A 144,179-nucleotide genomic window follows, 5' to 3' on the forward strand; every position below is an offset into this window, starting at 1 on the left:
TCTGTTGAATGTTCCCATATAAGAAGATTATTGAATGGACTTCTTGTATAATAAGATGGACTCTTGACCTCACAATCTGCCTTGTCATGGCCTTATTGTCTGCCTGCAATGCACTTTCTCTGAAACTGGAACACTTTATTCTGCATTCTGTTATTGCTTTTCCCTTGCACTACCTCTATGCACTAATGTGATGAAATGATCTGTATGGATGGCATGCAAAACAGTTTTTCACTGTATCTCGGAACATGTGACTATAATAAATCAATTACCAATTATATTGTTATCATCATCAATTCTTCTGCCAGCTCCGAGAGGGGTGACACAGTGGCAAGGCTCATAGAAATGTTGCCTCACAGCTCCAGAAACTGGGGTTCGATCCTGATCTACGGTGCTGTCTGTGCAGAGATTGCGCTGTGACCGCATGTGTTTCCTCACATATCCCCACATCTGAAAAACAAGCTGACCAATGTAAATTACCCTTGTGAATTTGGGAATCTTGCGGGGGGGGCGGTGAAAGAATTGATGGGAATGTAGGGAGCATAAAATGGAAATGAAATGGCCTGCAACTGGGAGATCAAGATGGCCATTGCTGACGGAGCATAGGTGCTCCTCAAAATGGTCACCTAGTCCATGCTAGGTCTCGCCAATGTAGAGGAGGCCACATAGAGAGCACCAAATGCAGTCGAAAAGGTTGTAGGAGGTGCATGTGAATCTTTGACCAGGAGGGGCTGTTTCTGTCCCTGGAAGGTGGTGTGGGAGGAAGTCTATTAGAGACAAATGTGGCACCTCCTACAGTTGCAGGGGAAAGTGCCAGGGACGGGGAGGGATGGGTCGGGAGGGATGCGCAAACCAGGGGAGTCATGAGAGTGGTCCCTGCGGAAAGCAGAAAGGGATGAGGAGGGGAAGATATGGCTGGTGGTGGGATCCTGTTGCAGTTGGTAGAAATGTCAAAGGGTGATGTGCTGGATGTATCGGCAGGTATGGTGGGAGGTGAGGACCAAGGGAACTCTACTTCTGTTCTGTCTGGATAGAGGGGTAAGAGCAGAAATGTGGAAAATGGAGGAAAGGTGAGCAAGGGCTTCATCAACCAAAGTGGAGGAACAGCATTACTTCCTGATGTCCTGAAGCGGAAAGCCTCAGATGTGGCATAGGAGGAGAAAACCTGAGAGAAAGGGATGGCGTCCTTACAGGACACTGGGTGGGAGGAGGTGGAGTTGAGGGAGCTGTGGTAGCCCATGGGTTTATAATAAATATCAGTGGACCATTTTATAAGATAAGATTTCTTTATCAGTCACACGTACATTGAAACACACAGTGAAATGCATCTTTTGTGTAGAGTGTTCTGGGAGCAGCCCGCAAGTGTCGCCACGCTTCCGGCGCCAACATAGCATCCCCACAGCTTCCTAACCTGTACGTCTTTGGAATGAGGGAGGAAACCGGAGCACCCAGAGGAACCCCATGCAATCACGGGGAGAGCGTACAAACTCCTTACGGACAGTGGCCGGAATTGAACCCGGGTCACTGGCACCGTAATAACGTTACGTTAACTGCTACAATACCATGCCAGGGAGATCCAGAAAGAGGAGAGAGGTGCAGAATGGTCCAAGTGAATCTGAGGGTGGGGCAGAAGTTTGAAGCAAAGGCGATAACTTTGACGAGTTTGGCACAAGTGCGGGAGACAACACCAATGCAGTCTTAGGGCCCTCTGCTTCTTTCTGGAACAAAGATCCAACCAGCTCCCCTCTGCCAACGGTCTCATCTGCTTGGCAGAACTTGTACTTACCCTGAACGACTTCTCACTTGATTTTGATCACTTGCTACAAATCAAAGTTGCAGCCACGGGCACTCGCATGGGCCCCAGCTACGCCTATCTTTTTGTTGGCTACATGGAACAATCCTTGTTCCAAACCTGTTCTGGCACCGCCTTCCCAACTCTTTCTCCACTTCATGGACCCCCTTCTACCCTTCACCAGATTCTCACCTTCACGAGGGGCAATTTACAGTGGCCAGTCTAGTGCAGTGCATTCACTGTTCAGCAGGGGCCTCCTCTGTGTTGGAGAAAGAAAATGCACATTAGGGTTTTCATTTCACTAAGCGCCTGCCTTCAGTCCACAGGATTGACCCTCAGCTTCTGGTTTCCTGCCATTTTAATTTTCTATCCCTCTCCCACTCTCTCCTCTCTGTCTGTTCCATCCTAGACTGTTACAACAGTGGCCAATAAGCTTGAGGAACAACACCTCATCTTCTGTCAGGGCACATTGCAGCCTTCTGGACTTGACAGCAAATTCTACACCTTTAGGTAACTCGCTCTTGCTTGTTATCTTTATCAGAACTGGCCCTTTCTGTCACCCATCTGTGATTTTGTCTCTGTATTTCTGCCCTGATATAGCTAGTCTACTAAACACACTTTAGCAGCACTTAACACAGAGAAAGAAGCATAATTTGCCTCTAAATGACACATTAACTCATTTGGTTTTACCCTGTCAGAGATATTCCTTTGGAGACAAGAGAAACTGCAGATGCTGGAATCCGGCGTAACACACGGATGCTGGATGAACTCAGCAGGTCAGGCAGCATCTGTGGAGGGAAATGGACAGTCGACGCTTCAGGTCGAGACCCCTCATCCGGACTGAAAGATAGAGGGGAGACAGCTGGTTAAAAAGGTGGAGGGAAGAGGTGGAGCAAGAGCTGGCAGGTGATAGGCAGATCCAGGTTGGGGGAGAGGGGTTGTGGTCGGCAGATGGAGGAGGAGAGAGTGGGAATAGCACCAGGAGCAGGGACGTGATCGGTGGAGGTGACAAAGGGCTGAAGATGATGGAATCTGAAAGTCAAGAAAGGTGGAGCATGGAATAAAGCGAGGGAGGTGGGGAGGGCGGAGGGTGTGGGTGATGGGCAGATGGGGGGGGAGAGGGGAAAGTGACAGGGGAAGGTAGATCAGGAGGAGAGAGAAAAGGGACATTCCTTTGTCTACCCAACTGAAACTAACTTGTTTTCTCCCTTTCCTGGTTCTGACAAAGGGTCATGGACCTGAAACGTTAACTCTGTTCCTCTTTCCACAGATGCCACCGAGTGCTTCCAGCATTTTCTGTTTTAATATTGGTAGTCACTAATACCCTTTACTACCCTCATTCGCCTTGTTTGCCGTTTACTCTCTCCTGCCTTCCACCCTATCAAAGATCTTCCTTCCCTCCCTACCTAACCAACCCAACATCTTAAGACTTGTTTTATATTTAACTTTCCCCAGTCTTAACAAAAGGCCTGATTCCCCTCTCTATAGATACTGCCTGGAATTCTGAACATTTCTATTTTATTAATTAATTTCATTTTTGATTATTTATACATTTGGTAGGGCCAGCATTTGGTGCCTATTCCTAATTGTTCTTGAAAACATGGGAGCGAACCACTTTTTTGAACCCCTGCAGCTCATTTCATTCTTCATTGGAAGTGTCTTCCAGCTGCCAGGGGTGGTGGTGGAGGCAGATACAGTAGAGACATTTAAGAGGCTCTTAGATAGCCACATGAATGTGTGGAAAATGGAGGGATATGAGCATGGTGTGGGCAGAAGGGATTTGTGTACTTAGGCTAAATTAATTAGTTCAGAACAATATTGTGGGCCAAAGGGCCTGTTCCTGTGTTGTATGTTCTATGTTTTGGGAATTAATCCCTAGGAATATTGAATTATAGTGAATAAACTATAGAATTAGGCATGCAAGTTACATTTGCCACGTAAGTATTTTACTTCTATGCCGCAAACCTGTAAGCGAGTGTGACAAATAATGACGGTAATAATATTTCTAATCTCGGCCAAGGCGAGACAACATGTAAAAAAATAACTCAACCACAGGGAAGAAAAAACATTTATTGCATAAAATCATCAATACATTCCTACATCCATTGGCAATAATTTTTTTTTATTTTATAAGCAATATTTAATAAAATGCAAGAGTAATTGGCATTATGTATTTGACATTTCCGTAGTACTTCTGTACAGCATTATTACAAGATGAATATGTTTAAGTTATCCTGTAAAACTTCTATAAAAATTAAGCTGTTTAGTGTCCATTAAAAAGTGCACCTTGTTCTCAATATTAATAAAACATTTCAAAATGCTCACTCACTGTTGTAAAAAAATCCGTCAAGCTGTCGCATACATGGTCATTGCTGGGTTTAAGTGCAATGTGCTTCATCATAACTGGTAGGACATACACAAATAATTTACAAATAATAAATTAACATTCATAAAACCAGCAAGGTAGGTCAGAAATTAGGTGGCATTGTGTGAATTTCCTTAGCCCCAGGCTTTTGTTACACTCCATTGGTGCTGAAATTTTCTGGCTTTGTAATGCGAACTATGGCAAAAGAAGAGGTTCATATCAGACTATCACAGACGTGTTGACCTTATAGGTACTTGTGAGCTACAGAAATAAAGTATAGCTACAGTGCACAAAATAACTGGTTCTACAACAAATTTTCAGTCCAGATTTCTGAGATGACAGTGACTTCTTCTCAAATGAGTTTTGGAAGTTACACCTGTTTAACAAAACTGTAATCTATCATTAAAAGCAAATTCACTTTCATAATCATTCCATATTTATCGAAATATGGCTGAAAACACTATGAAATGTGCAATTTCAATTTATGTTGTACCACAATCATACGTAGTTGTAGCATCATTATAAGGATATGTTAATCGTTCAGGGATAATTATCAATATTGTCAAAATAGCTGGATCGACATTGAACCCAAAAGTCTAAGTTAACATTGTATAACTGATCTTTTATTACCAAGTAAGATGGTAACCACTATACTACCAACTGTACTCCAGCTGGCATTATAGAAATGGAGCAGGAGAATTTATCAAAAATAAGAAAAATAGATAAGGCATGGTTATTTGGTCAGGCATCATCTGAGAAGAGCTAAATAGAGTCAACATTTCAAGTCAATAACCCTTCAATATTTCTTACCAATGACCCCTCATCCAGTTCTGAGGAGAAGTCACTGACCTGAAACATTAGATCTGTTTCTCCCTCCACAGATGCTGCCTGAGCAGCTGAGTATTTTCACCATCTAATGTTTTTGTCTCAGATTTCCAGCATCCGTAGTTTGATTTGATGACATTCACTAACAATTTCTGCTCACAGGGCTACATATTCATAGAAGTTTTGGAGCTAAAACTAAGAGCTTCTACAAATCATTCATCATTTATTAAATAATAAATCTGTTTATTTCCACTTTATGGAGATGTTACTTCTAAATCTCATTTGAAGCATGATTGGAGGCTTTAAAACTGCTTCCCACAGCTTAGGTATTACAGGTTTGCATCAAGTGATAACATGTAACCCAGTTAAAATGAAGTCACAGTAACTCAACAGGCTAACAATTTTGTTCAAATGCTATTCAACATAGATAAAGTTGAATTTCCTTAAAAAACCCTAATGGCAAAATGCTCATCATAATATCGATTGTTGTTTCAAAAATAAACCGAGCACTGAAGAAGTTAAATTTGATGAAAAGGCATTTTGTACTGATTTTTCATCTGCAAGTTTGAGATAATTTGAATGCACAGGGCGAATATTAGAAAGCACGATGTTTCAACCATTAGTTCATGTAGTATTTCTTCACTTTATTAGCAAAACATACATAATTCTGGGCCTTGCCTAGTCTTTTGCATTTTCACTGAAATTAACTGTAGCTACAAACATCTTGTGATGCGTCTAAACCCAGCCAGCTGGGCATCATTGTGTGGCAGCTCCTGGTTCTCTGCCTCAACAGTTTCTGTAGCAGTGAATGTCAGTAACACCCATCCTTCCAGCTTCCATCCTTAAGAGAACTGAGTGCAGTAAGGGGCTTTGGAGGCTGAAGAAAACTGTAAATAAAAGGACATAGATTAAATCACAGACCACTAAGCTTCCATTCTGATTGAGACAATACACTAAATACCAGTGGTCAATTGCCACATGGAAGAGAACTCTTGTTTTGCTCCACTAGATATTTCTAAAGTCGGTAATTCACTTACGGTTCATAACATTAATCATATTAAATAGTAGTGGCTGCATATTTTGCTGCACTTCTGAGACTTGGTTCCATTAAGTTCAATCTCTTGTGGTATTGCACATGGAGTATCAAGATTAACAGCAGACTTTGATAAAATAGGGTCACAGCGCAAGATGTGTCAGATCAGGGTGTTCAGATGTAATTCAGCCCTGACTTCAAACTAATGATCATTTTTTATTTTTCATTTCCATTGTGGTTGCATTTAAAATGCATTCTGCCTAAATAAACATTGCACAGTAATTATTACCCTCCCACACTCAAACACCTCCATTGACAAGAGTGAATAATTATAAAACTAGTTTGGACAGACAGGTTATACTGGGACTGTAGACGCAAGAACTGATTAATGGGAAAACATTGACAGCAAATGTGAGCATAAAAATATTTAACCTTTTAAATCATCAATCCTTTTTTAGGCATGTTTTAATGTTTATAAAAATGCTGAGTGTTTTATGCAGTACTACAAACAAGCTGGTATTACAGGGCAACTAGAAGCAATGGAACTGGGCTCTATTCTGACGAGACAAGAAGGAAAAATAAGGGGAATGTTTTAAGAAATAATCATCTTACGTTTGATTGAAAGTTTAGTATTTAGAGAACAGCTATTTTGCTGTTAAACTATTATTGAGGTTACTTCTCCAGGCTGGAAAATAAATATATTACTGCTCATGTATGGTAAACTTTCCAGTGAGCTTTATAAGACCGTGTCAATGAAACGGACAGGCAGGAATGAGATCAAGTTTCATCGACTCCTGAAACTCACATCAAATGAGCCCAAACACTTTTTCCGGGTGAAGCCGCAATTTATTTATGCTTCTTTCAGTTCAACATGCTGCTCATAATATGTTCCCCTCTCCGTTCTGGAGACCAAATGCAGATGGGGTAACCATGTCGCAGGATTGGCCAAGCTGGCCATCCACGGGACGCGGCGACGAGCAGCCGAGGGTTCCGGCCAGTCCGCCTGCCTGCCTATCTTCCAGGCTTACATGCGCGCGCAGGTGCCCTTGGAGAGAGAGCACGTGGTCTCCGCGGGCACCCTGGTTGAGTTCCGCGCTCAGCGGGCCCCTCAGGGGATCGCGTGTGTCGTGGACGGTACGAATGCAATTCTTATTTGAAGTGTTGCATGTTGCGTTAGCGGGTGTAGTGTTGCGTGTGTGTTTCGCGGGTATTAGTTTGCATTGTTTTACTGTAGTTATGTAGCTGCTTAGTTGTTTCTTCTCTTCTGTTTTAGATGTAGTATATTGACATTGGTTGTCCTTTTTGTAGAGCTTTTAGTTAATAAACATTTATATTAAAAAAAACATGTCGCAGGACACACCATTCAGTCAACGAGGGTGACCATGACCTTCCAGTCACCTTCCACTTTTACCTTCCCTCTCACTCCCTTTCCAATCTCTCTGTCCTCGATATCCTATACAGTTCCACTGCAGCTTAATGTAAGCTTTAACAATGCACCTCATCTAAATGCTACATTACAATCTTCTGGATTCAACAACAAATCCAACCATTCCATTTTTTCAGCATTCAATCATTTATATTCCAGATTCCCAGTCAAAATCCTTTGGTAACTTTAGATGATCATTCTGTACTTTCACCTTTTTTAATCTTTCGCTACCTTCCAAAGTTTTGCCACCAATAGCCGGGAATGAATAATGCCATTCATTACACAGATCAATAATTCTCCTTGTTAAGAGAATGACCCACTCACCTACGGACTGGTTGTGCTAATTTGCTCCTGGGTATTCCACTACCTCCAATACTTGAGGTTGGTCTTGGAAGGCCACTCCGACCCGGGATCCCTGTGGTTCCAGGCCTGTTCGGTAAAGGGATGCCAGAGCTCGAGATGGAATGCAAACTGACAGATGAGTGGATCCCATTGGTGTTGCTGACGGTTGGACTCACGTATGCTGTTGCTTTTGGCGGTTGCCTTACTGACAGTGGGAAATGGCTGACACTGTTGACTCTATGTTGAAGTTTATTGAGAGAAGGGCCTACAAATGAAATGAAGATTAAGATTAATTATACAGCATATCCATTTTTCCTCATACCCACGAATTTTAAGTGTATGTTCAAGACCTGCTGTAGTTGCTGCTAAACTGAAATATTGCCCTTCAGTGTATTTGAGTCCAAATCTTTCGTAACAATAGATCTGGAGCAATCCCCTGGCAATATATTTATTGTAAGTCTTCAATGTTTGATCCAAAAGTTATTAGAAGCAAACTGCTGTTTTACACAATGAAAATCAAAAAAACTGCAGATGGTGGGAATCTGAAACGGAAACAGAAAATGCAGGAAAACCTCAGCAAGTCCTCCTGAAATGTTGACTGTTTCTCTTTCCACAGATGCCACCTGATTTGCTGAATTTTTCCAGCGTTTTCTGTTTTTGCTGTCTTACAAGGTTTCTTCAGCACCACTATTGCTCCAACAGGTCTCAACCTGACAACAAAAGTCAGAACTCCGAAGTGTGCCAAGTAATGCAAGATGTAGATCCTTCGGATTGATCTAAATTGCTCCAGGTGATCCTGTGCTTCTTTCAAATTAATATACTGCTCATAATATGTGCCCCTCAAATGCAGATCATGAGGGCATGTTGCAGAACACACTATTCAGTCAACAAGGTTGATATGACCTTCTAGTCCCCTCCAATTTCATTCCATCTCACTCCCATTCCAATCTCTCTGCCCTCAATTTCCAATGCAGTTTAAGGTAAGCTTTAGCAATAGGACTTCATCTCACAGCAGGGTATACCACTATGTCAGTGAGGCCACATTTGGAATCATGTATTCAGTTTTGGTCACCCTGCTATAGGAAAGATGCCATTAAGCTGGAAAGAGTGCAGAGGAGATTTATGAGGATGTTGCCGGGTCTCGTGGGACTGAGTTATGGAGAGAGGTTGAGCAGGTTGGGACTTTCTACACTGGAGCGCAGGAGAATGAGTGGTGATCTTATAGAGGTGTATAAAATCATGAGGGGCATAGACAGGGTGAATGTGCACAGTCTTTTTCCCAGGGTTGGGGAATCAAGAACTAGAGGACATAGGTTTTGGGTGAGAGAGGAGAGATTTAATAGGAACCTGAGGGGTAAGTTTTTCACCCAGAGGGTGGTCCGTGTATGGAATAAACTGCCAAAGGAAGTGGTTGAGGTAGGTACATTAACAACATTTAAAAGGCACCTGGACAGATAGATGGATAGGAAAAGTTTAGAGGGATGTGGGCCAAATGCAGGCAAATGGGACTAGCTCAGATGGGAATCTTGGTTGGCATGGATCAGTTGGGCCGAATGGCCTGTTTCTGTGCTGTATGACTCTGTGACACAGCTAAGCACATTACAACCTTCTGGATTAAATGACAAGTCCAACAATTACATATCGTCAGTATTCAAGCACTTATATTCAACAGAAGTACGTCATACAGCATTCAAATTTAAGTAGGATGGATCCACTGAATGTTAGAAAATCACATGTAAAATCTGCTTGTGTAGTGCTGTTTCATGGTAACTGAAAATCAATTTGTTTTACTCCCCCAGAATAAAATACTCAAGGGCATCGGTTCAAGGTGAAAATTTAAAGGAGATTTACAATTTTTTTTACACGTAGAGAGTGGCAGGTGCCTAAATTACCCTTCCAGGGGAGGTGGTAGAAGCAGCTATGACAACGATGCTTAAGAGGCACTTAGGCAGCCATATGCACAGGCAGGGAGAAGGGATTAGTTTGATTGGCACCATGGTCAACACAGATATGGTGGTCCGAAGGGCCTGTTCCTGTGCCGTACTGTTCTGTGAAATACAACTGGGACCACGTCAGGCTGAACCATGTCGCTCACGAAATTCAACTGAGCATTTCCTATTGTGCAGCACTCTGATATGTCTGACATGCATCAGATGCACATTAAATGACATGCAATGCACCTTCTTTAGAACACTGTCAGGAGAGTGATTCCATGTCATCCCGTGAGCGCCCTTCATTGGACACTTCCCTAAACAATCAATTAACTACACAGGCACAAGAAATTCTGCAGATGCTGGAATCTGGAGCAATACACAAAAAGTGCTGGAGGAACTCAGCACTGAGCCCTCCAGCACTTTTTGTGTATTGAATCAATTATCTATAGGCTGGGACCCCACTGGTAAACTGACCTCCTTCCCTCCACCTCTCACCCCACCGATCTCACCCAGAACCCTTGAGACCCTGGCCCACTAACAACCCAGGCCCACAATAACCTGATCTCCCCAAATCAGAGCCACATTTCAGTCCTCATTCCCCCAACAAGGTGCCCATTTCTGGCCAGCAACTATCCCCATCCCCTACCCCAGCCCATCTGAGCCTTCCCAATCTCTGTCCAGCACCGCAAGCACCCCCACCCCACACCAGTCCCAAGGAGATGCAGTTCACTCTAACTTTCAGTAGCGTGTGACGGATGGTGCAGTTACATTGTGTGCCTAACAGATATTTGCATCAGCAGATTCACAACTGTAACACATCGATGCAATCACGAAGAAGGCACGCCAGCAGCTCTACTTCATTAGGAGATTGAGGAGATTTGGATCATCACCAAAGACTCTTGCAAATTTCTACAGATGTACGGTGGAGAGCATTCTGACTGGTTCCATCATCACCTGGTATGGAGGCTCCAATATGCAGGATCGAAAGAGGCTGCAGAGGGTTGTAGACTCAGCCAGCTCCATCATGGGAACAACCCTCCCTACTATCAAAGACATCTTCAAGATGCAGTGCCTCAAGAAGGTGGCATCCATCATTAAGGACCCTCACCATCCAAGATATGCCCTCTTCACGTTACTACCATCAGGGAGGAGGTACAGGAGCCTGAAGACCCACACTCAGCATTTGAGGAACAGCTTCTTCCTCTCCGCCACCAGATTTCTGAATGGTCCATGACCTCATGCACACTACCTCGTTATTCCTCTTTTGCATCATTTATTTATTTTTGTAACTTATGGTAATTTTTATGTCTTTATATCTTGCACTGTACTGCTGCCACAAAACAACAAAATTCACGTTATGTTTATCAGTAACAATAAACCTGATTCTGATTCTGAACAGTCATTGGCACTGGGCAACAATCCTATCATGTACCATTTGGAGCACACAACAATTTCTGGACCTCATTGTTTGCTTTTACTATTGCTTTGAGTATTATGGAGCTTTCCAGAGTCACATTCAATCAGAAACTGAAATGTATTACTTTGTCACATCTTGCTGATGTAACATTAGTTCAAGTTACTTCGTAACTATGATCCAACATTCTGGAACTCTTTCTCGAAGCACTTCAGTCCCCATCACTTCCCTCAGCTTCCAAATGATTTGCTGGAATTCTTCACCGCCCCTCTGTTCCCTACCCTTCCCCAGCCTTTCTCTTTTCCAGCTCCCAGTTGCACAATGCCTATTTTTGTCTTCCATCTTACAATCTTCACTCCACACATCAGGAACTTCTGTAGAAGCCCAATTGGTCTTTTATTCCCCCTCACTGCCACTCACCATGAAGTGATTGATACACATCCAACACAATCCCAGCAGCAAGTTTCAAATATGCCTCTGAGAAAGCAGGATCAAGATCCCTAGCTTGCATTAGTGCCCATCTTATCGCACAAGAGCCCACTCCACCGACGTGAGAATACTTTAATACTGGTTGCACCGTGGCTTGGTATGGGAAGTCCAATACACTGGAATGCAAGAGGCTACAGAGGCTGGTGGTCTCAGCCATCACGGGTACAGCTCTCTCCACCAGTGATGACATCTGCAAGAGGCGATGTCTCAGGAAGGTGACATCCACCATTCAGGACACCCACCATCCAGGCCATGCCCTCCTCTCATTGCAGCCATCAGGCAGGAGGTACAGGAGCCTGAAGACCCATACCTCAAGGTCCAACAACAGCTTCTTCCCCATTGCCATCAGTTTCTTGAACCAACCTGAAAAACCCTAATTCTACCTCAGGCTATATTTCACTCAACTTGTACTAATGTCTTTATATTATTTTTGTTTATTGTGCTGTGTAAGTTAGTATAATTTATGCTGATTTAAGTCTATGTTAACTTATCTTTGTCATGTCTGTAATGTACTGTGCTGCTGCTGCAAAAAGCTAATTTTCATGGTATTTATACCCTGGGTATGTATGCCTGTGACAATAAACTTGAATCTTGAAACCATTGTTCCCTTAAAACATGCTGGCATCTGAACTGCTGCCAAGGAACAAAATAAACAAAGCAAGAAGCTGTGTCTTTCAGCAGTTCCCATTTTGCTGACATGTACTATTCCACCATGTGAAGCAACATTAATCGTCTGGGTTCCAGTAGCAAAAGCTGAACTTATTCTGTTTGGCTTTGCCAGATCAATGGATTCTGTCAGGGATTATTGTAGGTAAACCCTGTTTTGACTGGATAGGGTTACAAGCACTGTTACAACAGCAGGTCAGCCACTGAGAAGGATATTACTGTTCTCCAGTATTCGAGCTGGCCTACTTCAAAATAAAATCCCTGCTCTCAATGTTACACAAGGAAAATCATTAAAGGTATCACTAGAAAATGTTGGAAATACTCAGTGAGTCAGGCAGTATCTGTGGAAAGAGAAACAGAGTTAATGTTTCAGGTTGAAGAGACTTTGTCAGAACTCATGTCCATAAATAGGCCATTTTAAAGATACAGTAAAATCTGCTTTCAAGGAATCCTGATGGTTCAGCATCTCGCTCATGAGGCAATGTTTGCCAGGAATCCTTCCCACTCGCTGGGACCCCAGTTCCCACCCTCCCTTCCCTCTCTCCGGGTCCGTATTCCTGCCTTCCATTCCCACTCAACAGTGCCCCAGTTCCCAAGCTCCACCCTCACACTGGGGCCCTGGTTCCCGCATTCCTTTCCCACTCTCCAGGGCCCCATTGCCCATGTTCCATTCTCCCTCACCAGGATGTCAATTCCCATGCTCCATTCCCACTCACCAGAGACCCAGTTCTCACGCTCCTCTAAACTTAAGTGGTTCACTGGAAAATTCACTATAATTTTTTTTTCCTTTTATGAAGGCGGTTTATTCTGTGATTACATGAACCACATTAATACAATATTACAGTACTTAATTATTCACATTATTTAGTTTCAAATTATAACATGGTCATCACTATTCAGAACACACTTGAGCCCCTGTGATGCCCACCGGTCCCGGAAAGCCCCCATTGTACCCGTGGAGTGGACACCGCGTGCTCCTTCTCCATGGACACATGGGCACGGACGTAACCCCACAAGAGGAGTAGGCAATTGGCTCAGGCAGAACTCTCGACTGCCCAAGAATAATTCATTATAATACTGTGTAGCATCGAACAAAAGTGAATTTAAACCGTGTTGGGGCATTAATGGAAATATCCTGGAAAATCTGCCAGTCCAGTCCCAAGCATGCCAGATTATCGGAGTTTTACGATGTATCATACAAGGTGAACCCCTGCATTCACTGGATCATTATCCAGGATTTCCACCTGAAAGTCAACTACCCAAACACTCCTGTCCTCTGTCCTTTGGGTCCACTATTCCCTCCTGACAACTTAATTCCTCCTGTTGCTGCGTCTTCCCAAGTGCAGAGGCTCCACCTCTTGCCCATTCATAATTCTCCCAGCTTCCAAACACAATAAGAAAACTCAATTCAGGTGTACACCAATTTTGAATACAATATTTGTTGCTAATGCCTCAGTTCTCTCCACACCGGAGAGTCATATTGCAGAGTATACTTTGGCTTTGCCAAGTACTGTTTTGGTCTGCCAACAGGACCTGAACGCTTGAGGCATGTATTACCATTCCAACCTCTCCATCTTATGCCCACTACAGGTTGCAAAGAGGCTCAACTCTTCCGGTAATAGCAAGGCAACTTTCTTTCATTAAATGCTACATTTATTTAGATGACTTAACTTCCTCCTTTGTACGGCAGGAAGTGTTAGTGATGTGTAATGTGTATGTTGTGGTTCATGGAGAAATGAGAAATATCAGAGATACATTAATCCATTTACAAGATGTGAACATCGAACTTATTGTTCGTCCTCAACAGACCCTGAAATGAGGAGACTGATGGATGTTATGGTTATCATAAATGAGACTATATTTTTTTAAATTCCTGATTAATTTAATCACTTGACACCTCAGCTGTCATGGTACGATTTGAATTCATGCTTCTCCACCAAAGGTCCAATAACTTAACAACTATAACACCATACCCAACTTGGAGACCCTTGTCAATACATGCAAGCAAAAGAGAATCCTTTGTCCTTGATATTTGCCTGTTTTGGTCCTCTTACTTTTCAAGGCTAACAGAAATACTACTTTTTCTCCTTTTCAGTTTTATTTCCATGTTTCCCATCTCATCTGTATTTTGATTTACCTCCCAATGCCTTAACTATTTTTTTTATTTATTCATTTTTTGGGATTGAGACATCACTGCCAAAGCCAGCACTTACTGCCCCTTGCGAAGGTTGTGACAACTAAATGGCTCACTAGACTACGTTAGAGAGCATGTTAAGAGGCAAGCTCATGGGGTAATGTTGAGTGACAATGGGCCAAACTGGAAAAGGATGACAGATTTTGTTACCCAGAAGACATTAGTGAACCAAATAGATTTTTACAACAATCCAGTGGTTTCTGTGGTCATTATTACTGAGGGTAGTTTGTACTTTTACACTGCCCTCCCCCAAAATTCTATATTATTAATCTAAATGTAACAACTGTGAGGGGATTTGAATTCAGTTCTGTGTATTGTTCATGCAGGCTTCTGGATCACTTGTCAGGTTATCTAACCACTTTGTCCTCACTGCACCGAGTTCTTGATGGCCAAGTATTTGATGATTGGGTCCCACTTCCAATACTCTCCACTCTATTTTCCATCCTGATTGCCATCCACTTGTCGTTCATATGAATAGGTCTGTGGGTACTCCACAAGGATCTGTCAGCAGATCCCCTGTATCAACTTCAGCAAGCTCCTGGACCACTGTTGGACTTGAATGTGGATTTCAATGGTGGAACACAACCGGGAAACCAATGGGTGAACTAATCCAGCAAGATCGAAGAATCCTGAAACTTGCCAATATTTATAAATGTAAACATCAGTGGTTCCATATGGAATGTCTGGCAAAGCCCATCAAGCACCCGGCCAATGTAGTTTTCCAGCTGCAGCAGCTGTTTCAGTCATCAATTTCCAACTTTTCTTTTGAATTAATAATTCTTCAAGTACTTCTATTCCCTTTTCTCGACTACCTTCAGTTCTCTGATTAAACTATCCTTTCATTTATCTTCTGTTTTAGTTCAGTGGCAAGGCTGCTTTTGGTGAATTGGGAAACAGATACGTAATTCCATTATTAAAGCAAGAAAGGGGAGAGAATATAAGAATTAATGAAAAATGTTAGCATCCATTATTCAGGGAATGACAACAGAGCACTTAAACTATAATCTGGGCAAACTAAATTGTCAAGGAAGTCATGTGCATTTCTTCTTGGAATATATTTTGGATCATATCCTGGATCAAGACTAAAGGTGTAGACATTTTTGGATTGGAGTGTGAGTAAAGAGAAAGGATTAATTAGTAATCTTATAGAAAAGATTTGAAGTAACTCCAAAACTACGATCTTTAATTTAAATAAAAGCAATAAAATTGTATAAGGAGAGAATTGGTTAAGGTAGATTGGGTTAGAAAAGGCGGGTAACAGTGGCAGAAATATTTCATTATTGTCCATAAATATTGAGAAGTAATAATTATATAAGAAGTGATCAATCCCTGGCTAAACTAAAGATTTGTATTAGATTAAAGGGGAAGCCTTATAATATTGCAAAATATCATGAACTTGAGGGTTGGGAAAATCATAGGACGAATAAAAAACACAAGCAAAGGAGGAGAGAGGTCAATACAAAAGTAAACCAGGAAGAAATATAAAAACACGTTCTAAAAACATCCACATGTTAAAAGGAAGAGATTATCAAATGTAATCATTGGTTCCTTAGCAACTCAGAGGAGAAATAATAATAAGGAAGATGGAAAGGGCAGAGATGTTAAACAAACACATTATATCTGCCAATGCAGTGGAAAGCACTGAAAAGATACCAAAAATAATCGGCATGCAGAGGCAAAAGAGAGTAAAGAACTTAAAACAATTAATATCACTAGAGGAAAAGCTAACAAACCTCGTAGACAAGATGGGCTACTTTTTTGGGTTCTAAAAGAGAAGTGGCTACAGAGATAGTGGGAATCATTGACTGTTGTCGTCAAAAATTCCATAGACTCTGCAAAGCTCTGGTGGATTGGGAAACAGCAAATGTAAGTCCACTGTTCAAGAAGAAAGCAAGAGAGCAAATGGGGGACTATTGTATAATGCTGAGTCTATTGTTAAGGAAATGAGTAGAGAGTACCTCAAGCATAATCTGACTAGGCAGAACCTACATGGTTCCACGAATAGAAATAATATTTCACAAACTTATTACAGTCAGAAATTATAGCATTTTTTAATGTTTAAAATGCATTCAATAACATGCCACATAAAAGATGGCATGTGCTGTGGTTAGTATATTTATAAGGATCAGCAGATAGAAGTCTGAAGATTGGAATAAGCGGTCATTTTCAGATTAGCAAGTTACTATTGCTGGGCGTCCCATAGATCACTGCCGAGCCTCAGTTATTTATGATCTAAATTAATGACTCTGATATAGGGACCAACTGCAGTTACCTGACGATACAAAGATAGGTAGAAAATAAGTTATGAGGAGGACACAAAGAGTCTGCAGAAGGAAAAGGATAGTAAAAAAGGGAGAATGTGAATCAACTTTCATAGGACATTATTTAAATATTGAGAGAAAATTAAATGTTGATGTTAAAGGAGAACTTAGTGTCCTTGCACAAATAAACACCACAAAGTTAGCTTGCAGATACAGCAAGGAGTTTGAAAGATAAATGTAATGCTAACCTTACTATCAAGAGCAACAGAGTGCAAGAGCAAAGAAGTACTTGCTGTCCAAAGAAAATTGAACAGGGCTTTGTTGAAGCCTTGCCTGGAATTCTGTATATTGTGGGCTACTATCTCATTTAAATAAGGTTAAACTTGCCCACCACTGTACAGCAAGGAGATTATCAGATTAATAGGATGAGGGAGGCGTCCTGTGAGTAGACTAGACTGAAACTGTCAGAAGAATGAGAGATCATCTCATTGACCAACATAACATTCTGAATTGTCATGAGAATGTAGATTCTGTGAACTTAACAACAAAAGAGCAAAAGAGAAAGAAGGAGGAGTCAGTCACCTGGGTCATTGTGCCTTGCTTCAGTAGGATCTTGGCTGATGTTTTACTTCAATGACACTTTCCTGTACTAACCTCATATCTCCTGATTCTCTGAACATTCAAAAATTTATTAATCTTTATCTTGAATATAATCAGAAACTGGAACTCTTAGATAGAAAATTCCAAAAATATGCTTCACCCTTGGTGAAGAAATTTCCCCTTACCTCAGTCATGAATGGCTGACTTCTTATTCTCCAACCGTCACCCTTGGCTCTTCTAACCCTATCAACGCCCTATTTTGTCTTTTCTTCTTCATCCAATTCTGCTTTAATATTCCTATGCCATTTGGCTTAAAGTAGAATCGTGGTTATGTTCACATTTGCCTATTTAGTGTCAACACTTTCAATGCAGGTTGTGGCAACAAATGCAGTTTTCATTCTTAATTGTGATGTTACCAGGTTGGTCTTGACTATGCAGAAAATTCAGCTCTGAGAAAAAAACTCTTCACATTGCCAAAAAAAAAAGCATCTGAATTGTTTTGTTTTCCACTGAGCCCAAATCTCTACGGTTTGATTTGAAAGCTCCTGCCCCTCTCCCATTCTAGAACTCAACTTTCCACTCCAACATCATTGATCAGGTTCCACTGCTGGTCTCTATGACGCATTTAATGTCAATATTTATGTTCTTAAGCATCAATTGCACTGTTGTTCCTCCAGATGGAAACAAATAAATCTTGAAAATACTTCCTTTAAAATCAAACAAAATAAACATTAACAAGGTAAATCTTATGAGAACACTGGCTGGCATTGTTCAAGACCTTCAGATACAATTACTATGTTTAAGAGGCATTTAGACAGACACTTAAATTGGCAAAGCACAGAAGGACTACAGTCCTAATGTGGCCAGATGGGATTAGTATAGATGGGCAAAAAGATCAGCAGTAAAGTGGTGGGCTGAAGGGCCTGTTTCTGTGCTGTATGACCCTATGACCTTGTTCTACAGACCTTCTAATTCACCTAAATATTGCATATGCATTAGTGGTGAGAAGCAACTGAGATACACCATGTAACGGGGCCACAGGTAAGTAACACCCAGAGTTCTTCCAATTCCCAGCTAACAGAAACAAAATTTGTATTTCTTAGAAGTTAATACTGAGTATAAAGATTTTCTTTTTAGCCTAAGAATAGTATTTAGTTCAACAAGAAGAATATTCAAAAATTGGAGTTGGAAAGAGGACATTTGAATGAATAGGGAAATCCGGATTATTCATATTGTTTTTTTTGTTTATTCATCCTTCAGGATGTAGGTACCCCTGGCGTGTCCAACATTTGCTGCCATCCTTAACTATCCTGCGGTAAGCCACTTTCTTGAACCATTGCAAAAATGATGCAATTTTGATAAAGCTGAATAGCTTGCTGGGCTGGTTAAGAGGGCAGTTATGAGTCAGACACATTGTTGTGTGTCTGGAGTCACATATAGCCAAAACCAGGCAAGGACAGCAGAAAGACAGTATGATCCTGCATCAGGACTCTGTGTGTAGAGGGGAGATAGTCAGTAGAAAGAGTTGGTAGGGAGAGGTGAGGGATATAGAGAGGAGACCTGAAACAGTAACCATCCTTTGCCTCCACAGATGCTGCCTGACCTGCTGAGTTCCTCCAGCAGTTTCTCTTATGCTCCCAGAACAGCAGACTTCACCTCAAATTTTTTTTTAATGATAATCTGGTAGGTTTTACAATCACCAGTACTGTGATTTATGTCTTTAACTTTTAGATCATTTAATTAGCTGAATTTTAAATTCTGCGGTTGCTGTGGTGGGGTTCAGACTCACGTTTCTTGTTTATTATTCTGGCCCTTGGACTGCTAATTCACAAACGTTACTATCGTGCCACCACTGTACACTGACCCTGCATTGCACTGGCAGGATAGATATTCAGCAGACAACCCAACAAACCTCATATGACAAAGTTTGCTCACAGACTGTTTATACTCACATGCTGGTGACTGCAGTCGTGAAATTCCATTCTGCAGGTTTGAATCAAAACTTCTGCTATTCTTAAAGGAGTCAGGTGAACTGGTAGTACTGAATGAACGTGCAAGGTTTGGCATGCTGCGTCTGAGTTTCTCTGCAATAGAAAAAGAAAGGTTAGTTCAACTGCAAATCAAAAGTTTATGCAATCACACACTTTACACACTGACACAGCAGTGTAGAGGCAGGCACGGTGGCATAGTGGTTAGCATAATGCTTTACAGCGCCAGTGACCCGGGTTCAAATCCAGCCACTGTCTGTAAGGAGTTTGTACGTTCTCCCCGTGTCTGTGTGGGTTTCCTCCCACATTCCAAAGACGTACAGGTTAGGAAGTTGTGGGCATGCTATGTTGGCGCCGGAAGCGTGGTGACACTTGTGGGCTGCACCCCAAAAATCACTAAGCAAAAGATGTGTTTCACTGTGCGTTTTAATGTACATGTGACTAATAAAGATATCTTACCTTATCTTATCTTAAAACTGTATTTTAAAAATGAGTGAGAAACTGCTTACAGGGTAAATCTTATATAAATTAAGAACAGTTCCAGTGGAAGGTGATACATCTGCAACATCATTTAGGTTATAATTTGATTTTTAGATCTGAAAAATGCAAACTTCCTAAAAATTAAACCTTCGAGTCATAGAATGAAATAGGTTTTGGCGCACTGAGTCTGTGCCATTCACTAATCCTACACGAATCCCATTTTTTATTCTCCCTACATTCTCATCAACTCCCCCCAGATTCTACCTCTCACCTACACACTACAGGCAATTTACAGTGGCCAATTAACCTACCAACTCTCACGTATTTGGGATTTGGGAGCAAACTGGAGCACCAGGAGGAAACCCACGGGCTCACAGGGAGAACGTGCGAACTCCACACAGACAGCACCTGAGGTCAGGATTGAACACGGGTCTCCGGTGCTGCCTCAATTTTCCTGATCAAAAGCAACGTAAACCTAAGCCTAAAAAAAATTTAATGTGTTTTTGTACATTGTGATTAGATGCCTTAAGTTAGAATGATTAATTCATATGGAACAAAAAATTGTCCAAAAATTCCCATCCCAAGGTATTTTGGGGAAGCCAGTGTCAGTGCTTAACTTTTAGAACTGGCTGTAAGTTGGAAAGGAAATCTTGAATTATCTGTTTATGCAAAGACAAGTTTTTCTTCTGGACCCCTGCTACATGACAATGTTAGCAAAGTAACAAGTCATTGCCAAAATAACAAAATGGCATTTGGTTCTGTCCTCAATAGATGCTTGCAAGTGTGAATATCGGGAACAGTATTTGTTAGCAGTGTTTAAACTACTAATAAACTCAACTTTTCTTCATCAAACTTTTCTCCATTAAAGCATCTTTATTCTGTTAATGGTTGGACATCAAACATTTCCATATCGGACAAACGTAATGGAAGATGATATAAACAAAAGGGAACATTGTGTCAATCAAATTGTCACAGGAGTTTGTACTACAAGTAGAGAGCTCAGAGAGAGAGAGAGAGAGAAAGAGAAAACATGAGAGAGCTCAGTGAGAAAGTGAAAGCGATAGAGAGAGAGTGGGAGAAATGGGGGAGAGAGAGAGAAAGAGAGTGTGAGAGTGGGGAGTGGGGCAGGGGGAAAGTCTGCCATGAGTAACAGACGGAACACTTGAGTGGTTGCCATGGCAGATTCGATCTAAAATCATTACAGTTAAAGTAGAGATAAAATTTGAACTAAATAGTAAAATGCAAAGGAAGTCAACAGGCTTGACCACTTGCATAGAGAGAAAGAGTTAGAGTTAAGGCTTAAAGCAGTCTAAGATATGGAATAATGAGGTCATACTAGACTATGGCAGTTAGCAATATGTTATATCATACCTTCTGTAATTTAATATAACATCATATATCATTGTTATTTGTAGTGTTTGTATTTATATTACATTTTTTGTGATGTTTGGTCAGGTTTTTAAGAAACTTTTTAATAGTTCTGAATTGTGCTGCTCTGTGAGCCTTAACTGATCTTCCCCATCAAGACACATACAGACTGAAAGCAGAAAATACATATACCTACACACGGAAGGGGTTCTCTACGAGAAGTATTTGATGTAGTGCCCAAAGCAGGTGCAGGATAGAATGGGTCTGGCATAGGCAAACCTGCACAAAGGTTATGCCTCCACAACCTCCCACCAATGTGGAGAGCAGAGACCATGGAATGAGTGTCCAACATGTTGGGATGGGGTGGTGGGTGAGGTTGAATGTTGGGAAGACCAGGCTAGTGAGAGATGATTCTCAAAGAAGATCGAAGTAGATGATTGTAAACTTGGAAATCCTTAAGTTGCTGCAAGTTTAGCAATGCTGTGTTGGTGAAGACAGACAGCTTTGATGTCATTGTTCTGCAAAATATTGATTTATGAATAAAACTCAGTGTTCATTGGAAGCGATAATGAATCAGAAGATCATGTTATGGAAGATCAATATTTTATTCTTCGTTGAATAATAATATATGACAAACACTAGTTTAACTATTATTTTATAAAACTTTTCCACAATGAGTATTTTTTAAAGGTTTTTAAGTTTTCCTGAACAGTGTCTCTTACCCTATTTTAAGTTGCTAATAAGGTTCCAAAGCCATAAAGCCACTTTGCCTGCTGATGTGACAGAAGAAAGAAGTGAAAGAGAAGAACTGTAATTGTAGATCCATTTAATTCTGGAGCAAGTTTGCACTGTTGATTTTAAAATGGTGGCACTCATAATTACTATATTGCAATACAACTCAGCCTACTCAAAGCATCAAGTAACAACTAGTTCTGAAATGATTAATTTTTTCCAATGAAAGTCAATCAATAATGGGAAAAGGATACACTGTTAGGGGTTTGGTGATAACCATTTATCAGGTTAGGAAAGAATTCAGTTGTAAAACATTAGAAATATCAGTTGGCTTGTTGAATTATTTACACTTGTTTCTAATCATCCTTATTTCTTGTAAATGTGTTTCTCTGTTATTCTAAGTTGTATTTGGCAGTAAAATCATGGAAAATTGTGGACCAAAAAACAAACTGCTGGAGGAACTCAATGGGTCAAGCAGCATCTGTGGAGTCAAAGGGATGGTCAGCATTTCGGGTCGAGACGCTTCATTGGGACTGAGAGTGTCAAGGGAAGATAGTCAGTATAAAGAGACGAGGGAGACGGATGAACCAGAGACAGAAAGGTGTCAGGTGGAACCAGATGAAGGAGGGATGATGGGCAGATGGAGCCTGGTTAGGAAGGTGAGGTGGGGGGGGGGGGGGGGGGGGGGGGCGGTGGGGGGAGTGTGGATACAGTGGCTGGTGGGTAATAGGTGGAAACAGATAAGGAAAAGAAAATCAGGTAACCTACACCCCCCCGTGTTCCTTTTCCATTCCTACTAGTCCACTGAGGTTCTCTCTCCCTTTGTCCACCTTTCCCACTTCCATTTGTCCATTGCCAACACACCTATCTATTTGGGTTTCTTCTCCCCTGACCTACCCTTCCTACCCCCTCCCCCATCTGGTTCCATCTGCCCATCGTCCTTCCCTTATCCGGTTGCATTCATCACCTTCCAGCCTCTGTCTCTTCCTTCCCTCTCCCCTCTCCTACCTGGTTCACCTGCCCACCTTTTTCCTTATCCATTCCCACCTATTATCCATCAGCTTCTGTCTCCACACACTCCTCTCCCTCTCCCCCACTTGGCTCCGTCTGCCCATTAACCCCCCCCAATCTGATTCGACCTCTCATATTCCAGCCCTCACCCCTCCCTCTCACCTCTTTATAATTACTATCTTCCCTCTACACTCTCAGTCCTGATGAAGGGTCTCGACCCAAAACGTCAACCACCCCTTTGACTCCACAGATGCTGCTCGACCCACTAAGTTCCTCCACAGTTTGTTTTATACACCAAATTCCAGCATCTGCACTCTCTTGTCTCTCAAATGGAAAATTGTGAATATGGAATTTAAAAGGTGTTTACATTTACATCTGACCTGAACAGTGAATTGATATTTATAGCTCTTCTTCATAACTTTGTCTTGAAACTTTAGCATATCTGAGGAGTCAATTTAAAAAATTACAATGACAGCGGTTGTACATAGGAGCAATCTGACATTAAATACGACCATGGCATTTTATCCATGGCCAATACCAAGTTGCAGTCATTGTAATTCCATTGGGACATTCCTCAAGGTTACTGGAAGTGTGGTTTGGATCTGGGAAGAAGGGCAGGACTGAAAACAGGTCAAATTTCAGTTTTGTAGACATTCAGCAGAAATTCAGATTTAAATCAATATTTCACAGTCATTTGTTCTTTGGAGGCTGAAAATTGCAGCAGTATATCTGAGGTACACAAGGCATGCGGTGTACAAATTTTTGAGTGTGCTGAAAACATTTTTAAATGTTATCAATTGCTATTTTGAAGTACAACACTGTAGTTCGCATTTAAAGTGGTTGGGTAGTTCCTTCACTGGAGTAGAGTTAATAAGCAATGAATCAAAGATTGGGCAGGGCAATGTAAGTCCTCTCACACATAGTTAAGATTAACATAGAACATAGAACAAATGTTCTAACAAATGTAGTGTGGAAATTAATCTTCTGCCGGATGCACAAAACACACAATGTGTTATCATGTGCTGAAATAATGAGACTGAATTTCAGAAGTGCAAACTTCGCATGCTTAACATGTACAACAAAAGACCCCACATCTTTTAAAGAGGTTTTACCCACGCTATTCCTGATTTGGTGGCAGCACTGAATGATACAAAAGAACCTCTGTACCCCAATATGTACACCTTGGTCTTGAAAATATAAATCCTAAATAAGCCGTGTCATTGTTGACCTTCAGGATTTTACCTGCACTGGTCCGGTACTGGTGTTGCTCAGTGGTATGACCTTGTGAGTAATAGGATGGATAAGCACTGGAATTCAAGTAGGAGGAAGGTGTTGGGCCTCTTCTGCAGTCTCTGATGCTGGAAAAAGTCTGTGAATGCGGCATGCTTCGTAAAGGTGGAGAGCATCTGGTGAGTCGAGGCTGTGGTGGAAGTTGGTCAAATTCTTCTTCGTCTTCGAGACTGCAGCAATCATATTCCTGGTCACTCCCTGTCCCCCGCTTTACTGAATATAGTGATGTACTGGAGCTGCGTTGAGAGATAGTTGTTGAAGTGGAAGCATAATCTTGTCGTAGACCTGGAGGTCAGGAAAGAGGATTGCAAACATAATTAGGAAACAATTTGCCACTTTGAGCAGAAGCTCCCAATTTATGAAATACCGTAAAATAAATGCTTCTGTTCTAAAAACTAAATCCTGATGACACTACTGATAGCACTAAAATAGAACATGCAAGGCAGTTAACAAAATATGAATAAACTTTTCACTGCACAATGAATCAGTATGTAGAATTATTGAGGTGTTAGCCCTGGATTAGTTGGTAGTGATTTTGCCTCTGGGTCAGAAGGTCATAGGTTCAAATCCCATTCCAGAGATCGGTCTACTGAGGAAGTGCTGCGCTTCTGGGATGAGACGATAATGTGAGGATCCATAGCCTCTCTAGTATTGGCCTTAAAAGCTACCAGCAGTATTTGGAAAAGGAGCAAAAGAATCCTCTGTAGCACTCTGCCCTCCAGTTATGTAATGCATTTGAAGATAGTCTGTGACACAGCCTTTTATTGCTGCTACCTGCTATCCTTACCATGTAGGATACACCAGGAGCTTCATGGGTGAAAACTTCACTGCAGGCTAATGATAACCAATATTTTCTTACTTCACATACACCACAAATCATTACCTCAACAGATCATCATATCAATTGAAAAAGCAATGCGAGTATTGTACCCAATTATGCAAATGAGAAATTATTAGTTCAGTCTGTTAGCTGGCTTTCTCATACACTTGACCCAGTATTACTTCATGATCTGACAAGTGTGTGGCATCCTGACTCTACTCTCTGTAAGCTTATCTCCTCCAAAAGTTGGTTCTGTATCCAGTTCTAGAATGAATTTGTCATCAATGTTCATGGTTATGTCTCTCACTGTGATTGTTTGGTCAATACATGTACTTTTGACAAGATGCAAAGATATGGTTTAGAACTGCAGCCGTTTACTATCTTACCAATATCCTACTCATGCTCATCAGTCTTAATACTCCCACCTCATGTTGTCTCAATGGCTTCTCTTTGCTTCTTTCAAATGGGTTATTGGAATATGAGTCAAAATTTTGCTTTTGTTTTAATTGTTGTGTGAACATTATTCTAAGCAGGCCTCTAAACTCAATCATGTTCAAAATCTGCAACGCATCAACAGCTCTGTACAACGTTTGAACAAGATATTAGCTGACCGGTGATTCATTATTAAATTTGATTAACCTTGGAAAGTTTGTGTCCTGGAGTCTTCCTTAAGAATACTTATAGAGATTTCAATTGCCCTGTTAGGGATTGGATGGTATGAAAAAACGTTTGAGGCTGTTGCACCTCATGACGCCTTCGAACAGTTAGGACGCAAATTAAGGTCCATAATCTGTCACCAATTTATCAGGTACTCCATGTGGCTCAATAATCAATTTCATCTCATTAAATTTCCACTGTTGTGCATGATCCCATGTCTAACTTCAACACATTTAGACTAAGCATCAATAAGGAATAGAAAACCATCAGTCCTGATGCAGGGTCTCACCCCAAAATGTCAACTTTCAATTTGCCTCCACAGATGCTGCTCGACCAACTGAGTCTCTCTAGAAGTTTGCATTTTGCTCTAGACTACAGCATCTGCAGTCTCTTGTGTCTCCAGAAAACTATCAATGCCTTTTTGTCAAAAAACGACATGGACTCTGAAATTGTACATCAGCCACTGTCATGTTTGTGAGGGTATCTTTGATCAATCTGACAAGCTGTACATGTCACCACTAAGTTGTCAAAACTTTTGTCAATAACTAGCCAATATAAACTTCTGGCAGTAACTTTCGTGTTTAAAATGCTAGTTTGTCCTGAGTGGAATTATCTATGATCTGCCTTCTCAGAACACTGGGATGACCATTCAATGACTTCACTTCATAAATCCTTGATCAGTGAACAATTCAAATCCTCTATTTTAAAATGGTTGCATATCCACGTTTGGGCACTTATCTGAATAGGTCTAGCCTTTGAGAGTTCACACATCGATTCACTTCAGAAGCACGCTTTGATATGTTGCCGCAGTGACTGCTGCAGCTGCACTTGGAAAGTCACCCCATCCCAATCATAAGGTAAAATACATGTTCTCACTACGTACACCAGAATCTTCTGGATTTAGCTTGGATGAAACATCTGCAATTACATCTTGTTTGCAAGACCAATGCTCAACATGCAAAAATATTGAGATATTCATGTTTCTCTGCAGTCTAGGAGCTGCCATGGTTGAAATCACTAGCTTTAGACCTAAAATGACTTGTGATCCATGACTAAAATGAAAGATCTTCCCAATATGAATTGGTGTCTTTTTTTTTGCACTAATGTCTTGCTTTTGCAGTCTTTTTTTCTCTATCCACTGTCTTGTATAATCTTATGTGTAAGTTAAACTCTGTGTGTTGTCTGTAATTACATGCCTGTGATGCTGCTGCAAGTTTTTCATTGTACCTGTACTTCACCATATTTGTACACATGACAATAAACTTGACCTGACTTGAGTCGACTTGACTTGTGAAACTTCTTCAGTCCAAAATCTGAAGGTAGCACCTTTTTTCCTCTCTGCACATAATTGCATTCACTTTCAGTTAAAAAGCAAGGCACAACTGCCATTGCCTTCTCCTGACTATCATTCATGATGTAACTGATAACGGTGCACGCTCCATATGGAGGAATTACACACAATCTTCAAGGTACTCTTCTGGTCACAATCTACCAGCAAGCCTTAGTAGTTAAGTTCTTTTTGAGTAAGTCATATACTCTCTATTGATCTTTACTCCATGTCTATGCTTCATTCCTTTATAGGATCTGCTGCACTAGTGTTAATACTGGTGCAGCAGTTCCTAAAAAAGAATACTGAACCATGCCCCAAAAAATTATTTGAGCTCTCCACCAAGTACAGCAGCTTCACCTTCATTCATAATGGGTTGTAAACCATCGTTGTCCTCCTTCAATCCAAAACAAAACAAATCAACCAGCAATCTAAGATCCACATCCTGGTGATGTCGTCCTTTGAGAACCTCTTCTATAAAGTGATTTTTTTTGTCCTAAGTGCTAAAAGAAGCTCATCCTGGTTATATTAGCAATAGTCTATTCTTCGTAGGATCTTGTCCATTGTCAAATGGAAAATCTTCAGTGACAACTTAACTCCACGCAGCAATTTTGTGTAAAAGTACAGACCATTCTGCATATTTGTGGTGAGACAATATTGACTCTCTCTTTCTGGTGAGCAAAGATGTACAACAACTTTGACTTCATGAAGAAATTGGTTCCTACTGCCAATTCAATACCTTGGGGAATGATGCTAAAGTGCATTGCTCAGTGTCAGCAGCCTAACTGAGAGTCACTTTATAGCCAATGCACAATTGAACTAACTTGTCATCTTTGGGTATGAGCTCACAATTGGGATTGCCTAGTTATCTTAAGTTGTCTTTGCTAGGGCTCAATCTTCTTCATGTTCCCTACCTCTTTATCTGCATCTCCTTTAACTTGTCAAGGTTTGCACCATACACTCTGGGCAACAGACTTAAGGCAGATATGTGGCTTGTGGCCAGTAATTTCCAGTGTGATAACCCTTAAAGTTTTCTTATATTTATGCAATATCATTGCTCACGAGGTAAGAGATGGGAGGAAGCCATTCAGTCCACTGGGTTCGTGCTGGCTCCCAGTAGAGCAATTTTATCAATCCCAATCTCTCTCTCTTTATTTCCCTGTAGTCCTGCAATTTATTCTCTCTCACAAAAACCCATCAACTCCCCTTTGATTCTTTTGCCACCTCCCTACACTAATGAGGAATTTAGAGTTGTTAATTAACCTGCCAGCACGTCATTGGGATTAGCACCCAGCGCAAACCCACAAGGTCACAGTGAGATGGTGCAAATTACACACAGACAGCCTCCGTGATCAGCATTGAATCCCAGTCCCTGGAGCAGTGAGGCAGCAGTGCTAACTGCTTTACTATTGTCACCCAAGTGTAAACTTGCAGTATCCACATGGGTGCTAAACATGTTTTTCCAATTCACCTTTAGTCTTCCTAGTGATGCAAGTTGCTTGGAATTCTTATTATTAGTCAGTATAATCACACAATGCATTGTATTCATCCTTACGGCTTCACTACTTCACCAACGTTCTTATTGAGAACAGCTGTACTTTCTATCAAAGACAAATGTCTGAATTCCATCCTGTATAGATTTCTACTCATAACAGAACAACCTGCTGCTGTTTCAATATTTATTTCAAGGCTTAGTCATTTACTCTTTACTTGTGTTTTGAAAGCTTGTTGCTTGATGCCATTTCTGAAAATGATAAGTGTAATTCAGACCTATCAGAATCTGATTCAATTTAGCCAGACTTCAACTCTACATTTTATCGAAGGAGAAAGCTCCTCCTGGTGATGAGCTCCCATTGGTAGCAACGCTCCAGTTGGTTGCTTTGAGTTTCATTAATGAATGCCCCTAATGACGCTTACAATAATTGGTTTCATTAAAGGAACAGATCTGTGGTGACTCCCATTGCATTTGTAGCAAGATCTTACATCACATGCACTCAATAGTGCTGACCTCGTTTCTGAGTGCAGCTTTCACTGCTGCTTTCTGACAATAAGCTACCATCATACTTCTGCTTGATAATGGTTAAAATTCCATCAAAACTGCAATTGTGAAAGCTAGGTCAAATGCCAGTCTTCTGCATGCTTAACAAATTAGACTGAATCTATTCATCATTTAAAACACACACAGATCAACTCTGCAGTATACAGGTTAACAAATTTGCAAAGCCTGAATAAATCTTTTAATGCAACAATATAGTCACTCACCATTTCTCCCACTGACATTATGTACTTGCATGCAATTACATATCTACATACAAACATATCATAGTTTGTTCCTCGGTTAACATCAGCAAGTTGATCCTCATCACATTGCTTTTTGGAGGGCTTGCTCTGTGCAAATTGGTTGTTGCAAAGTCATAATTTACACAGTGACTACACTTCAAAAGCACTTCATTATCTGTGAAACTGCTTGCAATACCCTAAGGTCAGAATGATACTTACAACAAACAATATTCATTAAAAGATCAGGTATAATGTGAAAAATGCATTGTTGCAAAATAGTCCCTTTAAAAGTTGTTCAATTAATAAATCTGTGATCCATGTACCAATATTAACACTGGCTCAATATTAAGAGAAAGTGAATTGTATGTTATTTACAAAACTAATATTTAACATTTGAAAGCAAAAAGTGAATTATTAACATAGAGTATTCCAGAACAACCTGTCAGCATTAAAACCTTGTTTGAGATCAAAATTTTCACCAGCCATTAAACTCCCTTTCAGTGATAGGTCTACTCAGAGGGGTTTAAAATTATTATAAAATCCCATTAGATTACTATAAATAGAAATACAAAATCAGGAACAGATCTCTCATAGCCCTATACCAAGCACTTACTGGAGAAAATTATAAATAGCTCATAGGGAATGTACAATAAAATGTTGCATTAGCTCTGAAAGCATTTCATCTACAAGAATTACAGCATAACACACTTGAAAAATTTGACAAGAAACTACCACAGCCTACTCCTGATAATTCAACATAAAATTTTATGTGATAAAATTGAATGAGCCAGTAATTCAAAATAAGCATTACAAACAACATGGTCCAGTGGAGGTTTAGCGCTAAACTAAGTCACAGGTAATTTGAATTGTCACTTTGAATTAAGAGTAGATTGTACATCACAACTGCTTAATTACATGAAAATTAACACATTATTCTAATTGATTCAGCAGTGTTACCTGGAGTTGTAATCATTCCAGTATGCAAGTGTCAGCGATGGCTCAACTGATGGCACTCTCACCTCTGAGTCAGAAGGTGCTGGGTTAAAATCTGACTCTAGAGTCTATGTGCAAAAACCTAGCTTGAAGCTCTTGTGCAGCAATAAGGGTAAGCCTTCCACCAGATAAGACATTTTGTTAAGCCCTCAGCCACTCTTAGGAGGATGTAAAAGATCCAACAGCACTCTTCTGAAAAGTGCAGCCACCGTCTGTACTGTACGGCAGGTATGGTAGTGTAGCGGTTAGCGTAATGCTTTACAGCGCCAGCGACCCAGGTTCAATTTCGGCCACTGTTTGTAAGGAGTTTGTATGTTCTCCCCGTGTCTGCGTGGGTTTCCTCCGGGTGCTCCGGTTTCCTCCCACATCCCAAAGATGTAGGGGTTAGGAAGTTGTGGGCATGCTATGTTGGCGCTGGAAGCGTGGCGACACTTGCGGGCTGCCCCCCAGAACACTCAACACAAAAAGATGCATTTCACTGTGTGTTTCAATGTACATGTGACTAATAAAGATATCTTATCTTATTCCTCAGTTAACATTAATAATAAGTAAGTTATTTAATTAGTAAACATTACTGTTGTGGGAGCTAGCTTTACACAAATCCGTTGTTGTGCTCTTCACTGTTTCTTTTTCCACAGATGCTACTGAATATTTCCAGCATTTTCTGTTTTCATTTCTGATAGTTTAATGACTGCACCTTCACTGCACCCTTAAAATGGCCTGGAAGGCAATTCAGGAATAGACAACAATAGTCTTTTCCAGAGGGTGGATGGAATCTGGAACACACTGCCCAAGGAGGTACATAGAACATAGAACAGTACAGCACAGGAACAGGCCCTTCAGCCCACAATGTCTGCGCCAAACATGATGCCGAATTAAACCAAATCTCTTCTGCCTCGACATGATCCATATCCCTCCAGTCCCTGCATATTCATGTGTATATCTAACAACCTCTTAAATGCCACTCCTGTATCTGTTTCCATCACTCCGCCCAGCAGCCTATTCCAGGCACCTACCACTCTCTGTGTAAAAAAAACTTGCCCTGCACATCTCCTTTAAACTTGCCCCGCTCACCTTAAATGCATGTCCTCTAGTACTTAACATTTCTACCCTGGGAAAAAAGATCCTATCTCTGCCTCTCATAATCTTATAAACTTCTATCAGGTCTTCCCTCAGCCTCCGACGCTCCAGAGAAAACAGCCCAAGTTTGTCAATATGTAGTGGAAGTAGAGACTTTCACAACATTTAGTAAGTATCTACAGCACTTATATCACCAAGGCAAAGAAGGCTATATACTAAGTACAGGTAAATGGAATTTGCTTAGATGTATACTTGACAGTTAGCATGATCATTTGGGGCAAATGGCCTACTTCTGTGTGGAATGACTACATGAAGTTCCAGACTTGCCAGCAACAGCCTCATCCCGTGAACAATTTAGAAAAAAGAATGGTAATTTCATGAAGTATTGTTTTAATTTTAGGAAGTAAGTAAGTTCAAGAATTTAAGAAAAAAACTATTTAAGAAGTTGATCAGTTCTTCAGTGACTTTGTTACTTTAGCTCCTTCCTATTTGCTAATCTCGCCTGACCTTCTGAGTATTTTCAGCATGACCTGTTAGTATTTCAAAGTATTTTATTGCTAGTAAAGCAATCTGAGTTGTGCTTTATATTGCAAACAGGAATGGAAATTATGATGTGGGCATAATCCAGATTTGGAGCTTCATCTGACCGAATTCAGCCAGAGATGTTCAAGACCAAGTTTTGTGGCAACTACTCTGAACTGTTTTCAATGGTGAGCTTTATTGAATGAGTTATGCATCAGACATCCATTACAGTTGCTCAACCATGACTTGACCTGTAAAATGGAGTCAAGTTTCAACCGAAGAGAAATATCTAAATCACTGTACCTGCTAAAGTTGCTAACACACTTTGACACATAATATATACTTGCTAATAAGTGCCACATATATAACAATCAGTTTATAGCGCACTTACTTTCTTCTTGTAGTCTTGCCATGATCTGGACATCTGTCAAGTCTTGTAGTTTGTAACCCATGGAGATGGACTCGTCATCCAGCTCAGAAGTGCTCAGTTCACTGTCGATTGATGACTGTGGGCTGAGTGGAAGATTTCTACTTGCATAACCTGTGAACACATGTAAGCAAAGGCAAGTATTAGTATTTTATGGGGATTAAACATTTTAACTAACTAAATAAAACTGCAATAATATTTGCTTCTAAGTCCCTTCCTAAGACTGACTCAGAAGAGGATAAATCTGGCAATAAAAATTGGAGGTTCAACCAATTTGAAAAAAGTATTCGGGATCAAAGCTGCACGAGATGCAGAGGCACTTGGATAATTACCTCTGCTTTTGTGCTATGGATTATGGAACTTGATTAGAAACTGCTTTTCTTTTTCCTCACAGAGAATAGGTTTTTCCAATTTTATAAACCCTGCTTACAGACAGCTGGTTTTCACAGTTTTCTGGATATTTGTTATGTGTAGTTTAATGAATTTAAGTCATTGTAGCTCTCTTGCTATGACGTATTAACAAACAGATAAACTACTCGTACATGGTTGTCACAAACAATGCTGCAAATGAACAGAACCCAGCAAAGGTGGCAAGAAAACTTGGCCACTTTGACCCTCATTTACGATCTCCTAATGGTTAGAACAGAACTGCATCAACATATGGTTGGTTGCAGGTTTGATGTTTTAATTATAAACAACATGAGATATTGTCTTGGGGGGGGGGGTGCAATAAAAACACGATAATATAAATTTAGTTCCACAGTTATAACTTGTTCTCAAAATTGCCACTATGGTGAAAGTTGTCTGAAGGTATTTTCTTGGTTTTTATACTGCAACTCCACCACTTTTAGAAAGGGACTCAGCAAGGACAACACCATTGATACATTGTCAGGATTATCTTTTCCCAGAAAGCAGGCTTGCACTGTTTGGGTTTGAAGCTGATTGAGTAAAAATCCAGTAGGTCAACAAAACTAAGTTTGAAAGTACTTAGGTATGAGAAGTTCTGTACATGCTTGAGACTGCCTGGGAGAATTCCCTCCTGGGCAAGAGGATTACAAGCAAAATGTATAATGAAGACAACCATCAACTTCAGATTATTTGCCACAGTTTAAAGTGATCCTATAGTTGTTGGAGCCTGCTAACACAATGAGGATGTTTTGAATGAGAAATATAACATCTTTTATGAGATACAATTTAGACCCACTTGTCATTTACAGTATGTTCGGGCTCAACGTATGCATTTGTTATTACTGTAACCAAGATTAGTGGAAAATTTTAAAGAGTTTCACTCTACTTTCCTCTGATTTAGGAAAAGGATGACACATATAAAATAGATGGGTTAACACCAGCATTAAAGTATCAGACAACAAAATACCACTCAAAACCTACTAAATGTTCATCCCTCAGTACTGATAAAACTGCTAGCTTTTTCCCTTAGAATAAACAGAACTTTCAGGCCCTTCAACATTGAAGCAAAAAGCCAAGCAAAAGTTACATTTCAGTATGAAAGCCAAAATGATGTGTGTAGGGTGGGGGTTGGGGAAAAATGTTTGATGCATTTAAGGAGGTGAAAGGAAAACCAAAGTAATCACACTGTTAAACTCCACAGAGCAACTTCCAACTTTGGGGGTGAGTAGGGTGGTAGAATTGGCTGTTTTGATTCAGTTGCCCATTGGTACATTGCCTAATTTCCCTTTCCAATGACTTTAATTGTACTTCCCTGCTAAAGTTGAAAATCTATGTCTGTGTGAAGGTTATATGCAGTGAACATTATCAGCTGCTCTCAATAGAATACAAGTTTGATTCACAGGGAACGCTGAAACTTCTGTTTTGCAACAATCTGCTTAATCATATAGAAGTAACCAGGAGCTCATTTTGATTTCTTTTCTGCTTGACATCGTTATTATTGATGAGATTATTACTGATTGAATGCAGGTTCACTACACCATAGTCTCAACAATGTCTGCCTAACAATGGGAGCCTGCATTGGTTACACAGATTGATGTATATGTTTCAAGAAATGTCTAATCATCATCAACAATGCTGCAGGTTTATAAATCAGGAGAAAAATCTTTAGTTGATATTGTGTCTGGTGCAATTCCTTCCCAATGACATCTCACCAGGGAAGGAATACAGTCATCTAACGGAACAGCCCTTGCTTTGTCGACTCTTGGATTACCTCATCAAGCTGTTGGAGACTCAAGACAGGATTCACAGAATACGTGACTGGTTTATTCGAACAGATTTCATGCTGTTGACAGATTCTAAACCTGTTTGAAGCAAATTAGTCACAGTATGAAGTAGCTTAGTGATTAATAAACTTTTGTTGTTATGTTGAATTTTTGGTAAAGTACAGTTCTCCTCTACATTCCAATTATGCTCACTATTAATAATAGTTGCTGCTTCTCAGAGTTACAGAGTTATAGAGAGATACAGCAGGGAAACAGGCCCTTCGGCCCACCTAGTCCACACCAACCATCAAGCACCCATTTCCACTGATCCCACTTTTATTCTCTCCACATTCTCATCAACTCCCCCCAGATCCTCCCCTCATCTACACACTAGGCACAATTTACAGTGGCCAATTAAACTACCAATCATCTTTAGGACGTGGGAGGAAACCAGAGCACCCGGAGAAAACCCACATGGTCACAGGGAGAACGTGCAAACTCCACATAGTATCTGAGGTCAGGATGGAACCTGGTTCTTTGATGCTGTTGGGCAGCGACTCTACGAGCTGTGCCAATGTGCCATCCATATACCCCCTGATATATTTCTTGTTCACCTTAAGCTCAGGTACAGACAAAATGTGATTTTCTCCTCCATGTATCCTGCACTTGTTGAAAGAGATTCTGAGAATAAAATCTTGTGGCACAAGATGCCATTTTGCCTGTGGCATCTCGTAGAAAGAGCTGTCTGGTTAATCTCAATCCCCCGTTCTTTCCTCTTTGCCCTGCAATTTTCTCCCTTCAAGTATCTATCCAATTCCCTTTGAAGGTTACAAATGAATCTGCATCCACACAATTTCACGCTACGATTTGCAGATCATGTTAGAACATGAAAGGAGGCCATTCAGCCTATGCAAACTCTCTACAAGGGCAATCCAGGCAGACTCATTCCCTTGCTCTTTCTCCGCAGCCCTCGAATTCTTTTCTGCCTCAAGTTTCTGTCCCTTTTACCCTTTGGAAAGTAACAATTAAATCTGCTTCCACTACCTGTTCAGGCTACGACTTCCAGTCAGTTCCTTGACCAGTAATGGAAGACTTCTAACAAATAACCCCTTAATCTCCTCATCATAATGACTATTTTCTCCTCACACTTATTAATTTGACAGTTACCTTAAATATGAGCACACTGGGCAAACAGTTTCTCCCCATTTACTCAGTCAAAACCCTTCATGATTTTGAGTAACTCTATTGAATTCGCCTTTAGTTCCCTGCTCTGAGGATCTTATGGGCAGCACATTGGTGCAGCCGTTGGTGTGGCTGCCTCACAGCCCCAAGGACCCGGGTTCAATCCTGACCTCAGATACTGAGTGTGTATAGTTCAAACATTCTCTCCCATTGGTTTCCATCATGTGCTCTGGTTTCTTTCCCCCTTTCACAAAGATGCAATGTTCGGTCAAGTGGCAACTGTAAATTGCTCTTAAGTGTAACAGGTGGCAAAAGAACCAAAGAGGGTTTCGTGGACACATGAGAGAGAACAAGTTGTAGGCCTGTGGAAAAATGGGTCTGCTGGCATTGTTCTGCTGGGAGCCAGCATAGATCTGATGGGGGAATGGCTTCCTCCTATGCAATTAGTAAGATCAATCTGTTTTATCTTCTAAGCCTGGACATTGGAGTTAATCTTCCATTCCATGCAATGACTGGAAGCCACGCACCTAGGATTTGCTAGGAACACATTACATATGGGGAAGATCAAACCTTGCTCAACCTTCTTATCTTGGAATCGAATCGAGACACTCACTGATAGTGTGATGCTCTCCGTATAACGCCATTGAAGTCTTAAAAGCGGTAAGGAAAATGGAGGCCCATCAATAAATAAAAGAAAGAAATTTAAGGCTGCAAATTTTATTGAAAAGTACCCTGTTGGTAAGTTAGTTCTTGGGCACCAAGTGCTGCTATTTGTACATTGGTGGTATTTGTGGATAAGATCCTGCCCTTGTGTTCTGCTGTGCCATGGCAGAGATTGCAGCTCCACTCTAAGCAGGAGTCTTCATGCCCCTGTGGTTTGCTTTGGTGGAGGATGGTGAAAGTGCAACATACCAGTTGCAATAGCTGAAGGAGCCAAAACAATTGAAGGAGCCATGGTTAGTCCCTGAACCACCTTTCTACACTCCTCTGCCTGCTCCTATGTCTTATGGTCTTAAAAGCAGACATAGGAATGTAGAAGGATGGTTCAGGGACTGGAAAAAGAATACTGGCTTTACTGACAGTCATCTCAATTAATTTCTGGTATAAGATCAGGGAGCGAAGATATAGGAAGGAAAATACCTGCTAGGTATTCAAAAGAGGCACAGATGATGGACTTCAACACGGGACAGGGGGACTTGTGATTTCAACGACTCAGACAAGGCACACTTTTGAACATGACTCCAAAATGAAATATAAAAAGATTAGCAGTTATTTGCATTAGGCACAAAAAATAGAAAACTTTTTTTCCCCAAAAAGTCAAAAGTTCTTTGACAATATCCTGAAGACAGAGAGCCCCAAAGTGAGAGTTAGAGAAGCAGACACCCCAGGATTTCATGGGAAAGTTTGCTCTTGAGCTGCATTTAATGCTATTAGGGTAACTCTGAATGCACAAGTATTTAATGTTCAATATTCATGATATTATCTACAACACTTCAGGTGCAAACACGAGGGAAGCTATGGAGGTGTCTGGATGCAGTACTGTGTGGTGCAGAATTAGTGCAAAGGATTGGTGTTTTTTTTCCCTCTACATTGGACCATCCTTCAGATTATATTTTGGACAAAGGTAAATCACCCTTTTCAAGAACTCCATCTCTCTGTCAACTTGCTCTCTCTCACAAATCACAAGCTTTGAAAATCAAGCCCAATTTCTTGTCCCTGCCTCTTCCAAACTTGGGAAGTATGTACAATCCAAGCTTTGGACCTTAACCAAAGTTTTTCAATTATATAAAAGGTCAACTCAGCCAAAAAACAACCAGTGTATAGCTATACCAGTGGGAGTCAGCAATAATTTTAATAAACAGCGACTATCATCTTCGGTTCAGATAATAGTGATTAGGTGTTGCTTCGTTCCTGAATAAAGGCACACGACCACTTGAAGTGGTTATCTAGAAACTTTTTCTTTTTCTCTTACATTGAACATAAATGGGTTATTACAACAACACATAGGGAAATTTCACTTGAAAATGTGAGGTTATATCTGACAAATGCATTGTGTTAGAATTTCTCCACATGAATTTATTAATCTTCAAGTTCTTACTTTATGTTGACAGATACTTTCCCAGAATATGATAAAAGAAGCTTTTTAACGTTCCTAGTATTACAGTGTGGTAAATTATGAGCACTGAACTCTTTCTGAAATTTGTTTCCAATTCATCGCAATAGAACCAAAGTTTCAGAAGAATATTCAATGCACAATCATTATAGTATTACACATTTAGCTCATGCAACCAAGCATGAATTTCCACTCCATTCCGGAATGTGGTTGGGACATGACGATAAATAAACTACCTTCCACACCTACAGCAGAAGCAATGGGGACAACAGCTGTATTCAAAGCCAACTGAACACATTTAATGCCATACATATATGGAGCAACTTCTCCTTGGGAAGAATTTTTGAAATGAAAACATTGACTTTATCAGCATCATTTTATGGCACATGAATTTTTCCTGAGGCTTGAATTAACTTTTTTTTATTGTTATAGAAGTCTCAATCTAAAGAGATGAGATGATTACCCAGGTTTTCCTTCATGGAATTATATTAGGTGGTTCATGCAGGTAGCAGTACATATGCAAAGCTCACATTAAGAGAAACAAAACATATTCAAGCTGTTCCAGTGTTATACTCTACCTGTTCTTTCAGGGATTAGTAATTGTTTAGTAACAGGTTTGTAGAGGCTTTGAGAGCTAAACCCATTGGTATATGGACTATACCCTGCAAACGGACTACATGGAAGGCCAGAAGAGTAAGAACTTGAAAAGAGACTTTTCCATCGATTGGCTTTTGAGGGAAAGAAAGCAAAGACACAGAATTAGGTTTGACAAAACTCCATTGAAGTGCTTAAAATAAAAAAAAATCAAAGAAATTATATAAATTACAACATAGACGTGTTACATGCAGCAATTCAGTCAATAGCAACAGCCAACTCTAATCACGTGGTGTAAGATCTAGGGGAGAACATGTGCTCACTAAGTATACAAGTCAGTTAAAGATTCAACAAAATTCGATGCTCAGCTTTGTAATGAACATAACAGCTAAACCTTCCTTCTGTCTATAAATGACAAAATATTTCAGTACGTCCCCTAACAAACTTCTACACATGTACTGTTAAAGGTATCTTGACTGGTTGCATCATGGTCTGGTACAGCGATATGAATGTGTAGGAACGTAAGAAGCTGCAAAGAGTAGTGGACTCAGCCCAATATGTCACCAGCACCTGCCTCCCCACCATCAGTAGTATCTAAAGGAGGCACTGCCTCAAAAAGGCAACATCTATCATCAAAGATCCCCACCATCCAGGCCATGCCATCTTCCTGCAGCTACCATCAGGCAGGAGGTACAGAAGCCTGAAATCCCACACCACCAGGTTCATGAATAACTACTTCTCTTTAACCATTCAGATCTTGAACCAACTGGCAAGCCTTAATCCACTGTTCTAATTGTGTTCTTTCTTGTAAAAATTGTGTACAATTTATGTTTAATTTATGCTTTTCTTGTGAATGCTGCTTATATGATGCTATGTGCCTGTGATGCTGCTGCAAGTAAATTTTTCATTGCACCTGTGCATACATGTACTCATGCACATAACAATAAACTCGACTTTGACCTTGATTTTGAAGTATCAGCAAATCCTCAGACGGAACCAAGGCAAGAAAGGATTTAGGGAACAACCAGCCCATTACTTCTGAGCAGTTTCTGCTGGTACTAAATAAGAAGGCTCAAACTGAGACCATCGTACTATCCCATATCTTGTGCAACAAGAATGACTGGAGATTGTTCAATACTAGTGTGAATCACTGCTGATCCTGATCCTTTCCTTATCCACACCAGACCATGAATACTTTGTAGCAGGAGACATGGGGAGATGAGGGTCCCAGGATTATTTTTCCCATTTCCACACCTAGGGAAAAAGTGGTAACCACGCTGCTCTTATCACAACAAGCAAATTATTTTAGGATTTAATGTTAGAGAAAAAAATCTGAATTAGTGGAATATTTGAAACAAGCAATCAAAAAGCAAAGATACTGCAGAATTTAGAAATCTGAAATAAAAGCAGAAAATGCTAGAGGTCAGGTAACATCTGCGAAGAGAAAAACAGAGTTAATGTTTCTGGTTGATGGCATTTTATCAGTTCTGATAAAAGGCCACTGAACCAAATTGTTGACTGTGTTTCTCTTCCACAGAGGCTGTACGATTTGCTGAATATTTCCAGCATTGCCTGCTTTTATTTTTGAACTAAAACAATTTTGAATAAAGAAAGGCAGGGAGCAGAAAACTTCTAGCTGGAGCCAGGCAAGAGTGTAGGTTAGAAAATAGCAACTTGACCCAAGCATGAATAGACCCAACTTTGTGTGTTGGGCTCAGGACAGATATCAAAATAATTAAGGGTCCTTGGGTTTGCATCAGGTACAGACGGAATAGGTTTTAACTTAACACCGAAAGAGATCTCTAGTCCAGATTCCTGTACTCTTTCCCTTCAGTGTGCCCTAGTTACTGACTCAACCTTGAAAAACTGGGTCATCTCAGAGTTAAATAAATATGCCCAAGTCCCACTCTGTTTCTACCTCTATTCTGTAAACTTCCAGTCTCAGCTATCAAAGGTAAGCAGCAACCTCTTAGGCACATCCATTTCAGGTGTTGGTGTATTTCACCAACCAATTCCTAGGAAACCATGGCAAGCAACTAATTAAGAACATTTAATAATTTTTAAACCACAATTGAGGGTTTTACCTGTAATGAAAAATCTCTTGCAAGATTAAATTCCCAGGCTCTGCAACATTGCAAACACCTAAGGCCTGTGAAGTAAGCTTTCAGTGGCCTTTTAATGGAGACACAAGAGACTTCAGAATGCTGGAAGAACTCAGCAGATCAGACAGCATCTATGGAGGGAAATGGACAGTCCACATTTACGTCCACTGTCAGTTTCCCTCCATAGATGCTGCCTGACCTGCTGAGTTCCTCCAGCCTTTCAGTGATGTGCCTACTAGAATTACAGAATTGTTTCAGCTTGGAAAGAAGCCATTCAGTCTATAGAGTTCATGCAGGCTTTCTGAAAGGAACAATCCAGTATGTCCTTTCCCTCATCTATTTCCTGCAATTCTTACTCTTTAAAATCTCTGTACAGTTATATAGTAAAAGCAATGATTGAATCTGCTTCCACTGCCCTTCCAGTCAGTGAGTTTCAAATCGGGACTACTCTCATCAGGCAAGATCTTTCCCTCAGGTCATTCTGGGCTCTTTTCCCCATTAATTCAAACCTGTTTCTCCCCATTCTCCATTCTACTAACAAAGCCAATTGAAAAATCTATCAGAACCACGCATGTGCGAAGCTTTCCTCACATTTTCTTTAAAAGCAGCAAAAATTGATTCTGCTGCAACCTCTCTAGTGTTTCATTTTAACTGAGACACAGCCATGCTTGTGAATTCATTATTCTCAGCCCCATGTGATTATTGACAATTTTCTTTAAAGGCAGAAAATTGCTAGGAATGTTGACTGATTTTTCAGTTTTATTTTGAGTGAAAACAATTTCCAGAAAATTCACTTGGATTTTCACCCATTTTGTCTGAAGTAATGTCAGATTCTGACAGTGGAAAATAAAGCCTTCCTTCTCAAGACTGGTTCCGAAAGTGGAGTCCTCCATCCCTTGCGGACTGAGTGGCAAGGTGCACAATATAAAACAGAACTAATTAGTTGGGTCCATTTTTGACATTTTTGACAGATAACAGGGAAGAAATCAATCAGAGTACATAGAAAATAGGCAGGCAGGGTGAGAAAGTGCTGGGTTTTATAAATAGAGGCTTGGGATTTAAGAGCAAGGAAGTAATGATAAATCTTTATAAGACATTGGTTCAATTATAACTGGAGCATTGTGTTCAATTTATTGTGCCAGACTCCAGGACAAAGTAAAGGCTTTGGAGGGAATTCATAAGAGATTTACTAAAATGATTCTGAGGATGAAAGTCTTTCGATATCGGGATGAACTGGAGTAGCTGAGGTTGTTTTCCTTGGAACAAAGGGGATTGTACGGAGATTTGGGAAAGGGATTTAAAATTGTGACAGAATAGATAGAGAGTGGTTGTTGCCATAAGCAGAGGGATCATAAAACAGTAAGTGGCAGGGAAAAGATTTCAAGACAGTAAGTGGTTAGGGTCTGGAATGCATTTCTAGTAGTGGAGGTAGATCCAACTGTAGCATTCAAAAAAGAGCTGGATAAGTGGCTGAAAGGAAAGAATTTACAGGGACAACAGAGAGTGATAACAGCTTAACTGCACTTACATAGAGTTAGTATAGACTTGTTGGGCTGAATGGCCTCCTTCCATACTCTTTTGTGAATTAACAGATGCATAGCTCATGAAGCCACAGATGCTGAAACATATTTGTGTGTATAATAGAGAATATTTGACAGTAGATGACTCCTGTTTCACAATTAAAACTTAAAAAATAAACAAATAACATTATGTATGTATGGTAGATAGCAGTGAAGCACCTAAGTTTGCAACTCCAAGGCCCGGACTCAAGTTCTTGCAACCCGAGTTCTAATCCCACCATGCCGGCTAAGAAATTTAAATATTGTAATTTTTGTTTACATAAAAATAACATTGAACTGGGTGGGATAGTGGACAATGAAGAAGGTTATCAAAAATTACAGGGGGATTTTGATCAGCTGAGCAAGTGGGCCGAGGAATGGCAAATGGAGTTTAATTCAGCTAAGTGTGAAGTGTTGTATTTTGGGAAGTCAAATCCAGGTAGGACTTTCACAGTGAATAGCAGGGCCCCGGAGAGTGTTGCAGAACAGAGGGGCCTTGGAGTACAAGTATATGGTTCCTTGAAAGTGGAGTCACAGGTTGACAGGGTGGTGAAGACGACTTTTGGCACACTGGCCTTCATAAGTCAGGACATTGAGTATAAAAGTTGGGAGATCGGAGTGTAGTTGTACAGGACGCTGGTGAGGCTGCACTTGGAGTATTGTGTTCAGTTTTGGTGGCCTTGCTATAGGAAAGATGTTATTGAACTGGAAAGAATGCAGAAAAGATTTACAAGGATGTTGCCAAGATTTGAGGGAATGAGTTATGGGAGAGGTTGGACAGGCTAGGACCTTATTCTTTAGAGCGCAGGAGACTGAGAGGTGATCTTATAGATGTGTATAAAATCATGAGGGACACAGACAGGGTGAATGCACTCAGTCTTTTCCCCAGGGCTGGGGAATCAAGAACCAGAGGGCACAGATTAAAGGTGAGAGGGGAAAGATTTAATAGGAACTTAAGGGGCAAGTTTTTTTTTTGCACAAAGGGTGGTATGTATGTGGGAAGAGCTGCCAGAGGAAGTGGTTGAGGCAGGTAAAGTAACAACTGACAGTTGGACAGGTACATGGATTAGAAAGGGTTAGAAGGTTACAGGCCAAATGCTGGCAAATGAGACTAGCTTGGATTGGGCATTTTGGTTGGCATGGACCAGATGGGCCAAAGGGCCTGTTTCCATGCTGTATAACTCTATGAACTCTCTGAACTCAATAAAAGCTAATATCAACAATCGTGACTATGTATTACTAACCTATTGTAAAATGCTATCTGATTCGTTAGTGTTCACTGGGAAAGGAAATCTGCCATTCTTACCCAGCCTGGCCTATATTTGACTCCAGATCCAATGTGTTTTACTTTTAACTGACCTCTGAAATGGCAATGAAAGCCTCTCAGTTCAGAGAGAACAGAAAATGGGTAATAAATGAGGGTTTGCCTCATGAAACCTAATTCTTGTAAAATTAATTGGACATTGATTTGTAACAGAATTCATAAATATGTAAAAACTCTGAAAGATACTTCATATAAACTTCATTCTAATTACAGCACTGTTTCAGGACACAAGCAATGTGACTTAAGTCACGTACAACAAGGCTTACATTGCATAAAGAACAATATGTCAGGAAGCACGACTTAGATTTAACATGTAAGAGGTACAAGAATTTAATATTGACCAAAGAATCTAATGACCCAAAAGCAGCTTTCGGGTACGTAGGCATGACCACTTATGAAACCTGAAAAAAAAATTAAAGCAGCTTCAATGCTTCATGTACCTCTGTAGAAAGAGAACTAAACCTTGCAAAATATAATGTTCTTTACTTACACTTACAATATAGGGAGCAACTATACAGAAAGTAAATTAATAAAAAGTAATTCAACATGTAAATTAATCAACTCAAAACTACAACAAAATAGATGACCCAGAATGTATCACAGTGTTTTACTTCAAATCCATTAAAATAAATACAGAGAAAACTGCCCTACATTCTTTTTTGCTCAATTTCTGTCAATCTATGGTATTAAAAGTCTTATTTAAAAGTCAGCTGTATTTTACTGCTATAAGCATACAGTGACAGCTTCCACAACTGCAGTATTTTACGCCAAGATTTTCAACATCATTGTCTGCACCTCTAAACTGCAATTAGCTGTAAAAGCCACATGAGCCTTTCAGGTGATGCCTCACTATGTACATAAGCATTCATGGTAGTCAAATGCCATTAGGTCACTGTCAACTCCTGGTAGCCAATCATCAGATCTACAGGGTGATGATTCCAGGTACTGGCTCACTCCAACATGACCAGTCACTAATTACATCCCAAAGCTGCTGCAAAGACAAACAAGTGACTTCTTTGATTCGTCATCATCCTATTCAGTTTCTTTCCACTTGACTAAGCATGATTGTCTACTCTATACCACCATTGGTTCTCATACCATGTCCAAAATACGTCAGTTCTAATTTGAACTTGGTAGCCGCAAGTGAGTAAGTCATCCTTACATGCACAAGAACTGATTGACTGATCCTCCTCACTGTCCATGGGATGTTGTAAAAACTTATGTTTCAAATTAGTCAATCCCTTTCCTCCTTCTCTTTCCAACTTACAAATCACTACGTACTACTGGAAGAAATGGTATTCTGACTGCATTTTAGTTGATGGAGTAATGTATTATCATGATCAAGTTTGATCTGACTGTCCTTCCAAACATTAGCCTTTTACAGATTTCTGCATCCCTAATTTCTACCTACTCTGGCCCACAGATGATGAATCTTTTCTCTCCACCCACTTGATCTTTACCTGTTTCGAATTTTTTTAGCAATGGTGATGACACAAACTTCACCTTCTCAATAACAGATCAAGTCTCCAGATAATGCTAAATTAAAATTAAACCCTGAAACCAACCAGATATGGCACGTTACTTTTCTAAAAAATATTTCTATAATGCATAAAATATCCAGGAACAGTGGAGTTGAGATGAACCTTAATCCATTTCTCCTTTTCACATGCTGCCTAACCTACTGTGCAATCCCTCCACAAGATAATGAGCAGAAACATCCTGTCTTTCCCATTTTGTGTACTGAAATCCTCTAATGTGACTCTACTACAGAACATAACATTTAAGGATAACCTTCTTCCTCTATAGAAACATGGTCAGAAGATACTGAACCACAATGGTTGTACTGGACAAGATTATTTGATATATCCTGTACTGAGATTTATTTTTATAATTCTCTGGCAAAGAATTAATACTTTTGATGGACAGTGACCTCAATGCTTGTATCTTCTATGTTCAACTACCACAACAGACAGGCATAACTATCCTGAATACCATTTATGCTCTGCACCATCAATTTATTGCTCAGTAATTCTGAGCGGTATTTTGTCTGGCCTGATCTGCCCTTTCAATCACCTCTTGCTGCAATTAGACCTAACACATGCACTGCTTTCCTTTAATTGCTGCAAGTATTGGACACCTTGACGACGTATCTGAAAGCTCAGACTCTGCTGAAATTGCACAATATGAACATGAATGAGATGACATCCGAGTTTCAGATTGCATGCATCTACCAAGGGTAACCATGGCAACACAATGAGGTGATGATTTGCAATGCACTTCACTCTTCCCTGTTATGTAAGCAGAACTCTTCTTGCTGACCTGGATTCCATTACAGAGCTCTGATATTTGCTGCTGGCTCTTAAAATAACAGGTTGAAGGTTTACATAACTTAAAACAGAAATATATTTACTACAAAGCAGACTCTCAGAAACGAGAAGAGCATGCTCAGTAGCAAAACCTAATTCAAAAAGAAAAATACCCAAATGTACAGATTTGTAATAAAAGTTGCACACCATTCTGAATCTTCTCTCAAAACATCTATTTGTCTGATCAAAAGTTACCATCTGTAAGAGCATCTTATCAATAGAAACCGCACTCTGGGGCAAAGAGAACTTTAACCCAAAATGTTACTGAGTATAGAATCATAGGAATAGACAGCACAGAAACAGGCCCTTCAGCCCACTTAGTCAGTGCCAACCATCAACAGACCATTTACACTAATCCTACATTAATCCCATTGTTTTATTCTCCCCACATTCTCATCACATTCCCCCCAGATTCTTCCACTCAATTAATCTACAAGCGACATGTCTTTGGGATGCAGGAGGAAACTGGAACACCTGGATGAAACCCATGCAGTTAGAGGGAGAATGTGCAAACTTCACACAGACAGCACCCGAGGTCAGGATTGAACATGGTCTCTGGTGCTGTGAGGCAGTGGCTCCACTGGCTACGCCAATGTGTTGCCCAAGTCTGCCAGGTCTGTGGAGTTTTTGCTAAATTTCAGCATTTGTCTCTGTCTTACATGTAAAGTGGGTTATTTATAAGTGGAAAAGAACACTTCATATCTTCAAACTGACCTCCAGTTACAGAAATTGGTGGAAAAATAGCAAATAGAATTTAATCCAAGCAATTGCATGGTGTTACACCTTGGGAGGTCTAATGTAAGAGGAAAGTATGTAGTTAATGGCAGGACCCATAACAACATTGATGTACAGAGGAATCTTGGGGTCCAAGTCTATAGTTCACTGAAAGTAGGCATACAAGTAGTTAAGGTGATAAAGAGGCATATGGCATGCTTGCCTTCATTGGCTGGGGCATTGAGTATAAGAGTCAGGAAGTCATGTTGCAGCTACATAAAACTTTGGTTTGACCACACTTGGAATATTGTGTGCAGTTCTGGTCGCCCCATTACAGGAAGGATGTGGAGGCTTTGGAAAGGGTACAGAAGAAGTTTGCCAGGATAATGCCTGGATTAGAGGTTATGAGCCATCAGGAAAGGTTGGACAAACTTGGATTGTTCTCCCTGGAGTGTTGGAGGCTGAGGGGAGACCTGATAAAAGTTTATGAGATTATGAGAGGCATAGATAGGGTCACAGTCAGAATCTTTTTCCCAGGGTAGAAATATCAAATGCTAGAGGACATGCATTTCAGGTAAGAGGAGGAAAGTTTCAAGGAGATGTGCAGGCAAAGTTTTTTTAGGTGCCTGGAATGGGCTGCTAGGGGGAGTGGTATAAGCAGATATGATAGTGGCGTTTAAGAGGCTGTTACATGAATATGCAGGGACTGGAGGGATATGGATCATGTGCCGGAAGAAGAGAATTAGTTTAATTCCACATCCTGTTTAGCACAGACATTGTAGGCCAAAAGGCCTGTTCCTGTGCTGTACTGTTCTATGATGCTGTCTAGCCCATTATGTGCAGGGAATTATGGGACAAATAAAGTAAGACAATGTGCATTAAACATTTCCTCCTGTAAATGCACGGTATGATTCACAATGCCCTACGATCTCAGGAGCCCTGTCATTTCAGGAAAGGTCCTCTATCTTGTTGAAATAATACCATTAATCCAAGAAAATTAGTAATAGTTTATCCTTTGCATCTGTGAACACACCACCAGTGGTGGCTACGAAAGTTCCAATAGCATAATATCTATGGGAAGTTATATTCCATAGACTGATTTTTTGGCAGCTGCTCCCTAGTAAGCAGAATGATGCAATGAGTAGGGCCGTGGCCTCACTGCTCCAATGACCCTGGTTCAATCCTGACCTCCGGTGCTGTCTATGTGGAGTTTGCACATTCTTACTGTGACTGCGTGGGTTTCCTTTGGATACTCCAGTTTCCTTCCACATCCCTGGGGTTGGTAGGTTAATTGGCTGTTGTAAATTGTCTCTGATGTGCAGGTGAGTGGTAGAATCAATGGGAGTTGATGAGAAGGTGGGGAGAATAAAATGGGATCAGTGTAGGATTAGTGCAAATGGGTGCTTGATGGTTGGCATGGCCTGCTTCTGTTCTCTATAACTATGGCTATAATATAGTACAATACAGTAACATCCTCTCTTGGAATCTTCACCTGTGCTGTTGGTCATACAGCCCACATTCTAAGCAAGAGGCCTGGGTTGCAGACTGCTAATATATTAGGAAAGATTTTACAAATTTGTGCTCAATAGTAGGCTATACTTCAAGACTGTACTCTTGTAGAATGATCACTGCAATGTTGGTGTCATTTGAGGCAAAGTAGTTTACACTCTCGCTTACCAAGAACTTGGATACACAAATCTAGGCCAAAACTCCAGGGCAGTTTTGTAGTTTTAGAGATGCTGCCTTTCAGATGACAACATAAGATAAAGCAGGAGTAGGACATCTGGCCCCCATAACCACTCTGCCATTCAATGAGATCATGGTTAATATTTCACCTCAGCAACACTTTCCTGCACTGACTCCATAATCTGCGATTCCTAAAAATCACCTTCTATATAAGTAACAGAGCCTCCACAGCCCACTTGGGTGGAGAATTCCAAAGATTTGCCTTCCTCTGGGATTAGGCCACCCAGAATGGGAAAAGTACAAGTCAATCACTGCTTCATCTGGAAGGATCACATAGAACACAGAATAGCACAGCGCAGGAGGAGGCCCTTCGGCCCACAATGTCTGTGCCGGCAATGATGCCAATCCAAACTACTCCCATCTACCTGTACCTGGTCTGTCTCTCTCCATTCCCTGCCTGCTTGTGTGCCTCTCTAAATACCTCTTAAACATTGCTATTGTATCTGCTTCCACCATTTCCCTTGGCAGCGTGTTCCAGGCACCTACCAGCCTCTGTGTAAACAAACTTGCCTTATAAATCTCTTTTAAACTTTCCCTCCTCTCACCTTAAACCTATGCCCTCCAGTATTTGACATTTCTGCCCTGGGGAAAAGGTGTTGACTATCTACCCTGTCTATGCCTCTCATAATTTCATCTACTTCTATCAGGTCGATCCTCAGCCTCTGAAAATTATCTCACGAAACTTATGTCTTCTTCTCTTGAATCTAGTCTTTCTTTGTCCAGTCCCCTCCTCATTCCTTCTGTGGCTGTCACCACTTTGAGGGTTTCCTGGTCCCAAGAAGACGCATTGCTACAATAATCTGCTAGCTTTTGAAGTCAAAATTGCTGAGGTAAATTGTGTTTTTCCCCAAATTCCAGATTATTGACTGAATTTAAATTCCACAGCTGCTTTGGTAGGATTTGATCACAGGTTTTTTGACAGTTACTCTGGATTACTAATCCGAAATTTATCCACTGTGCCATTATCGTCTGGGGTGTTTTGATCAAAAAAACAAAATATATAGGTTGCAATTCAGCAATGAAAATATAGGTGAAGCTAGATGAAGAGAGGTATGCAAAAGTCATCATAGAACAACCTGCCTGCTGAGATTAGCTCCTTACAATTCACAAACACTGCAGAGGAGAATGAAAGGATACATAGAAATAACACTGGATGAAAACCAAGGTGGCTTTAAAGCAGAATGCAGGAGGATAGATCAACTGCTTCCAATAAGGCAGATTTTGAGTAATGAGTGGAACGCAACATCTATTGTTACAACCAGCTTCGTCGATTTTAAGAAGGCCTTTGATAAGTGCAGGATGAGAAGTGGCATGCTGTGTCTCGAGAAAGAATGGTAAAACTGACAACCTTATCAAACTAATGCAAAACATTAATATCAAATGCCTGAAGGCTTCAGAGTTGGACAGAAACCCAACAGTGTGGTTTAGATCAGAGTTAGGGTGAAATAAGGATCCACTCTGCTGCCTGTGTTATTTGATCTAGTACTGAAAGTAGCAATGAATCTCGCACGCAACATTGATATTGGAGGAGTAGCTTTACGAGCCAAGGTTTTAAACAGCCTCAGATTTGCTTTTGACACCGACCTTGTCACAAAAACCAAATCACTCCTGCAGAGTGCAATTTACTAGGGTATGTGTCAACTAGAGAGTTTAGATTTATAGGCCAAGATATAGCAGCCAACTGTCATATGATATAATATAAACAAAACATTTAGAGGGGACAGGAAGGTGAAAAACAGAATGAAAATAAGCAAGGACAGAAAGGAAGAAAGATGAACAATAGTATTTATAGAAGATTTTCACAGAACGCTGCAAAGCCTTTTCTAATCAATGATGTAGATTTGAGGTGTAGTCACTATCGTCAGGTAAGAAACAATTACATGGGTTCAATCCCAACCCCAGGTGCTACCTGTGTGGAGTATGTGACCATATGGATCCTCTTCATGTACTCCAGTTTTCTCCCAGATCCCAAAGACATGCCAGTTGTTTGGTAATTGGCCACTGTAAGTTGCCCCTAATGTGAGTGGTAGAATCTGGGGAGAGATGTTGGGAAAATGGGGACAATAGGTTAGAGGGAAAATAAGTGAGGGAAATGGGAATGCTCTGAGATCCAGCATAGACTCGATGGGCTGAATGGCTTTCTTCTCCATTGCACAGAAACAATTGAGTTGAATAAGGTTGCATTTCATGCCAGGTTACTGTGAGAGAATGGGATGTGGAGAAGACGTCAAAGTAAATATTGGTTTTGATTCTGCTGCTTTTAGGAGATTAAGAGGATTGGGAAGTCTAAAGATAGTTCGGTAAAAACGTGAAGCATTTATGAAGTGACTGTTTATCCTCATGTTATTGGGATCAGAGTGCTGTGTATCTAGGACTAAGAAAAGTAGGCAAGCAAAAGACACACAGCAGAGATGAGTTAGTTCAGAAGAACAGCGGAAGATTCCAGATGCAAATAATCAATAGTAAGAGCACAGCTTGGAAGAGGAGGACTGTGTACTTCGAGATTCAATACAGACAACTGCAATAGTTTCGGCATGCTCCTGGAATGGAGACAGCTGGAATATCTTTCATGGCTCTGCATGCAGGGATATAGGGAACAAGAAGATGAGGAAGATCAAAGCACTGGCAAGGGAATGTCAAGAGTGGTTATTCAATTAAGAGAAGGGGGCTGATTATTGAAGTTTCCAGGCCAGTTCAGAGTCAACAACAATGGAGTGAATTAATTTATGCAGTGCTACCATTGGAATTGGTTTATTATTGTCAGTTGTACCAAAGTATAGTAAAAAACTTGTCTTGCATACCATTCATACAGATCAATTCATTACACAGTGCATTGAGGTAGTACAAGGTAAAACAATACAGGATGCAGAATAAAGTGTCACAGCTACAGAGAAAATGCAGTGCAGGTAGACAATAAGGTGCAAGTCATAATAAGATAGATTGTGAGGTCGAGAGTCCATCTTATTGTACTAGGGAACTGTTCAATAGTCTTATAACAGCAGGATAGAAGCTGTCCTTGAGCCTGATGGTATGTGCTTTCGGGTTTTTGTATCCTCTGCCCAGTGGGAGAGCGGAGAATAGAGAATGTCTGGGATGGGTGGGGTCTTTGATTATGTTGGCAGCTTTACTGAGGCAGCGAGAAGTATAGACAGAGTCCATGGAGGGGAGGCTGGTTTCCGTGATGTGCTGAGCTGTGTCCACAACTCTCTGCAGTTTCTTGCTGTCCTGGGCAGAGCAGTTGCCATACCAAGCCATGATGCATCCAAATAGGATGCTTTCTATGGTGCATCGATAAAAATTGGTGAGTATCAAAGGGGACATGCCAAATTTCTTTAGCTTCCTGAGGAAGTAGAGGCACTGGTGAGCTTTCTTGGCTGTGGGGTCTACATGGTTGGACCAGGACAGACTATTGGTGATGTTCACTCCTAGGAACTTGAAGCTCTCAACCCTCTTGACCTCAGCACCATTGATGTAGACAGGTGTATGTACACCACCCCCCTTTCTGAAGTCAATGACCAGCTGTTTTGTTTTGTTGACATTGAGGGAAAGGTTGTTGTCATGACACCATGTCACTAAACTCTATCTCCTTCCCGTACTGTGACTCATCGTTATTTGAGATACAGCCCACTACGGTGGTATCAATCTACAAACTTGTAGATGGAGCTAGAGCAGAATCTGGCCACACAGCCATGAGTGTATAGGGAGTAGAGTACAGGGATGAGGACGCAGCCTTGTGCGGCACCAGTGTTGAGGATAATCGTGCCGGATGTGTTGCACCTTATCCTTAGTGATTGCGGTCTATTGGTCAGGAAGTCAAGGATCCAGTTGCAGAGGAAGGTATTGAGTCCCAAGTCTCGGAGTGTGGTGATGAGTTTGCTTGGAATTAAACTTTTGAAGGCAGAGGTGTAGTCAATGAACAATAGTCTAACATAGGTGTCCTTACTGTCCAGATGCTCCAGAGATGAGTATAGGGCTAGGGAGATGGCACCCGCCGTAGACCTGTTTCAGTGGTGGGTGAATAGCAGCGGGTCAAGGTTTTCTGGGAGCCTCTCAAAGCACTTCATGATGGTGGATGTCAGAGCAACCATTGGGAATTTAGTAACAAATAGTTTAATGTATGTATCCCGAAGTTTGATGGGTACAGCCTGGAATTTTTCATTAATTCATTTTTAAAGTAACATGTCATTAAAATCATACGCAAAATTTCCTGGTATGTTCTTACATCCCAGGTTTGTTGACAATACAGAGTTTGTGGGAAAGAGCTGTAAAGTGTTTACAGATGGATAAAGACAGCCAAATTGAATATTCAAGGGAATGACAGATGGAATATAACATGGAAAAGTTTGAGGTGACTTGTGTTGGTAAATAGAATAGAAAACAATGACAAACGAGTGAATGTGGACATTTGGGGAGATTTTTGTGCACTGGGTCATGATATGGGAAAGGAAAACTGGTGGCACAGCTGGCTGAAAAGTGCCAGTGACCTGGGTTCGATCCTGACCTCAGGAGCTGCCTGAAGTGGAGCTTGAACATTCTCCAAGTGGGTCACCTCTCTGTGCTTCGATTTCCTCCCACATCGCAAAGACATGCTGGTTGGTAGGTGAATTGGCAACTGTAAGTTGCCTCCAGCGTGTAGGTGAGTTGTAAGAATCTGAGGGAGAATTGGAGGGAATGTGGGGAGAATAGGTTACAGGAAAAATAAGTGGGAGTAGTGGGAATGCTCCTCTGGGAGCCAGCATAAACTCAATGGGCTGAATCACTTCCTTCTATGTTCTAAGGAAATATGGAAATTAGGAAAGCAAATAGAATATTCTCTTTATTGTAAGAAGAATGGTACACAAAACAAACAAAGTCCTATTGCAAGCATATCTAGAGTACTGAGTGGTTTTGATCACAACAATTAAGGGAGAATTCCTACAAAGAGGGGATAATATTGGTCTTTACTGAAAGGTTTAAAAGAATGAAAGGGGACAGGCAAGATTCTGGAAAATGCAGACACTGGCTGAAGATTACTCCATGTGTTGAAACGACTGCTTGTTTCTCATGTTCTCAAAGTTTGGATATGACATTATGAAATCCAAAATCTGCTTAGTTTCAATGGATCCAGTTCAGCATCACGGAAACCAGCCTCCCCTCCACAGACTCTGTCTATACTTCTCGCTGCCTTGGTGAAGCAGCCAACATAATCAAAGACCCCACCCACCTGAGTCATTCTCTCTTCTCCCCTCTCCCATCAGGCAGAAGATACAGGAGCCTGAGGGTACATACCACCAGGCTAAAGGTCAGCTTCTATCCCACAGTGATAAGACTATTGAACGGTTCCCTTATACGATCTGATGGACTCTTGACCTCACGATCTACCTTGTTTGACCTTGCACCTTATTATCTACCTGCAATGCACTTCCTCTGTAACTGTGACACTTTACTCTGGATTCAATTATTGTTTTTACCCTGTACTACCTCAACGCACTGTGTAATGAATTGATCTGTACAAACAGTATGCAAGACAAGTTTTTCACTGTACCTCGGTACAAGTGACAATAATAAACCAATACCAATACCAAGATTGAGAACTTAGAGCATGTTTCCCCAATTCACAGCCTAGTGAATTGGTCCACTAAAAATAGTTCCTACCATTTCACAGGATGAAGCACTCTCAATGCCAAACCTGATATTAAAATCTTAAAACGGAATTGGGCTTTTTAATAATTAAACGTTGTTGAGAGAAAAGTATTTGATAGAGGAGTAAAGTGGGCTTCTGGAAGTATGAAAAATTCCAGTTCAGGTCAGTGGAGATAGGTGGGAGGATTTCTCAGATACCTGAAGAAACTTTCTTTCTGATATTTCAGAATTTTGGCATCCTTTTATATGTAGGCGATGTGGACTCTGATGGTTTGCAGAATCTCATGTGACTAAATGGCTCAGCGTGATGCACAATCCATCAAATGTAGGAGTTTGGAGTCTTCATTCCCTTCAAGTATGTGCAGCCATTCCTGTCATGGACCGATGCCCTGCTGGAGCTAATGATGCCACTTGCTCTGATCGTTTACCATGGTTTCTCTTTGGTCAGGATCAATTGCAAACATCTTGACATCTTGCTTGTATGCGTCTTTAAAGCAAAGCTTACAGTGTCCTCTTGTTCTTCTACCCTTTGTTAATTTCCCAACTAACATCTCCTTGGGTCTGTAACCATCTTCCAATCTGCACAGGAGGCCTGAACTGTATGCGTCTTTAAAGCAAAGCTTACAGTGTCCTCTTGTTCTTCTACCCTTTGTTAATTTCCCAACTAACATCTCCTTGGGTCTGTAACCATCTTCCAATCTGCACAGGAGGCCTGAACAGTGCAATTCTATTGTGCTTAATAAACTTGCCCTTTGAGAAACATCAATATAAGTGACTACCTTACCATTTGATATTGAGTATGCACCACAAGCAGCATAAATAGAAGCTGCTTAACCTTTGCCCTAGGTGCGCGCAAGTTCTCCATGTTTGCGTAACATACGCGAGAATGTTATGTATGGAAGACTTGTGCACTGGCATCTTGATGATGAACATTGTTTCATGCTCTTTGTTGAATACAAAGAAACAAATGATTAATTTGTTAGTCTGGCATTGCTCCATGTTATTTAAGCAGAAGAATTGCCTGACTCAGTAATAAATAAGCTGCAGCAGGGATGCCCAGTTTATGGCCCACATAAGAAATGAAGCATTCCTAAACAGGATGCTTGGATGTGCTGCTGTGCACAAAGCCCAAGGAATCAGGCACATTAGAACAGGCCTCTCCTCTCCAACTCCCACCACTGTGGAAAGCAGAGAGAGGGAGGGCCATTTTAATTTCACTGAAACAGGCCTCAAAACTCTGATTAAGACCTGCTTCACATGTTCTCATTAGCCTTAAACACATTAAGCTTTATAAAATTCTGGTTAGGCCGCATCTGGAGTATTGCATTCAATTCTGGTCGCCCCATTACAGGAAGGATGTGGAGGCTTTGGGGAAGAGGTTTACCAGGATGCTGCCTGGATTAGAGGGCATGTGCTACAAGGAGAGATTGGACAAACTTGGGTTGTTTTTTCTGCAGCAGTGGAGATTGAGGGGAGACGTGATAAAAGTTTATAAGATTATGATAGGCTTAGATAGAGTAGACAGCCAGTATCTTTCTCCCAGGGTAGAAATGTCTAATGCTAGAGGGCATGAATTTAAGGTGAGAGGGGGTAAGTTCAAAGGAGATGTGTGGGGCAAGATTTTTTTTTTTTACACAGAGTGGTGGGTGCATGGAATGCATTGCCAGGGGTGGTAGTGGAGGCAAATATGACAGAGGCATTTAAGGGACTCTTAGATAGGCACATGAACGTGCAGAGAATGGAGGGGTATGGACAATGTTGTTAGAAGGGATTAGTTTAGTTAGGTGCTTAATTACTAGTTTAATTAGTTCAGCACAACATCGTGGGCCAAAGGGCCTGTTCTTGTATTGGTATTGGTTGATTAATGTCACTTGTACCAAGGTACAGTGAAAAACTTGTCTTGCATACTGATCATACAGGTCAATTCATTACACAGTGCAGTTACATTGGGTTAGTACAGAGTGCATTGATGTAGTACAGGTAAAAACAATAATAGTACAGAGTAAAGTGTCACAGCTACAGAGAAAGTGCAGTGCAATAAGGTGCAAGGACACAACAAGGTAGATCGTGAGGTCATAGTCCATTTCATCGTATAAGGGAACCTTTCAATAGTCTTATCACAGTGGGGTAGAAGCTGTCCTTAAGTCTGGTGGTATGTGCCCTCAAGCTCCTGTATCTTCTACCTGATGGAAGAGGAGAGAAGAGAGAATGACCCAGGTGGGTGGGGACTTTGATTATGCTGGCTGCTTCACCAAGACAGCGAGAGGTAATGACAGAGTCTAAGGAGGGGAGGCTGGTGTTCGTGACGCACTGGGCTGTGTCCACAACTCTCTGCAGTTTCTTGCGGTCCTGAGCAGAACAATTGCCGTACCAAGCCGTGATGCATCCAAATAGGATGCTTTCTATGGTGCATCGATAAAAGTTGCTGAGAGTCAAAGGGGAGTTGGTGAGTGTCAAAGGGGAAGTACTGTACTGGTATATGTTCTACATGGTAGAATTTTGCACACGTGACATCAGATGACCGCTGAAAGGTCATTGCCCTGAAAGGTTAACTCTGTTTCTCTTTTTACAGATGTTGTCTGATTTGCTGAGTATTTCCAACATTTTCTTATTTTTACTTCAGATTTCCAGAGTTTACAGTTTTTTTAAGTTTTGATTATTATATGGTGTTTGCTGTATGCATGAACCAGCAGCCTCCACGGTCCAGTATGTCACCTGCCCTTCAAGAATGAGAGCCTTTAGGTTACAGCCTTCTAGGTTATAACTTCTTCCATTAAGATGACAGGGAGAGGAAATTGCCACAGGACCAAGACATGGTTAAATCAACTGTAACATACTGAAAGTCAAATGTAGTCCTAGTATTCTGATGTAATATTTTTATTACCTTCAAAAGACATGTAGAAATATTACCACCCTGCTTGACACTAACCTTTCATTCTTCCATGCTGGTGCTAACCAATGTAGTTCAATGCCAAACTAGCCAGTCTTGGTGTGGAACTTATGTAGGGATTGCCAGCAACTTATTCTCTCACACAAACAAAGAATTTGTTGAGTCCAATTCTGTCCTCTCTTGATGTCTACCCACACTTATATTCTTGTGGGAATGGCCAGATAATGATCAAGAATAGGGACCATTTCCTCCTGAGACCAGGAATACTGAATAACTAATGGCCCAGGACTTGCTGGACCTTGCCTGCGCTTCAAGTTAGCAGCCATGTGGCTCATAGCATCCTTCTGGTGTCATTGCCATGATCCTTCAATAAAGCGGAGTGGTCCAGGGGTAGCAGCTAGACAGAAACCATCCGTGGACTGTCCTGATGTCCTTTGGATAAATAACACTGTGGAAGGTTTCTTCCACTACTTTTAAAATGTTTCAAACTATCGAACATTAAAATTAATAAATTTACCTAAAATGTTTAAATTATATTAAGTAATTAAACACAATAATATTAATTAAAACAAAGTTAAAACAAAGCACTTTTAATTTTAGTGAAGCCTGACAATCCCATTCAAAGTTCATTACAGAACACCTCTGCACGGACTGAATGCAGGGTGGAGCAAGAAGTCAGATGTGACCTCCAGAGCGTTCCGTACTTCCTCGCTGTGGTACAGTGCCATGGGGGTCCAAACCACTCTGACACATGCACAACAGGTCACTTAGTGATCCTCCACACAACAGGTAGTTAGCAGTCAATACAGTCTGGGCTAATGTTTCTGGCTGGCATTCATATCATTCTTGGATGGTTTTGCTCAAAGGATTAGTATTGGTAGATTTAAAGCACAGCTTAAGAAGCACATGAGGTGGAAAGGAATTTGATGGGTGGGGAGGAGGTTGATTTGAAATGTGAAATGTAAACACTAGCATGAGAGAGTTGGACTCAATGCCTATGTCTGTACTGTGGACTGACATTTCCTCAGCGCAGAACTGCAACCAGGGAAAGAATGAACTTACTTCAGGAAACAAACATGTTTTGTTTGGACAGAAGTTAAAGAAAATAGGTAAACCCTCTTGCTTCTGAAGTGAGCATGATTAGTCTCACAAGTCCCCTTCCTTTAATTGCATCCCCAGTAGGTGATCAAGCACTCCACAGGCTATTTTGGGAGCTCGAGCAGACGTGAGATTGTTACCAACTGTTCCCTAGTATTGATATTTGTTCTGACTACAGTGGAAGACACTTATTTCACCTGCTTCATTATTGGAAACCCTCCTCTTTATAAAGATCTAGAAGCAACTGGAGAGAAAGAAATCAGCTTTGGCAAATAATTCACCCTATCCAATGAGCCCTGGACCCTGGGAGGTGATCAATGCACAAAAAAGGAAAAACGATTAAGAAAAAGGCAAAGCAACTTAAATACATCTGAAATTTTCCTTATGCATAATTTGAACTCCTCCACCATCCTATTTCTCATGGATACAGCTCTAAGTATGATGCATCCACCGTTAATGCAATCACCATATGAAGACTGTGGAAATGGTGCTGCTGCTGCTGCTGTTATAATTAATACCTGCCACAACAAGAGCTGATGCCACAACAACAGCTGACACCACGATGTAGTGCAAGGTCGGCTCATTATTATGGCATGTGGTGCATGGCACACTGGCTGTGCATTTGGGTTATTATGCGCAGTAGCTCTGAAAGCTCTCATGCAACTGGAAAGGGGGTGGGTGGGGGTGGGGGGAGGTTGGAGAGAGAAAGCAACAATGGGAATGTGATGCATTCGAGCTATCCCAGTCACTGAGTCGTGACAGGATACCTCGCAAATAAAAGTGCTGCATTTGGGAATGAAGGGTCACCCTCCATTAAAAGCAGCAACAATGGCATGTACAAGTCAGCATTAAGTTTCAGGCTTGTGTCCTGAACCAGGAAGGAAGATTTCCAACAGAAATACATCAGTTTTTCTTACATTTACCTTATTAGCAAATCTCTTCAAAACAGAGGAAAAATCCACAATACTTGGGATAAGGGTGTTAACTAAACACTTGAAGGCTCCAATGAAATTAAGAATCTTTAGGCAATTACACCTCAAAACCTTTGCCTTGTTTGTTATATCAAGAGAAAATGAAGGTCACCCTTCTGATAACTGCTATCTGACTATTTGGAAATCTGGTTCACCAGGTGATGTTTGCTGTGTTCCCCTTCCACTCACCTGGACCCCGGTTCCTGCATTCCTTTTTCATTCCCAATGGTCACTGCTGGAAATTTTATTATAACACTGTGTAACGTCTCAAAATAAAGTGAGTTAAATGTATAAAAAAAAACATCCAATTGTCAGGAAAATCTGCCAGTCTGGCATCAGCAAACCCCAAAGCATGCTGGATTATCGGAGCTGATTTAACCCATTCAGTGCTGCTTTCATTTCCCAACCAATATAGCCTTGAATAACCACAATGGACAGTAAAATCAGGTGCAGTATAAAATCAGGGTGGCATTCAATCCCGTCAGTTCTCCGAAAGTTGGATCAGATTATAATTGCACAAAATGTTTCAAAGCGTCTGAAATAACAGCACTCAATACATCACCTTGTCTGTTTATCATGTGCTGACAACAGGACAACAATTGATGACAACAGGACATCTTTCATCCTTAAGAAGTACTCAGTCTTATCACTACAATACTATCATGCCATCATTAGTTGGAAAAACAGAGGTACCAGCTGGAGTGAGTATGCAGAAAGGCAACATTCATTTTTATGCAAATGGCATAACAGAGACTAAAATGAGAGTAATTTTGCATTTTATTTGCAAACCTGCAGTGTGTGCATCAGAGTCATCGTGTTATATGGCACGGAAACCAGCTCTTCAGCCTAACTCATCCATAGTTAATAATCTAAATAAAGTGGAAATAGACCCTTCAGTGGAAATAGACCATGCTAACCATCAAGGCACTTACTTACTCTAATCCTACACTAAATCCCTTTGTTCCTGGTCAACCTGAAAAGGCAAATTTATGAGGAGTGTATGAGTGCTCAAAGAACACCTGTTCCTTAAGAGACTCAATGTTGCATAGCTGTTCTGTTTAATCAGGGAAGGTAAATCTCTTCACCTTCAGTTGCTCGACCCTGGCTGGTGTGTCACCAACAGATGACCCTATGCTGAGCCCGACACCACAATGAGTACAGCTGCAGCTGCTTTGAGATCAGCCTCCAACATACGTGTCCACATCAACCATAATCTGCCCCGCAATCGGCCTCAGTCCTGCAGTAGACATACCTGATGATGGGATTGGCTGCGGCATCTACCTGGATAATGTGTCTGAAGAAGAAAGCTTCCCAATCTTAACCATTTCAGTCAGCCTTGGACGATCACTGCTGTTCAACAATGGACCTAGCTGATGATGAATTTGTAGATACCATTGGTAGAATATATCCATTCTCCTAGGCAGGGCTCTTGCTACTAACTACATTTCTGTGCTATGCAGCAGGACATGGACCAGACATATTGTAGAGGAGGCAAATGAATGTTTCACAATCAAAGGCAGAACTGAGTAAACTGTTTTTTACATGCAACTTTGATGGCTTTCTTGACAATGCAATCAAGACACCATGTTGTGTGTGGTTTGAAGAAAACATTGGCTGCGAAAGACTATTGGCAACAATCCCACAACTGATAGAGCTCTCAAAATAACAATTATATTGAAGAGCAAAGCCAGACATTTTAGCAAGTCGCAGGTCCAAGAGTGACGAGAGACTGGTCATTCAGTAACCAATAATCAGTCAGACTTTCTTTTTGAGATGGCCACTGCCTTAAATACACAGCCTCAATTCATTCGGCTTTCACTGCCAAAAGGCTGAAGGCAGAAAGAAGAGGCAGCACTGGATCAGATTGTGCAGGTATGAGGAACCAATAGGGTGGGGAAGCTGAGGCACCAGCAGGAAGGATGTAGGCCACAGAACCCACAGTCTACCATATCTCACTTCCCTTTCAATGAGCGAGTGCTCGACCTACTTTTGATTCTATGCTACAGGGCAAGGCTTGGCACTCAGCACTGGAGGAACCTTTCCTGCTACACAAGCTTCAAAGGGTCTGATCACTCACTCCCAGCACCGGGAACCTAGCCACGTGGAAATGCAAGTACTCGCTCCCATCCTGCAAGTTTTAATCATGGTTGCCATAGAAACAGAGAAAAATAATTATATGCAGAACTAAATCAGTGCCTGCTGGAATGGAGTCGGCTCAGTCCCTCGTGGTGAAGCTCAGCACATCCACAGAGTAAAACTGCCCCACAAAACAGAGCCAAACAAGCCCCACCAGTATAAATGGCTCAGTGTCTTCTCTAATTGGTACATGTCCCCTTCTGCCATTTTGAAAAGTTAGCCACACTGCACAGATTTCTCAGTGGCTGTACCACATAGGACATCAGAACATGGAAAAGCAAGGGTAGGTCACTCAGCCCTTTGTAACCAAGTTCAAGTTTATTGTTGTCATAGGCAATACATACGCAGGGTATAAATGCCATGAAAATTAGATTTTTGCAGCAGCAGCACAGTACATTACAAGACGAGGGCAAACATGGGTTAACATCAACTTAAATTAACATAAATTACCTTAAATTAACATAAAACCACTCCACCATTCAATGAGATTACAGCTAATCTTTTACCTCAGCACCACATTCTGGTCTTCAACCATACCCCTTGATTCCCTTAGTAACTAATAATATAATCAACCTTGAATATGCTCAGAACCTGAACCTCCACGGTCCTTTGAGTGGAGAATTCCAAAGTTTTAATCACACTGTGGGTGATTTTTTTTCTCTCAGCTCAGTCCTGAATGGCTGACTCCTTATTTTGAGACTCTGATCCTTGGTTTTAGACTCTCGAACCAGGGAAACATCAGCCAGATCTACCCTGTTAAGCTGGTTAAGAACCTTGTACATTTCAACAAGATCACCTCTTATTCTTCTAACTTTTCGAGAAGCTTTAGTGTGCCTCATATCTTCTCACGCGACAAACAAGAGAGAGACTGTTCCAGAGGACTGACGTAAAAGATTCTACTGGTACCTGTATTGCTGAGGGTATTGGCTGCTTATGCATGGGTTTTCCCTACCTCTCCAGTCCCCAAGTCACCTTAGTAACCATTCTACCAATTGCACCCTGAATTGTGTACTATATCAGATATGATGACTCTAGTAACTATTCATGTACACAGAGGCATGAACACTCTGAACTGACAATGTGTTTGCCCTGTGGCCCACTAATTATGGCAAGTATCAAACATCAAGCATGCAACTAACAGAAGGTGCATGCATATTGTATCTGCACGGAACTGCAGAAGGCATCTGCTAATCAGGGCACTCAGGAGAGAAGCTACAGCCAAAAGGCAGGTCCTTCCACAAAGCGAAAGTGATTAAAAAATAACTACCCATGCAGATGTTGCTTCTTGTCTTTGGGGCCCCTGTCTCAAAACAGAGCTGCCACATTTTCACGTTATCTCTCGTTTCACCTGAAGACAACTTGGACCTTAAGCAATCCCTCTACCCACAGATATGCATTACACAGATGGTTTCCTCTACACTGACTACTGACATTGTCACACCATTCATTCAGCCTCTCCACTGAGTGAGAGAGGATTTATTTGCAATAGCCAAAATGTTCACTACAAAGATCTACTGTGTACACCAGACAGAATATGCACTGTAGCAACTTGCTATGCCTTCTTTGACAGCACCTCCACCACCAGACAAGAGTAGCAGGTGCATGGGAATGCTTGTAAATTCACCAGCAAGTCACACAGTAACCAGACCTGGAAAGAGAGATTACTATTCCTTCACAATGGCGGCATCCAAGTTTTGGATCCAGAAACAGTATTTTGTGGAAGCAATTTCAGTAGATGAACTACAGCTGTTGGAAGTGGTAGATCACCACCATCTTCTCAAGGAGTAGGCAATAAATCCCAGACTTTGCTGGTGAAACACACACACACACACACACACACACACACACACACACACACACACACACACACACAGAGCAAATGAACAAAAGGACTCAAGCTGCAATGAGCTGATGAAGCTCCAAACAAACCACCTCTCCACACACCCACACATGCAGTAGCTCATTCACTTTGCAAGCTGTCAGACTGGAAGCCAGGAATTGCACCATCTCATTACTTCCCCACAGATTCTGGTTCAAGTGGCCATTAATGATTCCAAGACACAATTTGAAATGTTCTCCCTGTGCACTGGTCAGATTACTCTGAAACCAATATTGATTTAACAAAACAGGCCAAATGTTCATTTATCTAATGACTACTGATAGGAAAGTGTACATTTCATCTTGAGGCATTCTTCATAACAATTACATGGAATACTGGTTTATACAGTTCCATTGTAATAGCTGATCATTATTAAGTGAATAGGGCAGAATGTTATTCATCTTCATAACATACATTCAAAAACAAACCCCGTGTACCACTTCTAGACATTTAAATCTGAAAGGGTTCGTACCAATCTCTGTATTCCAATAACTGTCAGCTCGCCTTCATGCTAGTGAATGTCACTAAAATAATTTAATATGCTTAAAGTTTATCTTGCTTGCAAATTTGGTATTAAAGAACAATATTTTCTGTTCTATTAGTACCAGTATCACTATGCATACAAACTACTGTCTGCCTACGACTGTGAGCTAATTGCATACATTTTCCCTACCCTTCCACTTCCCGAATTACCTTAGCAACCATCCTACCAATCATTCTTCCCAGTTAAGAATGTCAGGTTAGAGTATGATCAAAAGAACAAATAGCTCAACACACCATTCACCTCAGTGGTACAAAAAGGACACAAAAGATTTGCCAAACAATCTAGGCAAGGAGGTTGAGAAGAGAAAGAGGTGGGTGATAAATATTTGGCAAATGAGAATGAACTCACAAACAACTGATATTTATAGATAGATAGACAGATAGATAGATATTTATTTATTAGTCACATGTACATCAAAACACACAGTGAAATGTGTCTTTTTGTATTACTGAGAATGTTCTGGGGCAGCCCGCAAGTCGCTAGCACTGTAATAGCTTTATGCTAACTGCTACACTACTGTGCTTCTGATGGTTTGGTGAATTTCACTAGGCCTGGGGACCTTAATCTCACAACCTTTAAGATAATAGCTCCTGGCACCTCAGTATAATTTCTCCAAATATCTCTTTGCTCCTATAATTATTGGGGCCAAGTATTTGGGGAAACTGCTTTTGTTACAAGCCTGACTTGTTCTGCTGAATGTATGAAGAAAACAACTTAGAATGCCATGAGAAACTCACTGCATCTCCAGTGAATAAAAACTCCAATAAGTGGAAAATATAACCAAATATAATTCCAATTGTTGTGTGTTTGATAAATTATTCATTTCAAGTTTCCAATTAGATGTCACTGTAAAGTTGAATTGAAAACACTCTATACGAAGAAAGTAATTTGATTCAAAGAATAAAATAATGGACCAGACTGCAAAAGAGACCACCAGAGAGTTGCTGGAAAGCCTGTTAATGTAGATTGGCTTCACAATATATTAAACTTGTGTAATCTGATGTTAAGACATTAGTCACATGCTGTCACCTCACAACTCAATATCTTGACAACCCTGCATTTATAATCCTACTCCAGAAATTATACACGATTCCTTTTCAAAATTAAACACCGAATATATTTAAAATGAACATGCCTCTAATCAAAGATGTGCCTTCTGGAAAGCATCCAAGTGGCTTCAGTATTACCTGAACATATTGGGAATAAGATTGTGTTCCTTTCTTTCTAAACAACGGTCTAAAAATGAAAAGGTTCCAAATAATGATAAAACATTGTGCCCTACCCACTTGATAATGTTCAGCTATTACAATGGAACTGTGCAAGCCAGTAGTCCATGTATTTGTTATGATAATCAAGTGATGTACTGCATCCATATAACCAAAGAAAACTAGCTCCTCAAGCCTGTCCCACCATTCAATATGATCGTAACTGATCTTCCCCAGGCCTCACCTCCTCTTCAATGCCCTCAGTTCCCTGACCTTTCACATGTCCTTCATGATATGTTAATTATACCATAAATCAATTAATTTTATGTACCTGAAAGTAACCTTAACTTTGATAATCTCAGAAATCGTGGAATTATAAAACAAGCAAAAAATACTGACAAGTCTTGTTAGGTGACATTTCCTTTGCCATTCAGGAATGGCTGAAACATGAAAGGGAAATATCTTTGTGGACAATAAATGCATTCCAAAACAACGCAAGTCACAGTTAAAGAGTTGAGCTCTTCAATAGGCTTTCACCATCTGTTCTTTTATTTGCAAATGAGCAAGACCAAATAACGTAGTGATTATCACGTCACCCCTCCATGCAAAGTACAAAGATCCGTAATTAAACTGGGTAACATTTTGTTGCAATGAATAACCAGCGAACAAATGAGCACAGATCTTACTGCATATTATCTGTAAAGAGAGGTTAAATTTAGTAATGAAAGGCACCCAACATTACTTCAGCTCTGGAAAACTGTCAGTTTTTTCCCATAACATTCTACATTTTTAATTTTTTGAAGAAATTACTAAATATAATTTTACAACGTACCGCAAAATTCCCTTCTTTATTAAAAAGCCACTACTCATCAGGATCAATTAAAGCATCAAGACAGACATCCTTTCTTCCATTCTGCAATTACATCATCAGAAATTCTGAAAATTTATACTTGGCATTCAACAGTAACAAGCTATAGCATAATTACTAATCTACACAGCTCTAATCTGCACTGCTACGGACCATCTGTACCCAACACCACAATGAAAGTTTGTGCATAGAGATGCTCCCTCCCCCACACTTGACACTATAGCAACAATGAAAACAAAATGCAAGTGCTGACTCTCACCAGACACCGAGCCCAGTAGAGAAAAAACTGAGTGATAAAGTATTCCCTTCGGGTGCTCTGTAAATCTCTCAGCATCTGTTTCTACAAGTAATTTTAGCTGTTAGGTTCATTCTTGTCCCTTTTGGATATGCTGACCCTTCCCATGGCAGACCCTTCCAATTCCTACCCCTTCACCCCCACCACTGTCTTACCTTATTGGGTACTGCTCCACGCATCTCCATGACGACATCCATGAAGACCTGGCAATGGCCTGACCCCCCCCCCCAAGTTCAGACTTCTGCCCACCAGCAGCGATGCCCCACCCACTAGTTTCCAGTGAAAGTTGGTATTGAAACATGGACAGAAGTCCCTCGAGACTCATAGTCATGGTGGGTAGCAGTCTGCTTTAGACTCTGTATCCCTGATTTGTGCCACTTGTTAAAATCAGTGATTAAGTTTATTCCAAATGATAAAGTGGCAAACACAGATGATCAAAGTATACAGAATAAGGATGTTCAGGTGCCCAATCTGTGCACCTGAACAAGTTTCAAATTGGGATAATGAGACAGCTTGACTCCTTTTGTTCATTTGCTGTGTGTGTGTGTGTGTGTGTGTGTGTGTGTGTGTGTGTGTGTGTGTGTGTGTGTGTGTGTGTGTGTGTGTGATTGGTCCACCAGCAAAGGCTTAACAAAACACAGCAATCTCTTGGTTGTGATTCCTCACCCAAGTGCTCAAAATAGGAGACACCTTAGGTAGTGGAGACACTCAAAGCCTCTCTGTAAATGGATGAAATCACCATCTCTTGGTTGGACCAGCTGTTGGTCCACAGATTGATGAGTACCTATCACTAGTATGGTCTGACCTCAGGGGCTAGAATCCTTCAGAGCAAAAGTGAGGCCATATCCTTTAGCAAGCGGTATGACCAAACCTTTGTTCCATTCATCATAAGATCCAATTACTTGAAGATGCTGGGAATATGGTTCAGAGAAGGTGGGGCATGAACCAAGAATTGGGCGGAGTACATGGCCAAGGTGTAATAAAGACTGAGAACGTGCGTGCAGCACTTCTTCTCTGTCATGGGAAAAGTACCTTGTTATCAAGTGTGAGATGCTCTCAGTGCTGCTGTACGTGGCGCAGGTATGGCCAATACCCTGCTCCTTCATCTGCAACAGTCACCGGAGCCATCATACATTTCATCTGACAATCTGAAATGGATTATGTTCACAAGAATATGATGTAAAAATCTCCACACAAATGAGTGGAAAAATATTCGTAATGTGGTCCCCATCCTGATGGCCATCTTTGCGTGAGGTTGCATCAAGCTGTGTGTAGATCCAAGGTATGCAGTCTCCAAGTGTCACTACATGCCAAGGTTCAACCTGTCCCCAGTGTTGCAAAAGGTGGGTCCTGCCACAGTGCTGCGGAACATTCTATTCAGTCAGCCTGTATACCACACCCCCTTTCTCTCAGAGAAAAGTTTGTTCAAAAAGCACAAAGTCAATCAGGCAGTGGTCTGTTTGGAATGTATCGAGACCCTGCAGGAGGAGTGGTGGATTACATCAGATGGTTCCCCAAGCCTCATCACCATAAGACCTTGCTTGGCTGGTGGTGAGAAAGGCCTCCCTTGTCAGCTCCTTCATGCACAGCCAGAGTCTCAGTCCCACTATATGCTGTCCTCAAGGTAGTTGCAGTGTAGATGAGACCATCACCCAGAACAGGAGCATAACACAGGACTTTGTGCTCTACACACTGTTTTCAATGATGCACATTGATACAAACATCAACTACTGGAAGATCATCTATTTGGTGAAAGGTGCATTTTGGTCTTCCTGAAACTGACTGGTCGTCCAGTTCAAGAAGATGTCCGCAACTGAGTGGCACAGATTGGCACACTCTATGATGTAGGACTGTGTGCTGAGATGTGCACTAAGATTGGTGAGTCCACCTCAAAGGCTCTATGGGGAAAGACCACAGATTTGTGCTCACCCTCTGCTGTACACTTGAGGGGCTGCCCCCTGTACCATAAACTCTCAAGCTTTTTCCTGATGAAAGGCTTGGGAATGAGAAAGAGATACCATGTTGACATGATGTAAATAGTGTAAGCAAATGTAATGACATGCTGGGTACAGCGAATGGAGACAACGCAATGTTCTGCATTGTACAACTTACCTTTTAAGAATAAGATGTTTGGAAAAAACTGCTTCCTAAAAATATTTAATGATTATTAGTTTTTGTTGGATGTAAGCAACTAAACATGTCAAACCAGGACACTTGTTAAAGCAGGGACTGTACTATGATTGTTTGGGAAAGCAGAAAGAAGCAACTTATTAGAAGAGATGTGCACACTGTTCCAATCAGCCCTCAATACCAGCATTGTAAACAAAGCCTTATCTTTTCCTTCAGCATGCTGCTCCAACTGACAGACTGGAATGCTAACTTTAGCCACTTCCGACCTCAGCTTTATTTATCATTTTTCTTTGGTACTGGATGGTATTGAATGAATTTTAGTAGAGCATTAAGGTAGGGGCAGACAATGATATTTTCCAGGACTTTAACCCAACAGTGATAGAGGAAGTAGTTTTCTATTCCCAAATCAAGATGGTCTCTTACTTGGAGAGAGTTTGCACGTGGGACGGTTCCCATGTACCTGTTGTGCTTGGTGGTGGTTTGAGGTTTGGGATATCTAGATGCCTTCCCTGCATTATTTTTATCCTATTAATAGAATAAATGTACTATTAGTTAATGTCTTCAATCTAATTACTCCTGTGTCCTGATTGGATATTTACTGGCCTGCCGTTTCATCCTTCCTGGGATGTCCACTTGACTATTTGGTTTCAGTCCAGAGAACAAGTCCACACACACAAGACATTAATTTCTTTTCTCATTTCATAAATACTGATTGCCAACTGTATGGTTCCAACACCTACTTTTAAACTTGGATTTCTATTAACTTCAGGATTATTGTCATTATGACACCATTCCTACTACAGTAGCAAGGAGAGGGTACTGACTTGCAGGCTTCTTGGCAGCCAAGTGCAAACCAACTCCTTTCCCTGCAAATCCCATAGTGAGCCTGACAGACACTCAATAGTAGTGCTTTTATCTCTCAAGGATATGTGAATCTGAGACAATGACACCCACCTCACAGAACCAGTTTTGAAAAGAAATGCTTCCAATAGTATTGTGCACCAATACATTAGAGAGATGGTGGAGGAGATTACTAATAACTTTTGCAAGGTTCTAGCACTTAGCATCTTCACCTTACGGTCAACTATAGACTTTCTAGTGAACTCAATGGACACTACACCTTGGTCCTCCTTGCAGAAGTCTGTGAACTCATTCTTGACCTCACAATCTACCTTGTCATGGCCCTTGCACCTTATTGTCTACCTGCACTGCACTTTCTCTATAACTGTAATACTACATTCTGCATTCTGTTACTGCTTTTCCCTTTGTACTATCTTGATGTATGGATGGCATGCCAAACAACATTTTTCACTGTACCTCGGTACATGTGACAATAATAAACCAATTAGCAATTATCAATTATTGTAGGTGGAAGGATTGATGTTGAACATGAATGTTAATGCATTTTCTGCAATCCTCCGGCTATTTCATCATCTTCAGCATCATCAACTTCTATTTAGGTAAAGCTCTTTTCCCATTGAGGTTCTGCAGTACAAAATGGAAGCTGTTTGGTTCATTGTTCCACACCAGCCTTTAATTCCAACTTCCCAGCTCTCTGTAGTTTTGTTGTTACAGTTCTTCATATGCTTTTGAAGGTGATGAAAGTTTCTGCCTCAGACAGTGAGTTTCTGACCTCAACTATTTTTGGGTTGGAAAAAGAACTACCTAAATTCCCCTCTAAACCTTTTTCTGGTCAGTTATTGGAATATGTGCGAAGGGAAATGGTTCCTTCCCTTTCAGCCTGTGTAGAGCTCTCACGATTTTACACATTTCATTAAAATTCCATGTTGAATCGATACAGAGCAAAGAAATGCAGCATATATAACAGATTACTGAGATGCACGGCACTCTTTGTGAGTTAGCTGCATTGAAGGAAATCAGTCAGTCTGTCTTGGCAGTAGAACTGTTCCCTAACCTCTCCAGTCATCTGCCCAAGTTGGACTTCACTGACCAAAGGACCTGACAGTAGTACAATTTGGTCACCAAGAATGACTGAGAATCACAAGGCAAGTGTGCAAGTAGCCAGCCACTTACTAGTTGTGCTGTGGAGAATTGCTGCAATGTAAATGTTCCATGGCAGCTATCAGGATGTTGGCTGTATACTTCGGACATGCATCATGGATGATGATATAGCAATTTGCAGATTTGCACTTCAGTGAAATACAGTTCTCATCATTGAGGAAAGTGAGGGTTCAAGGTGCTGTGGGTGCAGTCAATGATTTTCTGAAGTTGGCTGAAGGAAACATACTTTAACCTTAAACCAGCAGCAACTGAAGGGAACTATTGGATTGCTATATTAAAAAAAAATGCTTTATTAATTGTCTTCAGAGAAGGAGACCAACTGTCTTTACCCAGTCTGGCCTGTACCAAACTCCAGTCCTACAAATGTGGTTGACTCTTAATGGCCTCTTCATGGACAACTAGGGATGAACAATAAATGCCAGCAAATGGAAGTCGACTTCTATCTACCGTCTCCATTTTCTTCCCATCTCGGTTAGTAAGACGGACGTCAGCCCCACTGAACCTACGAAGTACACTAAACCAAGATTGTTATAGAATGTGGAGATCTAAACATCTCACATGTTCAAGTTGTTATCTTTTCTTGTTCTGACATTTTGAAACACGCAGAGCATTAACTATTACTGTGAAATGGTTTTGGTTGTCAAGACTGATGGCAATTTTAGCAAGGCAAGCAGCATTCTAAACTGCAATACTTCTCCCACAGTATAAATGAAAATTAATTTTAACATCTCTCTCGAGCAAAATGAAGAAGTCACTCATATGCACTGTGGCATTGTGGTTATATTACAGAGGTGGTAATCCAGAGACCTACAGTAGTGATTTGGAAAAATGAGTCAAATCCCTCCATGGTAGCTTAGAAAATTAAATCAAATTCAGTTAATGAAATAAATCTGGAATTAAAAAGCTAGCATCAGCATTTGTGATTGTGAAACTGCCAGTTGGGTTAAAACTGTCACCAATAACCTTAGGGAAGGAATTTTGCCTTCCTTACCCTGCATGGCCTATCCAAAACTCCAGACTTACAGCAATTTGGTTGACTCTTAATCACCTTGTGAGGTAGCCCTACCCGCATCTCTTCCAAACCGCCACAATGCAAGAGGCCACTCACCGCCATCGCACTCCAAGCCAGCAACACCGACTGAACTCTGATCTGGTTCTATCTCATTAGTTCTCCCTGTTCAGCAATAAAGAGCCAATCCATGTGGCCCCAGATGTGGCTGCGTAGCTCTATATAGATTTTGAAATATCTATCAGCTATATTACGGATTTGTCTAAACCTTCTGGAGTATTACTCATCCCAGTGTTCAATGTAATGAAAGAGAGCACAAAGACTTTTATATCCATTCAAATATAAATGTATTATTACTTAAGAGGTAGAGCCATGTTAAAAAAAAACAACAGCTCTTTTCATTCACTACAGAGCTGCCCATGGTTTCAACCTTTCACAAAGAAGTCATTATGATGAGAAACAACAAGACTATTATTCAAAATTAATCAGATACTGTAAACCCTTTTCTGTCACCATTTGTGAATAATAACAATTCAAACAATTTTAATTCATTCTTTTGGGTATTATTGTTAAAGAAGGGTTTTGATAGGCGTAGGTGATCATTCAACCAATTATATATCTGTACTACATCTGAAATTTCTACTCCATCCACATTCAACATTTGAAATTTAAATATAATATTTCAGGGCACAAGAGATGGCATCAGCAATGCAAATTAGCACCTCTGGACAGTTCTACTGAGCGATTCTGGCAAAAGATCAATAATGTGAAACATAACACTCGTCACATACACGGGTGGACTTGCTGAACACTCCCAGAATTTTCCTGCTTTTATTATCTACGGATTGATGGTTTGATCGCTTCAGGCAGGATGACTTGCTCCTGGCGCTCAGGATTTTAACAACGCCACACATGTAACCGAGTATAGCTAACACACCTCCAAGTTGGTAAATTAGTAAAGGATTCAACAGACATCAACTTGGAGAATTCTTAAATACAGATCAGTGAAAAAAAATGAGGTTGGCCTTACCTACAAAGTCAGCAAGCAGGCTTCCAGTGTACATTATATAATTGCATTTTTTCCCTTTTTAAAGTTATTTTGCTTCATTAAATGACTCATTAAGAAGATTATAATGAGGTATTTTTAGAATAACGGACAGATTACAAAGGATTGTTCTCTAGTTAATGAAAACTGAAACAGTTACTTTACTCACATCATGTATATATAGGCTTACTTAATGATGATGTAGCTGTTAGTAGCATAACTTGGGTAACTTGTGCATATTGTTCTCACCTTGGTCAAGTCTGAAGCACAGTGATCGCTTTGCTGCTTCAATCTCATGGCCTGGGTGATCAAGCACCTGTCTACACCACTCGATTGGGCTCATGGCTTTCTGTTCCATGGTCGGCTGCCTCCTTGGTGAAACATACAACCTATAATGAAAGCACACCACTCACGGTCATTTATCACAGTAGATGAGTCAGGCCACAATTAATCCTCATTTTTACAAACACATGGGTAGTGTAAAAGTAGTTTATCTTAATGCAGTCAGTCAAGGCAAGAGGAAAGTAGTTGCATTAATGAAAATTGAAGTCAATTATTATCTTTGGAAAAGCTCAAAACTATCAGTGGTCTTTGATAGCTGCTGCGCATTTAACAAGAAAAATCAAACCCCCCAGGGTCCAATCAGATAGGCAAAGATCACAGAGCCACACATTAGGGCAAAGAAGGAAAGGCATTGTAGAAGGATATTACTGGCTGTAAGGTGAAAGGGCAGGAATAATGTACCATGGTTACAGTCACAGGCAGTGCCATTAGTGACTTTGATTAAGTGCTCCCTGAGTGGGAAGGGTGAAAGCTGAACTTCAAGGGATCTAAACAAGAATCCCAAGGGCAACCCGCATCCTAACACTCACCGGCACAGGAACTAAATGGACTAACATTCTGGTCCACCAAATCATCTTTTGCCCTTTTTTATTACTTTACATTCATTACTAGAAGACCTGCAAATATTTTTTTTGATAAACAAGCACAAGGCTCATACGAGACCAATCACTACAGACAGAACAAGAAGATTTCTAAAGCTGTGAACATGTATGACAAAATGTGAATATGTATGGCAAGTTTAAAGCTAACACATGTAAGCAATCATACTTCAGGCAAAAACTATCCATAAAATAGTGAACTTAAACTTTAGAAAGGTATTCTTAGTAATTTCTTTTATGGTTGAGAATGCTCAAAATGGTCTGTTTAATATTGAAAATTTTGCATGCTAATTATGAGTAGCAGTACAAAAAAAATCAGCTGAGGGTTGCCATGAGTTCTCTTCCATCACAGTGGAAATTTCTAACATCATCTGGCAAAGTTCCCTGCCCCCAACTCACATCCCCTACAACATAATATGTTCTCTTTATAATGTGCCATGTGAACAATATGCTTGGTGGTCAGTTTATTCTGTTGTGGTTTGGCTATTCTCATCAACACAAGCACTATTCCTGTATGATGCATTGGTGGCAGGTTTATGTATTTGAACATTTTCAATGCAAGGCGAGTTCAGTAAATTGAATACAAGGGGAAGGTTGCTGAATGTTGAAGTAAGCTGATTGGGAAATGTTTCTGAAAGCCTGATGGCCCTAATTGTGCTGGGAGACAACCAGCGATTCCCCTCAGTTCCCCTCCACCATCACCCTCCTCCGTATGACCAAACTGGTCCTCACCCTCAACAACTTCTCTTTTGGCTCCTCCCACTTCCTCCAAACTAAAGGTGTAGCCACGGGCGCTTGCATGGGACCCAGCTATGCCTGCCTTTTCATCGGCTACGTGGAACAGTCCATGTTCCAAGCCTACACTGGTAACGTTCCCCAAATCTTTTCCACTGTATTGACGACTGCATTGGTGTTGCTTCCTGCACCCGTGCTGAGCTCGTCAATTCCATCAACTTTGCCTCCAATTTCCACCCTGCCCTCAAATTTACATGGTCCATCTCCAACACCTCTCTCTCCTTTCTGGATCTCTCTGTCTCCATCTCCAGAGACAGATTAACCACCAACATCTTTTACAAACCTACTGAGTCCCACAGTTACCTTGACTACACCTCTTCCCACCCTGTCACTTGCAAGGATGCCATCCCCTTCTCCCAGTTCCTCTGCCTCTGCTGCATCTAACAGGGTTTCCCTTCCACCACCATCAATGCTGCCTTCACTCGCATCTCCTCCATTTTCCACACATCAGCCTTCACCCCATTCAACCCCCCCCCCCCCCCCCACCCTGACAAAACAGGGACAGGGTTCCCCTTGTCCTCACCTACCGGCCCACAAGCCTCCGCATCCAACACATTATCCTCAGCAACTTCCACCACCTCCAACAGGATCCCACCACTAGGCACATCTTTCCCTTTCCCCCTTTCTCCACTTTCCATAGGGATTGCTCTCTCCATGACTCGCTTGTCCATTCGTCCCTCCCCACCAATGACCCTCCCAGCACTTATCCCTGCAATCACACTAAGTGCTACACCTGTCCCTACACCTCCTCCCTCACCACCATTCAGGGCCCTAGACAGTCCTTACAGGCGAGGCAGCGCTTCACCCGTGAATCCAAGGGTGTCATTTATTGCATCCGGTGCTCCCGGTGCGGCCTCCTCTACATCGGTGAGACCCGATGCAGATTGGGTGACCGCTTCGTCAAGCACCTTCATTCCATCCACCACAAAAGCAAGGATCTCCCAGTGGCCATCCACTTCAATTCCACATCCCACTCCATACCGACATGTCTATCCATGGCCTCCTCTACTGCCACGTTGAGGCCAGATGTAGGTTAGAGAAACAACACCTCATATTTCGCCTTGCTAGTCTTCAACCTGACGGCCTCAACATCATTTTCTCCCCTAACTTCCGGTAACCTCTCCCCTCTTCTTCCTCTCCTCCCTTCTTTCTTTTCTCCCTTGTCTTCCCTCATTCCTGTGACCCCCTCCCTTCTTTTTCCTCTTCCCCCTCCCTTATGACCTGTCCACCTATTCCCCACCTCCTTCCCTTTATTCCATGGTCCACTGCCCTCTCCTACCAGATTCATTCTTCTTCAGCCTTTTGCCTCTTCTACCAATCACCTCTCAGCTTCTTACTTCACCCACCTCCCCCACCCTAACCCTCCTACCTTCCACCCCTCACCTGAACTCACCCATCACCTCCGCCTCCCCCGACTTTCTTATTCTGGCTTCTCCCCTCTTCCTTTCCAGTCCTGATGAAGGGTCTTGACCCAAAACGTAGACTGTTTATTTCCCTCCATAGATGCTGCCTGACCCGCTGAGTTCCTCCAGCATTTTGTGAGATTCTAAGCAGTTCTTCTATCAGTCCAGCGACATATCACTGACACTGAAGAGAGGATCAGGATACACTTCACATCCAGCCCTCAGATTAATGTCAGGAAGGACTTCAGTAAAGCCTTTGACAAGGTCCCACATGGGAGACTGGTTCAAAAGGTTGATCCAGAGCAAGTTGTCAGACTAGATCCAAAATTGGCTTGGCAGTAGGAGATGGGGTGACGGTAGAGGGTTGATTTTGCGATTAGATGCCTGTGACTATTGTTGTCCCGCAAGGGTTGGTGCTGGGACCCTTGCTGTTTGTAATATACATGAATGACTGGGATGTGGCTGTGGGAAATAAGATCAGTAATTTTGCTGACAACAGTAAGATTGGCAGCTGTTGATAGTGTGGAAGGTAGTTTTAGGATGCACATAGACATCGATGTGTTGGTGAAATTGGCTGAAAAATAGCAAATGGAGTGTAATCCAGACAAATATTAGGTGATGCACTTTGGAAGCATTAATGAGGCTAGGACATACACCATGGCAGGGTCACAGGGAGTATTAAGAAACAAAAAGGACCTTGGAGTAAGTGTCCATGGATCCTTGAAGATGGCAACAGAGGTAGATAATGTGGTTGGGAAGGCATATGGGACACTGGCCTTCATTGGTCAGGGCATTGAATACAGAAGTAGAGAGGTTATGATCCAACTTTATAAAACCTCGGTCAGACCTCAACTGGAGTACTGCACGGAGTCCTGGTTACCAAGTTATACAAGGGATGTCATAGCACTGGAGAGGGTGCAGAGGAGATTCACCAAGATGTTGCCTGGGATGGAGCAGTTCAGTTATGAGGAGAGACTGGAGATGCTAGGTCTGTTCTCTCTGGAGCAGAGGAACTTAAGAGGGAACATAATTGAGGTATATAAACTAATGAGGGGTATAAGTAGGGCAGATTGCAGGAAACTTTTCCCCACATCAGAGGTAGATAAAACTAGAGGATATGGGTTAGGGTAAGGGGGAAGAGATTGGGAGGGGATATGAGAGGGACCTTCTTCACCCAGAGAGTGGTAAGTACCTGGAATGTGCTGCCTGAGAGAGTAGTAGAAGCTGGGTCACTGACAGCATTTAAGAAGTCTATAGATGAGCACTTGAATTGTTTAGGCATAGAGGGCTCTGGACCAAGTGCTAGATGACAGGAGCAATATGGACGGGTGCTGTCAGCATGGTTGAGATGGGCTGAATGATTTGTTTCCATGCTACATGACTGAATGATTCTAGGACTGATGTTTAAATGGTAGCACCATTTATCTGAGTGGGGACTCAGACACTGTGGATAAAAAAACTTGCTTCATCTTCAACTTTTTAATTGTTTGTATTTTAATATGTTTTAAAAATATTTCATTTTAATTTATAGTTGAATAGCCTTTTTAACTATTAAAAACATCAAAGAGCTCTCAAAAGACTTTCGACAATTGGAGAGGTGTCAAACCCATCTGGGTTTTCGGGGGAGTTGGTCTTCACAGGACCCTACCTGAAGATGACTCACTGGCTGCAGCCCTCTGACTGCCTTTGGGTACAGTGGGTCAACTTGTATGGCAACTGGAAAATGAAGTGGATGGGGAGCATGGAGAGAGGCTCCACGATAAAATAAATTGTGCCCATAAATTCATCCCTCATTAGCAGAGCCAAACATCCTATATGGCAGAGACAGATGCAATTGTACAGTCTCATGGAATTGTCAATGAACAGATGGCCATTTGGCCAATCAAGCCTATATCAGCTCCTAGTAGAGCAATTCTATCAGTCCCATTGTCCAGACTTTTCCATATAGTCCTGTAAATTATCCCATAGCCCAGCAGATAATTGGGCATCATAATTTTATGACATTACGTGACTCATTCCAGAATTTTAACAACTTGAAAACTACTTTTGCCAGATACAGGCGCTGACTTTGTGGGCAGGCACAGTAGTGTAGCGGTTAGCGTAATGCTATTACAGCATCAGTGACCCGGGTTCAATTCCCGCCGCTGTCTGTAAGGAGTTTGTACGTCCTCCCCGCATCTGCATGGGTTTCCTCTGGGTGCTCCGGTTTCCTCCCACATTCCAAAGACGTACGGGTTAGGAAGTTGTGGGCATGCTATGTTGGCGCCGGAAGTGTGGCAACACTTGCGGGCTACCCCCAGAATACTCTACGTAAAAGGTGCATTTCACTGTGTGTTTCGATGTACATGTGACTAATAAAGAGATCTTATAATGGTGACATGGTGTCAACAACCCAAATCATTAATTCTCTTTCTGTTTCCACATATGCTGAGTGTTTCCAGCATTTTCTGCCTACACTTTATTCACAGTTGTTCTACTCTGTCCCTGCAGTTTAGTCTAATGGTTTTAATGAAATGAATTTTGGAGACAGAGTACAATATATTGTTACCACTATATAGCATGTTTACCTTTACTGATGGGAGATGAATTCCTGTGGTGTAGGTTCCATATACACATCTCTCTCCTCACTTCAGCAGCTTGTCGGATAACTTGTCACTGATCTAATGATAACCCTTTTGATTGTCACGGTGTGTCAAACAAGATACAACCCAAGATTCCCCACAACCTTCTAATCTTTACCACAAAGAAATTAGCAAATGTCACAATCAGCCCACGTTTTGTCTAAATAAATAGTTCCATTTATTTACTATAAAAAGTCACAGAGAAACCAAGTAACTACAATATTAGATATCAATAATTTGGTAATGTTCCAGATTTATATCCTGACAATGAAGTTTGTTCATTGGGCGCATAAATTGGGAATTTAGAGTTGCTACTCCCTATTATTTTAATTGGGAAAAAACTCAGAAAACAAACATTGGAATTTCCAACATTTTATGAAATAATCCCCAATACTCAAAACAATTTCAAGTCTAGAAATTGACTGTTCAAAGCAGTTTATTTCCATAGAATCATAGAACAATCCAGCACAATACAGGCCCTTCGGCCCACCATGTTGTGCCGACCTTTAAACCACGCCTATGACTATCTAACCCCTTCCTCCCACATATCCCCTTATTTTAAATTCCTCCATATGCTTATCTAACAATTTCTTGAACTTGACCAACGTACCTGCCTCCACCACTACCCCAGGCAGTGCATTCCATGCCCCAACCATTCTCTGAGTGAAAAACCTCCCTCTGATATCTCCCTTGACATTCCCACTCATTAATTTAAAGCCATGCCCACTTGTATTGAGCATTCGTGCCCTGGGAAAGAGGCACTGGCTGTCCACTCTATCTATTCCTTGTAATATTTTGTATACCTCTATCATGTCTCCTCTCATCCTCCTTCTCTCCAAAGAGTAAAGCCCTAGCTCCCTTAGTCTCTCCCCATAATCCATACTCTCTAAACCAGGCAGCATCCTGGTAAATCTCCTCTGCACCCTTTCCAACGCTTCCACATCCTTCCTATAATGAGGCGACCAGAACTGGACACAGTACTCCAAGTGTGGTCTAACCAGAGTTTTGTAGAGCTGCATCATTACCTTGCAGCTCTTAAACTCGATCCCACGACTTATGAAAGCTGACATCCCATAAGCTTTCTTAACTACCTTATCCACCTGTGAGGCAACTTCCAGTGATCTGTGGATATGAACCCCCAGATCCCTCTGCTCCTCCACACTGCCCAGAATCCTGCCATTAACCTTGTACTCCGCCTTGGAGTTTGTCCTTCCAAAGTGTATCACCTCACACTTCTCCGGATTGGACTCCATCTGCCACTTCTCAGCATCCTATCAATATCCCTCTGCAATCTTCGACAGCCCTACACACTATCCACAACACCACCGACCTTTGTGTCACCTGCAAACTTGCCAACCCACCCTTCTACCCCTTCATCCAAGTCATTAATAAGTATTACGAAAAGTAGAGGTCCCAGAACCAATCCTTGTGGGACACCGCTAGTCACAGCCCTCCAATCTGAATGCACTCCCTCCACCACAACCCTCTGCTTTCTACAGGTAAGCCAATTCTGAATCCACACAGCCAAGCCTCCCTGGATCCCATGCCCTCTGACCTTCTGAAGAAGCCTCCCATGTGGAACCTTGTCAAACGCCTTACTAAAATCCATGTAGACCACATCTACTGCACTACCCTCATCAATCTTCCTGGTCACCTCCTCAAAGAATCCTATCAGGCTTGTGAGACATGATCTTCCCTTCACAAAGCCATGCTGGCTGTCCCTAATCAGTCCACGATTCTCTAAATGCTCATAGATCCTATCTCTAAGAATCCTTTCCAACAGCTTGCCCACCACAGACGTAAGGCTCACTGGTCTGTAATTCCCTGGACTATCCTTACTAGTTTTTTTGAATAAGGGGACAACATTTGCCACCCTTCAGTCCTCTGGTACCATTCCCGTGGACAACGAGGACTCAAAGATCCTACAAACGGTTCAGCAATCTCCTTCCTCGCCTCGCGGAGCAGCCTGGGGAATATTCTGTCAGGCCCTGGGGACTTATCTGTCCTAATATTTTCTAACAGCTCCAACACATCCTCTCTCGTGATATCTACATGCTCTAGAACATTAACCTTACCAACACCATCCTCAGCGTCATCAAGGCCCCTTTCCTTGACGAATACTGAAGAGAAGTATTCATTGAGAACCTCACCCACTTCCACAGCTTCCAGGCACATCTTCCCATCTTTGTCTCTAATCGGCCCTACCTTCACTCTCGTCATCCTTCTGCTCTTCACATAAGTGAAAAATGCCTTGGGGTATTCCTTAACCCTACTCGCCAAGGCCTTTTCATGTCCCCTTCTTGCTCTCCTCAGCCCCTTCTTAAGTTCCTTCCTCTTCATGAGCCCTCTCTGATCCTTGCTGCCTAAACCTTATGTATGCTGCCTTCTTCCTCCTAACTAGTTGTTCCACCTCTCTTGTCACCCATGGTTCCTTCACCCTACCACTCTTCCTCTGCCTCACCGGGACATATTTATCCCTAACATCCTGCAAGAGATCCCTGAACAATGACCACATCCCCACAGTACATTTCCCTTCGAAAATGTTACCCAATTTACTCTCGCAAGTTCTAGCCTTATAGCTTCATAATTTGCCCTTCCCCAATTAAATATCTTCCTGTCCTCTCTGCTCCTATCCTTGTCCATGACAATGCTAAAGGTTATGGAGCAGTGGTCACTGTCCCCCAAATGCTCACCCACCGAGAGATCTGTCACCTGACACGGTTCATTACCTAATACTAGATCTAATATGGCATTCCCTCTAGTCAGCCTGTCAACATACTGTGACAGGAATCCATCCTGGACACACTTAATAAATTCAATTCAGTAGTTTCTCTCTCTGATGTGCGTTTTATGGGAGTTGACTATGCATTAAGTACCATCACATGACTAACAGTATGTCAATAAACTAAAAAAAATGGACTGACAGCAAATTAGGAACATGGGAACAAATGTAGTCTCTTAGCCCTTCAAGCTGCATCTATCATTTAATAAAGTCATAGCTGACCTAATTACAAATACTCTTGCTTCCTCCCTTATCCTTTAATATCTTTTAATTCACATAATCTATCAATCTTCAATTTAAAATTAACATTTGACCTAGTATCAATTGTTATTGTCGACCATCAGAGCATAGAGAAGTGTTTCTGAACTCCTGAAAGATCTACTAATATTTAAGACTATATTGCTAGAAATGACATCTCTCTAAACTTCATGAATTCTCCTTAAAAATTTGAGTCAAATCACCCCTTCCAGATTCTGTAGAATACAACTGCAACTTCTGTAATCTTGGCTCTTATTTTAATCATTGCAATCCATGTATTGCTCTGAATAATTGCTTACTGTAAATTACCTCTTAGTGCAGGTTAATGGCAAAAAAAAGGCAAGAGTTGAGGGGCATGTGCGAAAGGGAATAAGGCTACGGGAAAATAAGAGGAAAAGAGGAGTGCTCGCAAGTGTCAACATAGATCTGATAGGCCAAAAGGCCTCCGTGTTGTTATAAGGTAAAATAAATCTATGGTGCTCTCCCTCTAAGATCACATACATGCTCCCAAAGGTGTGACAAGCAGATTTGCACACATTACTCCGGATTAGGCAGGACATTGCAATGTAATTTGTAGCTCTGTATATTTCAGTCCTCCAAATATAAAGGCCAACTTTCCATTAGAAAGTTTGATTATTTTCAATACCTAAACATGACATCTCTTCAGAGGACCTCCCTCCCCAAAACTCCACAATCTCTCCTTCAAAACCTCCACAAACTACCCCCCTCATCGGCCCCCACCCTTCCAAGTCTCCGGACATCCAATCCTTCTCACCACCGCAGAACCTCTCTGTTCTATTCCTTTTTAGGTGACTTTCTTTAATGCAAAGAGCTTTGATCTTAGAAAAAAACTTCCATTTATATATCCCCATTCCCATCCTATGATGTCCAATGGTACTTTATAACCAGCAAACTATTTGGAATGCAGCCACTGTAATATCATAGCAAACATCACTATCAATACGTTTTTACCATGTATAGCGTACTTTTAATAACTCTATTTTATTAAATAGTATAACTCTTGGTACATTGTTGCACCCAGACACCACAGTGTTTGTTCACAGTTACTTCAATAAAGGCTTCTCTGTTTATAGACCTGTCACTGTTTATTTGCTTATACAAATAGCAACACAAATGAGTCTTTTGATACTATAATAAACACACAGTAAGATCCTAAAAAATGGCAATGATCAGAATTTGTGTTGCCAAAGCATTTTAATTTGACTGGATACCAAAAGCAACCTCTCTGCTCTTCTTTCAATAATGCGTGGTGCATTTCACATCAACAGAGGGGTGCCTCATCCAAAGGTCAACACCTCTGGTGATGTGGCATACCCTCCATACTGCACTATCATTGATGGTTTTATTTAATGGTATCAATTAGTGAGTTTGAACAGAGTACAACTAAAACCCTCTTAGGACACAAGCTCTTATCATTTAGGATGCAATGAACAACATACTTTTAGAGTTGACCTATATTTGAAGATGGTCGTGCGTGACTTACATTTGCTGGAGTTAAAACTCATTACCATTCAAAGGGGCTACAATTGGAGCAGTACCTCAAAACAGAACCATCTGCATTCTGCCCTCTCCATAGATCAAAGAATTTGCTTGCACTCTCAGAGACACCTTCAATCTGGTCTTCATTTGAAATCTGGTCAGAGAGTACCCTAATACAAATACTTCCAAATACAAAAATCACATAAATTCTTATCTGACAAACTTTCCTCTCACCACAGAAAATAAAACCCCATTACTTATCACAAGGTTGGCAAGCAGGCTTCAAAAGAAATTGTACTGTTGTTGTTCAAAAGTGGGAAGGAGCAAGTAAAAACAGAAAGAAACATTTTACAATCTGAAAATCTCAAGTAATAAAGAAAACATTTTGTGGTTCAGATGCCAACCCTCTTGAGTATTTTCTTTTAAGATTTGCAAACCATTGTCCTGGCTCAGAGATCCAAATTCCTGAAAATCAACAATTTGCTGATGCTGGAAATCCAAAATAAAAAACAGAAAATGCTGGAAACACTCAACAACTCAGGCAGCATCTGTGGAAAGAGAAATAGTTAACATCTCAGGTCAAGGACCCTTTGTCATAACGATATTCTGACTGTAGCATTGCTCCTTCTGCACCAATTCCTCAGCTTCATTCCAATTCTAGGTCTTGCTGTGGAAGTCTCCTCTATTATATACTACAGCATTTCTTTCATTCCTTGCACAAAGTTCACATACCTTTTTGTTTATTATCTCCAATATCTCACATTCTTATTACCTTTCTTTGCCTCCCCCACCCCCCCCCCCCAGCTCCTGCAGGAGACATTAAACCACAGTCTCATCTCCTGTCACCAAAACACCACCCACTATCCCTGCTGGCCACTATTTCTGGTGCTCTGGGCATTACTTTGCTGTCATTCAACATCACCAGGACAGATCATCTGGTCATTACTGAGCTCTTCTATAAGCTGTGGGACAAACAGCAGAAGATTTTGGCTGAGTTGCATACAAGATAGATAATACTGTGTAAAACATTTGTTTTATTAATTACAGTAACTTGCGCAAGTCACAAGAGATTCATTTCACGGAGAGAGAAAATAGCATTAAATACATGAACATTCCTTACACTTTTTCAAAATGCTTAAATCTTTCTTTTGAGTGTTTTACCTCAGAAACTATGCCTTTTTTTTTGCAAGACACCCCTCTGGTGCGCTGCAGTTTGTTACTCCAATGCAAGCACCTCATTGGTTTAGCTCCAGAAGCGGGCGAGTGAGGGGTCCCAGATTAGCTGGCAAACCCTAGGAATGGCTGTGAGGGAGGTCAGAGGCCCTGGCAGTGCGAGTGCATAGGGCAATTGTGCCCATTTATAAAGAGACCCAAGACATTATTGCAATGAAGGTTGTGAGAGTTGACAGTGCACAAATTGGCTGCTGAACCAATGGAGCAACCATACTTCATAACAACATTTCATTGGCTGTGAAGGGCTACGCCATTTCTCGAGGGAGTGAAAGATGGAAAATTGGAGGCAATGAAAGAAAAGGTATGTGACCTTTGTAAAATAAAAGAAATGGTGTAGAATCGCATTTGTTGATGAGGTGATTGAAAGTGGTGGGTACATGCTGGAAGTTAGATGATTTTTGGAATCTGGAGTGGCCACCAGTCTCCCAAGCCTCAAAACAAGCTTGCCTGAAGCTTCTTGACACACAGGAATGGGTGCAGACGATCAGGGCACAGAGACTGAATCCAGGATCTTGCAGCATTCAAGCACTGGTGGTACTGGATGCATTAGAACAAAGATCTGTTCCATATCAAGGCATCTCTCTCAAGTTACATTATGTTCATGGAAAGGTTTGCAAACCCCATCAAAAATTTCAATGTTTTAAAAATCTGTCTGGATTTTCCAAAAGTGCTGGGACCAGAAATTGATCCAATCAGTCACGTTTTGGTGTTGTGTCATCTTTAGTGCTGTGAGTCATGCCAATGCTGTTTGTGAAAGTGGCACAAAGAGCCAAGAACTTGTGTTGCCAGACCTGGAACTAAGTGAAAAGGAACACCGTGCTCCTTCGCTCAGCTATGAAGGATGGAGATCAATATATTTCAAGGAGAAGCTGTCACTGCGGAATTATCAGCCTGATTGGTGAAATGGTAGTCAATTAGAAGGGTTCATCTCTGAATGGATCAAGAGCAGACTTCTTTTCTTTTGGTGAAACCTTCCACAATACACCAGAGGGACTGAAGAATTTTCATCAGTGGATGATGAATATCATTAGACACAATTCAGAAGGAATCCAAGAGCAGGCTGTGTTATCCCAAGAACTGCTTCCCAGTTGTCAAAGAATGGGTGAAACAATGCAAATCACTTTACATTATATTCATTGAAGGTTATGTCGTGTAATCTTAAGTAAAATCTAATCTGAGGCGTCTTGAACTCTGTGCAGTCTCAGTGGTTTGGTTGTCGATGTTACACTGAGTAACACCGGGCTGAAACTGATGTTGATTTCAGGCCTGTGCTCTCCTTGATGTCTTGCAAGTTTTTGCAGTTTTTACAATGTAACACAGCAGGTGCTATCTTTGTAGACGGCACTTTAAGGGATATACCACTAGACAAGCTTACACTGCATATTAGTGTTGCCAATAAATGAACGGATGCTGTAATGATCAGAGGTGCATGCAGTGTACTCCCAGATGGTCAGGATGTGGAAGAACAATGCTCACAACAGGCACATTCTTCCTGCAATGGGGGCCTCAGGAGACCCACCAGCACCATGGCCAAGGGTGTAACCAAGGAGGTCTCTGCAAAGATAGACGTGGTCTATAAGTGCTTACACCATGGTGAGGCCTGCAATGCCTGCACATTCTCAGTCTGGGCCTGTGATCCAAAAGGTAAAAAGGATGAAGTTCTTCTCCTTGAGTTTGGAGTTCAGATGATCTCCTCAATGACAGATGTGGCAGCAGCTTGGAATGATCCTGAGGCTAGGAGGCTGAGAACAATTGCAATCACGATCCACAAGGGCAAAGCAGTCAAGGCGCACAAGGTGACATCTGAGGTTGTTGGAGGTCACCAATGTCAGCAAGGACAAAGGATGCAGCTTTGATTTTGGTCTTTATATAACATGGTTTCTGAGGAAAGGGTGTCAGGGAAACCTGGTTATTCCATGAATACATAAGAACTGCCATTTTGCAGACCAGTGAGGTTGAAAATCTCAGCGCAGATGAATTTTGGGTGTGACATGATTGTTGACAAATGTCTTGGGATGGAAAGGGGGATAAAGCCATAGAAAGGAGCTAGAATAAAATGCAGCCAAAAACGAGGAAATAAATTTCCCAACGAATGCTAAGACATCAAGAAACATGCACAGCATTGTTCAACTCTTGTATAGCCTGACTTTCAAGATGGGTCTTGACGGGGAAATAGGGAATTGATGTTTCACCGGCTGAGGTGAGCAGAACCAAGTGTCACAGTCTCAAAATAAAGGGTTAGCCATTCAGGACAAAGATGAGAATAAACATTTCTTCAGCCAAATGGTCATGAATCTTCAGAATTTTCTACCCAAGAGATGGTGGAGGCTCTGTCACTGCTGCAGAGATTTATAGATTTGGAGATATTAAGTGAATCAAGGGATATGGCATCAGTGCAGGGGAGCAGTGCTGAAGTAAAAGATCGGCCATGATCAGATTGAATAAGGGAACAGGCAGGAGTTGATGAATTGGTTGCTCCTTCTTCTCTTTCTTATGTTCTTAGCAGTAGAGCGCATCTTTTTTTGGATTTGCATGAATGAACCTCAAGCCCCATGACCTCTGCAGAATAGAGCAACTACATCACAATTAGAATATGACAGTTACTCAAATGAAAAAAAAGTGCAGCAAAAAGCTAAGTTATAAATTTATCCTGGCAGTGGCATTTTAAGCTTTTCAAAAAAAAATCCTCCCACCTATTTATTTTTACAGATCTGTTGATGGTGGTAATTATTTCAGATGATGAATTAAAAGCATTGCACTAAAATACGAGTTGAAATGTGAAGTTTGCTATTGTTCACTTATAGCAAGAAGGGCTGATTTGGGAAGGCACTTGTCAGCTGTTCCTTCTAACCTATCATTGATAGATGGAGGATAGAGAAAGAGAGGAAACACAAACAATGGATATTAAAGGTTGTGAAGTAAGGGTAGTTCGGTAAAGCGTGCACAAAGGGAATGTAAAAGCTGCAAAGCGCAGAGCTTTAAGAAATGTCCAGGTCAGACCATGGTAGTCAAGAGAGGAGAAACTGAGCCAACCTTCCCTCTCTCACATGGCATAGTCCAACCTGCTGGCCTGATCTGACCTGCAGACCACTGGTATGGCCTGACCTGCTGAGCATTTCCGACATACTCTACACTTTGCAGTTTTTTTTTAAATCCCTTTATACATTTTCTTTCTCTCTAACCTCCCTCACTAATAAGATAACTTCATCAACAGCCCATCCCACTTCAATTCCGGTCACACCTTGTCAGAGATATTCCTCTCGTCCTATCCATCTCTTTCCCACGCCCTTCTGCAACTTGAACCTAACTTGTTTTCTCTCTTTCCCAGTTCTGACGATGGGTCTTTCACCTGAAACGTTAACTCTAATTCTCTTTCCACAGATGCTGCCAGATCTGCTGAGCATTTTCTATTTTTGTTTCAGATTCCCAGTACCTTGCAATTTTTGATCTTCATTTACTTCTGAAAGTCAGGAGATTAGAAGACAGCAGCAATCTACATTATGTTATCTTTTGCAGTCCACAAAAATAATGCAATCCACACCTTCATGAGCCTGCTTTGTTCCATCACTCTCAGAACTAACTGGAGTCTGCAAAAGGTCTATGTCAACCATTTCCACCCTGCAATGGTCAGAGTCCTATTTACATTACAAAGATTCCCTTCCATTTGTGATATTGAAAGGAGCCTATCACGTGAAGCATAAATAAAGGCACATCAGTGAGGTTCCTGGGCTGTATTTTCACAGAATAAGGTATTGGGACAGTAGGAATCCTGTTCAGTCATTACTCATCTGATGTGGCATTTGACCATTGGGAGCACCCTGGAGTATATTGATTCTGTGTTTTTCTCAAGCCTTTAAATGGTTGCCACATAGTCAATTTTGCCACGAGAGGACTAGGAGACTTGAATATTAAGCAGGGCACCTGAATTAATCAGAATCAGAAAGAGATTTATCATCAATGACATACGTCGTGAAATTTGTTGTTTTGCAGCAGCAGTACAGTGCAAGGTAAAGACATATTACTATAAATTACTAAAATAAGTAAAGAGTGCAAAAAAGGAATAATGAGGTAGTGTTTATGGAGCCATGGACCATGCAGAAATCTGATGGTGGAGGGGAAGAAGCTGTTCCTAAAACATTCAGTGTGGGTCTTCAGGCTCCTGTACTTTGTCCCCGATGGTAGTATTGTGAAGAGGGTGTGTCCCGAGTGGTGAGGGTCCTTAATGATGGATGCTGCATGGTACTGACATTCTTCCAACTTCAGAGGACCTAGAACCCCATTTTAAGTTTTCCTAAATGGCCAAACCAACCATCATTGTACACACTTGGAATGAAACTTGCACCATCTTGTAAATCAAAGTTACAGGAACATTATCAAAGGTTGCCATTCCCATGGAACATTATTTCCCATTCATGCAAATCCAAAAAAATTTCCCATGGAACATTAACAAGAAGCAGAGAGGAGAAACCAACACACATATACACTGGGTTAAATCCAAGGTCCATAAAGTCATAGAGTTATAATGGCACAGGAGGAAGCCATTCAGCCCATCAAGTCCATGCTAACTCTTCAGAGCAATCCGATCAGTCCCATTACCTGGTTTATCCCTGCAGCTCTGCAAGTTTATTTCCCCACAAGTGATATCCAATTTTCTTTTGAAGTCATTGACCTCCCAGTCACCTCCCAATGTACTCATTGGCAGCAAGTTCCAGTTCATATTACTTGCTGCGTAAAAAAAATTCTTCCTAACCTGACCTTGTTCCTCTTGCCCAAATCCTTATATCTGTGTTCCCTAGTTCTTACATCATCAACTAATGGAAACAGAATTTCTTTATCTACCCTACCAGTCATAATCTCCTATGCCTCTATAAAATCTACTTTGCCCCAACAAGAAAGATCACAGCTTCTCCATCCTAATGCTCCCTTATCCCTGGAACCATTTGGATGAATCCCAGAGACATAGAATTATATAGCACAGAAACAGGTTCTTTGGTCTACTTTGTCCATGATGACCATCAACCACCCATCTGCACTAATTCCATTTACCAGCACTTAGTCCATAGCCTTCTGTGCCTTGGCAATTCAAGTGCTCATCATTCAGATACTTCTTAAAGAATTGTAAGAGTACTTGCCTCTAACGCATTCCCAAGCAGGGAATTCCAGATTGGAACCACCCTCAAGGTGAAAACATTTTTCCTCAGATCCCCTCTAACTCCTATGCCCTCTGGATTTAGCCACCTTAATAAAATTCTCACAATCTACCCTAACTATGCCTCTCATAATGTCACATACCTCAGTCTCCTCCGCTCCAAGGAAAACAGATCCAACCTATCCAGTCTCTCCTCAAAACAGAAACACTCCATCCCATGCAATATCCTGGTAAATTTCCTCTGCACCCTCTCCAATGCAATCACATCCTTCCTATAGCGTGGCAACCAAAACTGCACTCAATACTCCAGTTGTGGACAAACCAAAGTTTTATAAAGTTGTACCATAACCTTATATTCTATGCACCTCTCTGTTCTTCCATCAGTACGCACCATATGATCACCACTATACAGGCATTTGGTTAGTTGTCACGTAAAGGGTTACTGCACCAGGAGTAATATATTAGCATGGACAGGGGATTGACTAACAATAAACAGAGAATAAATGAATGCTTTTCACATTTGAAAACTGCAACTAGTGGGTGCCACAAGGACTTGTGCTGGGACCTCAGATCTTTGCAATCAATATTAACAATGTCGGTGAAAGGGCCATGTGTATTTAACCAAATTTGCTGATGATACAAAGATGGTCAGAAAGCAAGTTGTGAGGAAGATACAGAGTCTGCAAGAGGATGTACATCAGTTAAAGGAGTGCACAAAAAATGGGCAGATGGAGTATAATATGGAGAAATATGAAGTTATTCACTTTGCTAAAAAGAACAGAAAAGTAAAACATTTCTTAAATGAAGAAAGATTAAAGCACACAGGGATCTCAGTGAGTTGGTAAATGAAGCACAGAAAGTGAGCATGCAGATGTAGTAGTTAGTAGGGTAAATAAATGTCATTCTTACAAGGGGAGGAGGAATATCAACTGGAATGTCCTGCAACAACTGTACAGAGCACCTGTGATACTGTGTTCGGTTTTGCTCTCCTTATTTACATTGGAGGCAGTTCATAGAAGATTCATTAGGATGATGCCTGGGATGGATGAGGAGGAAAAGCTGAGCAGGTCTAAACTTTACTCAATGGAATTTATAAGGAATTCAGGTGATCTTCCTGAGACGTATAAGATTCTGAGGGAGCTTGACAGGGAAGATGTTCAGAGGATATGTCCCCTCATGAAGGAATCTAGATGACATTGCTTCAGAATACAGGATCACTCTTTTAAGCTGGAGATGAGGAAGAATTTATCTCTGAAAGGGTTCTGGAGAACTACGGAGGCCAATTTTGAATACATTCGAGACCATGGGTGAAATCGAGAGTTATAGAGAACAGGCAAAAACTGGGGTTGAGACAAAGATCAGATCGGCAATGATTTTATTGAATGGGAGAACAGGTTTGAGGGGTCAATGGCCTTTTCCCACTCATATTCCTTATACTTCATCATGCTTGATTTAAATAACTTAAAAGATTACTCATTAAAATGTGACTGTTCCTTTGGGAATGTTGAATGATCATAAAAGAATCCTTATGCTTTCAAGCATACAATAATTTTATGCCTTCCTTTGATAAATACAAAAATAAAACAAAGAATTATGTAACAGTGCACTTGATTCATATTAATACACTCTTGAGAAACTGAAAATAATTGTGTCTTTTATTCTGGGAGAAAATCTTGTTTTTTTAAACTACACTATGTTCACTATTAGTCAATAATACTTCTGTTTGCTTCACATTACCACTCAACTCTGATGTAATCATAAAGATATGTCATATCCATCAATACTACACTAAAAGATATTAGAAACAAAATAAGAAAAGGTCTGATGAGTGAGCACATCCAATGGATAGGCGCAAAGTGAGTAAAGTATCCAACTTTGTAATCTCGTCCAACCCTCCAAGAAATCTAAAGTTCATGCTTCTGTGAAGTACCTTGGCGTCTTTTGATGCACCAAAGTTGATGTTGCGAAGACCCCAAAACATTGCAACACATTTCCACCTATTGAGCACTTTATCCAATTTTTTTTTCTATCAGCTTTTCAGAAACTCCCACTATTTTGCGGCCAATAACACGAGCATTAGATGTCCAATTATGTTCCTTAAATGTCTTAATGGTTACATCAATATAGCAGTTGGCCATTGAAGATCCATCTCACTATTTTCTGTCAGGTTGGCTCAGTGATAGCATTTCCACAACCTGATTTGCACTTGAATAGATAATATAACAGACTACATCACTGAATTGTTAGAGGTGACAGGCTCCAGTTTATCTCCTGGGCAGAACTACAGGAGACAAGCAGCCAGCTCATGCCTGATCATTCATGATTGCAGGGAAGCCTGGTTAATGTTAAAGATGGAGCCAAAAACAGCCAGGAAGTTGGGAGAAAGTCTCTGGCTTTTAAAATTATGCAGAATGAGGCCATCACTGGAGGCTTAGGAAGTGCATAATAGAAGGTATTTTTTTTAACAGAGAGATTTTCCTTTGGGGTGGGACAATCAGCTGAAGCAGTGAAGACCCTCATCTTCATTCTAATTCCCACAGGGATCATTCCAGCTCTGCTTGCTCCACAAGGAAAGTAAATCGCAAAACCTCCGAGCTGATTGGTCATCTACCCCTTGTTTTTGTGAAGCATTAAGTTTTGTCTTAGCAATAGGTTTTGCTGCACTCCCAATTTGTTAAAATTGAAATTTAAAGCAATAAATAAGATGCTGAAGGAACTCAGCAGGTCAGGCAGCATCTTTGGAGGGAAATAAACAATCGACATTTCAGGTTGAGACCCTTCATCTGGACTGAAAGATAGAGGGGAGATAGCTAACATAAAGAGATGAGGGGAAGGGATGAAGCAAGAGCTGGCAAATGATAGGTGGATCCAGGTGAGGAAGAGTGATGATCCACCTATCGCATGCTAGCTGTTGCTCCACCCCTTCCCCTCACCTCTTTATACTGGCTATCTCCTCTCTATCTTCCAGTCCAGATAAAGGGTCTCGACCCGAAGCATTGACTGTCCATTCACCTCCACGGATGCTGCCTGACCCGCTGAGTTCCTCCGGCATCTTGTTTGTTATTCCAGAAGCTGCAGTCTCTCGCATCTCCATTGGAATTTCTAACGTTTAGGTATTATTGAATAGTTTGTTTTTTTTGCCCTTGATCAGGGAACAATGTGGAGTTGGCTATATATCTTAGATGTGAAGACTCCATCTTGTTTAAATACCAGTACCTATCATGCAATTAAAGTCCTACTTTTACACACTGTTTTTTTGTAAACTTACATTACAGTGTATTAGCTGATGGAGCCACTTGAAGTCACATAGTAGCATTCTAATGGTCAATAAAAATATTACAAGGCCAATGGGTATTATATGGTAGATCATGCACTTTAGGCAGCAATATTATAATTTAATTGGTGTTTTTTTCCTGTTGCTTTATTAAGCACATTGTTTAATTATTGCTTACTTATTTATTATAATTGCGGTGCCCTGGGGCATTTATAATGCTCGTATGTTCCTCTTTGGCAACTCTGGGGCAAATCAACATTCACCCAATTGGATAATTAAGAAAGGCCCTGCACACAACTGTCAACAAAGAAAAACAGAAGATATGCAAAGGTTTGCTATAATTCATTGATTATTGTTCAGCATCAGACAGCTTGAGCACTAGAATTGGGAACCTGGAGTTTATTAACAGATCTCTGCTTTCTTCTGTTTCGCTATTGTTAGCATTCCCTATTCAGACAAACTCCCCCACTGGAGGCTGGTAATCCCAAGGACTGTTAAAATATAGCTACAAAATGTGACAAGCAGCAAACTATTTCCAACACACAATGGTCTCAAACTGTGTTTCAATTTTTAATGAGGAGGCTAATCGAGAATCTAATAATATACTCTGTCTATGGTCAGTCAGAAGGAAGATGACATCAAACGGCGCATCACAAAAAGAACAAACATGTCAGTGACCAATCAACCTAGAGCCAAGTTAGGATGAAATGGTGTTCTTCTGAAAAAGAAATGCTCTGCTAATTGGCAGATCTTATAAAATATGAACATGGGATAAACATAAAACTTAATAGATGAAACATCTAGACTCATAAATGGTATGGGCCACAGGCATAAACACAAGGCAAAAACTTGGACAATATAACAAGGTAGAAAAATATTTTGTTGGCAATCATGAAGATAAAATACAGGGCCTGAACAGAGAGTGAGGGGAGGGGGGTGGGTTGGTTCCTCAAGGGGTTAGGGGTTGAGGAGAACTAATGGGGAGCTCAATAAGGTGAGGGAGCAAAATCAGAGAGCTGGGGTGGGGGGAACTGAGGAAGGATCTGACAAGAGGGAAAAGAAGGTGCTGGGAGGGGCAAGGAGTCTAAGAAGGAAGGATAGAAAGCAGAGAACAGGCAGAAAAGGATGAGTGAGCTGGGGGCAGACGGCCCCCAGGGTGGGAGAAAATGGGAAGGGGTCAAGAAGCGGGGAGTGGGATAGAGATATTGGGGTACAGAAATAGGAATTATGGGGTGAAGGAAATGGAAGTGGGGAGAGAGGGGGAGGGGAGAGAGGGGGGAGGGGAGAGAGGGGGGAGGGGAGAGAGGGGGGAGGGGAGAGAGGGGGGGAGGGGAGAGAGGGGGGAGGGGGAGAGAGGGGGGAGGGGAGAGGGGAGAGAGGGGGGAGGGGAGAGAGGGGGGAGGGGGGGAGGGGAGAGAGGGGGGAGGGGGGGAGGGGAGAGAGGGGGGAGGGGGGAGGGGAGAGAGGGGGGAGGGGGGGAGGGGGGGAGGGGAGAGAGGGGGGAGGGGAGAGAGGGGGGAGGGGAGAGAGGGGGGAGGGGAGAGAGGGGGGAGGGGAGAGAGGGGGGAGGGGAGAGAGGGGGGAGAGGGGGGAGAGGGGGGAGAGGGGGGAGAGGGGGGAGAGGGGGGAGAGAGGGGGGGGAGGGGGGGGAGAGGGGGGAGAGGGGGGGGAGAGGGGGGAGAGGGGGGGGAGAGGGGGGAGAGGGGGGGAGAGGGGGGAGAGGGGGGGAGAGGGGGGAGAGGGGGGGAGAGGGGGGAGAGGGGGGGAGAGGGGGGAGAGGGGGGGAGAGGGGGGAGAGGGGGGGAGAGGGGGGGAGAGGGGGGGAGGGGAGGAGGGAGGGGGAGGGGAGAGAGGGGGGAGGGGGGAGGGGGGAGGAGGGAGGGGGGAGGAGAGGGGGGGGAGGAGAGGGGGGGGAGGAGAGGGGGGGGAGGAGAGGGGGGGGAGGAGAGGGGGGGAGGAGAGGGGGGGGAGGAGAGGGGGGGGAGGAGAGGGGGGGGAGGAGAGGGGGGGAGGAGGGGGGGAGGAGAGGGGGGGGAGGAGAGGGGGGGGAGGAGAGGGGGGGAGGAGAGGGGGGGGAGGAGAGGGGGGGAGGAGAGGGGGGGAGGAGAGGGGGGGAGGAGAGGGGGGGAGGAGAGGGGGGGAGGAGGGAGGGCGAGGAGGGGGAGGAGAGAGGGGGAGGGGGAGGAGAGAGGGGGAGGGGGAGGAGAGAGGGGGAGGGGGAGGGGGGAGGGGAGGGGGAGGGGGGAGGGGAGGGGGAGGGGGGAGGGGGGAGGGGGAGGGGGGAGGGGGAGGGGGAGGGGGGAGGGGGAGGGGGAGGGGGGAGGGGGGAGGGGGAGGGGGGAGGGGGGAGGGGGAGGGGGAGGGGGAGGGGGAGGGGGGAGGGGGAGGGGGAGGGGGAGGGGGAGGGGGGAGGGGGAGGGGGAGGGGGGAGGGAGGGGGAGGGGGGAGGGGGAGGGAGGGGGAGGGAGGGGGAGGGAGGGGGAGGGGGGAGGGGGGAGGGGGAGGGGGAGGGGGGAGGGGGAGGGGGAGGGGGAGGGGGAGGGGGGAGGGGGAGGGGGGAGGGGGGAGGGGGGAGGGGGGAGGGAGGAGGGGAGGGGAGGGGGAAGGGGAGGGGGAGGGGGAAGGGGAGGGGGAGGGGGAAGGGGAAGGGGAAGGAGAAGGGGGAAGGGGAAAGGGGAAAGGGGAAGGGGGAAGGGGAAAGGGGAAGGGGGGAAGGGAAAAGGGGGGGATAAAGGGGACGGGGAGGGGGAAGGGGGAGGGGGAAGGGGGAGGGGGGAGGGGGAGGGGGAGGGGGAGGGGGGAGAGGGGGAGGGGGGAGAGGACGGGAGGGGGAGGGGAGAGGAGGGAGAGGGGAGGGGGGAGAGGGGGCGGGGGGAGGGGACGGGAGGGGGAGAGAGGGAAGGGGTAGGGGGAGGAGGAGGGGGGAGAGGGGGAGGGGGGAGAGGAGAGAGGGAGGGGGAGAGGGGAGAGGGAGGGGAGAGGGGGAGGGGGAGGGGGAGGGGGAGGGGGAGGGGGGAGGGGGAGGGGGAGGGGGAGGGGGAGGGGGGGGAGGGGGAGGGGGAGGGGAGGGGGAGGGGAGGGGGAGGGGGGAGGGGGGAAGGGGAGGAGGGAGAAGGGGAGGAGGGAGAAGGGGGAGGGGGAGGGAGAGAGGGGAGAGAAGGGGAGGGGGAGAGGGGAGAGAAGGGGAGGGGGAGAGGGGGAGGGGGAGAGGGGGAGGGGGGAAAGGGGGAGGGGGGAAAGGGGGAGGGGGGAAGGGGGGAGGGGGGAAGGGGGGAGGGGGAGGGGGGAAGGGGGGAGGGGGAAGGGGGGAGGGGGAAGGGGGAGGGGGGAAGGGGGAGGGGGAAAGGGGGAGGGGGAAAGGGGGAGGGGGAAGGAAGGGGGTGATAACGAGCAGGACGGGGGAGATTAAAGACAAAAACCGGCCACCCCTGAGGAGAAGGTGAAACAATACCAGCTGTCATCGTCCCCGCTGCAGCGGCCGTTCTCCAGGTCCAGGATGTCGACCTCATCCAGCAGCAGCCTGGGTGCGCGGGGCTCGGGGCTGGCGGCCGGGCAGTGGGTGCCGCCGGGCTGGGGGTGAGCCGAGCCCTGGGGAGGGGAGCTGTAAGGCGGGTGGAGGAGAGCCGGGGCGGGCGGCTGGTGCCGGCCGCCGGAGCCCAGGTAGACCTGCAGAGGAGCGGCGGCGGCGGCGTTCGCCCGGCTCTTCAGCTGCTCGTTCTGCCACTCCAGTTTCCGCACCAGCTCCTGCAGCTTCTTCACCTCCAGCTCGGCGCTCACCTTGGAGCCCACCTCGCCCGTGGCCCCCATCATCTTCAGCAAGGGCGCCTCCATCCCTCGCACCCACTTCTCCCCCTCCCCCGCCCCGCTACACCTGCCCAGCGGGGCTCCCGGAGCCCGAGTGGGGATTTTCCAGCAGCCACTCACGCTGCAACCTTCCCCCTTTGCCTCACACACAACAAAGAGAGCTGCAAAACACTGCGACGAGCCGGAGCGCAGAACCCTCCTCTACATTAGAATATTTGCCAACCCCCCTCTCCATATCACAGCGCCGACTCTCACGGGGTGGGGACTGCCTCTTCCAATAAATTCAGCTGACTTGCTTTTCTCTCCGCAATCTAAAAGTCTTTTTTTCAATTCAAAGCTGGGGGGAGGTAGGTTCAAACCACCTCGAAAAGGAGCATTGTCATCTTGCAAGAACGCCAGCCAACTACAACTGTAAACACCATCCTTGTGTGTGTGTGTGGCAACCATTCACTTACTGGAGCATTAATGCTCCGTACGAATGCATTAAATATTTATATATACTGTTGCTCTATCTTAGTTTTAAAGCAGCAAACCTGTATCCTTGGGTATATTCAGCCCAAGTATTCGTGTACCGAGTACCCCTGCGTATTCAATACAGGTACTGTACATCTCCTTCATTATATTGAGCCCACGTACCTGTTTTCTTCTCCTGTATATTTAGTCCAAGTACCTGGGTACATCTCCTTTGGAATATTCATCCCAGGTACTGGTGCATGTCTCCTCCAATATTCAGTCCAGTTAACTGCATGTGTTTCCTTCAGTATCTTGAGCTCATGTAACTTATTTTCAGCTGGAAGTTCTAGTTTATGTCCCTTTCAATATACTTAGCTCATGAGCTTCAGATAAGCAGAAAGCTCTTTGGGACTTCTAGCCTTATAATAAACCATTATGGAGATTTTGGCTGATATTTGACCTAACTCTATATTTAGAAGAGATGCTTCTCTGTATGCTTAAGTAAGTTTGGAACACAAACCTGTGTGTTGGATATCTCTTGCCAACACATACACCTGTGTGTGTGTTTCCATTTGTGTCACACACCTTAAAGGTCCATGGTTTGTTGTCAAAGTGCCAAGAATGCACATGGTATTCTCCACTGAATAAATAGGACAGAAACTTCAGGCAAGGGCAGGTGAGTGAATAAATGTAAAATCAAAGTATTTTGACAGATGAAGCTCTATCATTCGTTTCACCAAAGGAACACTTTGCTGTCTGGCTCAACAATTGACGTGAATTAAATATCCTGAAGTTGATGTGTTTAAGTCGCACTCAAGAACTAAATTCACCACTGAACATTCACTGTTTCTCAGTGCTCTTATGCAAAGTAATACATTTTAACATGAACGTTGAATTCTCCCACTTGAAGTAATCCTCACCCCCTCTTCCCCACCATGCTTCTCCTCTTTTTCCCTTTCCTAGCCTATCTCTTTTTACTGTCCCCCTTTTTTCCCCTTTTTCTCCTTCCCTTTGACCCCTCCCCCGCCCCTGCCTATCACTATCTCTTACCTGCATCTACCTATCACCACCTTGTGCCCACCCCGCCTCCCCTATTTTGTCCACCTATCACTGCTCTGCTTTTCCCTCCTATATATTGGGCTTCCCCTTTTCCTATCTTCAGTCCCGAAGAAGGGGCCTGACCCGAAATGTTGACCGCCTGCTTTTCTCCACGGATGCTGCCTGGCCTGCTGAGTTCCTCCAGCATCATCGTGTTTTTCATTCACATTTTAATTTCAGTCAGTCACCCTCTCTGGTACTGAAAATTGATCATTACAAGAGCAGACTATCATTTTATTTAAGTCTTAATTGTTCTTTGAGATTTTAAAAGGGTGCAGATTTAAGTTAAATGCTTTATGTTTGCTTTCTCTATTTTTATTCCATCCAATTCTATGACTGCACCTAATTTGACTCTAATTTAGGCTTCCTTCTCAGTTCATGCACTGTTTCTTATTTCTTCAAGCTGACCAACTGAGAGGACACAAAGTTACTTGTCCAGTTAGCTGGCATAATATTACCAGCACATATTTTCAGCAACTTGCGACACAAGAATCTTAAGAATAACCTCAACATATTAGAGCAAACCTAGCTAATGGTAAGCAACAATAGATTTGGTGGGGAGCGACTAATGGCATACGTTCACCTGTGTATATCTGCTGCAGTGTATCCCAACAAAGACAGCAGAGTGACATAACTATTATAGCTGTTGCTGCAAGGCTCCTGTGACTGGGGTTTGACCTTGATCTTGGTTGGCCTCTGAGTGGAGTTTGCACTTTCTCCCTGTGAATGCATGTGGGTTTTCCCCTAGTGCTCTGGTTTCCTCTGTTTGTCCCAAAGAGGTGCAGGTTGGTAAGTGGTGTAGGCGGGTGGAAGGAGAATCAGGGGAAGTTGATGAGTATGTGAGATAAGATAGGTTATCTGGAAATAAGTGGGAGAGTGGGACTCTTGCGATTGCTCTGGCAGCCTGTATAGACTTAATGGAATGAAATAAATAAAAGTATAAAAAGCATAAAGGTAATAATTGAATCTGAACATCAAAGCTAACTTAGACAGAATCCCAACAAGTCTGAAAATAAAAGACGAAAGAGGTCGAGGAATATAGATTAAGCATTGCTGATACTTGTAACTTAAACCATGGAGAATTTCAGAAGGAGCACCTTGAATCATAGAAATACAAGAGACTGCAGATGCTGGAATCTGGAGCAAAAATGAGCTGCTGGAGGAACTCAGCGTGTCAGGCAGCATCTGTGGAGGGAATTGGACAGCCAATATTTCAGGTGGAGAGGCTTCATGCGGACTGAAAGATAGAGGGGAGAGAACCAGGATAAAGAGAGGAAGGGGTGGAGCAAGAGCTGGCAAATGATAGGTGGATCCAGGTGAGGAAGGATGACAGGCAGGTGGCGGAGGGGAGAGTGGAAATAGTGACAGAGGCTGGGAGGTGATAGGTGGAGGCGACAAAGGGCTGCAGATGATGAAGTTGTAGTGCACTATGAATATGGCATGCTGATCGGTAAGCACAGTAACAAGTAGCAGTGCTTTTTTATTCATTCAGGGGATGTGGGCTTTGCAGGCTGAGCCAGTATTTAATTGCCCATCCCTAACTGCCTTGAGAAGGTGGTGGTGAGCTACACACAATGCTGTTAGAGAAGGAGTTCCAGGATTTTGACCCAACGACATTGATATATTTCCAAGTCAGGATGGTGTGTGGTGTCCAGGGCAACTTCCATGTGATGGTGTTTCAATGCTTTTACTGCCCTTGTGGCTAGTGGAAATCATGGGTTTGGAGGGTGCTGTCGAAGGAATCTTGGTGAGTTGCTGCAAGTGCATCCTGTAGATGATACAAGCTGTTGCTGTTGTGCATAGGTGGTGGAGGGGATCCCTGCCAAGTGGGCTGCAATGTCCTGTATGGTGTTGAGCTTGTTGAACGTTGTTGAAGCTGCACTCATCCAGGCAAGTGGAAAGTGTTCCATCACACTCCTGACTTGAGCTTTGTAGATAACAGACAGGCTTTGAGGAGTTAGGAAGTGAGGTACTCACCACAGGATTCCTACCTCTGACCTGCTCTTGTAGCCACGTTGTGTATATGGCTACTCCAGCTCAGTTTCTAGCCAATGGTAGCCCCCAAGATATTGAGAGTGGGGGATTCAGTAATGGCAATGCCATTGAATGTCGGTGGGGGGGGGGGGCAGGTGATAACTGGATTTTCTCTTGCTGGATACAGTCATTGCCTGGCACTTGTAGCAAGAATGTTACTCGCCACCTATCATCCCAGGTCCGGATACTGCCCAGGTCTTTCTGCATTTGGATGTGGACTCCTTCATTATCTGAGGAGTCGCAATTGGTACTGAAATTTATGCAATTGTCAGTGAACATCCCTAATTCGGATCTTACAATTGAAGGAAGGTCATTGATGAAGCAGCTGAAAATGGTTGGGCCCAGGACACTACACTAAGGAACGCCTGCAGAGATATCCTGTAGCTGAGATATACTGCTTACTTTGACCTTGCATGCATAAAATTGTAATGCACAGGCAAGGCCCATGGAACAATAATCCTCTCATCACAATCACACTCCCATCCATCTGTGTCCGTCTTTCCTCCATGGAGTAGATCTCCCACTAGCTCTCTGTCACCCATGATAGCCTCTCCCACAATCTTCTCCTCACACCACATCCCCTTTCCTCCCCTCGCTCTTGATCAGCCACAGCACAAGTTCAAAGCTTTTGTGTCTCTTCAAAAATATAGGAAACATTGGAAAAGACCATATTAATGATTACCTTTGCATGTACTTTCATCCAACAGAGACAAATCTGGACAAAATTCTCTGAGATTAAAACCAGTGCCTATTAAGGTAATGGATAGCAAAGATACACTTGCCAAAATGAAAAAGGATTGATAGTGGGAAAAGCAGGTGATGGAGGATAAAGTTATTGAATCAAGGTCAACATGTAATGTTTACTGGATATATAAGAAGAAACACACAGTGAAATTCATCTTTTGCGTAGAGTGTTCCGGGGGCAGTCCGCAAGTGTCGCCACACTTCCGGCACCAACATAGCATGCCCGCAACTTCCTAACCCATATGTCTTTGGAACGTGGGAGGAAACCGGAGCACTCAAAGGAAACCCACACAGTCACGGGGAGAACGTACAAACTCTGAAAGCCTAAGTAGATGATCTAGGTTTTAATTTTGGAAGGAAATCAGGGGATATGGTGTAGTTCAGGGGAGTGGCACTGTGATACAGATTCCTCCATGATCTTATTGAACAAGGGAGCAAGTACAAGAGGCCAAATGTCCTACTCTTGATTTTATTTCTCATATACTTATGAATTTAGATTCAACTATAGCAGCAGGAGAATTAGAAAATATTATCGAATTGAAAGAATTAGTTTCAACAATGATGAAAGATTGTTACAGCAAATTATTTGATTTACTGATGTTCTTTAGGGAAAGTAAAACTGCCTGATCTGGTCGCATTGTAACCTACAGCAATGTGTTTGGGTTTTAATTGCCTTCAGCAATGCCTAGCAAGCCACGGAGTTCAAGGACTATTAGGGGTGAGGAATAAATGCTGATTTTGGGCAACAACCATACCCCCCTGAATGAGTAAAAAAATTAACATTGAGTTAAAGTTAAACATTTTAATGTGAAATAAAAGCAATGGGTTCCAAATTACAAATTCAACACACACCTAATTAAGAGTAAAACCTTATTATTTTGCTTAGTTCTTTTTATTAGCACAATATTGTCAACAAAATACCTCTGTGTCAGCAATACTTCTTACTGTATATTCATGCACTAATGCATAACACAGGAGTTTCAATATTTCTCAGTTACAAAATATCATTCCATGTGGGAGATCATATTGTTGATTGCCTCAGATAAGTTGATTGCTTAGATCCATTAGAGTAAACAATGTTTTTTTTGCAGTACAGTTGTCTCTATAATCCAAATTTATGGTCAATCATTAGAGATACTGAGAACTTAAAATATGTTCTGCTTTCAAAGTTTCATAAAAGCATGTGTCCTCGTGGTTTTTCATGAGATCTGATTTTGAAACCTACATTGTCAATAAATTAACTAAATATCAATTGAGCACAATGGATCAGCACTCTGGCAAGTAAATAAGGAGGCACATTTAAAGATAGTGAAACATGCATATGGTAGCCAAGAATGCCATTAAATCTGCCCAATTCCAATTTCTTTTTGAATCCCAGCCAACTTAAACCACATTTTTATACATTAAAAAAATGAAACTATCTTTCAACATATTAAGACTAAGTGGGCCATATTTTTTCTGTAGGTAATATTCAGAAGTAGTTTTTACTAGCAGTAGAACAATGTTTTTTTCCCTTTATTCTAATGTTACAACACCAATGTGACAAGTATAAACTGAAGCTGAATTCAACTAAGATCATTTTTGTCACTGCTATCCAGCTGGTGGGTTAGACTTGGAAAAATGCCTGATTATTTCTTTCTACCATCAGAAAAATCCACAACTTGGACACATTAGCGTGTGCACATGTTTGAATGATCTTGTAAATGCCTCGGTTGTTATAATCAGCCATAAAAACTATTACTGTGCATTAATAGAAAAATCTGGCCACTCATTTGTTGCAAAGATAACTGTAATAATTGAAATAAAAAGAAAATGATATATACACATTTTCTGTACCATATAGAAATATAAACCTCTGTAAAGCTTAGCAAAGAAATTAGTTCCAATGACAATGCCAGCCTTTAAAGAAAGAGTATTGTCATATTAAGTAGGACAGTGCATGACACATTTAGCAGTGCACCAATGATACTGTGTAGCACGATTAGTCAATGAATACTACTTTTATTGAACATTTTCAATTTTTAAGAATATTGCCAAATTTAGCCATGCAAGTAGAAGATTTCTGCAGCACAGTGGTTTAAGATGCTGCTTCAAGATCTGAACTCTTACTAATACACCGTTAAAACTTTAATGTATGTCTGGGTTTTTCTTTAGTCCTGTAATTATATATTAGAAACCTGAAAAAATCTGCATTGCAGGTTTGTATTAAATGGAGGTTCTTTGTTCTATTGATGTATTTTAATCAGTTATTTATCCTTTTATATTGGGGGGGGCATATTATTCTTTGGATAAAGGGTAAAGCAAAATGAACACAGTAGTTATTGATTTGCAATAGCATAAACTGATAAGTATTGTTTTGAGAAATAAAGTCTATTAGATCTTATTATTCCTATTTAAATATACATTAAGCAATTAAAGAAATTATTTCATGGCAGCTATTCACCTTCACCAGAAGTAATGCTTTCAAGTTCACATAACACAGGTTCTTTTCATCAACTTGACCCATAGTACATAACATGAGGAGATTTTAGAGATACAGTATTTTAAAATAGACTCCAGAAATTACAATTAGAGAAAGGCAATATAATTTGTATGAGATAGCTTCTAAAGTTTAAAATGTATTGTAAATATGTTGTCCAATCCCCAATAGATCCCAAACCATAGAGAGGTCGTTGTTCAATTGAAAATCTTTCCGAGGGTCCATTTAGTACCCAAGTTGCACTACAAAAAAACAGAGATGTTCTTCAGGTTTAGAAATGAAATGAAAATCCTATATCTTGTTATCAAATGACACATTTTGTATTAAAAATCAAGTAGAATAATGTTTCATTAACGATACAGTTTTCATAAAGTGAAACACATCATTACAAGTCAGTCTAGTTTTCACCAAAGCTTTTGAAGAATTTTTTTAAGAAATACTCTGGGTAAGCCAAGGTCCATAATAACCATTGTGGAGAAGAGAAGAGGGGAAAATCAGCAGATTATTATTAAATGGCACCACTTTGAAAGGGTAGAAATTCATCTCAGTTCACTAGCATTAAATGGATACTGTAGTATCAGAAACCAATTATATCCCCCTACTGAAATTTGGTTCCATTAACTTCAGTGGAAGTGAATATCAGGAGCAGAGTATAACAGGCAGCAGACAAAAGAGCAGTTATTTAGCTTAAGCCTACAAAGATAAATTCCTAAATTGCGAAGCTTAAAAGTTTATTGTTTGAAGGAAGAAAGAATAACAGAGTGGTAAAAGGTCTACCAATCTGAGTGCCGGGAAAGTGTTGACCTTGTACTTTTGTATAAAATAAGCAGTAGTAAGTTAGCAGACCACCTTCCATCAATTCCAATTTATATTTGCACTGACTTTAGTGGAGATAACACCAAGGAGAGAGGTGACATGGGCAACAATTTCACTATTGCCTATTTAGTACTTCTTTGCATATTTTAAAATCTACTCCAAAGACCTGATATGGAAGAAAATACAAAGAACATTGCTTTATTAAGATTCAGTGTGAAAGAAAACTGCTGAAGGAATATCCTTCAGTTTACACCTATTCTTTATTATCCGTTGTTAAGTTTTATTGCAAAGCTTTTGAATTGTTAGATGACAGAAAACCATTTGTTACGTGAAGCAAACAGCATTTCTGCATGCAGCAGCTGCCAACATGGTACAAAATTCCTGTCCAACAAGATAGAGAAATATTCTCTGAGATATTGCAGAATGTCCTCGATCCCAAATCCTGAAACTCGTTGTAAATTTAAAGAACTATCATAATAAATTTCTCAAGTGCTGCATTGCACTTATACTGAAAGTTTGAATAGGGCAGCCTAAACAGGAAATTATTGAATTTCCTTTAGCCTTTCTATTTCAAGTTAGGACCATAGACTGATACAGATAACATCAATACAAAACAGACATTACAAAAACAATGACAACTTATACAGTATTATATAGTGTCTCTACAAAAATGATCAAAAGAGTACCATCAAACAAAAGCTGATGCCAAATAGGATACACTAAGGCAGATGATCAAGAGTTTGATCAAAGAGGAAGGTTTTAAGTTGCAACTTAAAGGAGGAAAGAGAGATAGCTGGACAGAAGCACTTTAAGGAAGGATTACCTTCAGATTATACCTTGACAGCTGAAGACACTGTCACCAGAGGAAGAACAATTAGATTGAAAAGGACAGAATGAGAGAAGTGCAGATACCTCCTGTAATTTATCTCTATTCAAGGAACATCTTTTCTCAGTGTCCATGTGTGTATTTATAATGGACCACAGAGTCATGTGATATGCCTGCTTCTTTAAACAAAGGAACAGTTTCAGATACATTCCATTTTCACGAAGAACTTAAGGCATGTGTCAACGGTATGCTGTCTTGTGAATAACCCTCTAGCTCTATTTGATATTTATTTGTTGTGTCTCAATGTATTCTGAAGAATAGAATGAGGATGACTTAAGGTATTCACAGACACAGGGAAGGGCAAGGACATGGAGGGATTTGAATCCAATGATGAGAGTTCTGAATTCAAAATGTTGATAAAACTGGACCAATGTAGTGTGGCAAGGATGGTTGTTCTGCATGGATGGCAGGGCAAGACTTAGAGTATGACTTAATTCTATGTGAGCTCATGTTTATAAAAAGTACTGCAAACTATTTGTACATGAAGATATCCATGGGATTTGCTATCAATGCAACAGGGGCATAGATAGGATTGCAATTTAACTTATGTAGTCGAAATATATTTTTAAGCTACATATATAGCTCCTTCCCAAGCTATTACATGCCTGCTTTTAACAATACATTAGTTTCAGGTGTGCCATCTTGAAATTTCAAAAAAATTCTATGTCCATTTTTCAACTAAACATGGCCTTCTTGATTCCATATTTTGTTAATTCAGATGCAGAAGCAATAAGGTACTCAAAGAATTTTCACAGCAAATCAAATACCATTTAGCAAACTTTAACTTCAATGTTTGGAGATTCTGCACCAAGCCTAACCTGGTATGGGATCCAAGAGGAGGTTCCCAACGTTGGCACCTGGGAAACTCAACAAGTTCTTTCCCTGATGCCAAATTTAGTAGTCTGATAAGATTGGGAATTTTGTGTTTGCTTGGCAGCCCCCAGATCTAACAGTACTTGTGAAAATAAAATCTGTGAGCTCCATGCTAAATGGTCAACAAAAGCCAGGCCAGTATTTTAATTTGCACAATACATGTTGACACTCACCTTTTACTTTATCGTAGCACTTCTCGCAATGCACGGTGTGATGGTGAACCCAGATGTTGTCTCCGGCATTCAGGTTTTCAAGCGATTGGTGGCAAATTTGACACTGCAGCAAAATAAAATGTAATTATTTAATCTGTGGGAATGCACTGAGAGACAGTAAATCCTCGTCCACTCATCCAAATCCTTCCAACAAAGCCAAATTAAATATCAACATAACTTTTCTTTCATATGGCACAGATTTACTAATCTCCCGTGCACTAGTTTCGAGGGGTGGAGCAGGAGTGATGATGAGTCTATCATTCCTCATTGTCTTTAAGCTGTTCCTTTAAGGTGTTTGGTCAGGTAGACTTTGGGGGAGTTGGGATGATGCCTAAATGGCAATTATCCAGGCAAAACCTAAAGTCATTTTGTAATTAATGCTTGGGAGGAGTTTCCATAGATTGGTATCTACTTATAAATCCCCAACTAATTGTTGCAGAATTGGTTAGATTATGAAGGTGAAAAACATGGACAGGAAATACATTTTTTGAGGATATATCCTAAAGTATAAAGATTAATGTCTGAAGGATGATAGATATACGGATGATGTGACTCAGTTTCACAGATAACACTGACAGAAAGGATGCACTATTGAATTTTGTATGTAAATAAACAACAGGGCATTATTAATTATCTTTCAAAGGAAAAGTTACATGGCTATTAGACTGCACATGTATGCCTGTGGGTCTGCATAATGTTAGTTAAGCTTCCAATGGTCCTGGTACTGAGTAGGCATCTCTTGCTTTACCACAGAGTGGAAACAACCTACTCTTTCACATAAGACAGTGTTAAATCTTAACTGATATTAGTTGATAATAGGGACAAGATGGGCCATTTACTCATGATTATAGCAGATGGGACTTAGGTTTAGAACATGTGAAGATAAGAAATAGGAGCAGGAGTAGGCCATCTGGCCCATCGAGCCTGCTCCGCCATTCAATAAGATCATGGCTGATCTGGCCGTGGACTCAGATCCACCTACCTGCCTTTTCCCCATAACCCTTAATTCCCCTACTGGCAAAAATTTATCAAACTGTGTCTTAAATATATTTAATGAGGTAGCCTCCACTGCTTCGCTGGGCAGACAATTCCACAGATTCACTACTCTCTGGGAAAAGCAGTTTCTCCTCATCTCTGTCCTAATTCTATTTCCCCAAATCTTGAGGCTATGTCCCCTGGTTCTAGTCTTACCTACCAGTGGAAACAACATCCCTGCCTCTATCTTATCTATCCCTTCATAATTTTTATATGTTTCTGTAAGATCCCCTCTCATTCTTCTGAATTCCAGCGAGTATAGTCCCAGGGACTCAATCTCTGCTCATAGGCTAACCCCCTCATCTCTGGACTCAACCTGGTGAACTTCTCTGCACTGCCTCCAAAGCCAGTATATCCTTCCTCAAGTAAGGAGACCAGAACTGCACACAGTACTCCAGGTGGGGCCTCACCATTACCCTGTATAGTTGCAGCATAACCTCCCTGCTCTTAAATTTCAATCCCTCTAGCAATGAAGGCCAAAATTCCATTTGCCTTCTTGATAACCTGTTGCACCTACAAATCAACCTTTTGTGATTCATGCACAAGCACTCGCAAGTCTCTCTGCACAACAGCATGCTGCCATCTTTTCACCATTTAAATAATAATCTGTTTTATTTTTCCTTCCAAAGGGATGAACTCGCATTTACCGACATTGTACTCCATCTGCCAGACCCTTGCCCACTCACTTAACCTATAAGGCTTGGTGGTATTGTGGTAGGATTTGTACATTGCTGCCTTTATATTAAGATTTAGGAATGAAGATCCTGCATAGAGTATTTGCCTTGGATATATGCAAGAACCTCCTGTGATCGAAAGGGCTATTGATCAAGAGCTGGAAGTGGGATTAGGCTGGATAGCTCTTCCCCAGCCAGCATGAGATCGAGTCATAGTTTCATACAGCACAGAAACAGACCCTTCCACCAAACTGATCTATTCAGCTGATAGGCTGAATAACTGTCCACCATTCTATGATTACTTCACCAATCTATAAGAGGTGACTTCATTACCACACAAATTATTATACCTTAAGGCATGACGCGTGGCAGTTAATGTCCAAGTCCTCCAAGATCATTTTTGGGGCGTGTTAAATGGTTTGAAGCATTGGCTGCACACATTTTTATCTTTCATAGTCCTGCAAACCAAACGTTGTAGCTTAATTTAAGGATAATTAAACACTGTTACTACACACTTACTCAAATTCAAAATAAGGTTCTGGAAGATCACCATTATCCTTTGCTATACAATTAGTTGAAGCGTATGATGTTAGAATGAAGATCGAAAGGGAATGAGGGGGCAAAAAGGAATAAAGCAATAATTTTCCCTTATTTCTGATTACAAACTGTGCACAGGAGCACATTTAAAATCAGATGAAGGAACAGGCCAATGTGTTATCAGAAAAAGCCCAAAAAGTAACAAACAGATGGCACACTTGGCTTTGCCATAGGTTGGGCTCGTGCTTGGATTTAAACTCACACACAGTTTCCTGTCTGTGTGGAGAGGAAATGCCAAGCACAGTCCTTGGCATTGATCAAGGAAAGAGAAGTCATGGGGAGGGGAGGAGGTGGAGCTGGAGGTGACTTCAACCATACTAGGGCAACCTTTATCAGTTCTGATCAATGGGCTTACCATGTACCAACTGTTAGTTGCAAACAGCATTATAGGACAAAGAAAACAGAATCCACCCAATATATAGAAGAAATGCAGTTTAACCTTTTCCTGCATATAATTTATACATTTAAGCATTCACAGTAAAACACCGATAATGCGCTCTCCCATCATTCAGAAATCCCGATGGTTTAACATTTAGTGCTCCTGAACTCCCTTCAATCACATTGAGACCCCATTCCCACAGTCACTTTAAACTCACTGGAAAATTTATTATACTTTGTGTAAAATCTAAAAAAAGGTGAATTAAAAGTGTGTTGGTGTATTAATAGGGAATAACATCCAACTGTCCGGAAAATCTGCCAATCCAGCATGACCAAAGTCCCGAGCATGCTGGATTATTGGAGTTTTACTCTGGTGAAAGTTTGCAGTACATTTATATTTGTTCAATGATTTTCTTATAAAAAATAATGCCATTTGATTACTGTTCTTATTCAGGACATTATCTGAAAACAAACTGAACAAAGATCTCTCAAAAATTCTTTGTGTGCAGCACCAAGGTATATTTTGGTTAGGGGACCTCGATCACAAGAGATGGTAATTCTGTTCCCTTCTTCCTGCACTCTAAAATTACGACAATTCAGATGAGAGCATCTTGTATTTGCTCTCTATCCATTGTGGTATCTTCAATAGATTGAAGTAGAAATCCTAACATGTCTGCTTTCCCTATGGCCAACCTATAATGAAGGCAGGAAGGCATATGTAAGGATCACATTCCCCACTCAATATCGCTTGCCTGGATGTGGGTTTGATTTGCATTTTAAATAGTACAGATAATACACTTGATAACAGTGACTCTGTCCCAGAATCATGGCCAAGTTCAGAATGGACTTCTCCAGCAACCAAAAGACCTGCTCTGAAATGCTTACAGCAATGGGAAGGACTTGAGGAATTTTGTGCGTAGCCATGGCTTTGTGGATTGAATCCGACCAGAGAAGACTACTTGCTCAGTTTGCAAAACTACTTTTTTGATCCTTGTTCTTGCATGGCTGAATTACTTTTCCTTTGTTGTTCGGTTATCACTTTGAAAATCACTGGCCCTTTATGACTTTACTGGTGGTGAGGGGCTGGCTCCTAACTGGTTCATTCAGGCTGCAATTATAGTTAGTTTATGTAATCATCCAAAGCCAAGTGGTCAGTTGATAAGTTCACCATTGAACTTTAACTAAAAGGCATCAATATCAAGTAACCTTCAGGACAAAGACTGGATAAAGATTCCTTTTGCACTAGCTTCACGAAGTATCTGAACACAAACCTCAATAGAGCATTCTCTTTTTGGTATTGGTATGGTTTATTATTGTCACTTGTACCGAGGTACAGTGAAAAGCTTGTCTTACAAACCGATCGTACTAGGTCAATACATCAGTTTCAGTTTCTTCCTTCCAGTACTGCCAATTTTTAACAAATGTCTGATTTAGAGACAGTTTGGTGTTAGAAAGTGGATAAACATTCCACAGAACACACTTTACTTCAAAGGTGAAATGACAGAAGCGGCCAGAAGAGGCTTTTGTTTTGCTCTAACTCACACGCATTGTTGCTCTGCTTCCAAACCAAAACACTGGTTGCAATTTTGAATATTCCACTGAATCCTCAAATTGGCTTGGAAGTTAGTAACCCTTGACATCTTCTCTATAAACCACTTCCTGTATGTTCCATTAGCAAGCGCTCAAGGGCTACTCCTAACCAGCCCTGTGATAGTCTCTGATATTGCCTTTATCTCAATGTCATGGATAGACAGCCTCAAAAGGATTATAATGGAGACACACATGATTTTCATGTTTTGAAAGTATAGTACCTTAGGACCAAGAAACCTTTAAACTTTGAGGTCCACTGCTAAACATTGACATTCATAATTTGACCAACTTTGTTTCTGTTTACATATAGAGTGGCTATACCTGCACTGGAGAATAAACTGCATCTTTTTTTCACAGTGGAGAAGTTTGTCAGCATCTATAAGTAAAGCTTGATCCCATCAAAGAAATTTCTACCCTACAAAACTACTCAAGCAAATTAAGGATATATTTTTCTTACTGTCCAGCACTGGTGTAGTTTGTGGTTAAAGTTATCACTTTTGCAGGATTCTTGCCATCTGAAAGAGACGAAGCTGAGGAAACAAAAAGCAGATTTGTGATCACTTTGGGGTTGTGTCTTAAATACCATTTGGTCGTCTGCTATAAATTACTCTTTAGTGCAGGTAAGTAACAAAAGAACCTAAAAGGAGAGTTTATGAAACATGTGAAGCAGAATAAGTTACAAGACCACAGGGACAGATGGAATTGTTCTGCTGACATCCACATGGACTCAATGGGCTGAAAGGCCTCCTTTTCTGCTGTAATAAGTAAGAAAGATTTCCTCCGCACCCCTTATTGGATGTAGATTTCAGGCATTACAGCCAGTGTACCTCCTAACTATGAAACTGTAAACACAGCCACAAATAACTTTGATTCTCCCTCCATATAATATCCATTGCACTGATTCTGGTCTCCTGCACATTCCTGGTTCTCTTCATTTTATTGTTGGTTGTTTGCTTAGGGAGGCAATTCAACATAGCCACCTACCAAGCCCCCCCCCCCCCCCCCCCCCCCCCATCCACTTAAATTCTCTGCATAAATCATTCCATCTCTGTTAAAGACAGGAAATCAGAAGTTTGCACAAAGTGGAGAGGTCAGTGTTGCCCTGGATATTAGGTCAAGGATACTTCTGGAAAGGCACATGGAAAACGGGGCCATTTTTTGGCACCAAGGTGTCCGCTAGGTTGTTGAAGGATTGTGGGTCATTTTGGAGGGTGGGATTGCAGGTTTTCAAGAAACTGTTCTTGTCAGAAAAGCAAAAGGGGTAAACACAAGCTAAAATTTTGGATAAAACAATTCACGATAAAATACAATAGGAAAAGCATGTTTAGAAAATTGGAAGTATCAATACAGGACTTTTAATCTGAAGAAATGTCATTGTATTACACCACAATCCCCATTCTGTACAGACAATTCTCCCTTGGTCTTACAAATGTTTGTCTATAGTAAGAAATGAACAATCTTTAAAAACATTAGGTGTTTAACGTATGAAGATTTCACAGAAAAGACAAAGAGCCAGACCTGGAGTTCTTGTTTCTCTGCAGAGAATAATTTGAGGATCGGTAGCTTGAAGATTCATCATCATCATAAGGAGGGCTGGAACAACAACACAAATTTGTTTACACTTCAATAACATATAATGATTCAGCACTCCCTTGTTATTTCTCACAATTTTTCTCTGCATCCCAAATGCAGGCTCTGCTTAAGAGCAATTCCACTTCCTTAATATTCTGGTTTATCCTTCTTCCTTCCAAGTGAACAATTTTACATTTTCCCACCTTATACTCCATTTGTCAACTTATTGCCCACTCATTGAACCTCTCTGTAAACTATCTGTAAAACGTTTGCAGCTTGCATTTGCCCCATTTTTGTATCATTTACAAATTTGCCACAGTGCTTTTGCTTCCTTCCACTACGCCATGAATGTATATTGTAAGCAGCTGGTTGTATCTGTCCAAAGGAGAATAATCTGATCAGACTTGTCTTAATTTGTGCATGGAGAACATCCATTGCACTGTCAGTGAACCCATAGAATGCTTTGGGTAGAAATTTGTTCTTTGATGTATGAGCTAAACACGTGATGTAGTAACGTATATGCGTTAAATTTCACTTCTGAAATTCAGTTTCATTAGACTCAACAGAACTGAAATTCAGAAGTAACTTCAACAAGAAAACATTAGCATAATGTACATACAACAGAGGATGAATTTCTATTCCTTTATTTGTAAGCTGAATACATAGATTTTTGCTTAAGACCTTCGGATCCAATGTTACTTTATCACCATATTTTTATGTTTATCATAATAGTTGAAAATTCAGTTGATATATCTTTATTCAGAGCTAATATCAATATTAGATTAACACAGTGGTGCAGCCAGAAGAGCTGCTGCATCACAGCTCCAGCAACCCATGTTCAATACTGACCTCTGGTACCATAAGTATGGTCACAGGTCTTCAGAATGGAGAACACAAGTTGAAGAAAGAGATTGAGTAAATTACCTGTTTCCTTGTAGAAGATCGAGAAGTATACTGATGCTCGTCGATGGATGGGCTCTTATCACCAGATGAATTAGAGCTAGAACAAGACAAAGAGCCATTAGTTGCACAGATAAAATTGCACCATGTTAAATCTTCATGTGGATTTATCTAAACAAAGTAATTTACCTTTGGATGTTTGTATATAATATGAAATATCAGACTACACTGCATATTACCTACCACTCCAGACTTTTCTGCAGTTAATAAATCGAGGGCACAAATATGGAGGCTAATTCAATATGACCTATTTTCACCATTGTCATGTTTAAAAGTAGTCCCTGTCAGTGATTAACTAGTTCACTGCAATAAAAAACATGTCTACATAACTGAGAATTTGCTTTTGCCTGACTACACTCCATCCCCAATATTTTATAACTTCCCATGACATTGGCTTGCAAGTTTACAACTCAGGGAATTCAACTCAAAAATAAAAAGATTGTAAGTCTAAACCTGTAGATGCTGGAAATCTGAAATAAATATAGAAAAAGCTGGAAACACTCAGCAGGTCAGGCAGCATCTGTGGAAAGAGGGACAGAACTAACATTTCAGGTCAAAGACCTGCATCAACATGCAAAGTAAGATTAGAGGAAGTACAGTGGGAGGAGTTCAAGTGGGTCATATGATCTCTTTGTGTAACTCAGGGTAATTAGTTAATCAGAGGGTTGCCTGTTTACAGAATAACTCTTGAATACTTGAGAAAGGACTGAAGCACAGTGGCCAACTTCCATGCTTCAGTGCAATTTTAAATGAGACAAATATTGATTGTGAAGAGGGTGCATATCTCAACAAAAAATAATGTGCCTGAGTCTGCTGTTACCAAATTAAGCTACAACCCTCAATGCAAATCTTACACGTTCGTGTTAAGTTTCAGTTGGTTGCCCATGAAAGCACAATTTTAAATGGTTCATGTTAACCCATAAATTAAAGGACATTAGATGTATCTGCTAAATAATAAGTGTTGATAGCTGAACAAAATACCTGAAGGTCCTGCTTGTTTGGTATAAGAGTGATGACTTGTAGGCTGGTTCATCACTAAGAAGATCTTGTTCACTCGTAGATCCTAAGATAGAAGCACCAGTAAAAATGTTGTAAATAATTTTGTTTGACAAAATTTATTCCGAATTTTCTATTAGTTTGCTTCAACCACATTGTAATAAAGTTTAATTTTATTTAATGAATCTCCATATGAATTATTAAGAGGACTTGAATTGAAAGTATGAACATTTGAATTGAAAGGCCTGGATAGAGTGGAGAGGATGTTTCCAGTAGTAGGAGAGTCTAGGACCAGAGGGCACGGCCTCAAAATAAAAGATCCTCCTTTTGTAACTGAGATGAGAGGAATTTCTTTAGCCAGAGGGTGGTGAATCTGTGGAATTCATTGCCACAGGCAGCTGTGGAGGCCAAATCATTGGGTATATTTAAAGCAGAAGTTGATAGGTTCTTGTAAGGGTGCCAAAGGCTACAGGGAGAAGGCAGGGGAATGGGGTTGAGAGGTTAAAAATTAAATCAGCCATGATTGAATGGCAGAGCAGACTCGATGGGCCAAATGGCCCAATTCTGCTCCTATGTCTTATGGTTAATGAATTTACCTGAGGACCAGGGCATAATTTTAGCTTTGGATATATGTTTGTCTAAAGAATGCAAAAGTCATTCTTGCAAATTTTTATGTCATTGTTTCTTAGTCAATATTGCTAATTCTGTGACACTGCTGCCAACTTCAGGATAAGCACACTGGTGCAAAGTCCAGAAAACATGCATTTTGTACACGTAGAACAATGATGACATATAAAGTTCATAACATTACAGCTGAAGGTTATATATCCAGTATATTGTGATGAATTGTAAGTAAATTTGTTCCTATCTTTATTTTTGAATACATTTTAACTGCACCAGATTAGTTAAAAAAAATCAGAAGTTTCCATTTTTGCATTTTGTTAAATATTGGCTTGAAAGATACTTTGATGGTTTCAATCTATCAGTTTACAGTCAGTCTGTATGTTTCTCAACCCCAGCCGTTTTCTAGGTCCTGTCTTTGTGCACCAACAGCATGAATATGCCAGGTCACATTATACTGCTTAATGCTGGGATTCAACATGCTTGAATATTCACTGAAGTAAACAAGGTAACACTCAGTCCTTCTGGCCTGCATCAATTAGTACCCAATGTATCTCTGCAGGTAAATATCCCAAAGGAGATGAAGCAAACTAACTTCCTGGAGGATAAAGTAGATTAGATAAGTCTCTAAGAAAACTGAAGAAAAGATTTGTCAAGGAAAGAATGCCACTCTCACACCCTAAGATGAGAGGAAAGTGGTTGGAATGACAATGAGTGTTTAGATAACTTTGTCCACCAGGATTTGCCAACTGAATTGTGGAAGCAACATCATTCAATGGTCCCTGTGCTCACCTCCCAGAGGTAAGTTACTATACTTTCAAATTCTGGTGGGAATAGGGATGGTAGTAATTCTGGGATGCCTCTTAGCCACTGCTTGGGAGACAAATGACAAAAACTTGAATCTTTGCTCAGAATGCAACAAGTTATTTATTAGATGAGGTCAGAGCACCAAGTTCATATGATCCTTAAGACTATTTCAGGACACCTGAAAGCTAAATCAGGGACGCACATCAGGTCTAAAACTGCCTGATGCCCTCCTGCTAGGGAGGGGAAAATCAACAGTGTTTTGCGCTGTGAATTGGTTGTACACAAGATTATTATTTCAGTAATCCTGTTGCAAATTGAACATCTTATGAAGAAAGGATTGAGAATGATGACCTCAAGATCAAAGAAACTGTGGCTCTTCTGTCCCAACCAAAAAAAAGCGATCCCCCCAGATCAGAAGTTCTAATGCCTATGGAACTATACTACATTAACAGTCAGTGCCTTCAGAAGAAGAGGGAAATGTTTAGAAAGGGTCTAATGCTGGAACTGTTGACTTACTACAATAGTGTCATAAAAATGATGGCAATACAGTAGCCTATTTAGTACCATGGAAGTCAATTTTTGCAGCAGAAATTTTCCCAGAGATTTCAAAAGATAATTGATTTAAATTTTGTCATATAGATCAGGAATATATTCAAATGGCCAGCAGCAGAGTAGGATGTTGGTAAGGGGCCACGGTGGGGAAACAAAAAGGAGGCAAAGAGAGTTCAGAGCAACACAAAAAGTGCTAGAGGAACTCAACGGGTCAGGCAGCGTCTATGGAGGGAAATGGATAGTCAACTTTTTGGATGCTATTTGCAGATTCCAGAATCTGCAGTCTCTTGTGTCTCCAAAGAGAGTTCAGAGGTCACATTGGGATTGGGATATTAAAGACTGATAGAACAGGGCCCAGAATAATGGTCAGAGCAAAGAGCTGCCAGCATGAATGTGGCCTGTGAACTAATTTCCCATGCTTCCCATGTGTCTTCTACACACATGAAACCAGCCAACTAACTTCTAAGGCACGTTTCCTTTCATGTGTCCATCAAATTTCATTGAACAAACTAATTTTAAAAATGATCAGTGCATTTTAGCTTGGAAGGCATCTCAGGACTAAAGTAGGTCAACTACAGTTTGTACTCTGCATCCACTACTATTCTGGATTGTTCGCTGTAACTCTGCCAAAAAGTGGAGAATGGGATCAGATTTAGCTTTATTGCACTCCATGCTCATTCTACTTGTGACATTCAGGGGTAGAATTTCTTTCTTGATCACTTGTTCCGAGTGAAAAATATGGTAGTTGCTGTCTTATTGTACAGCAAATCTAGTATTCTATTCCATCTTCTTCAAAGAAACTTAACTTTTTAAGTGGGAGTGCAGTGGAGGTCAACTACCACATTGTGTTTTTTAGTGCTTGCAAGCAAGGAAAATAATTCTCCTCAAGCATGAAGAAAATGTTCCCTCACATAGAACTGACGAATTGCTAACACTTAGGGAATAATAGTTAGTGCCTTCAAAAGAGGGGGTAAAACACTTGGAACATGACCAAAGGGGAATTTTGGTCATGTGTGAAACTGCAGAAAAGGCAATCATAATATCACCCTTATTTTCATTTAAGATGAATCATACGTAAAGTTACATAGCAAAAATATTTTACTCTTATTTCAGCATGTTTGCTTGATACTTGAATTAAAATTCGTTTCAAATATCAGTAATTAATTATATTAAAAAAAAACAAATACCTGGAGGTTTTTGTGTCTGGATCAAAGGTTGTCTTTGTGCTTGTCGTGGTGGATGAACTAATGCTGTTCCAGTCATCATTGCTGTTATAAATTGAAAGTAAAATAGAAAAGACTTCTCTTACAAACGCAACTCTGTACATTATAGTGACAAAATGTTATTCGTTGCCATTCCTGTGATCACTTGTTGCTATGCACCTGAAGCTGTGATGCTCCCTGTGCTTGAATTCTGAGAGATTCTGCATATCCTGATGGTCTGATGGACCTAATTTTTGCCCCTCCTCTTTGGAACAGTTTCTCCTCCTTTTGCCTCATTTTAAAGCTAAGGCTAGAACTCAACTCATTTGTAATCTGTGTCAATCTTCAGTATTGTTTATAATAGTTGGAGATACGTTGACAGTTCTGCACTTCCAAACAAGATGTAAAGAAAGCATGTTTTATGAAGTGCAAGTTGTTTTGTAGGAAAGGTTCTGGAATTCCTCCTACACAGGATAAGTGCTTTCTAGGTTTCTGACGAATGGCCTTTCTGAAAAACAGGCTGTTAAGTGAAAGGAAAACTTGGAATTGTAGTGGACCCCAGCATCTCAGAGTTAGTTCTCAGAATACTGGAGATGTGAAAGGATCCTTTGAAGTCAGTGAAGACAAAAACATTAACAAGAAGCATTAATATTTTTGAAAATGGTAGCCTTAGGCTGAGTTTACAAGGCACACAGAGGAAATCTCTTGCAAAATAATGGAACAAGATTTTCTTCACAAGGTTCATGGACAAGAACAAATGAGAGATGGATACATAATTCACCAGAAAAGCAGATAGAGTCCTACCATTGATCTCAATTTGAGATGAGAGGGGGAAATCAGTCAAGCCTCCCACTTTAGACTGTAATCCAGTAATAACAGCAAGAAAAGCTTGCACTAGGAATGGTTTTGAACTCCTCTGTCATAGATTAAACCCCTCCCACTTTCTCTTGGACAATACTCAATGCCTGATGCCCCTCCATGGTTTGACCATACCCAGCAATGTTCTGCACACTCCGGTAAGAAGAGGAAAAGTCAGGAGGCAAAAGAAAACTTAAAATACGTGAAAGTTTCATGTAAAGCGGAAAATAATTCTTCAATTCTGTCTATAACTTTGGCAAGCTAATGCTATTTTTCTTGCGAAACTGAAATTAATTTGGTCAGAACAGATTGTATTAGCAAACATTGTCAGTCAACACAGTACCTTGAATATTTAGAGGTTGGGTCAAAGTTGTTTTTGTGCTTGTAGTGGTGTAAGTGTTGGTATTTTCCTTGTCTCCACTGCTGCTCCTGTTAAGACAAAAAACGTGCTTCAAATTCCACTCTGCAAAGTGTAGTGATATTTAAAAGGTGATTTGCTTTAATTTCCCTCTTCTTTCCCTCTTAAAGTACCCCTCATCAAATATATTTGTCTGGTCAAAGTTATTGACTGAGGAGACATTGCTAAATAGGAGCAGCCGAAGTGAACTGGAGTTACAGAGAAGCAGTGGTTCAACCAAAATGATGACAGTTCCTTTCCCCCCACAGATGCTGCTCGACCTGCTGAGTTCCTCCAGCAGATTATTTGTTGCTCCAGATTGCCCCTAGAGTGGACATCGGACCACTAGAAAATGATGCTGGAGGGGTAGTAATGGGGAACATAGAAATGGCTGACGAACTGAATAAGTATTTTGCATCAGTTTTTTACTGTGGAAGACACCAGCAACATGTTAGAAAGTCGAGAGAGTTGGGGGCAGAAGTGAGTGTAGTTGCTATTACTAAGGAGAAGGTGCTTGGGAAGCTGAAAGGTCTGAAGGTGGATAAGTCTCCTGGACCAGATGGACTACACCCATGGGTTCTGAAAGAGGAAGTGGAGATTGCGGAGGCATTAGTAGTGATCTTTCAAGAGTCACTAGAGTCAGGAATGGTTCCAAGGGACTGGAAAATCGCTAATGTCATTCTACTCTTTGAGAAGGAAGGGAGGCAAAAGTCAGGAAGTTATAGACCAGTTAGCCTGACTTCAGTGGTTGGTAAAATGTTAAAGTCCATTATTAAGGATGAGGTTTCGGGGTACTTGGAAGCATATGATAAAATAGGCCAAAGTCAGTATGATTTCCTTCAGGGGAAATCTTGCATGACAAATCTGTTGGAATTCCTTGAGGAAGTAACAGGCAGGATAGACAAAGGAGAGTGGGTGGATGTTGTTTACTTGGATTTTCAGAAGGCCTTTGACAAGGTGCCGCACATGAGGCTGCTAAACAAGATAGGAGCCATGGTATTACAAGAAAGGTACTAGCATCAATAGAAGGTTGGCTGACTGGCAGAAAGCAAAGAGTGGGAATAAAGGCGGCCTTTCCTGGTTGGCTGCCAGTAACTAGTGGTGTTCTGCAGGGGTCAGTGTTGGGTCCATTACTTTACATGTTATATGCTAATAACCTGGATGTTGGAATTGATGGCTTTGTGGCCAAATTTCGGATGATACAAAGATAGGTGGAGGGGCAAAACATTACAGGCTGTTAAGTGAGAGAAACACTTGGGATTGTAGTGGACCCCAGCATTTCAGAGTTAGTTCTTGGAATACTGGAGATGTGAAAGGATCCTTTGAAGTCAGTGAAGACAATAATATTAACAAAAACGATTGATATTTTGAAAATGGCAGCCTTAGGCTGAGTTTACAAGACACATAGAGGAAATCCCTTGCAAAATAATGGAACAAGATTTTCTTCACAAAGGTCATGGACAAGAACAAATAAGAGGTGTATACATAATTCACCAGAAAAAGCAGATAGAGCCCTATGATTGGTCTCAATTTGAGATGAGAGAGGGAAATCAATCAAGCCTCCCACTTTAGACTGTAATCCAGTAAATAACAGCAACAAAGGCTTGGTCTAGGATGGTTTTGAACTCATAGATTAAACTCCTCCCACTTCTCTTGGACAATACTCAATGCCTGATGCCCCTCTATGGTTTGACCATACCCAGCAATGTTCTGCACACTCCGGTAAGAAGAGGAAAAGTCAGGAGGCAAAAGAAAACTTAAAATACATGGAAGTTTCATGTAAAGCTGAAAATAATTCTTCAATTTTTTTTCTTCTCCTTCTTCTTCCCCCATTCCTCATTTCTCATTCTATTTCCCTTTCCTTGGAGCAGACTCGATGGGCCGAATGGCCTGCTTCTGCTCCCTTGTCTTGTGATCTTGTGAATTCTGTCTATAACTTTGGCAAGCTAATGCTATTTTTCTTGCAAAAATGAAGTTAATTTGGTCAGAAAATGATGCATCTCTATAGAACTCTGAACATTTAGAGTATTGCGTGCAATTCTGGTCACCTCACTATAGGAAGGATGTCGAGGCTTTAGAGAGGGTGCAGGGGAGGTTTACCAGGATTCTGCCTGGATTAGAGGGCATGTGCTATCAGGAGAGGCTGGACAAACTTGGTCTCTTCTCTTGGAGCGGCAGAGGCATAGGGGTGATCTGTTGGAAGTGTATAAATTATGAGGGGCATAGGTAGGGTGGACAATCAATATCTTTTTCCCATTATTGAGAGATCCAGTACCGGAGGGCATACATTTAAGGTGAGAGGGGTAGGTTCAGAACAGACATGAGGGGTACGTTTTTTACTGAGAGAGTGGTGGATACCTGAAATGCGTGGCCTGTAGGGTGGTGGAGGCAAATTCATTATGGGCTTTAAAGAGGGGCTTGGATGCGCACATGAATGAGAGGAAAATAGAGGGATATGGGCATCCTGTGGGTAGGATGGATTAGCTATGTCGGCACAACATTGTGGCCAAAGGGCCTGTTCTGTGTTGTACTGTTCTATGTTCTATGTTCCAGAACAGATTGTATTAGCAAACATTGTCAGTCAACACAGTACCTTGAATATTTAGAGGTTGGGTCAAAAGTTGTTTTTGTGCTTGTAGTGGTGTAAGTGTTGGTATTTTCCTTGTCTCCACTGCTGCTCCTGTTAAAATAAAAAAACATGCTTCAAATTCCACTCTGCAAAATGTAGTGATATTTGAAAGGTGATTTGCTTTAACTTTCCTCTTCTTTCCCTCTTAAAGTACCCCTCATCAAATATATTTGTCTGGTCAAAGTTATTGACTGAGGAGACATTGCTAAATAGGAGCAGCCGAGTGAACGGGAGTTACAGAGAAGCAATGGTTCAACCCAAAATGATGACAGTTCCTTCCCCCCACAGATGCTGCTCGACCTGCTGAGTTCCTCCAGCAGATTATTTGTTGCCCCAGATTGCCCCTAGAGTGGACATCGGACCACTAGAAAATGATGTTGGAGGGGTAGTAATGAGGAACAAAGAACGGCGGACGAACTGAATAAGTATTTTGCGTCAGTTTTCACTGTGGAAGACACCAGCAACATGCCAGAAATTCAAGACAGTCAGGGGGCAGAAGTGAGTGTAGTTGCTTATTACTAAGGAGAAGGTGCTTGGGAAGCTGAAAGGTCTGAAGGTGGATGTCACCTGGACCGGATGGACTACACCCATGGGTTCTGAAAAGGAAGTGGAGATTGCAGAGGCATTAGTAGTGATCTTTCAAGAGTCACTAGAGTCAGGAATGGTTCCAAAGGACTGGAAACCGCCAATGTCATCCACACTATCAGAAGGGATGGAGCAAAAGACAGGAAATTATAGACCAGTCAGCCTGACACCAGTGGTTGGTAAGATGTTGGAGTCCATTATTAAGGATGAGGTTTCGGGGTATTTGGAAGCACATGATAAAATAGGCTGAAGTCAGTATGATTTCCTTCAGGGGACATCTTGCCTGACAAATGTGTTGGAATTCTTTGAGGAAGTAACCGGCAGGATAGACAAAGGTGAGTGGGTGGATGTTGTTTAGCCAGAGGGTGGTGAATCGGTGGAATTCATTGCCACAGATGGCTGTGGAGGACAAGTCATTGGGTATATTTAAAGCGGAGGTTGATAAGTTCTTGATTAGTAATGGTGTCAAAGGTAACGGGGAGAAGGCAGGAGAATGGGGTTGAGAGGGAAAAATAAATCAGCCATGGTCGAATGACAGAGCAGACTCGATGGGCTGAATAGCCTTATTCTATTCCTATGTCTTACGGTCTTATTCCAGCACCTACAGTCTCTTGTGTCTCAATGGAGATTACCAAACTGCTTGACTTTCACTTCATTGACTCAAAGAATGGAATCAAAATATAGCCAGTAGATGATTTTATTTTTGCCTGGATGGAGGTCAAATACTTACTCCCTTAACTTTAAATTTGCTAATACCAGAACTATAAGGACGTCCCTTTTATAAGGTGAGGTTGGGTGAACATAAGAAGAGAATAGAGGGCACAATAATACATACAGATAAGGAAAGATGGATGGAGGTTCAAGTGGAAGCCAGTATTGACTAGCTGGCTCAAACAGTTGATCGTATATCCTACGTGATCTGACATAAAATGAATCGCAAGATCCCCCTTGGCCTACCAAAGATTATAAATAAACTCTTAGCCTGGGAAGAAGATGACTAAAGTTGTCCTCGGGACCCTCAGATGAGAGAGGAAATCCCCACACGAGAGCCCAACTTCTGATTGCCATTCACTCAGTAGACATTAGTGAGAACCATATCAGGCTCATCTTAGACGATCTCCAGAGCCCAATACTCTGCCGACAATTTTGGTCTAAACTCACATTTTTTGGTGGGGCAAGGGACTATCTTGGAACTCATCATATGTTGCATCACACAAGGTACACAATCGACTGTTTGAGCCAGCTAGTCCATGCTGTCCTTATGCTTTGCTTGAACCTCCATCCATCTTTCCTCAGCTGTACGTATTACCATGCCCTCTATTCCCTTCTTATGTTCATCGAACCTCACCTTATGAAAGTGACGTCCTTATAGTTCTGGTATTTGTAAATTTCAAGGTTAAAGGAGTAAGTTTTGGATCTCCACCCAGACAAAAACAAAATAATTTCTTGTGGATGCTGCTTATATGATGCTCTGCGCCTGTGATGCTGCTGCAAGTAAGTTTTTTCATTGCACCTGTGCATATATGTACTTGTGCATATGACAATAAACTCAACTTTGACTTTGACACCTAGAGAATAGATATTCAGGATAAAGCCAAAGTACACTCAGGGATAAAGAATCCAGAAAGGAATGACGTCTTCAGAAAGGGAATGAGAGAAATCATGAGGTGAAAAACAAATAAATGAGTAGAAAAAAAATTGCAGTTAAATGGGTCAGAAATAAAAGGGACCTTTAAATGTTTTCTCATTACTGCAACTGCATTGCTGACAGAGAGGGGAATCCACTAGCGCTCCCGATCTTCACAGTATCCGATGTATAACACACTGTGAGTGGGACTAAGGTTGGCTTTGATTGTCTCCATCATCATCGTCGGCAGAAAAATTGCTGCTATCTCCCAGCTCCCACCCCCTAGCCCCACCCCGCACCCCCCACTCCCCCGCCCCCAGTTCCCCCCCACCACCCCCCTGTATTGGAACTGTTGCCCAGTGAAGATCAGCACTGTACTGAGAAGAATGGAGAAACATTTGGCCATTTAACATTGTTTCTTAAATATTTCAGAAGAGTTGATTGTATGATAAAACACAATTATAAAAGGAGATACCTTGACTTGAAGGTTGGATCAAAGGTCGCTTTTGTGCTTGTAGGGGTGGAAGAGTTGATGTTGTCCCATTCACCACCACTCCTGTAAGGATGAAATTTATAAATGTTTTTTAAACACTGCACTGCAAAATATTTTGAGTTGCAGATCCAATTATTTAGTTAATTGCTGCCCATAACTTAAGTTGCATGTCATAACAATTGCCTTGAAATAGATGAGCATATTGTAAGGATGTGATTTTATCAGCAGGAGGTTTGGAGATGAGACAATGGATTGGTACCCCATGATGCATGTTTTTCAATCAATTGATGTCCAATGCCAATGCCAACAGCGTCAGGGGAGCAAGTACAGCAGATGCCAGGGCTGTAACAAGAATAATAAAATTACCAACACCCCATTACTTAGTGGATATGGATACTGCCTGCAATGCCAACGTTGATTGGACATTCTTGATATATCTCTTAACTGAGGTTGTTTAAGAGTTAGCCACAGTAGTGTCCGTGGAGTTACATATCGGCCAGACTGGGTGAAGGTGGCAGAGATCCATCTCCAAAGTGCACCAGGAAATCAGATGGGCTTTCTTACAATATCATTTAGCATCACAGCAACAATCAATGATGCAAGATTTTTCCATTAAATTCCAGAGCTATTTAATTAATTGGATTTGAATTCTTCAGTTTTCATGGTGGCGTTTGAACTGTAGGCTGCTAATTCAGCAAATTAACCAATATGCTACTGGAGCCTAATAAAGTGTAACATGTATTGGTGCTGACTAGAAATAAGAGGTGAGGATAAAGCACTCCAGAACTTACCTCTTGGGTTTATCTGGAATGGTTGGTGTCAGATCAATCAGACTTGAAGTCCTGCTCGGAGTAGTTGGAGTTGTACTCGGAGTACTTAAACGGGAGGAGAATTAGTTAAAGTCACAATTCCAACCATGCTGATGTTTTCTATTGTTCATAGAGTCATTCAGCGTGGAAACAGGCCCTTCGGCCCAACTTGTCCATGTTGACTAAGATACCCATTCAGGCTAATTCCATTTTCCTGCATTTGGCCCATATCCCTTTGTTCCTTCCCTATCCATGTATCTCTCTAAATGCATTTAAAATGCTGTGATTGCACCTGCCTCCACCAACCCCTCTGGCAGCTTGTTCCATTTGACCACCACTCGATGTGAAAAACTTGCCCCTCAGATCTCCCTTAAGTAGTTCCCCCCTCACCTTAAATCTCTGTCCCCTAGTTTCAGATTCCCCAACCCTGGGAAAAAGTCTGACTATGTTCCCTATCTATTCCCCTCTTAATTTTATAAACCTCTATAAGGTCACCCCTCAGCCTCCTGTGCTCCAGTGAGAAAAATCCCAACCTATTCAATCTCTCCTCGTAACTAAAGCCCCCCATTCCAGACAACATCCTGGTGAATCTCTTCTGCACACTCTCTAGGGCTACCACATCCTTGCTATAGGGTGGTGAGTAGAAGTGCACACAATATTCCAAGTGTGGCTTCACCAATCACTTGCACAGATGCAAGATTATTCTTAATTAATGTCACTAAAGTAAAATTAAAAAATAACTTGTATTTTACAAGAATGCCCCAAAATGCCTCCTACATTTTGTGAAGGGCAAGTCATAGAATACAGAACATGTATCTTAGAAGAAGACCATTCAACCCATTTTATGTCTGCCCATCCTTTGAAAGAGCTGCCCATTAGTTCCTTGCCCCGGTCACAGAGTCATAAAGCCATACAGCGCAGAAACAGGCCCTTTGGCCCACTGAGTCCACATTGGCTATCAAGCACCCAATTACGCTGATCTCATTTTATTCTCCCCACATTCCCTTAACACCCCCCAGATTCTGCCACTCACCTCCACACTAGGGACAATTTACAGAGGCTAATTAACCAAACAACCTGCACTCCTTTGGAATGTGGGAGGGAACCAGAGCATCCAGAGGAAACCCACGCGGTCACAGAGAATGTGCGTAAACTCCCCACACAGAGCACTAGAGGTCAGGATTGAACCCGGTCACTGGAGCTGTGAGGCAGCAGTTCTACTAGTTCACCACTGTGCCATTCTAGGGCTTCTTCTCTATTTTCCCACAATGTTTTAAGTGTATAGACAATTCTCTTTCAAACCTTACCGGGGAATCTGTTTCCACCATCTCTTTCTGTAATGCATTTCAGATTATAATAACCTAAAGAACCTAACTCCGCCTCCCCTAACTCTTCACTCTTTGTTAATTACCTTAAATCTCTTCTTCTTATTCTATGAGAAACTATTTCCCCTTATCAAAAAACCTCACAATTTTGAGTCATTCCTTTAAATTTCCCATTCACTTCTTTTTGCCAGGAATAACCCTGGCATTCCAATTCTCTCCAGGTAACTGAAACACCTCATTCATAAATCCACTCTTCTAAATCATCTCTGGATTCTCTCCAAAGCCTTATCCTTTCTAAACCATGGTATCCAGATCATGTCTAATCAATGATTTGTAACTTTACATCTTATCATTGCATCTAATTATAAAACCAGTTATTTCTTGTATATTCTACCCAATACTTCTGATCAGATCCTACTCCATAAGTTACCACTGAATATATATTACTCCATGCATAAAGAATCCAAACCTTTCAATAGATCCCATTCTTCAACACCCGTTTCTCTGTGTTTCAAGTATACACCATCTGAAGTCCTCAATTTAGTTTTTTTTTTGCGATAATGTGACAACTGTGATCAGTTTATTTGTTTCTGACTGTGTTGGTTGGCCAAGGAATGTTGGCCAGAACACAAGGAAAATTCTTCTAATTTCTTTTTTCATTCATTCACAGGATGTAGGTGGTATCACCAAGCCCAATGTTTATTGTTTTAAAAGAGCAGCTTGCTTGGCCATTTCAGATGGTTGGTAAAAATTGGTCATGATGTTGTGAGTCTGCATTTACTGAAAGGCTGGATTGGGTAAGGATGGCAGATTTTCTTCCCTGAAGGACATTAGTGAACCAGTTGGATTTTTACAACAATCTGGTAGTTTCACAGTCATTATTTCAGAGATAAGCCATTCATTTAAATTTACTTCCAGTTTATCTAAACAATTGACTTCAAATTCTACTTCAGCCATGATAGGGTTTGAACTCATGTCTCTGTTAGTCCAGATTCCCGCCTTCACAATTTACTGCCTCTCTTTCATGTCACTTTTCTTTCATTATTCATTCATGGGATGTAGTTTGCTTTCATTTCCAGAGACACAAGAGACTGCCGATGCTGTAATCTGAAGTAATACATGAGATGCTGGAGGAACTCAGTGGGTCAGGCAGCATCTATGAAGGAGAATGGACAGTCAATGTTTCAGATCCACTCCTTCCTTCACCTTTTTTATACTGGCTTTTTCCCCTCTATCTTTCAGTCCACATGAAGGGTCACAACCCAAAACGTCGATTTTCCCCCATTGATGCTGTCTAACCCGTTGAGTTCCTCCAGCATCTCGTGTGTTGTGCCTTCATTTCTTGTCCATCCCAGATTGCTTTTGAATGAGTTGCTGGGCCATTTCGGAGGGCAGTTCAGCTACAATGCACTTCACTCACTTATCACACGCAATAGGAGGCCATTGACTCCATGGTGGCTCCCAACAGAGCAACCTCATCGGACCCATTTCCCTTCCCTTATATCCCGTAGACCGGCAGCTTATTCTCTCCTACATGTCTATCATTTTCCCTTTGGCTCTTTTGCCACTTATCTCTTCTACTGGGTAATTTACAGAAGCCAATTAACCTACCAGCACAGCTTGAGTATCTGGGCGGAATCTGGAGAGTCCAGTGGAAGCCAACACAGTGATTGGGAGAACATGCAAACTTCATATAGGGCCACGTGTAGGCTAGGAGGCTAAACCCCCTCCATGAAGGACATTTTTACAGCAATCTGGTAGATGCATGGTAATCGGTAGGTACAAATTTCTTTAAGCAACAGAATTTAAATTCTTCAAATGCCATGATGGGATTTGAACTGATGTTTGTGCATTATCAACTTATTCTGAAATATAATCATTGTGCTCTAAACATTGCAAACCATATTTGGAAGAGTTTGATAAACATTTTTATGAAAAAGTTTTAAAAACCAAGGGAAATGTAAAATTCTGTCAACAGTAGAATTGTCAAAGACGCATCCTGGCCCATTGCCCACATTATGAACCTTACCTCTCATTTGTTTTTTCTGGAGTAATTGATAGATCTATTAGACTTTTACTTCCAAACTTAGACATAAAATTTGATGATCTTTAAACAAAACAAAATAGAAGTTGTATTATAGCCACATGGTTCTAGAACTCAGACAATAACATATTTTAATCACTTGACTTTAACTGTTACCAAAACCCCTTGATTATTTGCTGACAGATCAAAAAGGCAGCAATGATTTTGTTAAGTGGCGCATGAGTGTAAAGGAACAATCTTTCTTCACAGCAATGCAAGGGCTGATCTCCTGCTGAGATCCACATGGACATGCCTCCAGGTGCCTGAACTGTGCTATTCCCAGAGCAAAGGCTATAGTATAGTCTTCTGCAAAGCCAAGCACTGCCCATGGGACCATGCCAGCTTCCACAGATTTCCCAGCTCTTAGGCTGGGAACTCACCTGCTGAGTGGGCAGCACAGTGGTGCAGCAGGTAGTGCTGCTGCCTCACAGTTCCAGTGACCCGTTTTCTATGCTGACCTCCGGTGCTGTTTGTTTAGAGTTTGCGTGTTCTCCTTGTGACCGTGTGGCTTTCCCCCAGTTACTCTGGCTTCCTGCCACATCCCAATAATATGACAGTAGGTTAACTGGCTTCTGTACATTACCCCTAGTGTATATGGTTGGTAAAACAGATGGACGGAGTTGATGGGCATGTGCGTGAGATAGAATACAGGGAAATAAATGAGAGAATGGAGCCAATGACATGGGACAAATTGCCTCCTTCTACATCTGAAGAAAATAAGAATTGGTTGCCAATGCAAACTGTTCACATATGAAGAACATGCACTCAGGGAATTTACCACAGCGCAGGAATGCCCTTAGAACCCTGCCAGTATAATCACCTTAAGGCAAGGAGGAAAAACTGGAAAGTAAAAGAACTAAACCAGGAGAAGTCCATCTGTGGTCTGCAGCAATGAACATGCACAAAGATGTTAGCAGCCATTAGTACTCTGATCCATTGGTTTAATTTGAGAACAGCTGTTGGCTAGTCACTTCATACTGACCAGGGGTGAATCTGTCCCTGCCCCTGCCCCAAATTAACACTTGGAATATGTAGAAGGGTATTTAGAAATCTATAAAATAACTTGGAGAAAAGAGCAAGAACTCTAGCATGGGAAAATCTGTACTTCTGTTAGGTGTTAGTATTGTAATGACCCACCACTAAAACAATAGCCATTGTAAGAAAAATGTAAGCTTACCCCTTGCTTGACTTTTCGGTCGTTGGTGTCAGATCGATTAAAGGTGCTGGTTCACTCTTAGTTGATGTTCTATGAACAGGAGAGGAAATTAGGTTATGGCCACAGTTTGTGTGCTCAGTACTAGTCTTTTGCTGGTTCTTTTGAGAAGCCAGAATTTCCTCAATGCCAGCAAGGAGACATTAATTAGTCATTGCACAGAGGACCAATGGTTGTTTTGGTCATGGGTATGCCAATCATGCCTGAGGTTCAAGGTCACATGTACCACTGATTCTGTCCTAAACGAGGAAAAGTTAGCAGAGTCTGAGAGGTCGCAGGGTAGAAAAGTCCAGGGGTGTGGGGGAGAATAGGGAAATCAGAAGTGGGACCAGGTGAGGGACAAAGTCAGGTCTGGGACCTGCTCAGAGAGGATCCCAATCAAGCTGTGCAGAAGCAGGCCCACAGGTGAGTTGTAAGCCTATTTCTGCAGGAGTGGCTTGTTTACAGAGAATGAACCTGTAAAATATGTCCAAGTAATCTTCTTCTGAAAGCTTGGCTTAAGTCTCTAAAATACCATAGCTGGGATCAACAATCTACGTATGTGTGATGACCGAAGCATTTACCCAAACCTGTACTGAGAGATGCAGAAATTATTTGTGTAACTGATCAAGTCACTTCTGTCTTGTATTACATTCATTCAATAAACTGATTATATTACTGTGAATAAACAAACATCGGGGTGGAAACTGATTCTTGCTCGCATGCGCTACATGTGTGAGGTTGGAGCATTTTAAACCATTCTGTTGCTGAATGCTGTGGAACTCTCTTTTAGTAATGGAGCACAACATGCATTCTGTATTACCTTCAACCAAGGATGAATTTGCATCCTATCACTGCAGAATGCATTTTACAAACGCCATCTGCCTTGAAACATGTTAACACAGCAACATCAAGGCTTACGTTGGAATTTTCAGCCAATGATATTGAATATACGTCAAATGAAGTCATGATTAGACTGCACAGTACTCTGAACACTGAGCACTGAACCAGATCTTGGTCGCTGAGATAGAGGGAGGCATTCAAACACTGGAAGAAGCTTGACTTAAGTCTTAAACTTGGCTTAAGCCTTAAGGAACAGCTAGAAGGCTGATCTGAACTATAACAAATTATATTGATGTGCAATCTATGGGGATGGTGTCTGTGCCAGGACAAAAGTGTATGCAACCTGTTCTATTCCAATTGTGGAGCAATCCTTTCTTGGATTGGGAGGGGGAAGCTGGGTTAGTTGGTGGGGGGGGGGCAAGATTAGAAAGGGAATCCTTAAGAGAAATTATAGATTGTAAATACAGTGCAAAAGGTGCACACAGAACTTTAGCTCAAATGGCATGAGAAACAAAAGGGGAGAGAAATTCAAACCGACAGCAGGTAATCCTGGAATGAAGTGTTGAGTGTTTATTTGTGCAAAGAATGTTACTAACACATGGAATGGACTCCTCGGAGAATGGCTGAGGCAAAACCTCTCAGTGCATTTAATGAATGATAAGAGACTGCATCAGAGACACTGTAGGGTGTCACTGAATGGATGAACTAATACAACCTAATGGTCTTCCTCATCCATCTTGTGATCTTGTGAACATGTTTTGCTGAGTTTATGTTCCAGGGAGGGAGCTGCAGCCACCAGCTACACACGCAAACAGTCATACAGCAGGTGCTCCACAGTATGAAATCCATCACAAAGCACATAATGGGCCTAAAACATATGCAGCTCTCCCCACCCTTTGACAGTTACCCCAACCCAACTATGTGACGCTATACAGCAGCCCAAAGGAAAGAGTACAGTATCCAACATACCACAATTAGGATCACGTAATAATTGACAACTAGGATTGGACTAATTCTTAAAAATATATATTCTTTCTACATCATGGAAACATTATAGCATATTTGAAATAAGAATGATATTTCTATATCACCCCTCACCTTCACTTCAGGATAACACAAAGCACTTTTACAATCAATGTGTCTACTTTTGAAGTGTAGACACTTGCTGCAATGTAGGATTCATCGCAACCAATTTGCACAAAGCAGGTTCCCACAAATAACTTGATAACAACCAGATAATCTGTTGTTTAGAGAAGTAGATGGATGGATTAATATTATCCACAACTTTTTCCAATTAATGCCACAGTATCTTTTACATCCAGTTGAGAGGACCTCAGTTTAACATCTCATCCAAAAGAAAGAGTCCCATAATACAGCACTGAAGCATCAACTAAGATTTGTGACCTAAATTCCCTGGAGCAGGACTTGAACCCACCATTTTGTAGCTTAGAAGCAAGAGTGCCCAGCACTGAGTTTCCATTTCCCTAAGTCAGTTTAATTTTCCTGATCTCCCAGCCTGTTCCCAGTAATGGTACTTGAATAAAGCACTCTCTTTCCTTCTTTCATTAAAACATTGCACCCTCTTTCAATAACCATGGAATAAGAAAACTGTTCTTTAGATTATGCAGTATAAAGCAATCGATTTCTAAAAAGCAAGAATATTATAGTTTTCAGTGTCCTCACTTGACAGTGTTTCGCTCCAGAGTTGACGTCTTTGAGGTGCTGACACTTCCTGGTGTTTCATCTTTCTGAATATCCCATTTCAGAATTGTCCTATAAAATGGAAATGCTTAAATGTTAATTCTTAATGTGATTTATCCAGTCCAAAACTATGCACTGAAAATCTTGAAAAGTAAATTCAAGTCATTAAAAGGTTAAAAAGTTAATGAGAGCTTCATGGTTCACTGCAGTTTTTCCCAAGTGAAATGTGGCCAAAGGTTTCACTTCAGTTTAGCTTCAGAACTGTGTGGAGGTTTGGGGCACTCATGCAAGCTTTGTCAAGGGTGGAAGTCCTGAAGTTCAGTATGGTCAATCAGTCAAGCCTAGTGCATCATGGAGTTCTCATGAAATCCAGAGACTGAACACAGTTCACAGCATTTAGGGCTCGGAAATCTATCTGTTGTACTTGCACTGAGTTGAAGCATGTTCAATGGAAGGGAATGTTACATGTGATTTACATTTGTTTTTAATTTAATTTCTTCCAGGTGCTCCAGTTTCCTCCCACATTCCATAGATGTACAGGTTAGGAGTTGTGGGCATGCTATGTTGGCGCCGGAAGCGTGACGACACTTGTGGGCTGCCCCAGAACACTGTATGCAAAAGGTGCAGTTCACTATGTGTTTCAATGTACATGTGACTAATAAAGATATCTTATTTTTGTGTTTTCCAAAGTTTTGAGTGTTTTAATTTCTCTTTTCTTAATTTTTAATGCTTCAACTATTTTCAATCGTACATTTAACTTTTATTAATCTTTGAAATGTTTGTGAATCTCATTCATAGATATTATTATTCTTTGTCCAACTTGACAGCTGGTACAGCTGGAGGTAATACTGGGCCTCCATTGTTCATTGTCTTACCAAGCAGGTTTAAGTCGGCTGCTTTTTAGATACTTGCAGTGAATAATCCATTCCAGGTAAGAGTTGGTCTAGGCATTAATGAAAAGTGAATGCAGGGAGTGAACAGTAAGTAGAAATGTCAGGCCATTAAGTTGTGTTGGCCAAGGAGACATGGAGTCCTACCTTGCCTCATTTCCAATCATCCATACAAGGCTGAGATTACATGAGCTGGACAGTATAGCTCATGGCTATCATTGCAGAGTAATTGTAAGCAAGGTAGAACAGTCTTAAAGAAATGATGTGAAAGGTTTCCAAATAGTGGCTTGAGAAAAGCCCTATGATTTTGTGGAAAGTCTATTCTCCATAAAGATAAAATGCCAAAGACATCCATGTTCTCTTGAATTAATGATTAGGCTACATCTATAATAGTTTTGTAATTTTAAATGTAATAATTGTTGCAAATGTTATAATTGATTGGACAGCACAGTGCGCAGCTGATCAAGCTGCTGCCTCACAGCACCAGCGACCCAGGTTCAATCCTGACCTCTGGTGCTGTCTAAGTAGATTGTGCACTTTCTCACTGTGACAACTTGAGTTTCCTCTACACCCTCCAGCTTCCTCCAGAGACGTCCAGATTGGCAGGTTAGTTGGCTACAGTAATTTGCCCCTTGTGTGTGGGTGACTGGGTAGAATCTGACGGAGAGTTGATGGGAACGTAAGGAGAATAAAATGGGGTTAGTGCAAATGAGTTCTTGATGGTTGGCACAGAGTTGGTGGGCCAAGTGGCCTATTTCCGTGATGTATGATTCAATGACTCGAAGTGTCTGTCTTAGAGCAAGTAAAACATTCTATGTTGTCAAATAAGGAAGATGGGATAGATATGAGTTGAAGAGATTAGTTATTCAGGGTTGTCATAGAAATGGTGTAAGGACTGATAAAGTACAATTGCAGAGTATAATACTTATAATACTGCAAAGGTGTTTGGTAGAAACATGCATGTAATATCCTAAAGCTTCATTTATACTATTACAAGCAATTTAGGCACAAAGTGCCAACGAACAAAAAATTCATTATGTGTAGTGTTTTGTGAAACAAGATACAAAAGATCTAGAGACTGATACTTACTTTGAGGATGTTTTATCTGGTGTTGTCACTTGACCATCAGGAGAGGGCCTGCTCTGTAAACTGAAAATGACGGAAAGGTAAACATCATCAGCTTCTAGGTTAATCTTTAATTGCCAAGAACTTTCCTTAAAATAATTTCAGTTCCAGAAGTGATCATGAAGCAGGTGGAAGATAGTTAACAGTGTCCGAGAGAAACAAAGGACTGCAGATGCTGGAATCTAGATAAGAAACACGATGATGCTGGAGGAAATCAGCAGGCCAGGCAGCATCCATGGAGAGAAGCAGGCGATCAATGTTTCGGGTCAGGGCTCTTCTCCAGGACTGAAGATAGGAAAAGGGGAAGTCCAATATATAGGAGGGAAAAGCAGAGCAGTGATAGGTGGACAAAAGAGGGGAGGCGGGGTGGGCACAAGGTGGTGAAAGGGAGATGCAGGTAAGAGACCGTGATAGGCAGGTGCAGGGGAGGAGGGGAGAGCAGATCCACCAGGGGATGGGTCAAAGGTAAAGAGAGAGAGGGAAAAAAGGGGGTTGGTAAAAGAGAGGCTAGGAAAGGCAAGAAGAGAAGAAGCATGGTGGGGGGTATTGAGTGGAGGGGGGGGGGGGAATTACATAAAGTGGGAGAATTCAATGTTCATGCCATTAGGCTGCAAGGTTCCAAGAAGGAAAACGAGGTGCTGTTCCTCCAGTTTGCGCTTGGAATTCTCCTGGCAGTGGAGGAGGCCGAGGACTGACATATCGGTGATAGTCTGGGAGGGGGAGCTGAGTGCCATATTTGCTGGTTCAAGAAGATGACAAGTTTCATGGAATGTAAACCAAATGAAAAATCACATTAATCCATGGCACTAGAACTGTTGTCAACGAATAATAGATTTGGGAGATAGAAATAATTAACTGTGCCACAAATATATACGAGAAACTATATTCAATAATGGCTAAATGAAGGTTGATGTGTTATCATACGTTCATGACCTTACCTCTTACTGGTTGGACTTCCAATTTTTGTTTCAGATGTAATTATTGTCCTGAAAGGAAAGGTGCAATTGCAAATCTGAAATAATTCAATATTAAGATCATAATTGGCAAAGCTCAAATTCGGCAAATTACTGTTAAGGAAAGGAATCATCAAATAATGCTTCTTCGTCCAAAGCAAAAGAGAGACAAAGTAAGAGACACGCTAATCAGGAATAAAATCAAAAAGCATATCCTTAAGTAAAATGTAATGGAAGTCTGAACACTCCCTCCCAAATAGCTGTCAACACTAGATAATTGAATCTGTGAGGTTAATAGACTTTTTTTTGACAGGTGAGTGAGAACGTAAAGGGATATGGATAAGGTAATTGGAGTTGAGTTACAGATCAGCGATGATCTAACAGAATAACAAAACAGGTTTGAAGGGCTGAATGACCTTCTGTTGTTCTGTTCCTCCCAATGGTGCATTGTGGCATTGGAGAGAAGATTGATACGGTATTTCGATAAACAAGTTAATATGATGAGTGTACCATATGTTACATCTGCAAGTTTGCTGAGATATTGAAGTACAAGGCAGAGCAAACAATAAAGAAGGGTGCAAACAGACTCAAAGGAATTGAATGGTTGGTAATGCCAATAGGTGGCAGCTGTAGCTTAGTATTCATGCAGAACATTAAGTGGTTATTCATGGAGTTAAATGTAAGCTCATAATTTAAAGTGATTGTTGTGACTCATCAACATCATTAGTCAAATCATATTATTTTACTCTTCAGCTGTTTGTGAGTAGAACTGCAAATTACTTGGGTTAAGCTGTAATGACTGGTAATATTACATTTCCCTGTTCTCCAAGAAGTTCCTTACAGCTTATGTGTAATTAGATAAAAACCAAATACTTACATCTTTGGCAATTCATCTGTTTTGAATTGAGATGTCCTAAAATTGGCACAAAAAGAAGCAAGCTTTTAGGTAATGCTTTCATTAAAACGTCAGTGCTTTGAATCATAAAAATAACTTTAAATAATGAGTCTTAATTTGAGTTTTTTGTTTATACCAGTAAAACTTACATCTGAAAACTCTGTCAATTAACAGTTTATCACATGGCTTAACATGGCTGGGCGGCTAGGAACTGTTAAAAATGCCTCCACTAAGCTAAGTTATTGCAGCAAAAAAACGAGAAATCATTTAAGCAGTGAAGAGAGCACAATATGACCCATTAATCCCACTGATGCAATGCATAGGAGAACTTGTTGAACATGTACCAGTCTCTAAAGCTAAAATCTCTTAATATATTGCTCCCAATAATATAGAAAGCAGCACCCCCTAGTGGAAAAATAAATCTTCTTTACCAAAAGATCCAAGTAACTCTGGGCTTATAAGAATTGGGACTCTGACAGCAAAGTATTAAGTATTATGTTCAAATATCAAACAGTAAATACAAGCTAAGTAGACACTAAGGCCTTCAGAAATGCATGTTGTCTAATAATGGCATCATGGCCTGGTATGTCAATTCCAACACACAGAATAAGATGTCTTTATTAGTCACATGTACATAGAAACACAGTGAAATGATCTTTTGCGTAGAGTGTTCTGGGGGCAGCCCGCAAATGTCGTCACGCTTCTGGCGCCAACATAAAATGCAAGAGTCTATAGAGAATAGTGGACACAGCCCAGTCCATCACGGGCACAGCTCTCCCCACCATCGATAGCATCTACAGGAGGTGCTGCCTCATCAAGGATAGATGGCCAATCCTTAATTTGAGACCACGACCTCTGGTTCAAGGCAGCAAAAGCACTTCCCTGCATCTATCCTGTCAAGCCCCTCAAGGATTTTGTATGTTTCCATAATATCACCCCTCATTCATCTAAACCCAATGTCAGCCCAATCTGCTTAATATCTCCTTATATGACAAACACACTCTCCCTGCATCAATCTAATGGACCTTTAGCTGTAATCCCTCCATCGCATACATCTCTCCTTACTTAGGGAGACAAGATTTGTAAACATTATTCCACACCTAGTCTCACCTAGGCCTTATATAGTTGGAGCAATACGTATCTACTCTCATACTCAAATCATCTTGCAATGAAGGCCAGCATACTGTCTCCTTTTGTAATTACGTGTTGTACCTGCATGCTACCTTAGAGTTATATACAAGTGTCTCTGGATACCAGCTCCTTTCAATTTAAGACCAGGTAAAAAATATGTTTCATTTCTATTTTCCACATTATATTCCATCTACCATGTCCTTGCCCATTCACTTAACTGTCTATATCCCCCTGAAGACTCTCAGCAGCCTCCTCATGGCCCCCATTGTCAGTCAACATTGCATTTAGGACTCCTTAAGATCACTTACTGACCTCACAGCAGTAAAAAGTAGAGAAGTCAGGGTGGTATTGATATGGGCAGTAGCAACTGATAAGAAGGAATGATATGGGTTTGATGGTGTACTTTGTGAGTTTTAATAATAAGATGCAAAAGAACCCAGTTGTGATCAGTACTATACTGTACTCTACTTTCCAATCATACTTGGCATCCTCTGTTTCAATAATTTCAGATCACCTCAGTAACACTTGTCCAACTCAATAATTTAACTGGGTTTAAAGTATTACTACGTTTTCAAGTAACACCAAGGATTAATTTTTTTGGCGATACCTCTCCAAAGCCTGGTTTACTTGTAATATCAGTGGGAATGCAACAATCCAAAGAAATAAATTGAACATAACTTCCCAATGCATCAGAGTAACTTAAATTATTTACTCCATTTTTAATGCGGAAAATGCACTGTGTCATTTCTCCCAAGTTTAATGAATTTGCTATGCTATATCTCCTGCTAGGTAATATGACACTGGGAAGGTATCAGGCATCATACCAGGTAATTGAAGGAAAATTATATTGCAGCACGGTAGTGTAGCGGTTAGCGTAACGTTATTACAACGCCAGCAACCTGGGTTCAGTTCCCGCACTGTCTGTAAGGAGTGTGTGCATTCTCCCTGTGTCTGCATGGGTTTTCTGGATGATAACCCGGTTTCCTCCCACGTCCAAAGACGTATGGGTTAGGAAGTTGTGGGCATGCTATGTTGACACCGGAAACGTGGCGACACTTGTGGGCTGCCCCCAGCACATTCTCAGTAACTCAAAAAGACACATTTAACTGTGTGTTTTGATGTACATGTGACTAATAAATATCTTATCTTATTATAACACCAGCACCAGCTGAAGATTATGTGTGACATTCAGTTTATCATCCAGACACTGTAACCGGCATTAGAAGAAGTTAAGAACATTGAGCATAGAACAGGACAGGAACAGGCCCTTTGGCCCATGATGTCTGTACCCATCATGATGCCAAATGAAACTAATTCCATCTGCCTGCACGTGATCCATATCCCTCCATTCCTTTCATGTTCATATGTCTGTCTAAATGCCTCTTAAATGCCACTGTCATGTCTGCTTCCCCCTGTACCTTTAGCAGTGCGTTCCAGGCACCTACCACTCTCTGTGCAAAATACTCACCTGCATATCTCTCTTAAATGTTCCCCCATTCTCCTTAAAATTATGCCCTCTAGTGTTTGACATTTCTACCCTGGGAAAGAGACTCTGACTTTTGAAAGATCAGGGAACTGAGAGCAATGGGAACTGGCACAGAGAAGGAGTTAAGGCCAACATAGGTCAGCCATGATCATTTTAAATGGTGGGCAAGTTTGAGTAGCCACATGGCCTACTCCTACTCCTATTTTCTTCTGTTCTTTTTAGATCAGTCCTTTGAGCTAAGACCCGTTTAAGGGGAGTCATTTAAGGAAGGTCATTTGTGGCCTAGTGCCAGTAAGAACACATGGTCTGGGAGGCCCAGGCCAAACCCCCCTGCTTTGCCAGCCAATAAGATGAATTCTATACTCCCAGCTCAACTCCACATTCCTTCCCAGTCCATGTATTTATTTTGAGTCCAAAAGCTTATCAATCCCAGCCTCAAAAAGTGATCAGGATGGAGAACTCTATAGATTCACAGCTGCTCAAGAACAAAATAGTCCCCTTAAATCAGTTCTCGATTGCTGAAGCCTTATCCTGACACTTGGAGCCCTAGTACTGGACTCTCCAGCCAAAGGAAACAACCCCTCTGTATCTACCATGTCAAATCTTCTCAGGACATAATATTTCAATGAGATATTTATAAGCAAATTTAATTCTGAGTACATTTGCAACATGTCTCATTATTATCAGAACAAATAAATGTCTTTCTAAGGAAACATATATTCTAAAAAGCTGTTTTATTCACCATGCTGGTTGGGAAGAACACATGATTCCTAATGTGTGCTTGAGATTGTTGGAGAAGGAGGGAGGAGACTGGGAAAGAGGAGGAGATGTGGTCAGGGACAGATAAGCCATATTGAATGGCAGGCAGGCTTGAGGGGCCAAGTGGCCTACTCCTGGTCCTATTTTCTTTTCTCATGATCTTATGAGACCTCAACTTTAGTTAATGCAGGCTTCATAAAGGTCAATGTTACTAAAAATCAGATTTAATCTATGGTATGCAATTGATGTAGTTTCACTATAGTCCAAAGTTTATTTAATTCCCACAAAATCTATGATTTAAAACTGGAACGTTGCTTTACCTCTGAGTGGTAGTTTTACCTTCAGGTGTTGTTTTTGTCCTATGACAACAGAGAAAAAAGTTTAGTGTGTCTTTTTACAATATGTTTACTTACATTTTAGTAACGAATTGAGTGAAAGTGGTCAATACCAAACATTGTTGATGTCAGCCAAATTTGCATTAAGCAAACTGAATAGTTTACATCTTTTCTACATTTTGCATGGGCGTGGTCATCAATGGTATGTCCAGCCTCGATTGTTAATCTCCTCCTCATCAATATATACAAACAAACTATGCATTCCAACATATGGAAGAACAAAATCTGCTAAGACACAGATATAAAAGGCATCTGACTCTACCTATCAACATTCATCAAAACTGTTGCCATGCTTGCTACCTTCTGTTTTGACATTAATGAAATGAAATTCTTCGTTCAGGATCTGAGAAACCTCTTTTGACTTTTCTACTGTTCATTTGCTTTTGGTACTGATCTTCCCGACTAACTGTTCAGTCTGAACTAGCTTATGTGCCACCTCAGAGGTCTGATCAACCCTGACCTTATTTTCCTGTCTCACAGCTGGTCCATAAAGCTTATATCTTTCCACCTCTATAGCATTAACTGCCCACGCTTGCACCTTTCTTTGTCACCAAACCATACACCACAATTTAATTGTCAAAACATTCTCAGAAATTCTCCATTGCAACATGTTATTCTCCAAAACAGTACAAACTAGAGTTTATTTGAAACTCTGTTGCTTGATCTCTCTCTCATCTTCCAAGACACTGGAAAGCTTTATTAATTCCCTGTCCCTTACCATCTCAAATTCAAGATCTTTTATACCGGTGTTCAAGTCTTTCCATAGCTTCATTCCACCCTAACTCAGCCACATAACTGGGTCTCCAACTCCTCTTCCTCTATCTTGTTCTTTTCTGCCAAGGGAATTATTAACGCTGTCATTCTTGACGTCATTCTTTGAAACTGATCCAATGCTATTTTCCACTAACTTCTTTCCCTCCTTTCAAAATCCATCTCAAAATGTTTTTGCTTTCTTGTTTTTGTTTGTGAACTGTTCCCAAGAAACACCATCTCACCGCAACAGCCCCCTCTTGCCCTCCCACCACCTCCACCACCACTATCACCATGCCAATCCTCTACTAACCGCAGGCTACCAACTTTATCGGCTTGTCAAGAACATCCAATATATTCTCCTCAGGATAATGCCCAGAAATTTAATGTTTTGTTTCAACCAAGCACTCACGTTGTTGATGTTTCTTCTGTTTTGTACGAATAATTCCTAGAATTGATTCAAAAACAAACTAAATATCATATTCATATTAAAGTTCAATTCATGCTCTGCTTTTCAATACTAAGTTATGCATCATCATCAAAATATTGGCTGGGAATTTCCTTAGAGCTGCAGCTTTTCCATTACTGGGAAAGTGGCTGATACTCTATTTATAGACATAGAGAGGTTTTCACAAAATACTTCTGGCAAAATTATAAGGCTGGAGAGAGAGCAACTTGGAGGAATTTCCTTGCTAATGTCTGTCACTATATGACAAAAATGATACAAACTCACATCTTCATGTCACTTCAATTCACATTCATCCGCAAGATTGTGCATAATATAACACATGTATGAAAAAATATCTGGCATGTGGTTTATTTAAAAAAATAGTTCAATGATATGTTTGTAAAACCTGACCTTGGTTTATGAAAATGGGAATAAAATATTGATTTGAGAGTTGATCAACTTCTTAAATTGTTACACTCTCAGGTTCATTTATACAACCTTAAGTGTAACAACTCACTGGGCACGGGCTGGAATGGTTAAATTGCTTGACTACAATTTGAGAGCTGGACTACAGATCTGGTGACATGAGTTACAATTCCACCAACAATGCAGCTGGAGAACTTCGAGTCCAATAATTAAATAATTAGAAACTAATAATCAATAAAATACCAGATTGTCATTTAAAAACATCGTCGATCAGGGAAGGTGATATGTTGGTCTGACTTGTACGTGACTCCAGACTCACAGTCACCCAGCAATGTATTGGCTTTGAACAAAGTGCCCAGCTAGTTTCTCAATTACGGCAATTTGGGATGAACCATAAGTGTGGACTTGCCCAGGAACCAATAAATGAGTACTGAATTCAATGGCTATTTCAGTGCGGATTTTAACCTGAACATTTTGAAATGGATGCAGCTTTCTCTTGCTTGTGTTAAGTCAGAGATTTGTACAAGATACCACAAGAGCAAAAAGCAGCTATCAACCAACATCATGGCCAAATGAAGAGAAGGAACCCATGCTGACTTACAAGTTGTGGTGGAAGCAAAGGAAAATCCCTTTTGTCATCTCTATACTTAATTGTGAAATAAATGCCCATTACTAACATATTGTGGTTTCCTGTCATAGATCATGCTACATTATAACATCCATACATAGGCCCAGCTCTTACCTCAGACTGCTGCTGAAGTTTAAATTGTCTGTTTATTGTAAGGACAGCATAGTTCCTTCCCTAAAGAACATCAGCGAGCTAGCTGGTTTTGTTTTGACAATCCAGTGATGGCTTTGACACCATTACTGATACCGTTCGTTTTGTTCCAGATTTAGAGTCTGAATTTGTTGCCAGCTCAGTATAGGCCTTTGGACATGTAGCCCAGCAACTTAGCCACTATGCTGCCATATTTATTTCACCTTATTATAAATACCGCAGGCTCTGTAATTGCCCTGTAACGGTATCAACTCTCATGTGGACACTTGACCAATGCTAATCATTTTGCATAAATCTCAAACAATCCACTTTTACTCCACATAACATTCTTCCGTTCTTAGGTTCATTCTGTACAGGGTGTTCCATTCACATTGGATAAATTATAACATGAACAGGCAAAGTTCCTATAAAATTAACAAGCCAGTAATCTCAGAAGATGAAGAGGCTTCAACCTGAAATGTTAACTCTGTTTCTACCTCTACAGATGCTGCCCAGCCTGCTGAGCACTTCTGGCATTTTATGTTTTTATTTCAGATTTCCAGCATCTGCAGTTTGTTGTTTTTCAACCCTTATAATCTCTCATGATAGGACTCAATTTAGGCAGCTGATTAAAGACACTTCAACCCTATCATCTTTTTTTTTGCTCTTACGTTGTTTAAATTGTTCTCCCAGAAATAAAAATGTTTTAATGAAATGTTATCTCTGTATTTCTCTCCACAGATGCTTCCTGATTTGTTGACTATATCCAACATTTTTCTGCTTTTATCTCAGATTCCTGGCTCACACCTAGTTTTCTCTTGTATTAGTGATTCTTCACTTAATTATCAATGTAACTGGGGATAAAGGTTAACAATATCCCCTCCCTCTTCTGGTCAAAATCTTGTCACATCCATTTGCACAATGATATCACCACTATCTTCTTTGTCTATTCTGTCAGGCTTTGAGAACACTCAACAGCCCATATATTATTTCAAGCAAAGCTTGATATTACAATGAAACATCTCCTAAAATTTATGCCCATGTAACATTTGTATCTGATCTTTTTATGATTACTTCTATTTTAACATCCCTGTGAATTTTAGCACCAAAAAATTTGATCAGGGCATGTTACTGAAAAGTGATTACATGGAGTCATAGAGTTATACAGCTGAGAAACAGACCATTGCGCACACCACTTCCATGCTGACTAGGAGGCACCTATCCGTATAAATCCCACCTTCCAGCACTTGGCATGTAGGCTTCTAGGCCTGGGTGTTCAAGTGCTTGTCTCAACACTTCTTAAATGCTATGAGTGACTCTGCTTCCATCACTCTCTCAGGCAGTGTGTTCGAGGTACTCACCACTCTCTGTGTGAAAAAGGACCCCTCAGATCTGCCCTTACCCTAAAACTATGTCCTTTAGTTTTGTCTACTATTGATATGGGGATACGTTTCCTGCAGCCTACCCTATCTTTATCCCTCATAATTTTATATCTCACTCATGTCCCCTCTCAACCTCCTCCACTCCAGGGGAACAAACCTAGCTTCTCCCATCTCTCCACATAACTAAACGTTCCATCCCAGGCTACATCCTGGTGAATCTCCCTGCACCCTCTCCAAAACTGTTTCGATAGTGCTATTCATGTGATCGCTATTGCTCATTATCTCTGTCATAATATGCAAATCACTTATGCATGCTTTGCATTTGTTATCTGTTCAATATCAAAGCCATTTTAAATTTTAGTCATTTGTCTATTTTGCTCTATTTGCTAGCATTTCCATATATGAATCAGAGAATTATGGCTGAATTTCATTAAGCATTTGTTTCAGACCCACTCTCCATTTCATACTGAAAGGATTCTGCATTGCTGAAGGATTCTGACTTCCAGGTAATGTTTTCAACCAAGACCTTGCTCTCTGCATAGGTTGATAGAAAAGATCCCATGGCATGATTCAATTCTGAAATATAACAGATTGCTCTTCTGATCATTTATATCCCTGTGTCTGAGGGCCTTGCACCTTATGAATCGGCTGCCAGGTTTGCCTATAAAACATGTCTATAAGACTGCACTTCAGGTAAATAATGCATGCGTTGTGAACTGCTTTGGTACTTCATAAGATTTTGGAAGATATTCCATGTTTCTGACATTCGCATCTGACCTGTGTAAAGTGGGGAGATATACCAAGTGTCTGTCAGCAGGAAAATGGAAACTAAGTCAATGCTGTATCACCAGACATTGCCCAAACTTAAGCCAATAAAACAATTAATATCAGTAGAAATATATGTATACATCTGTTTTTTTATATCTATGGGCCCTACTGTGCAGTGCTATTTTCATGAAAACTGTGTTATATAGCCATTGAGTCATAGTCATAGCACAGAACAGGCCCTTTGGCCCACCTTGTCTATGCCGACCATTGTGTACCTATCTGTACCATAATGTCATGATTGCAAAATTTAATTGACGTGACATAACAGTTTTTCTATTTTCAGGAAAATTCACTCCACGTCACTGTAGAACTTCCATCGTACCTGTTGTATCTGTCCAAACTTGAATACTTCGCTTTAGGACTTTTGGAATCAGTGATATCGCTATCTCTGCGGACATGGAGAAAAAAAAGGTTACAGAGAGGTTTGGTTTTAATGGGAGTAAAGCAGCACTCTTTCAGAACACAACTATTTTCAATGAAGTTAAAAATCAAATCACAAAAGCAAACGTTAAGACATAAAATTTGGAAGGCATCTTGATTAGAAAGCTAGAAACATTGATTAATCGTAGTCGGTTTTTCCAATTTGGAGGTTGGGAGGTCTTGATTCTACTGAGTTGAAAGAAGGCATATGGAAGATGGTACTACCGGGCTATCTAACAGTTTAACAGTGCTAACTAGTACAGCTAGGACAATAAGGGGAAGTTCCCTTTGGGAAAGAGTGATGAATACGTGGAACGGATTTCCTTATAGAGGGAAATTAGTAAGCTATCAATTGAATGCTGCAAAATGAGGGGCATTCTGATGGATATATTAAGAGAGCCAACTGACCCTGGAGCTACTTGGGCCTATCTAATTCATCAGTCATCTGGCCTTATTATAAATTATGTGGAGTCCAGTGACCTTGTACTTCCGAGGAGTTATGATCACTGGGAGCATGGATCAGAAAACTGGGAGGAAATCATTGAATGCGATTCATACCACCGCTGCTTTCCCCAGTCTTTCAACCTGATGATCACACAAATGGGGGAAAGCGAACCCTTCCTCTTGTTTTCTGTGAGGGTAAAACTCCTTCCCAAGAGCGCAGCCATGGAAACTGTTACTCCTGACATTCTAGGATCCAGAATCCATGAGGATTCTGTGTACTTAGTGCTATTAAATCCAATACTTCACTTTGA

At 41.4% G+C, this 144,179-nt stretch overlaps 1 protein-coding gene and 1 long non-coding RNA gene across 3 annotated transcripts; both read right to left on the reverse strand.

The window, feature by feature from the left end:
• Positions 1–3,843: 3,843 nt before the first annotated feature.
• slain1a (SLAIN motif family, member 1a) lies at positions 3,844–95,866 on the reverse strand. 2 transcript variants are annotated; one of them, XM_052026295.1, is made up of 8 exons: positions 95,306–95,784; positions 72,148–72,287; positions 38,358–38,507; positions 32,278–32,427; positions 24,160–24,492; positions 19,291–19,422; positions 7,763–8,045; positions 3,844–5,866 (listed from the first exon to the last, which is right to left on the reverse strand). In XM_052026295.1, the coding sequence occupies exons 1-8, from the start codon at positions 95,683–95,685 to the stop codon at positions 5,791–5,793; spliced, it is 1,644 nt and encodes a 547-aa protein (XP_051882255.1). In that variant the 5' UTR covers positions 95,686–95,784; the 3' UTR covers positions 3,844–5,790. The 2 variants fall into 2 exon arrangements, with proteins under 2 accessions (XP_051882255.1, XP_051882257.1); XM_052026297.1 differs by lacking the exon at positions 38,358–38,507 and having other exon boundaries at positions 95,306–95,866.
• Positions 95,867–100,792: 4,926 nt separating this feature from the next.
• LOC127576021 (uncharacterized) lies at positions 100,793–110,080 on the reverse strand. Its single transcript, XR_007957158.1, has 4 exons — positions 109,985–110,080; positions 107,313–107,420; positions 105,215–105,317; positions 100,793–102,708 (listed from the first exon to the last, which is right to left on the reverse strand). It is a non-coding gene; the product is annotated as an uncharacterized LOC127576021 (long non-coding RNA).
• Between the last annotated feature and the right edge of the window lie 34,099 nt (positions 110,081–144,179).

Source organism: Pristis pectinata, chromosome 11, assembly GCF_009764475.1.
Source record: "Pristis pectinata isolate sPriPec2 chromosome 11, sPriPec2.1.pri, whole genome shotgun sequence".
In the NCBI taxonomy this organism is placed as follows: Eukaryota; Metazoa; Chordata; class Chondrichthyes; order Rhinopristiformes; family Pristidae; genus Pristis; species Pristis pectinata.

Bases quoted from the DNA above. Each gene is read 5' to 3' on its own strand.
- slain1a (XM_052026295.1), bottom strand. From the start codon at position 95,685: ATGGAGGCGCCCTTGCTGAAGATGATGGGGGCCACGGGCGAGGTGGGC. The intron at 72,288-95,305 runs GTATTGTTTCAC...CTTTCATTATAG, and splicing joins AGCGGGGACGATGACAGCTG to GTTGTATGTTTCACCAAGGA. The intron at 38,508-72,147 runs GTGAGAACAATA...TTCCCTCAAAAG, and splicing joins GTGCTTCAGACTTGACCAAG to CCAATCGATGGAAAAGTCTC.